Source organism: Schistocerca nitens, chromosome 12, assembly GCF_023898315.1.
Source record: "Schistocerca nitens isolate TAMUIC-IGC-003100 chromosome 12, iqSchNite1.1, whole genome shotgun sequence".
Lineage (NCBI taxonomy): Eukaryota > Metazoa > Arthropoda > Insecta > Orthoptera > Acrididae > Schistocerca > Schistocerca nitens.
The window spans coordinates 190,321,880-190,466,058 of NC_064625.1; positions in this window are offsets into that span (position 1 = coordinate 190,321,880).

Consider the following 144,179-nt stretch of genomic DNA (forward strand, 5'->3'; position numbering starts at 1 on the left):
GTTGGTAGGACATGTCCTGAGGCATCAAGGGATCACCAATTTAGTATTGGAGGGCAGCGTGGAGGGTAAAAATCGTAGAGGGAGACCAAGAGATGAATACACTAAGCAGATTCAGAAGGATGTAGGCTGCAGTAGGTACTGGGAGATGAAGAAGCTTGCACAGGATAGAGTAGCATGGAGAGCTGCATCAAACCAGTGTCTGGACTGAAGACCACAACAACAAAAAGAAAGTATCTTGTCTTGTATAGGTCCAGATATTGAGACAAGTATGACTTTTTACATAAATCATATACTTTTTTAACGGCATCCGAAAGCGCTTGAAAACAGGAGTACAATGATAGAATATTTGCTAAGGTTGAAAATATTCGCACAAGAGTCTAAAGACGTGACTGGGCTTTGCCCTGGAGTCTGTAACCAGACGGCATACTTGGCTCTGAGCACTATGGGACTTAACTTCAGAGGTCATCAATCAGTCCCCTAGAACTTAGAACTATTTAAACCTAACTAACCTAAGGACATCACACACATCCATGACCGAGGCAGGATTCGAACCTGCGACCGTAGCGGTCACGCGGTTCCAGACTGAAGCGCCTATAACCGCACGGGCACACTGGCCGGCGACGGCATACTGTAGACATTTAAAGTCAGAATGACCTTAACGAAACGTGGTTTTACACTTAAGTACGTGCTCTAATTTTTTACCATCGAGTGTTACGCACAATTGCAATCGCAGTTCCGGAGAGAAAAGAACAGATGAGAGTCGCTGTTGTATGCTGTGGCGATTCGACGGCGCATACCGTCTGGCGCAGCTGAGCCTTCGTGACAGACAGCACGGCATATTCCAGTGCAACGCCGTAGAAAGAAATCAAGGGAAGTCAAATCGGGAGACAGGGCCAATCCGTAGACAGAAATCAAGGGAAGTCAAATCGGGAGACAGGGCCAATCGTCGCACTGTAAGAAGACTGCAGTGCCTCCCGTCCACCTGCCACGAAACGTACCTCGCAGCCTTCGCGTCGGAACACGGGAAATGTGTATTCGGCAGCCGTCGTGTTCGAACCACATACGAGGTCTATTCAAAAAACTCCGTAACTTGAGCCACAAAATTTTTCTACCCTTGCCATTTACTTATTGCACGTGGTCTCCTTCGAAGTACCCTCCTCCACAACTGACACTCCGATCTCATCGCCGTTTCCACTTCCTGAAGCAGTCTGGGCACGCCTCTTCTACATCTACACGACTACTCTGCAATTCACATCTAAGTGCTAGGCAGAGGGTTCATCGAACCACAATCATACTATCTCTCTACCATTCCACTCCCGAACAGCGCGCGGGAAAAACGAACACCTAAACCTTTCTGTTCGAGCTCTGATTTCTCTTATTTTATTTTGATGATCATTCCTGCCTATGTAGATTGGGCTCAGCAAAATATTTTCGCATTCGGAAGAGAAAGTTGGTGACTGAAATTTCGTAAATAGATCTCGCCGCGACGAGAAACGTCTTGGCTTTAATCGCTGGATCGCGCGAAGCGCCGTCTGCGGATTTTCTGTTATCTATCGCTGCAAATCCTCTTCCTGTCAGCGGGGTTTTCAACTTTGGAAATAAAAAAAAGTCCGCAGGATCCAGGTCTGGAGAGTACGTAGGATGAGGCAGCGGAGTGATTTCGTTTCTCGTGCAACAGTCACGCACCAAGAGGGATGGCCGTGACTCAATAGCCGCCAATATTGATTGTCTCACATTATCTGGCAGGCGTCGCAACACGTCCCGGTCCTACCATCGATTAACAGTTTGTCCCTGCCGCACAAATTCCTCACGAACTAATGCTCCGAGTTCAAAGGAAACTATCAGCACGGCTTGACATTTGACACGAGCTCACCTGACGGGCTTTCTTTGGCCTCGGAGAACCTTTCCCTGCCCATTGTGGAGACCGAACCTCGGTCAAAACGTCACCCTAACCTTGCTGCATCATCTGGTGTGTGTCTGTAAAAACTTTTCTCGAGTTTCACATAAAACTTAATGCAGGCGCCTCGCTCCTCTGACTCTGTCACCTCGAAATTCGCGAGTTTTGCGACACAACGTTCTACTCAACAGAGCACCGAATAACAGCTAGCAGACCTCAGACCTGCAACAGTGAAACTTGCGGCAGTTACACGTAAAACACGGGCGTGTGCGGGCATGCCAACCGAGATTCGCTTAGAGATGGGCAAACTCGTTCATCCTTGGGAACTAGTTCACTGCTGATCGTTCTTTTTTGGGAACCGTTCATTTTTACTCGTTCACCGTTCACTTGTGAACGGTATATGGTTCTTATGAAACACTGAAAACTAGTAGTGTAGGTGACTGAAGGATGGAGGGCACCAAGAGGGGGCACTTGCCTCCCCCCTGGAGTACAGAGTTTTTATTCATTCGGAATTCTTACACACTTTTAAAAGTAATTTCTGTAATTCTGCAGAACCTCTCGTTTAGCCAACCGTAGCCTTGTATGGCTGATCGCAGGGAAATAATATAGGGTGGCACACGGAAAACAGGCCCCGAGTACAGACTGCTCGCCAATTACGGACGACGTGTTGCCCGTTACGAGCAGATACAACAAACAGACAAACATGTAATAATTAGGCAGTGAAGAAATACCTAGCTAATGCAAGCAGCAATGGCGAAACAATCCATGACGATGTGTAGAGAGCTGGAGAAGGCAACACGAAAATCTCACGCGACGCGCATCGGCTATAGCTCATGAAGTCTTGTAAACCTGTTGGTGGCTGTTTCCCAACTTAATAGACCACAAGTGTCTTGTGTAAAATTCTTCGTTTCGACTTGCATTACATAGCAATGCTACGTTGTAAACAATAATCGTTTTCGCCCTATATATACTTCACGTTGTCTCTTGAGTTCGTAGGCGAAGTAGAGACTTTATGGAAGCATAAAATAAAATGTGGTTTTCTCATCATACTTGCGTCACACGCTTAGTAAAAATTAGGTTTTTATGTTGCATTATTAAAGTTAATGCAGCAATAATAATAATAATTAAATTCGCAGTAATAAAGTTTTTGGTTTGAAAGCCCCTTCTGAACAAATGTTTTTGAGATAACAAGTAAGTACGATTTTATGGCAATCTATGTCTTTTCAAATCGAGAGGCACCGCTTTTCCTACTGAGCCAAAATGACCCACAACCCACTTTTTTTCTTTCAAAGAAACCAAACTAGGAGGTAATGCAAATTGGAAACAACAAAAATTAAAAATAATTAGAGCCTTCCTAAATGTAATGTTTTGTATATGAAAGATACACGAAAATCGTTTTATATGAATTTTCTTACACTAGAAATTAAGCAAATTATTGAAAGTTAGCTGCTAAATCAAGTCGATGAAACCAAAAAATGTATGAATAACAAAAAAAACTTGCCTTGTTGTAAGTATGTCTTCTGCTGTTCATTGCTATAATGAAGTGAGCTGATATGCCCTTTTGTTACCTGAAAAGACGTGCTTATTACATACAACGCGATTTTTATGTGATTTACGTAACTATAAAATACTTTTTGATGACCGGTCGTGGACGCTGAATGGCCAGACCCAAGTGCAAGAACAGTTTAGAACACGTGTAAAATAGGCGAGCGCAGTGAACGAAACGAACAACTGGATACTGAACTAGACTTGGCCACTGTTTCTATGTTTCGATACAATGTATCGATACGTGGAACTGTTTCAGTGTTTCGGAACGGCTGTGGTTCACTGTTTCGAAACAGTGGTGTTTCATTCCGCCCCTGTCTCGGATAACCGGACCAGATTCGATCTCGAGCCAGACACTGAAACTGTATCGTTGTTTCAAAATAAGGCTGTTTCAGTCCACCTGTGCTTGGAACGGACTAAGATGTTTCATTCCGCTCTGTGTCGTACGAGGTTCGGGCTCGGCACAGGTACTGAAACACAACATACCACTTCGTGAAACACTTTCGAGAGTGTCGAAATCTTTTTGACAAGCAATAGCATGAAGCTGAAGATATCCGAAAATGAAGCTTCGTTTCTAGCTGACTGTCCTATTCCGAAATGGCGGAACATCTGCTTTATAAACACTAACCAAACAATAAAACAACGCATACTATTCACATTCAAAATAATAAATATGTGAAAATCATTCAGTTAAATTATACTTTTTTTTATAACATACGCTTCTCTGTTCATGTACACTAATAATATTAAGAAAAGCAAGTAAGCCTACAACATTTCGAATAAAAAAAAGCGTAGAGTGACATTTGATGTAGCTATAATTGCAAGCAATCTGTTTGACATTTCAGTGATAGTGTAATGGTGAACGGGAAGGGCTGGCAAGCATGGTGAATTTATAGTAACGGTTCGAAACACCTTGAAAGACAAAATTGAAAAGTATGAAAGTCACACGACACGAAAGCAGCACATTTGCTGCAGGAAACACGAAACTGCCAAGACGCCTAAGTGATAGCCTCATGCTTTCTGCGATATGATTAGCGCTCTCGCACATCATTTGTGTTTATATGGCCATACTTATACAGTAGACATTGAAGATGATAAAACGTGTAGGTTTATTAGATTACAAAACACAAAATGTTTCACTGTTTCGAAACAGCGTATCGAAACATTACATTGTACTGTTTCATTTGTTTCGAAACAGTTACGTGTTTCAGTTTGCCCATCTCTATACTGAACTAACTAGGAGCAGTCGGCAGTGGAACTGAGACAGGTGGTCATGCGAAGATCGACGAGTGCGGCCGAGGGAGGCCGAGACTGAGACGAGCACGCGACCGAGGCTGGAACGAGAACTGCCGAAGTGACCGCCGCGACCGTAGTGAACTAGTGAACTACGAACCGATCGTTCCTCGTTCCCGGGAACTATAAGTAGACCGCCGCGACCGAAGTGAACTATGAACCGATCGTTCCTTGGAACCCGTTCCTCGGTCCTTTCGTTCATCTTGGTGAACCGTTCGTTTGCACCCGTTCGTTCGCGAACTATACATCTCTAGTTTCGCTCCCACACACTATTGGCGCGAAATTACGAACGTTTCGTAATTTTTTGAACAGACCTCGTAGACTGTCGTTTATCCAGTGGTACCTCGTCTAGAAGAACACATGGAATTTTCGTAATAAAATGTGCACATGTATTTCTATTTAACCCTCAACTCATGAGGTGTGATCTCTCAGACCACACCAGAAATTTCCAAGTCGCTCTCGTAGGTCAGTTATGGCGGATTAGTTTTGTACACCACCTACTCTTCTGTAATCACCAACCGTACAATTTATTATTGTGGGTTGCGTTATCGCCTTATTTCGTTGTTACTGACATGTGTTGTTGACATGTGACGGGGACTCCTAGACTGCGCCTCGTCAACTACGCACCTGTTTTTGGCAGTTTAGTACAAAACGTGTTCGCAAGAACGTGACAATTTTACGCAGGGGCGTGAAAGGAAAGCGTTTGGCACTGTGGAAGAGGTAAAAGAAAAATCGCTGGAAAGCATAAAGAACATCACAATAAGTGAATTTAAAAACTGTTTTGAACAATAGAAGGATTTATGTAAATAAGTTGTACAGAACTGCAACCAGTCACTTTTTTGAATAATAATGATTTATTCCATGAGCCGGTTTTCGAACCCTTTCAGGTTCATCTTCAGATGGTTTCGGGAGGATCCGGGAAGTTACATCATTACTGGTAGTAGCATAATGCCGGGTGCTGGTTCTATGGCAGAAAGATGGGTCACACCTTAATGTATCGCCATGACTATAGTTTATCTGTCGATATGGATGTAAATTTAGTTTTTACTTACTGCGACAGTATAGGCGGCTTTTTTCGGATCTGCCTCCATTTTAATGTCCAGAACACTTTCACACAAACTACATTAGTTTACACTTTGACAGTGACACTTTGCCAGCGTCCAGCATGCGCTTTACAACTGTTGCTTCTAACAAAGATTTCAGAAATATATGCCATAAGCCTACTTTGTACAGAGATGTAATTTGTTGTTCTTTACGTGTGTTAAAGTCGATATAATTTTAATCAGAATGGCGATAACGTGAGAGCACAAGATAAAATAAATAAATTACTAGAAGAACAAAAAAAAAAACTGCCTGTAATATACAAGTAGAAATAAGATATCAGATCACGTGAAATTTGTTCTTGTAGTAATTTATTTATTTATTTTATATTGTGCTCTCATGTTATCTCCATTCTGATTAAAATTATATCGGCTTTAACACACGTAAAGAACAACAAATTACATCTCTATACAAAGTAGGCTTATGCCATATCTTTCTGACAAGATCTTTGTTACAAGCAACAGTTGTAAAGCGCATGCTGGACGCTGCACTGACAAGATCTTTGTTAGAAGCAACAGTTGTAAAGCGCATGCTGGACGCTGGAAAAGTGTCACTGTCAAAGTGTAAACTAATATAGTTTGTGTGAAAGTGCTCTGGACATCAAAATGGGGGCAGACAGATACGAAATAAGCCGCCTATACAGTCGCAGTAAGTAAAAACTAAATTTACATCCATATCGACAGATAAGCTATAGTCATGGCGATACATTAAAGTGTGACCCATCTTTCTGCCATAGAACCAGCACCCAGCATTATGCTACTACTAGTAATGATGTAACTTCCCGGATCCTCCCGAAACCATCTGAAGATGAACCTGAAAGGGTTCGAAAACCGGTTCATGGAATAAAGCGTTATTATTTAAAAAAGTGACTGGTTGCAGTTCTGTATAACTTATTTACATTCAATATACAGTCACGATTCTAAAATATCCGTAATGGATAAGCATAAATTGAAGGATTGTTTGAAGAAGTGCGTTGTGGTCAATGGAGACTACTGTGAAGGTGATCAAAATTTGGTGTACATAAAGACGAAGTTCGATGAAAGTTTTAGTTAGTGGATGGAGAATGATGTCAAGGACACAATACAAGAAGTAGACAAAGAAGACAAGGATGTGATCACAAGTCTGCTGGCGAACAAGAGGAAGAACTTCAGGACAATGGTTCTCCAACAAGAAAAAGTGTTAGTTAAAATTAAATGTGTTCGAGTGGTGCTTAAGAAAAATGTAGATCTCAGTACTGAATGTTAATTTTGCAACCTTTCTTTCGAGTTCCGTTTTTACATGCGAGTTTAAGCCCCTGAAATTAGTTTTATGTGAAAATTTGCTTTCTACAGAGATGATATAGTTTTTCAGAACGTAAAACTCAGTCACCTAACAGTTCGTTTACGTGTACTATTGAAAAAGCTTCACAAAAGTATGTGATTTTTGCGTGATACAAAATTAAAATACTGCTGGGTTTATTCAGTGCAATAGAATCGACAAGGAGTATTTAAACAACATTTATTTATAACCATAAATGTTATATAACAAATTAAATTTCCAAATGTTTGCAGCTTAAGCATTGGTTTAAAGATAGGGGTCCCAGACGGCACGCCTTGTTGTATACGTTAGAGAGAAGTCAGCTCGAGAGGTAAGGGTCAACACCACTGGGATGAAGAAACGTTGCACGATTTTCGGCTTCCCAGTAGTGCATGCGTGTTTCGTAAACGTTGCACAGCAAACATGACATTCGGAATCACGTTCTCCGACAGATGGTCTGCCGATGGACGCACTTCGCTGCTAGTTCTGCAGCGCAGACAAGTAAACACTCGACACGCACGTTATAACGACGTAGCCTGGCCACAGCGTGTTTACAATGGCATCATCGATTCCGGGCGACTTTGCTTTCTATTTTCGAATTTTAATGCATTCTTTTGTGAAGACTTTCAACCTCAACATTAGGAAGCAGTGTACTCGTCTTTTCAAGCGGTTTCGGATACGTTACAAAAAAAAATGTTATTTTATTTAAAAAGTCATACTTGCCTAAAAATCTCGATCGATACAACAGTTACTAGAGAACATACCAAAGTATATGCCCCTTTTTGCCGAAAACCTCGATTCGATACCTGGAATGTTCACGAAATAAAAGGGGTGGGGGTGGATGGGTAAGTCTTCCGTGACTCGCCCTGTATACCAAGGAGTTCGCAGATATGACGTCACATGCTTGGAGCTGCGACGCGGGCGGAAAAACTTACCCTAGTGATACAAAAAAAAATTAAGAACAACTTTGTGACGGTCTTGACACTATACAGACCAATAGGCGACAATACATGATTTTCAGGTACTTTGTTATGTTTGCAGCGGATAAAGAATGTGAAGATATTTTCTTTTTTTGTACGTGAAAGGTTACAGTCTGTACTCTGTTGATGTCGATTATTCGCACAAATTACACGATCGATTGTGGAGAGCACAGTGCGCCACGAGATGTATGCTGGCAGCTGTCGCACCAGTGAGGTGCGCCCGCGCCGCGCCGCGCCGTCCCGTGCCCTGCCCTGCCCTGCTGTGTCGCCGTACTACGTGGATAAAATTAAGGTACACCAAACATATTTTTAAAATTTAAAACACATACGAATTTAGCAATTTAAAGTGATTTTATGTAAGAGGTAAAGTGATATGGCAATATACTGTGTGGCCGTGATTCGTAGAATCAACACAGAAATAATTGGTTTCCCAGATGGGTCTGGCGAGGGAATGTGCGAAGGCCATGTTTAGGATCGAACCTGCCGAAATTTTGTGATACTCTTGTTTTTGGTCATCAGTCTACTGACTGGTTTGATGCGGCCCGCCACGAATTCCTTTCCTGTGCTAACCTCTTCATCTCAGAGTAGCACTTGCAACCTACGTCCTCAATTATTTGCTTGACGTATTCCAATCTCTGTCTTCCTCTACAGTTTTTGCCCTCTACAGCTCCCTCTAGTACCATGGACGACATTCCCTCATGTCTTAGCAGATGTCCTATCAACCTGTCCCTTCTCCTTATCAGTGTTTTCCACATATTCCTTTCCTCTCCGAAGCTGCGTAGAACCTCCTCATTCCTTAACTTATCAGTCCACCTAATTTTCAACATTCGTCTATAGCACCACATCTCAAATGCTTCGATTCTCTTCTGTTCCGGTTTTCCCACAGTCCATGTACTCCAGCCGTACATCCTCAGAAATTACTTCCTAAAAATTAAGGCCGGTATTTGATATTAGTAGACTTCTCTTGGCCAGAAATGCCTTTTTTGCCATAGCGAGTCTGCTTTTGATGTCTTCCTTGCTCCGTACGTCATTGGTTATTTTACTGCCTAGGCAGCAGAATTCCTTAACTTCATTGACTTCGTGACCATCAATTCTGATGTTAAGTTTCTCGCTGTTCTCATTTCTACTACTTCTCATTACCTTCGTCTTTCTCCGATTTACTCTCAAACCATAGTGTACTCATTAGACTGTTCATTCCGTTCAGCAGATCATTTAATTCTTCTTCACTTTCGCTCAGGATAGCAATATCATCAGCGAATCGTATCATTGATATCCTTTCACCTTGTATTTTAATTCCACTCCTGAACCTTTCTTTTATTTCCATCATTGCTTCCTCGATGTACAGATTGAAGAGTAGGGGCGAAAGGCTACAGCCTTGTCTTACACCCTTCTTAATACGAGCACATCGTTCCTGATCGTCCACTCTTATTATTCCCTCTTGGTTGTTGTACATATTGTATATGGCCCGTCTCTCCCTTTAGCTTACCCCTACTTTTTTCAGAATCTCCAACAGCTTGCACCGTTTATATTGTCGAACATTTTTATCAGGTCGACAAATCCTATGAAAGTGTCTTGATTTTTCTTTAGCCTTGCTTCCATTACTAGCCGTAACGTCAGAATTGCCTCTCTCGTCCCTTTACTTTTCCTAAAGCCAAACTGATCGTCACCTAGCGCATTCTCAATTTTCTTTTCTATTCTTCTGTATATTATTCTTGTAAGCAGCTTCGATGCATGAGCTGTTAAGCTGATTGTGCGATAATTCTCGCACTTGTCAGCTCTTGCCGTCTTCGGAATTGTGTGGATGATGCTTTTCCGAAAGTCAGATGGTACGTCGCCAGACTCATATATTCTACACACCAACGTGAATAGTCGTTTTGTTGCCGCTTCCCCCAATGATTTTAGAAATTCTGATGGAATGTTATCTATCCCTTCTGCCTTATTTGACCGTAAGTCCTCCAAATCCCTTTTAAATTCCGATTCTAATACTGGATCCCCTATCTCTTCTAAATCGACTCCTGTTTCTTCTTCTATCACATCAGACAAATCTTCACCCTCATAGAGGCTTTCAATGTATTCTTTCCACCTATCTGCTCTCTCCTCTGCATTTAACAGTGGAATTCCCGTTGCACTCTTAATGTTACCACCGTTGCTTTTAATGTCACCAAAGGTTGTTTTGACTTTCCTGTATGCTGAGTCTGTCCTTCCGACAATCATATCTTTTTCGATGTCTTCACATTTTTCCTGCAGCCATTTCGTCTTAGCTTCCCTGCACTTCCTATTTATTTCATTCCTCAGCGACTTGTATTTCTGTATTCCCGATTTTCCCGGAACATGTTTGTACTTCCTCCTTTCATCAATCAACTGAAGTATTTCTTCTGTTACCCATGGTTTCTTCGCAGCTACATTCTTTGTACCTATGTTTTCCTTCCCAACTTCTGTGATGGCCCTTTTTAGAGATGTCCATTTATCTTCAACTGAACTGCCTACTGCGCTATTCCTTATTGCTGTATCTATAGCGTTAGAGAACTTCAAACGTATCTCGTCATTCCTTAGTACTTCCGTATCCCACTTCTTTGCGTATTGATTCTTCCTGACTAAGGTCTTGAACTTCAGCCTACTCTTCATCACTACTATATTGTGATCTGAGTCTATATCTGCTCCTGGGTACGCCTTACAGTCCAGTATCTGATTTCGGAATCTCTGTCTGACCATGATGTAATCTAATTGAAATCTTCCCGTATCTCCCGGACTTTTCCAAGTATACCTCCTCCTCTTGTGATTCTTGAACAGGGTATTCGCTATTACTAGCTGAAACTTGTTACAGAACTCGATTAGTCTTTCTCCTCTTTCATTCCTTGTCCCAAGCCCATATACTCCTGTAATCTTTTCTTCTACTCCTTCCCCTACAACTGCATTCCAGTCGCCCATGACTCTTCGATTTTCGTCCCCCTTTACATACTGGATTACCCTTTCAATATCCTCATACGCTTTCTCTATCTGTTCATCTTCAGCTTGCGACGTCGGCATGTATACCTGAGCTATCGTTGTCGGTGTTGGTCTGCTGTCGATTCTGATTAGAACAACCCGGTCACTTACAGGCCACATGTCCTGTGGATACACGTTACGTGTCTTTAATGCAGTGGTTTCCATTGCCTTCTGCATTCTCATGTCGTTGATCATTGCTGATTCTTCCGCCTTTAGGGGCAATTTCCCACCCCTAGGACAAGAGAGTGCCCTGAACCTCTATCCGCTCCTCCGCCCTCTTTGACCAGGCCGTTGGCAGAATGAGGCTGATTTCTTATGCCGGAAGTCTTCGGTCGCCAATGCTGATTTTTTATCAAAATTTAGCCAGTGGTGGGGATCGATTCCGGGTCCGAAGACGTTTTGATTATGAATCGCTACCCCTAGACCACGGGTCAAACTCAGCCCGCAAAAATAGCAGTTGTCGAATTCAAGCTTTTAGAGTTTATTATTTAATTGCTTAATATAACACAGTTCACGGCGTAATGAATTAATGGGATTATAAAATACAAACTAAATTTCGTTTAGTATTTCCGCTTCTCAACTTCTTATGTTTATCGTGATTAGTTCCTGTTTCATGGCAGTCCATATTTATGGATTAGACAGAAAATTATTTAAAATACGTCCTATTATGGCAGCAGGTGTACTTTGCTAGCACACCGTCATTCGCCTGCAGTGAGAGCTAAATGGTGCCCCCTGGCAAGTGAACTTTGCCAAGTCGACTTGCACAAGTTTCACCAACTTCCAAAAGTAGCTTCCTCAAGCTAGTGGACACAGTTTCTTTGCATCTTGCCGGAATTACGTTCCCAACTCGCCAGTTTCCAATTTTTCTTTTTTTTGTCAAACTTGCAGAAGTTTTGGGTATTCAACACCCGTACAAGAATGTGACCGTCGGAAAGTGAGAAATACGCATGGAGCAGTGGAAGAAAGCAATTGACAGTTCAGAAAGTGAAGTGCTTTCCCTTATTGTGGGAGACGACACACGTGGCGTTTCAAAATACGGCTAAAATAAGCAGGACGAAGTACACAATACAGAAGCCGAGTCAGAAACAAGACATGCCGAAATACGAAAAAAAACCTCAGTTTGCGGACGCAGTATGGACTAGAACTCAATAAAGAGATTTCTTGAAAACTCCTCCTTTTCTTTCTTCCGTTTTTCATCCCGTTCTTCCTTTAGTAATAATAATAATAATAATAATAATAATATTGCAACAGTTGTGAGAGCTGCTCTGGTTTTTAAGCACGTCATACAGAGTCATCAAAGAAGTTGGTATATGTGCTAAATTAATAAGACTAATCAGCCAAGCTCAGTTGTGCGGCTGGATTCGTGATTTACTGTCAGGAAGGTCGCAGTTCGTAGTAATAGACGGCAAATCGTCGAGTAAAACTGAAGTGATATCAGGTGTTCCCCAGGGAAGCGTCCTGGGACCTCTGCTGTTCCTGATCTATATAAATGACCTGGGTGACAATCTGAGCAGTTCTCTTAGGTTGTTCGCAGATGATGCTGTAATTTACCGTCTAGTAAGGTCATCCGAAAACCAGTATCAGTTGCACAGCGATTTAGAAAAGATTGCTGTATGGTGTGGCAGGTGGCAGTTGACGCTAAATAACGAAAAGTGTGAGGTGATCCACACGAGTTCCAAAAGAAATCCGTTGGAATTCGATTACTCGATAAATAGTACAATTCTGAAGGCTGTCAATTCAACTAAGTACCTGGGTGTTGGAAAGACCACATAGATAATATTGTGGGGAAGGCGAGCCAAAGGTTGCGTTTCATTGGCAAGACACTTAGAAGATGCAACAACTCCACTAAAGAGACAACTTACAGTACACTCGTTCGTCCTCTGTTAGAATATTGCTGCGCGGTGTGGGATCCCTACCAAGTGGGATTGACGGAAGACATCGAAAGGGTGCAAAAAAGGGCAGCTCGTTTTGTATTATCACGTAATAGGGGAGAGAGTGTGGCAGATACGATACGCGAGTTGGGATGGAAGTGATTAAAGCAAAGACGTTTTTCGTCGCGGCGAGATCTATTTACGAAATTTCAGTCACCAACTTTCTCTTCCGAATGCGAAAATATTTTGTTGAGCCCAACCTACATAGGTAGGAGTGATCATCAAAATAAAATAAGAGAAATCAGAGCTCGAACAGAAAGGTTTAGGTGTTCGTTTTTCCCGCGCGCTGTTCGGGAGTGGAATGGTAGAGAGATAGTATGATTGTGGTTCGATGAACCCTCTGCCAAGCACTTAAATGTGAATTGCAGAGTAATCATGTAGATGTAGAATGACAATGACAGAGACAAGAGCAAAAGTAAAGGTCCTTAACAGAACAAGTGAAAGCTTTGACTTTAATAAAGGTGTGAGGCAAGGGGATAGTCTCTCTCTGCCCTATTCAATACAGTCCCCCATAGTGTAGTAAATGAAATCAACACAAGAGGCACCATATTTGTGAAAACTAGACAGATATGTGCATACGCTGATGACATTGCTATAGTAGGAAGAAATACCAATACACCCCTAGAAACATACCGGGCAATTGAAACAGAAGCCTTAAAAATTGGCCTCATTGTAAATGAAAACAAAACAAAATATATCATAATGTCACAATCTGAGGCCAGAAGAACCCCGAAAAACCCAAACATCAATGGGAAATGCTTCAGTGGAGTGTCCTCTTTTAACTACTTGGGAGCCCTAATAACAAATGATAACAGTATTGGAAAGGCTATAAGGGAATGAATACAAGTAGCAAACAGAGCTTACTTTGCAAATATGCAGCTTTTCAAAAATAGCCTTGTTACAAGAAAAACTAAACTGCTATTATGTAATTCCCAAGTCCGCCCAGTTATCACATACGGCTCAGAGGTATGGACGTTGACAGAAGACAATAAAAATGCACTAAGAAGCATTGAGCGGAAAATACTACGCAAAATCTATGGGCCAATAAGGGAGGAAGAAGGCTGGAGAATACGCTACAATGCCGAATTAGAAGAGTTAATACAAGGCAGGGACATAGTAAAATTTGTGAAATCACAGCGAATATGATGGCGAGGACACTTTGAGAGAATGGCAGAGGATAGAATTCCAAAGAAAATGATGAAAGGTATGATCCATTCAGTTAGGCGAAAAGGGTGACCTAGAAGAAGATGGATCAACGAGGTAATAATGGATATCACCAATACGGGAGTGGAAAAGAGCAGCAAATAACCGAGAAGTGTGGAGGAAGATGGTTGAAGAAGCCAAGGCTCACCAAGGACTGTAGCGCTACTGAGGAAGAAGAGGAAGAAGAAGAGGAAGAAGAAAAAGACTGTTTTAACTTCTCACTTGCCTGCCTCACAACGCGACTCTAGTGGAAACACTTGTGCAAGTACTTGCAGCAAGGTCTGAACGTAACTTGCCCCAGGGGCTTTCAGAATAAAACTTTTGGCAAGATTTCATTTAGTGCCAACAAGTCAATAAGTACTTGCAGAATTTACTTATGGAAGTTACTTGCTAGTTGACTTAATGTTGTAAAAGAGATGTTGACAGATTTATGCAGCTTTTTGTAGTTGATAGTATTATTATTATTATTACGACGAAAATAATCATTTTTTATGCGAAAGCTATCCGTATTCTTTTTCGAGTAGAGGTGTTTATCTATTTGGGTTTCGTGTATCCCGCTAAGACGTTCACAGCCCTCTGCGGCTCACGGGTCAGTCGGCTGGCTACCTTGTCGTATGGTGTGGGTGTCAACACACCGTCCGTTGTCTCGTTGAGGAGTGCAGTTGTCTGAAAAACGGACTTCCCGGCGACAGGAAGTAACAAATATTTATGAGTCTCGGTTTGAATGAAATGCGGATTTCTGGAAAACCTAACTCACTTGAAACGGCTTTTTCTTTTCATTTGAACTGCCAGGCCTTTGACCGGGCTCTGTCGAGAACTTGAAACGGGCTCAGAGAGGTCTACGCTGGTTTACTACACAGCAGCAGTACACTGAAACACCGAAAAAATCTATACAAGAAGTTACGTGCGCGCCTACTACTATAATAACACGGTACGCAGCTCAATCTTAAAACAAAGATATTTTCTTCTGTTTTAAATGTTGTAAATGACTACATGGTCGTTTATCACACAAAAAATTATTTTTTCGTACAATCCACTGCTGCAAATCCGGCCGTATACCCATTATGAAGACTTCAACACCCAGAACGTGAACTGAGCATCTCACATGTATACGTGCCGTCGACTTACCCGTGTCTTGGTTCTTTAATATTACCGTTATTAACATTTACATTTACCCCAGCTGTCAGAAACTAACCTAGCCTGCAGTGTAAATGCGATAATGGAATGTGTGTTACTGTCGACAGTGTGTGCTGTGTGCTCTATGGATTATGAAAATCTGTCAAGTGGAGCCTGAGGAAATCTGTAATCTTCCACAAAATAAAATGATTTGCGATTGTGTGGCTCTGTCATCGTCAACAACGACGATTTCAATTAGAACGTTCAAAACAAGGCGTGGCAGCAATTTGAGTGGCTGACTTACGGCATATCACGCACAACAAAGTTTGAAGTAAGTCAAAACGTTATAAACAGTCGCAACCGAGCTGCAGTAGCCGATTACAGACAGTACTGCGACGTGTTTAAATATGTTATTAGCGCGAGGTATGTAAACAGAACAGCTGATTTTCCTGATAAAATTAAAAAACCATAGGGTAAGTCATCTGTCAGCGCCTGCTTTCATTGGGAAGAAAGCAGGCGTTGACAGATGTGGAAATTACCGAACTATCAGTTTAATAAGTCACGGCTGCAAAATACTAAGGTGAATTCTTTACAGACGAATGGAAAAACTGGTAGAAGCCTACCTCGGCGAAGATCAGTTTGGATTCCGCAGAAAAATGGGAACACGTGAGGCAATACTGACCCTACGACTTATTTTAGAAGCTAGATTAAGAAAAGGGTAACCTACGTTTCTAGCATTTGTAGACTTAGAGAAAGCTTTTGACAATGTTGACTGGAATACTCTCTTTTAAATTCTGAAGGTGGCAGGGGTAAAATACAGGGAGCGAAGGGCTATTTACAATTTGTACAGAAAACAGATGGCAGTTATAAGAGTCGAGGGGTATGAAAGGGAAACAGTGGTTGGGAAGGGAGTGAGACAGCGTTGTAGTCTCTCCCCGATGTTAATCAATCTGTATATTGAGCAAGCAGTAAAGGAATCAAAAGAAAAATTCGGAGTAGGTATTAAAATCCATGGAGAAGAAATAAAAACTTTGAGGTTCGCCGATGACACTGTAATTCTGTCAGAGACAGCAAAGGACTTGGAAGAACAGTTGAACGGAAGGGACAATGTCTTGAAAGGAGGATATAAGATGAGCATCAACAAAAGCGAAACGAGGATAATGGAATGTAGTCGAATTAAGTCGGATGATGCTGAGGGAATTAGATTAGGAAAGGAGACACTTAAAGTAGTAAAGGAGTTTTGCTATTTGGGGAGCAAAATAACTGATGATGGTCGAAGTAGAGAGGATATCAAATGTAGACTGGCAATGGGAAGGAAAGTTTCTGAAGAAGAGAAATTTGTTAACATCGAGTATAGATTTAAGTGTCAGGAGGTCGTTTCTGAAAGTATTTGTATGGAGTGTAGCCATGTATGGAAGTGAACGATAAATAGTTTGGACAAGAAGAGAACAGAAGCTTTCGAAATGTGGTGCTACAGAAGAATGCTGAAGATAAGGTGGGTAGATCACGTAACTAATACCTCTACTGAATAGGATTGGGGAGAAGAGGAGTTTGTGGCACAACTTGACAAGAAGAAGGGATCGGTTGGTAGGACATGTTCTGAGGCATCAAGGGATCACCAATTTAGTATTGGAGGGCAGCGTGGAGGGTAAAAATCGTAGAGGGAGACCAAGAGATGAATACACTAATCTGATTCAGAAAGATGTAGGCTGCAGTACGTACTGGGAGATGAAGAACCTTGCACAGGATAGAGTAGCGTGGAGAGCTGCATCAAACCAGTCTCAGGACTGAGGACCACAACAACAACAACAACAACAACAACTACAACAGGGTAAGTCGTGAAGCAAATGTCCGACCACCAGCACAAGGTCGAAGATATAAACTTAACACGTAGTAAAAATGTTGTTGTTACTGATAATTCAGATACAAGAACAGTACTTGACAATCGCTTTCTGAATACAGCAAGTGAATTAAACAGCAACTATCTTAGGAAACGGCTTTGTAAGACTGCTATCTGAAATACACTTCCGCGATACTGCCAATGGGGAGACGGTGCCAATAATGAAATCGCTAACGACCCTAATGGGTTTCTTGCAGAACACCAAATTACGGTGCTGCGCATGTTAGCCCAGCAATTAAGAACGTTTGTAATTTTTTCCTTTAAGAAATAGTCTATTTCGTGAAAGACTGAAGTGGTCCGCAGTGAAACTGCTTTATAACGACGAAGGAAGGGATAATGTAGACAATTTTAGACCTATTTGTAAGCTGCCAGTGTTTGCAAAACATAGCGAAAAGGCTGTATATGAAAGGACAGTTCATTATTTCCTTTCAGATTAGACCATTTCAGACCTATTTCTATGCAAAACACATTTAAAGGGCTGTACATGAAAGGAGTGTTGATTATTACAGTTCAGATAATTTGCTGTCAAACTTACAGCTAGATTTTAGGAGAGGTTTAACAACTGGAAATACTATATCCTCTTATACCTGTGAGAAACTGGACAGATTCAACAAAAAGTCGCAACACTAAGGCGTCTTCTTTAACTAAGTGCGTTCGATTGTGTTTATCAGAAAATATTTCTACAGGAATTGCAGCATTATGGAATAAGAGGAATGGCTCACAATTGTTCCACCCCATACTTTAACAACAGGCTGCAAAGGCCCATTCTCCACAGTAATAGGAACAGCTATGAGGTGAAATCCGATCTGCATTTGGGTGACACCTCCCTGACTCTCGTACAGCTGCACCAGCTTTCAGACTACCTCCTTTCAACATAACCTAGGCGTCGGGCTCCGCTACTAATTAGTGTCTGATCGCGCCCAGTAGTTCCGTCGGATGACTTCACCGCCTCACAGCCTGATTATCACCTTTTGATCTAACCTAGACTCTGGGCTACGGTAAACATCAGACTGCCAAAACTACCAATATTTCAGCGGAATAGCATGGCCAACTCACAAGCAAATTGTAACCTATCAATCTAACCTAGCCCTTGAGCCACCCTACAGATTGTCATCACAACCGATATTTCAGGGAGGAGGCTTCTCTGACAACCATATTATCACCTCTCAACCTAACCTACACATCAGGCTACACTACATATCAGTCTGATAGTACAACCAAATTTTTATTGTAGTCGTTCCGCCAACTCACAACCAAATTATCACCTGTCGTGCCGACCTAGACCTCGGTCTGCGGTACAGATTAATCTGCCCCCACAACCAGCATTTGAGGGGAGCAGGTTCTTCAAAATTCACAACCGAATTATCCCCTGCCGACGTATATTAGGCCTCGGGTTACACTACGCACAAGTGTCACAACCCACTTTTCACGGGGTTGGCTTCGACAACTAACAATCTGATTATCGATTGGCGACTCCATTGAGTGATGTGCACCACGACCAAATAGTGGGTAGAATTGGAAGGAAAATCAGCTTTGGCCGTATTTTGTTGTTTTATTGTCAGCAAAATTTTTCAGTCACTTAGTGACCATCCTCAGTGCTGTAATATACAATTAAAATTGGTAGGCACTGGTGTCAACAAGCTTAGAGCGATCACATGTGATACTGTATATTACAGCACTGAGGATGGTCACTAAGTGGCTGAAAATCGATTTTGCTGACAATAAAACAACAAAATACGGCCAAAGCTGATTTTCCTTCCAATTCGAATCTGATTATCACTTTTCATGCTGACCGAGACCGCGGGCCAGGCTACAGGTCAAATTGTCACCGCCGATATTTCAGATCGGCAGCTTTGCCAAATCGTAACCGATTATCACCTTTTGACAACCCAACCTAGGCCTAGGGGCTACGCTAAAGATACGTCTGATATGACAGCCAGTGTTTCAGATGAGTGGCTTTGCAAACTCATAATCAACTTCTCAACCAAACCGAGCAAGACCTCGGCTACGCTACAGATCAGACTGTCACCACAAACAGTATTTCCGAGGGTTTGCAACCTAACCTAGGCCTTGAGCTACGGTACAGATCAGTATCTCACACGAACCAAAATTTTTGTGGGGTCCAATACCTCGCTCTGGCCAAGGAAATTATTGTAATATTCAAAATAAAGTATGGCGTTTCAGTCTTCGATCGCTATTCTTTATTTTCAATTACCAGTTTCGGGCTAGCTGCCAGACACTTATGACAGCGAACCGAGTGTTCTGTACGGACAAGTTACTCTGTAACTACAATACATAATCTGAAGATGGGCAGCTAGCCCGAAACTGGTAATTGAAAATAAAGAATAGCGATCGAAGACTGAAACGCCATATTTTATTTAATGAACGATCGCGGAATTCCCATTGAGACAATCATGTCTAGTTTTGATATTCAAAATATCCACGGGTGTACTGCCGGTCTACAGTGCCCGTTGGACACTGTAGACCGGCAGTACACCGGTGGATATTTTGATTATCAAATACGCCGGGAGAAACTCAAGAATCAAATAATGTTAATATTTTTTTTTTCCTTTTGCTCGCGGCCACTTACCCGTGGGGGTGGTGGAAGGCGACGGCGGCTGCGGCGGCGGCTGCGGCGGCGGCGCGGGCAGCGGCCACGCTCTCCCACACGTAGCGGCCCTCGTGCGTGCGCTGGTCCACCGGCAGCGGGGGCGGCGGCGGGGGCGGCGGCAGCGCGTGCCCCGCCGCCGAGGAGGCGGACGCGGAGGCGGCGAGGTGCGCGTGGTGGAAGGCGGCAAATGCCGACGCCGACGGCGACGCCACCCCCACCGGGAAGGGGTGGTGCAGCGCGCCCAGACCTGCGGCAACAGACAGCTGCTCCGGCATCCTGGCACGGTCACCACTCGCTGTGCGTCGCCATGGCGACCGCCGCTGACGTCCGGCCCGCACCCCTAGCGTCCATCGCAGTCTCCACAACTCCACAAACCTCCTAAAAAACGCTGGGGGGGCTGTCTCAGTCTCACCTTCCGACTCTCGACGAGTTCTTGTCGATGGTAAAAATCGCCAAAATGGTAAGTCCTCAATCGACACACTGTGCAAACACGGAGGGCGTAATTGCAATAGCACTTCTTGCTGATCACCTGCAGTGCATATAGGCCTACGAAGGTCAACTACAGTGGCAACCAGTCAGAAATCATCAATTCAAAACACACACCCCAGACTATCGGGTATTAATAAACAATCACCGTCCGCGTCACAATTACTATCTGGTATTGCCAGAACGTGACGGAGCAGTCTCAGTCTAAAGCGACAATGGGATTTGATTTAATTTATTCCGATAGTAAAAATACAAAAAATTTAAAATTCCCAGTGGACGCACCGTGGAATGGGCAACTTGGACGAAATTTACAAGTCTTTTTCCCGATCACCTCTAGTGCGTGCGAGTCTAAAATGACGGGCCGTGGTTAACTACAGTCACAGGCGAAAACGTCGAAAGTCAGCAAGTTAAAAACACAATTGTCATCTGGCAGGCAACAACCATCCCGCACAGCACGTAAAAGAATAAGAAAAAATTCCGTCTACAGTAAAAAATGGTAAAACAATAGCTGTCTTAATCTCAACTTCCAACTCCCGACGAGATGTGGTTTACTTCTTGTCGATGGTAAAAATCGCCAAAATGGTCACTAACACCCCAGGCAACTAATAATTCGGCTGCGACCACAGACTCGCTACTTCTCGAGCAGATTGGCGTTCTTCAAAACGAACATAACTCAAGGATTCCGTCGCAGTTTTGACGCGACTGATCACTGTGGCTGAGGAGAGAACGTTAGAAGCGGATCTCCTCGCGCAACGAAAGTAAGCACTGGTAGGTAATAGCGGTGGAAATCGGGATATAAAAAATGGTAACAGAGTGCCGGTACACAAACAATATCGGAAGCTGCTGAATAGATCTGCTACACTGAAGATACTGTCGCACTGTAGGGCTGTGCAATAAATTTTTAAGTAAGCCGTAGTTGAGGCATTTTTCTTTTTTTAATATAATAAACAGCTAAAATTTCCGGTATCTGAGCGAGAGGTGTGGACAGTCAACAGGTGGTGTCGATGCACTGGTACTTGACACACACGCGTCAGCTACACTGGTGTAACTCCGTCACACGCAAATGAGTCGTCGAGACGCGCGCGCGCGATGTCGGTATGCGCGCAGCTGATGACGTCACGCGCACTGTGCGTCGACAGCGAACGAGCCGGAGCGACTTCCGCACGAGCTGTCTGCGCTGCTTCTACCTGCTCGGTGCGCGGCCCACCGGACACTGGGGTCTGCCCCCGGCCCCCGGCCTGGACAATGCTGCACGCTAGCCCCCCTCTCTCCCCGCAGGGGGCAGTTCACTTCGATTCACACGCCGCTCCGCCACGCTCCGCTCCCCCGACGGATTTTCGCCGTAGCGCCTAATAGCCGCTGTCAACAGCTCCTCGCGACCGCAGCTGGGTCGGTCTCTATCCAATCAGAGGAGCCGACAGCCGACCCCACTACCTCCAGGATTACGTGTCTGCTCCAACCCTGAGGTCGCGCCTATTTTCCGCGCCTAAGCTGCTTTGGGCAGGTAGGCTTTCAGCTCGCCTCACACTCTTCTACGAGTTCATCTGCCGAAAATGATGCGATAGCTACCTAAATGTCCGTCCGGACGGCCCGCGTAGGGACTTTTAAACTTTTCGTAGCCGACGCAAAACTCACTGCTAGCACCTACACAATCTTTCCACTTCTCCACTGAGTACAATTTTGCTCCACCGTCGCTGCAAGTTAGTGTTGCCACATTCAGATCAGCAAATCATCAGTTAAATTAGCGAAACAGGATTCGTATTCAGTTACAACAAAACTGTTGTCAAGTACCGGACACTTCCCTCACAGTCCCTCTACCTCCAGATATCACGCTTTATTTGCCCTAAACTTTACGATACGTCCGATACCATTTTAGTTTTCATGCGCTTGAGCAACTCTCAATTCCGAATGCATTCAGCTTCCTTAACAAGCTCACAAGTTATTTTTTTGTCAAAACCGCAGAGGCGGTTGCCAAAAAACTTGAACGGTACGCATTTTTTTTTTTTTTTTTTTTTTGTAGATTCCCCTATACACGCCACATATAAAACTCTGCACAAGATTTCAACCTACTATATTTGCCTAAATATCTTACCTGACAATTTTTACGAACGTATTTTGCGCCAGTAAATACAAACTCATCTAGCATCGTCCCGTGTGCACTGTAGAAAACATCGTTTCACATATCATTATAACCTTTTTCGTCTATTGTACTTGCCGAAAATGGAGACTTTTCTTCGCATCGTGCTAATATCGTCTTTTATATTTTTCTCCAGTATATTCCAACAACTCCGTCACTGTGTAACGTTCATAACTGGAGCCACCGACGTATTGCGTCTCAACGTGAACACCACTTCTCCCTTATTGAACGCACATGTGACAGTAATTTCTGTCTTCCGTGAGCTAACTAAAAATACTTCGTCCTCTTCTCAACGGAAGTGTTGTCTGCCGAACCAGCTCCGCCTCTTGGGCAAAATATTCCTGCGCGACCAATTTCTTTTCTTTAAATTGTCCACTACTTTCTGCAGCCTGCAAAAGGAGGGCTGTGCGTGCTTTGGTAACGTTGGCCTCAAAAACGCACTTTCAGAAAAAAATCTTACTTTACGAATCTCGATGTTGCTCTTTCAGTGGTGTTTCGGAGCGGAAATTAGAGGTAATCTCACATATACCGCCACATTAAGCTGCAGGACTTGGCGCGTCTTTTCTTAAAAATCGTGCAGCAAATATTTCTCGCAACTCTAAAACGTACTACCAAAGACGACGTGTGTTGTCATATTTCATTCAGACAAAACGACACCGTCCCTTCATCGATCTCTCCTTCCTCGTGTATTATTTCTTAGAAACTTGCAGCAAGAAAGACTCCTAATTAGCCACACCAAGCAGTGGATGTTCTTCATTCCCATTGTAATTTTTCCTCTCGACATTTAGCTAGCAGTTAGATACTGTTACATAGGTATGTTCCTAGAAGTTGATCAGAGGATTCAAAGCAAAAAGGGCGAAAAGTTTGTGTGATTTGAACACACTGCACTGTCATTTACACTTTCCCTCTGAACTTTCAGACTGGCAAGAAGCACGTTTCCGAGCCGAAAGTGTCAATGTTTCAGTCTCTCACTGAACTTTTACGTTTGCACTACAGCGCAGCAACTGTTCAATTTGAAAATTATCATCACCTCAATCGCTCTTCAGACATGCTCGCATGTATTTAAAAAATGTCTTCTAGTCGTCGCTAATTATTTGTACTGAAATAATGCGAGAATTGTGGACAAGAAAAAAATTTTCCTCTTCGGAAATTCGTTCGTTCTTGTTATCCACTCTGTGAGGCAGGTTATTAAAGCGACACCAGTTACGTTGTTCACATAATCGTCCAGTTTAGCCAGAGACGGCGTTTATCTTCGCTCCGAAAACGTCCGTGCTTTTTCTTCCAGTCCGCTACAACAATAGACGCAAGAGACAAGAAATGCGTAGTCGCGGTGCTATAAGCACGAATAATGGCGCTAAATATTTACGCGCGACAAACACACATCTCAACTGCAAAAACAGAGTCCGTGATATTTTTAGTAGCGTGTCAGAAATGCAGACTCACGAAATGCCAACTGGAGCGAGGGCCGGGGGTAGGGGTAAAGGGAGAAAGAGTGTCAGAGGTCCGAGCCGGAATTCCAACGTTTGGAAAACGGCGTGACAGAGCAAAAAGGCGCTCCAGCAGCCTGGAGGATGCGGCCTGGAACGAAGACAGAGGAACGTCCAGAGAACGCCTGTGAAGTGTCAGCGGCTAATGAAGCGGGTAATTACGATAGATCACCCCGACTGAGGCGGTGAACAAAGACACGCAGCGTCCAGAGGGAGTGGCTGCCGCCGGCCTGTTACAGAGCGAGAAAGGCGAAACTGGGGGGCAGTGAAGGGGAACACCTAATCCTATACCCTACGTCTGCACGTTCGTGACATTCGGTAATATTTGATTTGGGGGATGGTATTTGATCTGTTTTCCGGAAAAAAGTGTGGCGATGTGGGTCAACTAGAGAGGGCCGGGTACGAAGAAAACGGAGAGAGAAACAATAGTGTGTACGTGAAAATAACGGGAATTTTTACCACTCTCCGGCGCGGATCGGAAATAAATCTGCGAAAAAGTGAGACGTCCCTAAAATATGATGGAATATCACAGCGGAAAATATTTTGTAATAGGCGATACTGATAATCACAACTGCGGCATTTAGGTTTTTGTGATGCACATGTGGGACGTATTCATTTTCTGAACTGCGACAACTGTCGAAGAATACTCCTGGTGAAAGTGCTTGTCGTAAGTGGCAAGTAAGCAGCAACAGTGTCGGTATGTTCCACTTGAAGACACGCCCTCAAATGCCGCGCCTAATACAGATCCTGAACACGACACACGATAATGTGGGTACCAAGCACACGAACACAGTTTTCTCCTGCAAGTGTCTAGCACCTCCACGGCATTGCGTTGCAGCAGAAGCGACGTCGATTCCGGTCGTCATATGTCGATTCGACAGCCACGCTGATTCGATGTCACACAACCGTGGAAATTTCACGCTGCACTTTCTGCTCGAAGGTCGCGATATACTCTTCTTCTGTCCGTCGCTCCCGCGTATTTTGCGCGCAGAGGGCGGATGCAAACACGGTAGGAAAGACGTAAAAAGAGGGAGAGAAGAAAAAGAAAAAAAAAGACCAGAAGACCAAAACTGGACATTCACACACTGAAACAAATGCCGCAGGTACGGACAAAAGCGGGTAGGTATAAAAAAAAAAAAAAAAGAAAAAAGTTTCTAGGCGGCAGTGAGCGCGCGCGCGGCCTTTTCTGAAAGTCTAATTCGACAGCGGCGGCCGGGGCGATAAAATAAAGCGTCTCGCTCGCTGCGCGCGCCAGACGGAGAGGAGAACAGTTCTATTTCGTCCGCGCGCGGCTTTTTGTTGTCGTTACGCGGCGTCACCTTGCCACGCTGTTTCCGCGACGCACGCACGCACCGCCACGGCAGAACCCGCCCCGTGTTCGCACCGGCACAATCCGCGGCGAGCGAGCGAGATATAATTTTTCGGTTCCCCGAGTCACGTCGCGATATCTTGTTGGAATCGGCTGTCCGGGCACAATGAAGCCATTACTCAAGCCAAACACGTGTTTCCCCCTCCCGCGCACCACGGCCGGGGACGGCTTCCCCCACCACAGCTGCCGCCGCAGCAGCTTCCCCCACCACAGGCGCACACCCCTCCCCACCCTTCAGCGACCGGTTCCCCCACCACCTCTACCGCGGCCGCCAGCTAGCACTTCATCTGTCGGCCGGGCCGTGTTCTCGCGGCGCCTCGACCACCACAGACTGCGACGCCGTGGCTTCGCGCCGATCACAGCGGCGCGTCGCGTATCACTGCCACGCACACACACGCACGCACTCTTCACTCACTCGCAACCGGCGCGGCGCGTACGTAATTCCGCGCCGCGGCACTGCTCCGTCTCCACAGACGCGGGGCGTGCGCGCTTCGCCGGCGTTCGCGACTTTCCGGCGGCGCTCGGGCGGAGTGAGCTGTCAAACTGCGGCCCGCTTACGGCTCAACTAAGCAGTCGGCCGGGCGTCCAGCGGGGCTTTGGAGGGGGAAGGGGCAGCCCCCACCCTCCGACCTCCCCCCCCCCCGGTCTACTTTCCAGTACCTGCTCTGCTCAGCTCGCCGGAGCCCGCATCCCGCCGGGTGTTTTTCAAAGAAGGCTCGGCTTGCACACCGGGTTTCGCGTTGCCGCCGCCCGTCCTCCGTGATAAAGCCACTCGCGCAGAAGTGACGTCCGGGCCGGACAATGGGCAGTAGCCGCCGCAACGGCGCACGCAAACATCCTGCCTGCCTGGTCCGCTCATTACTGTCCAATTAAGCTACGCACTATAACTATCGATACCACGTCAGAGCTCAGTCAGGACCAGCTGCTCTGACGTTATATTCCCTTCTGGTTACGTAATCTCATTTATTCATTTCCAGTGCCCCAGCAGCAAACTTTACAGAGGTTTATCCCATTTTCCAAATAATCTGGCATAAAATCTTGAATTATTTCCAATGTGTACAGACTCTGGCGATTGATCGAAGAGAAGATACGGTCTAATGAAGTTACGTCAGGAAATGCAAGACTAGAGACCATTTATTCAATCATACCTAAGTCGAAACAAGGCCCCGGGAGTAGACAACATTCCATTAGAACTACTGACAGGCCTGGGGGGAGCCAGTCCTGACAAAAGTCCACCAACTGGTGAGCAAGATGTATGAGACAGGCGAAATTCCCTCAGACTTCAAGAAGAATATAATAATTCCAATCCCAAAGAAAGCAGGTGTTGACAGATGTGAAAATTACCGAACTATCAGTTTAATAAGTCACAGCTGCAAAATACTAACGCGAATTCTTTACAGACGAATGGGAAAACTGGTAGAAGCCGATCTCGCGGAAGAGCAGCTTGGATTCCGTAGAAATTTTGGAACACGTGAGGCAATACTGTCTCTACGACTATCTTAGGAGAAAGATTAAGGAAAGGCAAACCTACGTTTCTAGCATTTGTTGATTTAGAGAAAGCTTTTGACAATGTTGACTGGAATACTCTCTTTCAAATTCTAAAGGTGGCAGGGGTAAAATACAGGGAGCGAAAGGCAATTTACAATTTGTACAGAAAGCAGATGGCAGTTACAAGAGTCGAGGGACATGAAACGGAAGCAGTGGTTGGGAAGGGAGTGAGACAGGGTTGTAGCCTATCCCCGATGTTATTGAATCTGTATATTGAGCAAGAAGTAAAGGAAACAAAAGAAAAATTAGGAGTAGGAATTAAAATCCATGGAGAAGAAATAAAAACTTTGAGGTTCGCCGATGACATTGTAATTCTGTCAGAGACAGCAAAGGACTTGGAAGAGCAGTTGAACGGAATGGACAGTGTCTTGAAAGGAGGATATAAGATGAACATAAACAAAAGCAAAACTAGGATAATGGAATGTAGTCGAATTAAGTCGGGTGACTCTGAGGGAATTAGATTAGGAAATGAGACACAGTAGTAAAGGAGTTTTGCTATTTGGGGAGCAAAATAACTGATGATGGTCGAAGTAGAGAGGATATAAAATGTAGACTGGCAATGGCAAGGAAAGCGCTTCCGAAGAAGAGAAATTTGTTAACATCAAGTATTGATTTAAGTGTCAGGAAGTCGTTTCTGAAAGTATTTGTATGGAGTGTAGCCATGTGTGGAAGTGAAACATGGACGATAAATAGTTTGGACAAGAAGAGAATAGAAGCTTTCGAAATGTGGTGCTACAGAAGAATGCTGAAGATTAGATGGGTAGATCATATAACTAATGAGGTATTGAATAGGATTGGGAAGAAGAGAAGTTTGTGGCACAACTTGACTAGAAGAAGAGATCGGTTGGTAGGACATGTTTTGAGGCATGAAGGGATCACCAATTTAGCATTGGAGGGCAGCGTGGAGGGTAAAAATCGTAGAGGGAGACCAAGAGATGAATACACTAAACAGATACAGAAGGATGTAGCCTGCAGTAGGTACTGGGAGATGAAGAAGCTTGCACAGGATAGAGTAGCATGGAGAGCTGCATCAAACCAGTCTCAGGACTGAAGACCACAACAACAACTATAACCGACAGGTTACTATCGAGAATGCGTCAGTGCTCAGTCAGGACCAGATGCTCTGACGTTATATTCCCTTCTGGTTACGTAATTTCATTTATTCATTTCGAGTGACCCAGCAGCTAAATTTACAGAGGTTTATTCCATTTTTCCAAATAATCTAGCATAAAATCTCGAATTATTTCCAATGTGTACAGACTCCAGGGATTGATCGAAGGGAAGATACGGTCTAATGAAGTTACGTCCGGAAATGCAACGTTTACACGCTAGAGACCATTTGTTCAATCATCCGTTGTTCCAGAGACTGGGCTCTAATACGCGCTGTACCATCCAGCCACAGCTACAATATGTGTTGAAAATGGTTTCCGTGTGGCTCAGCGCATGCGTGTACGCGCCGTAACGCGTTCTGCCACGTGCCCTCAGCGCTAGGATTTCACCTGGAGCACGTCCCGCCCATTCACCCCCCCCCCCCCCCCTCTCCACGCCCATCCATAGTGTTTGGCCCTCCCCTAAACAACCGCCAGTTCCACAAACTGGAAGCTACATCAAAGTTGTTATCGTCACAGTCCAACACATGTTACACTGTGATGAAATTCAGTAATGATAAGAGATTTATGTTTTTCTGGACAGTAATATAATATGAATGTGCATTATTGAAGAAGTAAAAGTATTTATAGAGAATTGAAAGCATCGCCAGCAATAGAAAACAAAAAATAACGTGATATCATCTACAGGCAGTAAGGAAAAATTTTCAGTAACTAATACACTTATTATAACTCGTTTGAGGGAAACAGCAGAGCAAACATACAGTGCGAAAACAATGGTCTTGAATGTGTCGTGTCGGTAGTAAAGCCACGGGTGCAGTCGGCTCAGTCTGTTGTCTAAAATCAACGTTATATAGAAGTAAGTGAAAGTCGTTTTGTTTATGTAGGCCCTCATAACAGCTCACGATTAAAGAATATAAGAATGCCATAAAGTACGAATGCGTTATGAAAGCAGTAAGATACTTGCTTATATGCCATATTTCGTTACTATTTGCATGGGCAGTGGGTGAAATTTAAGTTGTAAATTCTTCCAGTGCCGTACCTGCGCATTATAAACGAGGTTATGAAGAATTGTGGCTGTTTCTGTTTGACTAGTGTCCTATATGCTGTTGCAAACGTTTCAGGAAAATAATCTGTCGTTATTCTTTGTCCTGTCTTTCTTTTAACCAAATGATTTATTAATTTCGTAAATGTCTTTGAAACCATTTTTTAAAAATAATAATGATGATGTGCATGTATGTCACAGAGCAGTTATGGAGGAAATAATTGCTGCATTGTTTCACGGTTGTAAAACGTCCTTCATGCTGTGCTAGCTCTTCTTCCACCCCTAAAACTTTTCAGCAAAACTATTCAGTGAATAACACGCAAAAACAACTTGGATCGATGTAGCAAGAACAAAGTAATTTTGATGCCCTCTGGAAGTATAGTGAACATTGGTGTTTGTTTCACATATACTGTCTGAGTTGTGAAACTTAAGTGTCAAGTATACTGTGGTTCCTCTTTCTCCAAGCAAATTATTCTTTGAAGGTAGGTTTTTCCTGTTGTAGCTTTGGGTGCTTTTTCTCACTTAGAAGTACCGGGTGATCAAAAAGTCAGTATAAATTTGAAAACTTAATAAACCACGGAATAATGTAGATAGAGAGGTAAAAATTGACACACATGCTTGGAATGACAAGGGGTAGAAGTCGTCTTCTTCCGTGCCCCCTGCTACAAAATGTGCGATCAACGGTGTGCTCCGAAGCTCTTGCGTGTGCACCGGACTGTTCTCTGCCGCGAGACCCCCCAGCCCGTGCGGGTCTCCCACCTCCACGTTTTGCGATGAGGCGTCGCAGGTCCCACACCTTCTTGACCGCCTGTGGTTTCCAGGTCCAAGCACGCTACGCTCACGACAGTAGTGCGCCAACAGCCGACCAGCTTCGTGGCTCCAGGCCAAAACAACCTCACCTTCCTCAAAGTCTGTCAAGTCAGCAGATTTATCCCATTTTCGGATCGTATTGTCCCTGTAACGATTCCCCATTCGTCTGTGCTCCGCTTATGTGGTTTCCATCCCAAGTCACGTGCCCGCCATCCAACACGTAAACAGAAGTCAGTAAACAGCGCAGAATCCCCCGAATGTTTGGGTGAAAACTTCAACTGGAATTACCACATTACTGAGCTTCTCGAAAATTAAAATTCAGCTAATTTTGCGAATCTCGGCAACAATCGAATCAACCTCTTGCGATATTTTGCACATTTACACTCATTAATATCTTAAGGAATACTTTTCTGGTTTAGCTCGACGCTCAGAAAAAACATTAATTCCACAAAAACGAGCAGTAAGACCGATATGTTTGATTTTATCCATACTGGATGAGAGGTCGTGGTTGTGAATGTCAATGTTAAAAAATATATCGGCTCAACCACTTGTTTATAGTGTAAAACACTAAGATTGACGCGTTTCGGAAGTCAAGCTTCCATCATCAGAAAAATAAAAAGTAAAAGAACCTGTTAAAAGTCGCTAAAATGGAACATGCACCAGGCACAATAAAACTGATAAAAGGGCCGTATTGGGTTTGATTACATCGGAACAGTTACGGACAGCGACTGTAGCATACTTCGGGAAAGGAAAACTAAGTCAGCAATCACTCGCACATCGAATCCATATTTTTACTGCAGAACTCGATTTGAGCCACTGAATACCTGTCTTCAGCGCTATTAAGAACGGTAAGGAACTGAAGACTGAACCCGGGACACCATTCCTGATACCTCCCCAGTTTGAGATCACTCATCAGTGGAGTGTGCGCTGAGATGGAACTTCCTGGCAGATTAAAACTGCGCGAGCCGAGACTCGAATTCCGGATCTTTTCCTTTCGCGGCCAAAGTAGGAGACGAAGTACTGGCGGAGTTGGGGCTGTGGGGACAGGTCGTGAGTCGTGCTCGGGTAACTCAGATGGTAGAGCACTTGTCTTCGAAAGGGCTAGGTCCAGAGTTGGAGTCTCGGTCGTGCACACAGTTTTAATCTGCCAGGAAGTTTCATATCAGCGCACACTCCGCTGCGGAGTTAAAATCTCGTTCTGGGAGCAGACGTGTAATTACAGCAACCAAATTCCAGTTTCATAAATCTACACCTGGTAGGTGTTGTGGCATGATTAGAGCTAATGTCAACATTGATCGTGTATCAGGTATATGGATAACCATGACTTCCTCGCGCCACCTAGCGGCCGGTCCTGGAAGCTGCGGCCAGTGGAGGCCCCCGCGCCTCTCGCCCGGAAAATGAGCCATTAGCAGCTCGGGCCGCCCATGGCAGGGCAGGGGAGGGTAGGGTTTCCCCCGCAGCACCCGACACCGCGGGGCCAGCCTGCGCCACCACACGACCTGTTGCTGCGGTCGCTCACAAAACGGCCGCTCCTAGCTGGCCGGACACAGGACACCGGACACCCTATCCCGCCTGCTGCCTGCTGGTCGCTGCCCGAGCAGCTGGTCTGCAGGAACTCGGCGCCCTGGGACACAACTGACCCAGAGGGCGCTGCAGTGCCCACGGCCTGGCCTGTGGTTCGCTGCAATGGCTTCCAAGGGCAGCAATCGTAACTAAACTGAATATGTTAAGTTATATATGCTCTTTAAATATATCTACACTTCGTAATTTATGGTACATTGGATCTGCAGCATAGAAGATATTATGTAATAAAATACACACCGGTGGTATAGTAGATCAATGATAGATTTACTGCGATTTATTTTATTCATTTTGTTTCATTCCTCCCATCATCATCATAATTTAATACTGATTATGCCTTTCAGCGTTCAGTCTGGAGCATAGCATAGTCCCCATTATAAAATTCCGCCATGATCCCCTATACTTTGCAAATAGGAGTGCCGGTAAGCTACTGCAAACAGCATAGTGGACGCATTAATGTGGCCAACATAGACACGAAGCCCACGCCTACTACAGTAGTACAAGTTTATATGCCAACTAGCTCTGCAGACGGCGAGGAAATTGAAGAAATGTATGATGAAATAAAAGAAATTATTCAGATAGTGAAGGGAGACGAAAATTTAATAGTCATGGTTGACTGGAATTCAAGAGTAGGAAAAGGGAGAGAAGGAAACATAGTGGGTGAATATGGATTGGGGGAGAGAAATGAAAGAGGAAGCCACCTGGTAGAATTTTGCACAGAGTACAACTTAATCATAGCTAACACTTGGTTCAATAATCATGAAAGAAGTTTTTATATATGGAAGAACCCTGGAGATACTAACAGGTTTCAGATAGATTATACAATGGTAAGACAGAGATTTAGGAACCAGGTTTTAAATTGTAAGACATTTCCAGGGGCAGATGTGGTCTCTGACCACAATCTATTGGTTATGAACTGTAGATTAAAACTAAAGAAACTGCAAAAAGGTGGGAATTTAAGGAGATGGGACCTGCATAAACTGACTAAACCAGAGATTGTACAGAGTTTCAGCGAGAGCATAAGGGAACAATTGACAGGAATGGGGGAAAGAAATACAGTAGAAGAAGAATGGGTGGCTTTGAGAGATAAGTAGTGAAGGCGGCAGAGGATCTAGTAGGTAAAAAGACGAGGGCTACTAGAAATCCTTGGGTAACAGAAGAAATATTGAATTTAATTGATGAAAGGAGAAAATATAAAAATGCAGAAAATGAAGCAGGCAAAAAGGAATACAAACGTCTCAAAACTGAGATCGACAGGAAGTGCAAAATGGCTAAGCAGGGATGGCTAGAGGACAAATGTAAGGATGTAGAGGCTTATCTCACTAGGGGTAAGATAGATACTGCCTACAGAAAAGAGAGCCACTTGTATGAATATCAAGAGTTCAGATGGAAACCCAGTTCTAACCAAAGAAGGGAAAGCAGAAAGGTGGAAGGAGTATATAGAGGGTCTATACAAGGGCGATGTACTTCAGGACAATATTATGGAAATGGAAGAGGATGTAGATGAAGATGAAATGGGAGATACGATACTGCGTGAAGAGTTTGACAGAGCACTGAAAGACCTGAGTCGAAACAAGGCCCCCGGAGTAGACAACATTCCATTAGAACTACTGACGGCCTTGGGAGAGCCAGTCCTGACAAAACTCTACCATCTGGTGAGCAAGATGTATGAAACAGGCGAAATACCCTCAGACTTCAAGAAGAATATAATAATTCCAATCCTTAAGAAAGCAGGTGTTGACAGATGCGAAATTTACCGAACTATCAGTTTCATAAGTCACTGCTGCAAAATACTAACGCGAATTCTTTACAGACGAATGGAAAAACTGGTAGAAGCCGAGCTCGGGGAAGCTCAGTTTGGATTCCGCAGAAATGCTGGAACACGTGAGGCAATACTGACCCTACGACTCATCTTACAAGCTAGATTAAGGAAGGGCAAACTTACGTTCCTAGCATTTGTAGCCTTAGAGAAAGCTTTCGTCAATGTTGACTGGAATACTCTCTTTCATATTCTGAAAGTGGCAGGGGTAAAATACAGGGAGCGAAAGGCTACTTACAGTTTGTACAGAAACCAGATGGCAGTTATAAGAGTCGAGGGGCATGAAAGGGAAGCAGTGGTTGGGAAAGGAGTGAGACAGGGTTGTAGCCTCTCCCCGATGTTACTCAATCTGTATATTGAGTAAGCAGTAAAGGAAACAAAAGAAAATTTGTATTTATTTATTTATTTATTTGTTGTTCCGTGGGACCAAATTAAGGAGATATCTTAATGGTCATGGAACGAGTCAATACATGAAATTATAACACGATATTAGAAACAGATAAAATGAAATATAAAAAAACATTTTCAGGTGACAAGTCGTAAATTTAAATGAAGAAAATCAACAATGTAACACTGGAATTTGCTTAACTTTTTAGCTCTTCCAGGAGCTCCTCGACAGAATAGAAGGAGTGAGCCGTGAGGAAACTCTTCAGTTTAGACTTAAAAGAGTTTGGGCTACTGCTAAGATTTTTGAGTTCTTGTGGTAGCTTATTGAAAATGGATGCAGCAGAATACTGCACTCCTTTCTGCACAAGAGTCAAGGAAGTGCATTCCACATGCAGATTGGATTTCTGCCTAGTATTAACTGAGTGAAAGCTGCTAACTCTTGGGAATAGGCTAATATTGCTAACAACAAACGACATTAAAGAAAATATATACTGTGAGGGCAATGTCAGAATTCCCGGATTTTTTAATAGGGGTCGACAAGAGGTTCTCGAACTTACACCACATATAGCTCGAACAGCCCGTTTTTGAGCCAAAAATACCCTTTTTGAATCAGAAGAATTACCCCAAAAAATAATACCACACGACATAAGCGTATGAAAATATGCGAAGTAGACTACTTTTCGTTTTGAAGTGTCACTTATTTCAGATACTGTTATAATGGTAAATAAAGCAGCGTTTAGCTTCTGAGCAAGATCCTGGACATGGGCTTTCCACAACAGCTTACTATCTATCCGAACGCCCAGGAACTTGAACTGTTCAGTCTCGCTTATAATATGCCCATTCTGTCTGATCAAAATATCGGTTCTTGTTGAATTGTGAGTTAGAAACTGTAAAAACTGAGTCTTACTGTGATTTAGCATCAAATTATTTTCCACAAGCCACAAACTTATTTCATGAACTACATTATTTGTTACTGTTTCAGTATTGCACACAAGATCCTTCACTATCAAGCTGGTGTCATCAGCAAACAGAAATATTTTTGAATCACCTGTAATACTAGAAGGCATATCATTTATATAAATAAGAAACAGCAGTGGCCCCAGCACCGACCCTTGGGGAACGCCCCACTTAAACAGTGCCCCATTCGGACTGAACATCACTACCACTCTCAATGTTGCGGAGAATTACCTTCTGCTTTCTGTTCTTAAAGTAAGAGGCGAACCAATTGTAAGCTACTCCCCTTACTCCATAATGGTCCAACTTCTGCAGTAATATTTTGTGGTCAACACAGTCAAAAGCCTTCGTTAAATCAAAGAAAACACCTAGCGTTCGCAACCTTTTATTTTATCCGTCCAAAACCTCACAGAGAAAAGAGAATATAGCATTTTCAGTTGTTAAACCTTTTCTAAAACCAAACTGAACATTTGACAGCAAATTATGTGAATTTAAGTGCTCCAGTAACCTTGTATATACAACCTTCTCGATAACTTTAGCAAACACCGATGGCATAGAAATAGGTCTAAAACTGTCAACATTATCAATGTCTCCCTTTTTATAAAGTGGCTTCACTACCGAGTACTTTAATCGGTCAGGAAACCGACCACTCCTAAAGGAAAAGTTACAGATATGGCTAAGTACTGAGCTAACATACGTGGAACAATACTTCAGTAATCTGCTAGATACCCCGTCATATCCATGAGAGTTCTTGGTCTTTAGTGATTTGATTATTAACGCAATCTCCCTCTTGTCAGTATCATGGAGGAGCATTTCAGGTAACAGTCTCGGAACACTTTTTTCTAAGAGCGCTATATGATTCCCTGTTGGGACTAGGTTTCTATTTAGTTCACCTGCTATATTCAGAAAGTGATTATTAAATACTGTACATATATGCGACTTATCAGTAACACGGACATTCCCACTATCCACTGATTCTATATCCTCTACCTGTCTCTGCAGACCAGCCACTTCCTTTACGACTGACCATATGGTTTTAATTTTATCCTGAGACTTAGCTATTCTATCTGCAAACCACATACTTTTTGCCTTCCTAATAACATTTTTAAGCACCTTACAATACTGTTTGTAATGGGCTGCTGCATTTAGATTTTGACTGTTTCTAACGTTTTGATATAATTGCTACTTTGTTCTACAAGATATTCTTATCCCTCTAGTCAGCCACCCAGGCTGCCTGTTTGACAGCAACTGGATCAGCTTTCCTGAACAGCTGATGACTATATTTAACACGTGTTGCAGCACAAAAATCTTTTAAAGTTAAAATTTGTGCATCATGATCTGAAAGGCCGTTCACTTTTTTGCTAACAGAATGCCCTTCTAGTAATGAGGAATGAACAAAAATGTGGTCTATGGTTGTTCTACTGTTCCCTTGCACTCTCGTTGGAAAGAATACGGTTTGCATAAGATTATATGAATTAAGGAGGTCTACCAGCATCCTCTTCCTTGCACAATCACTTATACAATTAATATTGAAGTCACCACATATAACTAACTTTTTGTATTTCCTATAAAGTGAACCAAGAACCTCCTCTAGCTTTAGCAAAAATGTTGTGAAATCGGAGTCTGGGGATCTATAAATAACAACAGTTACAAGTTTAGCTCCGTTAAATTTAACCACACCTGCACAACATTCAAACACATTTTCAGTGCAGTACTTTGAAACATCAATTGACTCAAATGGGATGCCGTTTTTCACATACATGGCTACTCCCCCACACCGCAAAGAGCTCCTCGAAAAGCTGCCAGCCAACCTGTATCCTGGTAAAGGAAGCCTCTGAATTATCTCCTTATTTAAGAAGTGTTCAGATATACCAATAATTTCAGAGTCAACATCTATAAGCAGTTCACTAACTTTATCTCTAATACCTTGTATTCCCTCATTACTCGGATACCTAAGCTTTGTCAAAAGTGATTCCCTTGTTAGAGACACTTCCCTTAAGCAGGAATGCCTATCAGCTGACTTCAACCTAAAAAAGGTGCAGCTCTAACACCCACTACTGCAGGAATTTTCCCACCACCCCCACCTATGCTGTCACCTATAAGCTTTGCCAACCTCCCCTTCCCATACCTGTTGAGGTGCAGGCCATGTCTAGTGAAACCCGTCCTGCTCATAGACTCCACCGACACCACTGAAATGTGACCCATGCTTTCTGTCATCAGCGCACCCTCAAGTCTCATGTTATTACGCCTGACGGCTGTATTAAGATGAGGCCGATCGTGACGCTGAAACAGTTCCACGAAATGCACATTCGTGTTGCCAGTCTGAGTGGCTATCTTTTGCAGGTCACCATCTATGTCATACTCCCCATCCCTGTCAATACTATTGCCAGCCCCACCCACAATCACTACCTGATCCTCTTTAGTAAAATCCCTACATAAGCCCCCTATGTTAACAGTCACCTGAGCCAACCCAGCATTAGGCTTCACAATGCTGGTGACCTGGTACTCACTCCCCAGCACTTCCTGCAACTGCTGGCCCACACCTCTGCCATGAGAACTACCTAACAGCAGAACCTTCTTCTTCCTCTTCGACTTTGCAACTGTTCTAGGCACAGTAACTACTGAGGTCTGCTGCATACTTCCTACATCTACAGCTACTAGAGATTCCTCTCCACTAGACTCTGACAGTTGGTCATATCTATTGTAAAAACCAATAGTAAAACTATCTGAAAATCTTCTTCTCCTAGCAGATCTCTTGCCAACAGCCAGCTCCCATTCCCCAACCCCCTTCTCCCTCCTCATCCTATCTAGCTCCTCCGGTGCGTTTTTCAACTGCACCTGAAGGACACAGATCTTACGCTCCTGCTCCTCTATCAACTTACTCTTGCTACATAACCTGCAGTTCCAGGAGAGGATCTCACCAGAATGCCCACTGGCTTCCCCACTGCATTCCTCCCAGTGAAAATACTTCGAACAAGTCTCTCACCGCAATCCACTACTCACGAACCTACGGCAAAGCCCACACTTCTCACACATGGTAAAATTTTACTTTTGCTACGTTCCGCTACTACAATAAGAAGATGTTAAAAACCTGACTACAATAATCACAAACTTACTCTACAAGGGAAGTAACTACTATTATTAACAGTATTAATAAACAACAAATGTGAATATAACAAAAGACTAATACAGAAAGAGAATCGAACGTCTAATGACACAGTAACGAAGCTGCAAACAGTTCCCAAAAGGTTCTTCTGAAATTATTTCACCAGAAAACACCAAGAACACCGGTTGAAGACTACCAAAGTTCCTAAATAAACCACTATACACAAACAATTAATTAGTACTTAGCTTTCGATGCGCCGCTACAGCTGCAACTGGTCAGCGCGGAATGTAACACCAGGATCAAGGAGCATAAGCGACATTGCAGGTTGGGGCAGGTGGAGAAATCGGCCGTGGCAGAACACGCACTGAATGAGACCGACCACGTAATAAAATTCGCCGACACGGAAGTTCTGGCTGTAGAGAACCACTATCACACGCGCTTGTTCAGAGAAGCTGTAGAAATACAAAAACACGCGAACAGTTTGAACAAGAAAGAGGAAAGCCTTAAGGTCAACGGATCCTGGCTTCCCGTACTGCAGCGAACGACCGTCGCAGGTAGCAAGAGGAGAACCGCACCGGAAATGACCGCGGAGAAGCCCTCGGACGTTGGCGCGCCAGGTACATATAGTCTGCGCCCGCGAGCTCGGGTTTTGCAGGTTTTCCTTAGGCTGTAAGGTGAATACCGGAGCTGTCCCCAAAAGTTCCTGCAAATAAATTCCCAACTGGGAGAAAAAAATCCCTCCACTTACCCCAGACCAAAAAATAAACAGAGCCCCAACAGAATTACATAAGCTAAGGCTAAATAGAGCTGGTAGCTCTGCAGTAGCCCGCCCACCACCTCTCAGGTGTGGGAATGAAACAGTAAAAAAAAAAAAAAAAAAAAAAAAAAAAAAAAAAAAAAAAAAAAAAAAAGCTCGGCTCCAGTTCACCACCGGCAATGGAGGGTGAAGCTTTGACAATGCCAGCCACTCGTGCTGGCGAAACGTCAGAAAAATCATTAGATGAACGTCGGCCGAAGAACCCGAGACAGAAGCCAATAGGCAGTTTGTCAACAAGTGGCCACGAAAGCCTCAACAATTTTGTGAAACATTACTGATCGTATTTTCACCTACATTGAGTAACTCTTCAAATTATTCCCTCCTTCTGCCCAAGGCATCAACAGGATTCACCAGTAGTTTTCCTGACCTGTCCAAAATACTTGTCATTTCCTTCTTACCTCCCTTTCTAAGACTGCTAATTACACTCCAGAATGGTTTTCCAGCAGCTTGACCCAAAGTCTCCAACCTGTTTCCAAAGTCTTCCCAAGATTTCTTCTTGGATGCTGCAATTATCTGTCTGGCTTTGTTTCTTTCTTCAACATAACTTTCGCTGTCTACCTGAGTTCTAGTATGTAGCTATTTTTGATACGCCTTCTTTTTCCTTTTACAGCCTGCCTTGACTGTGTCATACCACCAAGCTGTTTGCTTCACCCTACCTTTACACACTACTGATCCAAGACATTCTTTAGCCACTTCTAGTACTGTGTCCCTGTACCTTGTCCATTCCTTTTCCAATGACTGTAATCGACTACATTCAACTAACTGGTACCTTTTTGAGATCACTGTTATGTACTTGTGCCTGATTTCCTTATCCTGAAGTTTCTCCACTCTTATCCTCCTACATATGGACCTGACCTCCTGCACTTTCAGCCTCACAATACCAGTTTCACTGCAGATTAAAAAGTGATCAGTGTCATCAAATAATCCCCTGAATACACGAGAGTCCCTCACAGCCTTCCTGAATTCCTCATCTGTTATTATATAGTCAATGACAGATCTGGTTCCTCTGCCTTCCCAAGTATACCGGTGAATGTTATGTTTAAAAAAGGAGTTTGTGATTATTAAGCCCCAATGTCCAACTATTCACTACGACATTTATGTATTAGAGGCATTATAAAATAAAATCCAGCTAGCTGCTACGGTATTTAATCTAGTTATTGTGATGGATCATTTCGGCTAGACTGCAACCTTCCGATCATCTGTCAAACTTATATAACATTTCTTTTATTTCGTTGTAATGTTGGTGCTTACGTCCATTGACAAAGTGAGAATTATTGAGCTATATCAACAAAGGTCAATTAATTACAAACTACAACATGCACACTCTTTATTCAACATTTAAACGTCACTACAGATATTCGAATTTAGGTCAGTCAGTCAAATCTGACAACGACACATCAAATTATAAAAAATTACAAGAAAGGACCATTAATAACAGGAGCAAATTGCAAAACAAATTATAGCATTTTAGTCTTAAGCTTGTGCCATGTAGTAATACAATGTGACACGTCCGACGATGATATATGGACATAAGTATCAAATTTATACATCCAAAAATACACTACCGGACATTAAAATAGCTGCACCACGAACATAACGTGCTACAGACGCGACGTTTAACCGACAGGAAGAAGATGCTGTGATATGCAAATGATTAGCTTTTCAGAGCATTCACACAAGGTTGGCGCCGGTGACGACACCTACAACGTACTGACACGAGGAAAGTTTCCAACCGATTTCTCATACAGAAACAGCAGTTGACCGGCGTTGCCTGGTGAAACGTTGTTGTGATGCCTCGTGTAAGGAAGAGATATGCGTACCATCACGTTTCCGACTTTGATAAAGGTCGGATTGTAGCCTATCGCGATTGCGGTTTATCGTATCGTGACAATGCTGCTCGCGTTGGTCGAGATCCAATGACTGTTAGCAGAATATGGAATCTGTGGGTTCAGGAGGGTAATACGGATGGCTGTGCTGGATCCCAAAGGCCTCGTATCACTAGCAGTCGAGGTGACAGGGATCATATCCGCACGGCTGTAACGGATCGTGCAGCCACGTCTCGATCCCTGAGTCAACAGATGGGGACGTTTGCAAGACAACAACCATCTGCACGAACAGTTTCGACGACGTTTGCAGCAGCATGGACTGTCAGCTCGGAGATCGTGCCTGCGGTTACCGTTGACGCTGCATCACAGACAGGAGCACCTGCAATGGGGTACTCAACGACGAACCTGGGTGCACGAATGGCAAAACACCATTTTTTCGGATGAATCCAGGTTCTGTTTACAGCATCATGATGGTCGCATCCGTGTTTGGCGACATCGCGGTGAACTCACATTGGAAGCGTGTATTCGTCATCGCCATACTGGCGTATCACGCGACGTGATGGTATGGGATGCCATTGGTTACACGTCTCGGCCACCTCTTGTTCGCATTGACGGCAATTTGAACAGTGGACGTTACATTTCACTCTACCCTGTGAAGAGGCACGCCAGGATAATTACGTATTCAGACGCAATGTGCTTGAAAGACCGAGCTCATTGTAGTGTAAATTTCCACAAAATACTCATTGCTAGTCATCCAAGTGAGCAAAATAACAACTCTGATGAAAAAGAACCAAAAATACACAACTCCGTAAGTGAGAGGTAATAGCGCGCAGCGACTTTGAGCTCGCGAGTAACATCACATCTGCTCCCACCAAGGCTGCGCCAGAGTTGGAGGGGCATGTGAACGGCGCCTGAAGGAACGAACGGGAAGAGAGCAACAGACACGTGTCAGGCCGATTCCACCCGACGAGGGATAAACATTTCATCAAGTGTCTACCAGTCGTGTGAGGTACAACAGTTTTTGGGTCCTTCTTGACAAATTTAGTTCGTGGAACACAACACGCTTTCCAGACTCTCTAGAAAAGTTTGCGAGGTGGCGGGGCTAGCAGTGTATTTAACACTAAATTCTTCTAGAATCTTCAAATATAAATGATGCTCTAAGCCCCTCCTCCCCCCCCCCCTCCTATCCTAACTCCGACTTTTGCTGTTGCACGTGGATTAAAAAGAAATGCGAACTGACTGTAATCGACCCTGCAAGTGGAGTAGGAAAGCGTTTGGCGCCTGCAATAATTTTATTTGATAAATAAGTTAAATAAAGGAAAGTTTCATTAACGTAGTGAGAAATGAAAGGGTTGCTCTACCGATTAACAGAATGACAGTTCTGTCCAAAATAACAATATGATTTATTATGACTAAACTGAAAATAATAAACAAAACACATGAAACATTTACAATATATCAAATTGGCTCAAATTCGATACTCAAATAAATGCTGTGAAAGTCAAGTTGTCCCTAAACTAGATTGTGACATTTATGACGAAGTGGTATGTGGAGCCAATTCCTTGCAACTCAAATCTTAAGAGAAACACCCAGCCAACCCAACATTAATTGCTGCTACAGTAGTGAGAACTCAGACAATGAACACCCAAGACAGAACAAAGTTAGAAAAGATGAACAGGCGCGCTCTGCTGAGCTCTGACTATCACCTAGCAAAATTCCTTAATCTGTCAGTGCTGCGGACATACATTACCGAGCTGCCTTCTTAACTGGAAGGACACGATCTGGCGTACCGGAGGCGATGGCTGGTTGCTCCGACGTCCCGTCGTGGTGATGTTAATGTCGCGAAACAAATTATCCTGGTCTGGTTGTTCCAGACTAAAGACTTCCTAGCAATACAAATGCGCCTCTGAGGGAGACGAAGAAGGCTCGCCACGCAATCACTGACGGTACAGTGATTGATTTTAACAAGCCAAGTCACACAGTAACTCCGACACAGTCAACTTTAGCCAAAACTGCTCAAGACAGACAACATAGGCCGCTTGTACGCAGAACGCTCAATTGCCAACTGTACACGGAAAGTTACGTTGAAGTCGGAACTTCAGCAACTTCGTCAAACAGTTAGCATTAAATAAAAGTATATTAGACAGCCAACGGAAGGCAGGCTGTCCAGAGCAGCGAGAGCTCAGACTTGTAATCTACTCCGACCGAAAGGCGAGAGCCGACTCTCTCAAGAGCACCCGTACAAGCCGAACACTGAACATTCCCGCCCCCACGACAGTGGCCGTGGTTAAACGTTCCAATCAGCAACTCGAAAATTGGCGTAAAATTCCACTCTATTGCCGAAGCACTACCATTCCACCAATGGAGATTCTTGGCGCCAATTTCTGCGCCGATTTTGCTACGTCACGGAGCTATGCCTTGAGCAAGACAATCACAGTTACGATTTTGCAGAAAACGCGGGAATTTGCCCGCCAAGACTGCCTGGGAACACAAGTCTTTCCCACGCCTCGCTGGTAGCCCGCCAGAAACGGTTTTCACTAAGTTTCTGCGAAGTAACGGAATCTCTAGCACAGCCGCTCCTTCAGGTGCCTGTGGGCGTGTCGCCGCCGCTCTTATGACAATGTAGGCGTCTGGACAGCATCCACTCGACTCCCTCACACCCGTCGGCTTGACCCTTTCGAGATCAGCGGAGACCGCCTGTCATCGGACCACCCGGGTGACGACAGACTCTGCGTGGGAAGTCCGCGTGTGAAGGAATAGCGACTTTTCACCGCATGCAATTAGAGAGGAAGATCGAATTATAGTAGGAAGGCTTTCACGACCGGATGACATATCTTCTGGTAAACCTTCCGACCTTCATCCCGGAAGGTTTACCAGCGGAAGATCGAATTACTCAAATATGAGAGGGGGCTCCTGCCACCTCTCAAGTTGTACAAAAATGGCAGTTCAGAATCTTGCCCCCTCTCGGACAAATTTTTGCGGATGCCCACGGTCACGGGTGATCTAATTCCCCAAGTTTGCCCATCTTTCGACTGTAGAACGGAAGCAAGCTGCTGGTTGCAGATTCCCCTGGAGGAGATACAGCAGACAGCAAGTGGCGGCGAACCGGCTCCAGATTTGGGGAGGCCGGTGGCGGACCCAGGTGGGGCCCACGTGGGCGGGTTCCGCCACTTGTCGACGGCGGCGCTGGAGGCGAGATTTACGGCCGGGACCACGTGGGGCCCACGTGTGGGCGGCGGCGCGCGTGCCGGCCAGCCGGAGCGCTTCCGCCGCGCCGCGCAGCTCCGCCCGCCACAGGGCCCGCTTTGAGGGCCGAGGGCCGAGGGCAGGCCGCGCTCAATGGCCGCCTTCTCCGCGGCGGCGGGCCGTCAACAGCCGGCGAGCGCCAAACAAACCCGGCGCCTCACCCACCGCTGTCAGCATCGCTGGCCAACTGTCTGCCGATAGCTCGCTCAGGGATTCCGTCCTATCTGATGACCAACATCCGAGCCCCCCTGTCTAGTGTCTAATACGAAACTGACAACCGTACAGGGTGTTCCCGCAAGGGCGTGAAAAATTTGACAGGACGTAGAGGACGTTCCACTGAACAATTGGAGGTAGGGATCACGGGGTACGAGAAGCCAGCTTAAGGGGCTCCGGAAAGGCTCAAAATCATGAAAAGTTCAATTTTTAGTTTTTTGCGTTTTCTGAATTTGCAGACTATTACCTTTTAATATATAATTTATTCAATTCAGAAGACTACAACTATTTTTAAATTTTTTTGGAAATGTGTTCTACATGGGCGTGACCCACTGTGGCGCTGTTAAACTGCTGTCAAATGGTGTTATTATTAACGTCCGTGTTCATCAGGTACATTTTAGTGATGTGAGATAAAGTATGTGTTGTGGCTAACCTGTGATGGTTCAATATATATCGCAGGTGTGATTGTCGATTGTTTCATGTTTATTTACTCTGTCGTTATCTCGAAAATATTCGTAATTAATTCTGTTTCTTGAGTCTCTATTTTGTTGAAGTATAATAATGAGTAAAAGTAAAGTTATTAGAAATCCTCTGAAGGCTTTTAAGAAAAGGAGAAATGTTGGAAAGCCAAAGGTATGTGTTATTACTGTAAACAATAAAGACGATAACCAAGTGAGTGAACCTAACCTCTCAAGTACACCTGCCCATAGCAGTCAAAGTGGGAAAGAAAATACTTCACAGAAGAAGCTTGGTTCAATGAGTGAAAACTATGAATGTTTTATGGGCAAATCGGATGTGAATGAAATATTTGATATGTCGGTTCTCAAAAAGTGTATTCACGGAAAAACTCAAAACCCCAATGAAAGTGTAAATAGTGTTATATGGTCGAGAATCCCCAAGACTGTATTTGTTGGAATAGAAACACTTCACTTTGGTGTGTATGATGCTGTTGCGACTTTCAATGATGGCAACATTGTAAGGTGCAAGGTATTTAGAAATATGGGAATGAAGATAGGTTCTAACATGGTACGAGCGATGCTTGCTTTAGACAAGGAACGCCTTCGGGCTGCAGACAGGGCTGTAAAGAGTCTAGAAATACAAGCAAGAGTAAACAGGAGGAGGAACAAGAGGAAGCTGGAGGAGGAGTTTGCAGAGGACGAAGATAATCCATCCTATGGACCTGGAATGCACTAAAAAGTTAATCCAATCTTTGTCGCTCGATTCCCAAAACTTTTATTTTCTCATACTAATTACATGTTTTCTAAGGATCTTCCAAACATATTTGTTTCAAACTTTCAGTAAATGTTACACAGTACCTTCTGCATAATTTAACACAGCCTTTTTCCAAAAAACTGTATATTTTTGAATATATAAATAAAAAATTGCAAAAAAATGTTGTGAATTTTCATTACAATTGAAAAAAAATCATCTTTAATAACTGAACTAAAATTTTGTAAAATCCCTGTGTTAAGTTGTAGCCCATATTCCAATAAATAATCTGTAAAAAAGTTCAACCTCCTACCTCAAATACTTTGTGAGGAAAGATGTAATTTATAAGCGTTATTTTAACATTGCAAGTATAGGGCGTTCCGGAGCCCCTTAAGGGCTAATAGGAGTTAAATCACATTACTGTGAACTTCATTTATTTAGCTTATGGCTAATACAGACATATCATGAAATTAAATTCCATATAAATATGTACATATTAGTACACAAGAAACTTGTCTTTACAACTGAATACCCAATCCAGCGCACTGCATCTGGAGATGCTAGCAGGAAGTCCTCTTTGGTGCCGTGATAGGCTCGAATCCTGCGTTCAGTGATAATGTGGTGAACAGTCTGGTACGGAGCCCCGCAGTCACAGGCTGGATCAGGCAGCTTCTTCCACTTAAACAGAGCATCCCTGCGTCGGCCGTGTCCGGAAGGGATTCTGTTGAGAGTAGACCAGGTCTTGCGTGGTAGGTCGAATCCACTTGGAAGTTTAGCACCTGAGAAGATGTTATGCAGGTGCACATCTGTCACTGCTTCCCACCGACCTTTCCATTCTTCCAGAGGTTTGAAATCCATAGCAACCATGTCAGCAGCATCGCACAGAGTTGGATGACGTGATTTCAGTCTCTTACGATTTAAAAGCGGCAGGTCGCTATGCACGGGTAGGTTAGAATTCCTGGAGATCTTGTGGAATTCTCTCATAAGGGCAGTACATCTGCGTAGATCAGGAGGCATTATACCGGTTAACAGTGGAAGCCAATAAACTGGAGTAGGTCTGATTGCGCCAGATATTATGTGCGTTGTATTCAGCTGGGTATCAACAAGCCTCGTATGATGACTGTTCGTCCAAACAGGTGCACAATACTCAGCACTTGAGTACACCGAGCCCAGAGCTGAAGTTCGCAGGGTGGTTGCTGAAGATCCGCAGGTAGTTCCGCATAGCTTATGGAGGATGTTGTTTCGAGTCCTCAACCTTTGAGCTAAGTTAAGAAGGTGTTGTTTGAAGCATAGTGTACGATCCAGGATGACACCAAGATATTTTGGGTTCCAATTATGACGAAGAATTCTGCCTCTGAAACTTACTTCCAGTTTTACGTTCGCCAACCGGTTATTTAGATGGGAGCAACATCTAAATAACTGTGTACTTTTTCATTTGCATTAGTTACAGTTACCTGCAAACGCCATCACAGACACAATGAACTAAACATTTGTGGTGCGTCTCAGAAAATGTGCTGAAAGTGACGCCCATCAACCCCACTCCGAGCGTGACATCGGCGAACAAGACTCTGACGCAACCTGACGAACATCCCACGGTGTGTTTCGAATCGCATCACAGGCAGCTGCAATTCTGGCAACTAATTGCATCTCTGTCATGAGTGACAAGTGACTTGAGATCTCCCCAAAGGAAAAAATCAAGGGGATTCAGCTCAGGTGATCTGGCAGGCCATCGAATGGGACATCCCTTTCGAGTCCAGCGACCAGGAAAATGCAGCATTCAGATGGCAGATGGTTGCGACCATCCACGCTGAAGTGAGATGGTGCGCCGTCACGTTGTATCCACGTCCTCTCACGAACAGCCGAGGCTACGTACTCCAACAACTCACACGGAACTATTCGCACGAACCTCAAGTACAGGTGCCCATTCTGACGGCCAGGTGATCACTACGTGATCAAAAATATCCGGACACCTGGCTGAAAATGACTTAAACATTCGTGGTGCCCTTAATAGATATTGCTGGAATTCAGTATGGTGTTGGCCCACCCTCAGCCTTGATGACAGGTTCCACTCTCGCAGACACACGTTCAATCAGGTGCTGGACGGTTTCTTGGGGAATAGCAGCCCATTCTTCGCGGAGTGCTGCACTGAGGAGAGGTATCGATGTCGGGCGGTGATGCATGGCACGAAATCGGCATTCCAAAACATCTCAAAGTTGTTCTGTAGGATTCACGTCAGAACTCTGTGCAAGCCAGTCCATTACAGGGATGTTATTGTCGTGTAACCACTTCGCCACAGGCCGTGCATTATGAACAGGTGCTCTCGTGTTGAAAGACGCAATCGCCAGTCCCGAATTGCTCTTCAACAGTGCGAAGCAAGAAGCTGGTAAAAACATCAATGTAGGCCTGTGCTGCGATAGTGCCACGCAAAACAACGAGGGTTGCAAGCCCCCTCCACGAGAAACACGACCACACCATAACACCACCGCCTCCGAATTTAAATGTCGGCACTACACACGCTGGCAGATGACGTTCACCGGGCATTCGCTATACCCACATCCTGCCATCGAATCGCCACATTGTGTACCGCAGTTGGTCTCTGCACACAACGTTTTTCCACTGTTCAGTCGTCCAATTTATACGCTCCTTACACGAAGCGAGGCGTCGTTTTACATTTACCGGCGCTCGACCATGAAATCAAAGTTTACTCATCTCCCGCCTGTGTCATAGTACTTGCAGAGGATACTGATGTAGTTTGGAATTCCTGTGTGATGGTCTGGACAGATGCCTGCCTATTAAACATTACGACCCTCTTCAACTGTCGGCGGTCTCTGTCAGTCAACAGACGAGGGCGGCGTGTACGCTTTTGTGCTGTAGGTATCCCTTCTCGTTTCCACTTCACTATCACATCGGAAACAGTGGACCTAGGGACGTTTAGGAGTGTGGATATCTCGCGTACAGACGGATCACACAAGTGACACCCTATCACCTGACCACGTTCGAAGTCCGTGAGTTCCGCGGAGCGGCCCATTCTGATCTCTGACGCTGTCTAGTGACTACTGAGTTCGCTGATGTGGAGTACCTGGCAGTAGGTGGCAGCACAATGCACCTAATATGAAAAACGTATGTTTTTGGGGGTGTCCGGACACTTTTGAATGGTTGAAGTGGCTCTGAACACTATGGGAATTAACATCTGAGGTCACCCGTCCCATAGAACTTAGAACTACTTAAACCTAACTAACGTAAGGACATCACACACGTCCATTTCCGAGGCAGCATTCGAACCTGCGACCGTAGCGGTCGCACGGTCCCAAACTGAAGCGCCTAGAACCGCTCGGCCACGACGGCCGGCGATACTTTAGATCACATACTGTATGGCCCATTGTGATTGTGTCCTACGATGCCGGCCGAGGTATCTGTTTGTCTCCTTGAACAAAATAAAGAATGTACTGAAAGGGTACAGTACCGCCCGACATTGAAAATAGGTACAACATACTTCATTATTCTTGTCAGAAAAACATATTTTTTCTAATAATAACTCAATTTCAATTAATACAGCGAAGCCGGATACCAGTGTGGGAAAGAATGACAATTTGTTTATTTAATTGAGCACATGTGCACTCCAACAAAATAAATCCCTACATCCAGTTTGGTGAGATCTGTGAAATGAATGAATGTATGGTCGTCTACTAACCGCACATAGTGAATGTGAATATATGATCATCTTTGAGACGGTACTTGGGTCACCTTTGGTGGGACCAAAGAGATGAAATTTACCTGAGCCTTGAGCGCTTGAAACGTAGCTGACCAGTACGGTAGCAAGGTGCTCCCCCACTTCGGCAGAGGTGCGAGAGGACCTGAAGAACGGCCATGTTTCAGCACTCTTCCGCTGGATCTAGTGTTGGTAAGACCTGTCTTAGGTGTGCTCCGTAAAGACAAAAGAGTGGAGAAAATGGTATGCATGTGGAATATTTAAGAGTAGTTTAGAATAATAACTTCTCTATTTCAGGAACTTTTGTGGGGAGAATTAAATGTCAGGCAGGTAATATTAATGGGATCGTAGTAATCTTCGGAAGTGACCAACGGTCACAATGAAACCACGTGTAGCAATAAGTTGAAATACTTCCGAGTGCTAAAGTTAAGCTGAATTACTTGCGTGTGTACTATAAGTTGAAATAATTAAGAAATGGCGTGTGCAGGACTTGAAATTAGAGACGAGTACTTCCACGTGGTGAGTACTGTGTGTGTCTCAATCTGTGTATGACACAAAGGATAAAGAGAAGTATTCGTCAATGGTATCAGTTGAGGACTCACGTGTGTGATGAATATGTTCTTAATATTACTTTGCGTGTTATGTTTCCGTGTGACGCTTGATTCAAACTATAATACTCTGAGAGTGAACCAAGGTGAGTCAGCCGTCTATCCAGAAACGCCACTTGGCTTGCATTGCACAGGAAGACGTGCATATATCGTCCAGAGTTCGTAGTAGGAAAGAAAAGTTACGAAGTGGGGCAGTGTCGTGTGAAACTGGGATGAATGCTAATTGAAGTGAGAAAGCTGAAAGTGATGTGATTATAATGTTGTGACTATTCCTTATGTTGTATTCCATGTTGCAGTGTCGTGTATGTCATGTAATTTAAGTATGTGTGGGTTGCATGGGAGGGTAGCAAGGTAGTTTCAGAGGTAATGGGTTATGCATGTTCCTTCTGTACCGGTCGGTCTGGAGGAAAGTTTCGTGATGATGATTGTGACAGTCGAAGTGTGAGAAATAATAAAAGATCCACCATCCTATCCAGAAAGTGCACTGTAGCGTTAAATAATTACGAGACCATAATATAGAGATTCACCAATGTAAAGCCATGCCCACTGGGCGGAATTTCTCATGTGTTATTGTTGTAGGTTATAGAATTCGTGTTTTTAGGTTATAGAATTTATCGGAATAAATAAGATAGTGAAAAGAAAAAGATTGGTGGCTTTTTCCTTCGAATTGTACGTTGTCATGATATCCAGAATTTATAATGTGTGCGCCATTCGTATTCAGTGCGATGGCCACGTGTTGATAAATCCCGTTAAATAAAAAAAGAAAATGTGGTATTGCCAGTGCTTAGTGAAAAGTCAGAGTAGTATAAATTACTAATAGTCAGATGTGCGTTTCCGTTGCGTAATATTCATACAGGAGAACAATTTGTAACTTAATTGTGAGTACTAGAGTTCATGTTACTCGACAAATAAGAATGAATCCACTCGCTTGGCAGACCACTCATCTTGCAGGCCTGACTGCTTGATGCCACAGTATGAGCAAGGCATGTGGGTGCCTCTCATAATTTCGACCCTGCCACGATATTTTGCTGTTAGGGTCTGCTGTTAAGATTTTTTTAATGGAATATATTGTGATAGCGCTAAGAAGTAAAATTTTTTTGTTTGCAATTTCTTTCTGGATTGGTGAGGATCTTTTATTTTTTTATGTAATCGCTTGCTACGTCATCTAAGGTTGGAAGATCGTTGTATAATTTTTTTTGCGTAATGTCCGTAGTAACTAGGTCGCAGTCGAAAAGTGTAGTCACCATGGAGAATAGTGATTCTGGCGTGAACGTAGCAGTGCAGCAGGAAGTAGCTGTCGACCATGGGTTAATGAGCGAGAACAGCAAACACTCGGAAGGGGCTGAATTGTTCAGCGGACCGCGGCTACGTGATCCTATATGCGGCGGGCTTTGTCCACAAACGGGGGCTTTTCCCGACGACACGGGCGAGCCGGGACTAGGTCAGGTATGCAGTGAAAGTGCAGCTACCCTTAGGGAATCTACAGTTTCTCAGGCGAACGACGGGAGCGCACCGAAAGTAGCAAATGACAAAGTGCTACTGCAGTTTTTACAGAGTATGGATAGAGATAATAAGGAAAGATTGGAAGCGATGGATAGAGATAATAAGGAGAGAGATAGGGAGGCTAAGGAAAGATTGGAAGCAAATAAGGAAAGATTGGAGGCAAATAAGGAAAGATTGGAGGCAATGGATAAGGGAAATAAAGAGGCAATGAGGAAGCTACACACAGTTATCGATGAGCGTCTGTCCGCAGTTAATAATCGGTTAGATGAGGGGGAGAAGAATCTGGATGCGGTGAAGCAAGTATGTGACGCCGTGAAAGAAAAAGCCAATAATTTGGAGGTACGAATAAGTGCAATAGAGAGTGATATTATAGAACGTAGGGACGTGTTGCCGGATGAGCGAATCAAAGAGATAGTGGAGGACTTACTTGCAGATAAACAAGGGGCATTAGACAGCGTGGAAGCTAAAGTCACCCGGCAGGAAGTGGCGCTAAATAAACACAGGGATGAAGTTGTGGGCCCGCATCTTGTGGTCGTGCGGTAGCGTTCTTGCTTCCCACGCTCGGGTTCCCGGGTTCCATTCCCGGAGGGGTCAGGGATTTTCTCTGCCTCGTGATGGCTGGGTGTTGTGTGATGTCCTTAGGTTAGTTAGGTTTAAGTAGTTCTAAGTTCTAGGGGACTGATGACCATAGATGTTTAGTCCCATAGTGCTCAGAGCCATTTGAACCATTTGAAGTTGTGGAGTGAGTGGTCAGAATGAATACGATTGGCGCAGATGTAGAAAAAATCAGTATAAGAGGCGAGACAGGCTCTGACAGTACGCAGTGAGAGGTTTATGCCGACCAGGAGGAGATACAATCACTATTACAGTTTAAAGAGGCACAATTAGAAACAAATAGGAAACATAGGGAAGAACTAGCACAGTTGCAATTAGCGTGCAGAAGCAAAGGTGAAACACCACCAGGTAGACTGCAGAGGGAGAGTGAGATAAATTCGAAAAACGAAAATAGGCAGAAAGAGGAAGACGAACTCAGAGAGTTAGAAGAGCGGCTGTGTCGGATAAAACAGGTGGCAAACCCAACTGGGTATAGTCCAAGGTCGGAAAACATAAATGCGGAAGAAGAATGTAGGAGGCACTTCGTGTCGGTACAAACGTACACTTGCTTTCCGGATCCTGATAATTACCAACATCCATGCCTGTGGCTGTCTCAATTTCAAGATTCATTACCTTCATCGTGGGGACCGCTCCTCAAAATGAAGTTTGTGTATAACCATTTGAGGGACGAGGCTAGAGCGAAAATGCAGGAAGTTATTAAAGACTGTAGTAGCTACAAGATATTTTGTGACAAGTTTTTAAATGAATTCTGGTCGAAAAGTAAGCAGGACCAGGTTAAGCAAAGCATATTAATGATGCCAAATTGTAACGATGGTGGTATAAGAGATCCAGTGTCGTGCTATCAGGAAATGCTGAGACGAAATAGGTGTTTGGATGTGCCATACGAACCTGGGGAGCTCATTAGTATCTGTATAACGAAGTTGCCAGGGAGATTGCGCAGAGATATGGTGATAGCAGGCAGAGTCTTAGACGATTCTGCGTCATTTCAGCACATGTTGCAGGAACTGGGTAATGAGAGCAATATTGTGAACGGCGACACGACTCATAGGTCAGACAGAGTCGAGGATAGGAACGGCATAAACTATCAGAATGACAGGAGAGCATGGAATCAGAGGAATTACGGAAATGGAAGATGGCGAGGAAATAGGGGGCAGAATTCATGGGGATATCGACCGGCAAACCGGGAAAATAGAAGATGGGACAGAGATGGAAGAAGAAGGGAAAATGAAAATGATGGGCCGGCCGCGGTGGTCTCGCGGCTCTAGGCGCGCAGTCCGGAACCGTGCGACTGCTACGGTCGCAGGTTCGAATCCTGCCTCGGGCATGGATGTGTGTGATGTCCTTAGGTTAGTTAGGTTTAAGTAGTTCTAAGTTCTAGGGGACTGATAACCACAGTAGTTGAGTCCCATAGTGCTCAGAGCCATTTGAACCATTTTTTTGAAAATGATGGGCGAAGAGAGGATAGGCAGTCATTGGGTTCACGACAGGACAATCACTGTCACAATGACGGACAAGAAGGTGACTACATGACAGGCGGGTACAAACCAGGACTATTAATGATGTAAATATTAGGTATATCGATTACGGAAAACTAAGGGAGAATCTGTTAGAGGAGGTAAACGAGAACAGATATGACATATTGTACATGCAGGGCGTGCCGTTCGAGAAATACATAGGGGCGGTAGTCACAAATATCGCGAAAGAGCAGGATAAAGACGCGTCATGGAGAATGGTGAAGGACAGAGTTAGAGCGAACTTAGATGCCAATATAGCGCGCTTTTATACAATTCAGAACGGAGTCCTTTTCTACCGTAGAAATCCGAACACACAGGACTGGGTGTTGTGTATACGAAATGAAATAGTCAACAAGTTGATCTGGTACACGCACCTAAGTTACGGGCATTACGGGGCAAGGAAATGCTGTAAGAAGTTAAGGGAATCAGTTTATTTCATTAGTATGGAGAGGAGGATTAAGAACGTGCTTGGTAGTTGCAGATTGTGCCAGAAGGCAAAATCGTTAACTATCTCATGCAAAGCACCGCTTTTTCCGATAGTGCCAGGTAGATTGAGGGAATTCGGAGCAACAGATTTGTTTGGCCCGCTACTTAAGTCAGTGCAAGGATATAGACATGTTTTAGTAGCAGTGGAATTGGTCAAAGTATGTGACTTTTACCGCATTGAAACGTGCGACGGGAAGGACAATAGCAGCAGCGATCGTTAAAAACTTTTTGCGAGAAGTAGGAACTGTAGAAAAGTTCATAGCTGACAATGGACCACAATATAGATCCAGACAATGGCTAACCACAATGAAGAGAAGAAGGATAAAACCGGTGTTCATATCCCGATACCATGCTGCAAGTAACCCCAGTGAAAGAGTGGTGAAAGAACTGGGAAAGTTGTGTAAGATCTATTGCCATAGGCAACATAGAAGTTGGAGTATTTTTCTCAAAGATTTTCAGGACATCCTCAATGAGCTACCACATGGAGCAACTGGTTTATCACCAATTACGGTACTAAAGAATGAACCACCACTAGATCGAGTCAGGGAGCTGGTAGATTTTCCGCGATCAGGAAAGCAGAGGCACAAAGAAATTGTCAAGGTTGCGATAGAGCGTATTTAGAAAGCAGCTAAGGATAGGCGGGAGAAGCAGAAAGGAAAGATCCGTAAGATCGAATTGGCAGTAGGAGACAAGGTTCTAATTAAAACTCATCGATTATCAAAGAAGCACAGATTCTTAACCAGCAAATTCTTTTCGGTGTATAGTGGACCATTCAGAGTGAGGCGGATTGTCCATGAAAATGCTGTACTGATTGAGACGATCAAAGGAAAACAATCTCGTGGGCTTCGTCACATTTCTAACATCAAATTACGGAAAACTTAAGGATAGATCGAAAGTAGGCAATTTATGGTAGATACTCAGTGTATTTATGTTTGGTGTGCAGGGTCAAATCGAACATAAGAATTTTCAGGACGTATGACGGAACAGACTGGTCGAATGAGTCATGAACAGGAGTCGACGGAGTGGTGTATGTATGTATTTTTTGTCATATGAATAAGGATCAAGCAGAAACGACGTGATAAATAGTAGTGGATAAAGGTGACATTTAAGGAGAGAAGCGACGTGAAGCAGTGTGATTAATAAAGAGAGATTCGACGTGATGAAACAGTGGTAAATGAAGGTGAGTAGAATTAATAATGTGGAGATGTCTTAGATGTATGTTACAGAGAGGCCTGTGTATGCTGCAATAGAGACTGGTGCGAATGGCGAAGGAAGACCAGGAAATGATGGAGTAATGGAGGGACGGAGAGCCGAAATACGAATGAAGAGATGAGGACAACTGCACAACGTGAAGGGACATAAAGGGAGTATGAGATCCAGATGGTGAACTTTGTGGAATACTGACGTAAGATGTAATATAAGTGTAAATCTAATTCTTACCATAACATTTGCAACATGAAAAAAAGTAATTTTTGTTGTTGTTGTTGAAGCCTGGTACCAGTATAACTAATCAAAACGGTACCAAGAATGTGTACAGTTATTTTGCAGGATGAATAATTTATGTATTTTTTGTTCTTAGATGAAATGTCGCAATTCTAAGTTGATATTTAGCAGGATGAATAATAGGTAAGGTGAATGCAGAGGTAAGCCGATGGAGAGAGGTGCCAGAGTGAAAGGACGAATTCGGAGACTGGAAAGCTATCTCCGAAACAGCTTCATGTGTTATGTGGTTGAGTATAAGGGAGCAAAGGTATGGTATGTTGTCGTGAGTGTGGTGGTGTTAAGGTTAGCTGACTTCTAGACCTATTCTGTTAGTGTATTAATGGATTGAATGAGAAGGAAAATGTGATGTCTGGTGAGTGAGAGTCGTAGAGTAGTGTGATCAATGCGCACACTCCTGTAAAGGGGGTGCTACCGATCTGTAACTAAAACATTATTATGTATTGTTTGATTTGGATGAACCTCGATGGCAGGTCAGGATCCGACATCATGTCGATGGTACATACATGTCCCAGAAATGTTGTTATACATAATAAAAAGGTAAAATATATAAAGAGATACTAATTTCAGTCTGTCACAAGCACAAAGGTGCATTGCATGTTGTAGATTTAGAGTCATCAGTTTCTAAAATGTTTATTGTGTTAGGATGCTAAAGTAGTTTACTATTTAACAACATGTGGTACGTAATTGTGAGGTGTGTAGATTATTTATTTTTTTTGTTCGTAGACTCTCAAGGGGTATTAATTTCAGTCTGTCACAAGCACAAAGGTTCATTGTATATTGTGGTTTTAGAATCAACAGTTTCTAATATTTTCACTGTGATAGGATGTTAGTGTACTATTTGATATTGTAATTATGAACTGTATAGATTGTTTCTTATTTCTTTTTTTTTTTTGACACTTCCATGTTTTGTATGAGGGACGACAGGTACAATCAATAGCACAAGTGTGGCTGTATATAGAAAAGAGATAAATGTTGATGTTGTATGTGTAGAAAACTAGGGTGTATTATTTTATGTTTTTTTAGAACAAATATTCTTTTATTACCAATGTATCTAATAGATCATACATGTAATCAATGAGTACTTAAATACTGTAAGATAATCCTTTTCTCTGTAATGTTGCGAGATGCACGGAAGGCTCTGACTGACTGGGTGTCATAGCGCTGAGGTGCTACACAGAATGCGCCCGTACCACGTAAGCCAAGCAGACATCGGCATGGGAGAGGCGACAGAGCCGGTGCGCTCCCCACTCCACTGCCGGTCGGGGTACACTCCACGCGCCCGCTACAGCAGGTCAACGGACTGGGGCGACACGCACGTACCACTGGCAATTCATAAGTTCCGCCACCCTTATGACTGGGGAAAGTATCCCGCGGAGGCAACAGAAGGTGATTTCTTCTGCTCAACGGCTCGCGCGGTGGCGGTGTGACGGCAGAATGAACGACGCGCGTCCAGCGGGCATTTTTTGCCAGCAATTATTAACTAGTACTGGACTGTGGAGTCGTAAAACAAGATGACTGCTCGTGTCTCTCCATAAGGTGGAAAGTGAGGGACTGGTGTTCCCACGTTGTGAGTGGTGTAAAAGATTTTGTCTTTAGCAGACAGGACGATTGTTTTGTTTTGTCTTGACCACTGAACGGTGGGATCCACAAACTTTTGGCAGTGACTTGTTAAGGGTGCTTTGTGAATTGCATGTGGGACGCTTGGTATACTTAAAGAGGACAGTTGTCGTTTGGTGATTAATTATTGTATTAACGCAAGAAACTAAAGTGGGACATTGGCATTTGCATTTGTAGTAGGAGACATTTCTTTAATTGGTGCGGGAATAAGTGCTGTTTGTTGGAACTTACGACTTTTAATTACACCATGAACTGAAAGGACAGAACCGTGGGTAATAGTAGTTGTAGGGCCATTTCTGGACGACCAGATTCGTGTGGATGGTACTCTGAGAGTGACTATGACATTTGTGTTTAATGTGTTCAAAATGCCAATTTGAGTGACTTAAAGACTTTCGTCCGGGTAACCATGGGAGAGCTTTGACAGTGAGACAGTGTTTCTAGGAAAACTATCAGCAACTTTTTGACCCCAAGAAAATCACAGAATGAAATGATTCCGTGTGACTCGCAAGATAGGGAATAATGTATTTGTACTTGTAATTGTGTAAATTTTTTTATGTGTTTCATTCCTGAAGGGACAGCAAGGGTAATTGTATTTCATTAACATTTGTGTTTAGAATAGTTAGTGTTTTTTTTTTCTGGGTTATCAAGTTCACGTAGCATGTTTATTAGAATTTTTGATACAATGATGCTTTAATTATTAGCCAGTGGCGTAATACTAACGTAGCGGCTCTCGTTGCATTGGTCAGTAAGGTTGTCACAGGGAACAAGAGTTTGCATTGCACAATAAATACTGGAATTAACTGATGCATTTGATGTCATGGACAGTAATGATCTTGTTGGTGTGTTGACTGAAGCCACTTATTTGCATTATCACAGTGGTGATATTTCACATTAAAGTGTAATGAAGGGTAGTCGAAATACAACTTCTTGTCGTCTAAATGTGTAACAACACAGAAATGAGCAGTAGAGTAAGATACGAGAGCTACTGGTGGATTCAAGCACTTATTGCTAACTATTTACTGCGTGTATTGACCAAAGTTGGTGGACTGACTAGCTCAGCAGCAGGTATTGGTACTGGTGGACAAGGATAAGGTTAAACTCACAGTCGAGTAGTGGTGGCAATTGCTTAAGTGATGATAGTTAATGAGGTATGACACGATGTCTCAGACTGACTATATTACGTAACCAGTATGTAACTTGTGGTATAATTCATTGTTTTTTTTCTAAGTTTAATTTCTTTGTAGGTTTGATGTACATTTTAGCGTAATGGTATGGAGCCTGACATTCTACATGTAACTAGTGTATGCAACTTTTTTTCTTTCGTTGATTTTGTTTTGTATTTAGACATTGCCGTGTAAAGATCATTACAACACAATTTATGAATGTCAGATTACTTGTTCTGTGTTTGGATGGTGAGCTATTTAAAATTTTATGAGTACAATTAGTATTTTTTTATTTGTTTTAGAATTATTGAAGTTTGGATTACTCCTAAAAATAACGGAGATCCCGGTAACCAAGCAAATTTTTATCTCAGCATTATTTTTTGTTTGTATGATGTAATGTTTTATTTGTCATTTGGATTGATGTACATTTGTATGTGTACGTTACTCCGGACTGTGGAGAGTACAATAATGCAACAACTGTGTCAGTAATTTGGTAAAGTAACAGCATTTGGTCGTCTATTTGAGGTCACCAGGGGCTATGGTCTCCTCCTTGTTATTATGATGACTTGCTACGTTTGTTCTAATACAGCTTGCTTAAAAACATTTTCGGAACTACCCTCGCATTGCAAGGATAGTACCGTGCCATTTCTTTCTGCATGGGTAGCCGGTTGTGAAAGGGTACAGTACCGCCCGACATAGGTACAACATACTTCATTATTTTTGTCAGAAAAACATATTTTTTCTAATAATAACTCAATTTCAATTAATACAGCGAAGCCGGATGCCAGTGTGGGAAAGAACGACAATTTATTTAATTAATTGATCACATGTGCGCTCCCACAAACTAAATCCCTACACCCAATTTGGTGAGATATATGAAATGAATGAACGTATGGTCGTCTGCTAACCGCAGATAGTGAATGTGCAATATATGATCATCTTTGAGATGGTCCTTTGGTCACCTTTGGTGGAACCAAAGAGATGAAATTTAGCTGAGCTTTGAGCGCCTGAAATGTGGCTGACCAATACGGTAGCAAGGTGCTCCCCCACTTCGGCAGAGGTGTGAGAGCACCTGAAGAATGGCCATGTTTCAGCACTCTGCCGCTGGATCTTGTGCTGTTAAGACCTGTCTTAGGTGTGCTCCGTAAAGACAAAAGAGTGGAGACATGGTATGCATGTGGAATACTTAAGAGTAGTTTGAAATAATAATTTCTCTATTTCAGGAACTTTTGTGGGGAGAATTAAATGTCAGGCAGGTAATATTAAGGGGATTGTAGTAATCTTCGGAAGTGACCAACGGTCACAATGAAACCACGTGTAGCAATAAGTTGAAATACTTCGGTGTGCTTAAGTTAAGCTGAATTACTAGCGTGTGTACTGTAAGAATATTTAAGAAATGGCGTGTGCAGGACTTGAAATTAGAGACGAGTACTTCCACGTGGTGAGTACTGTGTGAGTCTCAATCTGTGTATGAGACAAAGGATAAAGAGAAGTACTCGTCCATGGTATCAGTTGAGGACTCACTTAATATTACTTTTCGTGTTATGTTTCCGTGTCACGCTTGATTCAAACTATAATACTCTGAGAGTGAAGCAAGGTGAGTCAGCTGTCTATCCAGCAACGCCACTTGGCTTGCCTTGCACAGGAAGACGTGCATATATCGTCCAGATTTCGTAGTAGGAAAGAAAAGTTACGAAGTGGGGCAGTGTCGTGTGAAACTGGGATGAATACTAATTGAAGTAGGAAAGCTGAAAGTGATGTGATTATAATGTTGTGACTATTCCTTATGTCGTATTCCATGTTGAAGTGTCGTGTATGTCATGTAATTTAAGTATGTGTGGGTTGCATGGGAGAGTAGCAAGGTAGTTTCAGAGGTAATGGGTTATGCATGTTCCTTTTGTACCGGTCTGTCTGGTGGAAAGTTTCGTGATGATGGTTGTGAGAGTCGAAGTGTGAGATATATAAAAAAAAAAGGTCCACCATCCTATCCAGAAAGTGCACTGTAGCGTTGAATAATTACGAGACCATAAGGTAGAGAATCACCAATGTAAAGCCATGCGCACTGGGCGGAATTTCTCATGTGTTATTGTTGTAGGTTATAGAATTTGTGTGTTTAGGTTATAGAATTTACCGGAATAAATAAGATAGTGAAAAGAAAAAGATTGGTGGCCTTTTCCTTCGAATTGTATGTTGTCATGATATCCAGAATTTATAATGTGTGCGCCATTCGCATTCAGTGCGATGGCCACGTCTTGATAAAAGCCGTTGGGTAAGAAAGAAATGTGGTATTGCCAGTGCGTAGTGAACAGTCAGAGTTGTGTAAATTACTAATAGTCAGATGTGCGTTTCCGTTGCGTAATATTCATACAGGAGAACAATTTGTATCTTAATTGTGAGTACTAGAGTTCATGTTACTCGACAAATAAGAATGAATCCACTGGCTTGGCAGACCACTCATCTTGCAGGCCTGACTGCTTGATGCCACAGTATGAGCAAGGCATGTGGGTGCCTCTCAGTACAGGTACATAAACAGCACAGCACGTGTAAACTTGTGCGCACGTTAGTTGTAAATGTGGTAGAAAACAGCAGTGCTAGGCAAAGCGGTAGACAAGTTTACTCCCATACCTCCTTAAGCTGGCTTCTCCTACGCCAGGTTCGTTACCTCAAATGGTTTGGCGGGGCATTCTTCGTGTCCTCCTGTGGAAACACCGTGCGTGTAAGAGAGACTGACCCTCCAGTGCGGGATTCGTTGTTGATTACAGTGTCTCTTGCTGTGCCTCTCTCTTCACATTACAGTGTCCTTGAGATGCGCATGCCACTCTGAAGCAACGGCCACTGTTCTCACGATTACAGCCGTCTTTCCTGCACACGAAAATTTTACCTGTGTCGCACCGGGACTAACCCGGATTTCACGCCTATCGCGAGCGGTCGCCTTAACAGCTTGGGCTATCTGAGCACGCCTCCAGGAGCGATCCAAACCCCGACTGGAATCGCCAGAACAGCGTCTGTTCCTTCAGACGCGCCTGCATATCTCGAGCACATTGTGATGTGATGATGATGATGATGATGATGATGATATTCTTTGGTTTGTCGGGCGCTCAACTGCGACCGTACAAAGACCCCATTGATCCACAGTTCAATCTAGCCACTGTCACGAATGATGATGATGAAATGATGAATGGGCGGAGAAAATCCCCAACCAGGCCGGACCCCGTGATCCACAGGCAGCAGCGACCCATGGCAGGGCGGTTCTGAGAAGATTACGTGGAGTGACAATACGGTATCACGCACGAGTTCCACACAGTGCTGTGTCTTTAGTCAGCAGTTTTTCAACAATAAAAATTTATGACGCACTGTCTCTGTACAATGGACACTTCATGCCAACACAGATAGGACCAAAGTAGTACTACAGCGTCACAATTGGGCTAAAAAGGGTCTTAACATTGTTAAGGCATTGCTAATTACGCGTTTTGCCGATTGATGAAGCTAAATGACCAACGGGTCGCTGTAGTACTCCAGATTCTTGTAATCAAATACACCAGCTCGCAGTTGGATGACCGGATGACGTTTGGTCTGTGGGTCGCTCAGCTGCGCGGTCACCGGCGCCCGCACAAAGTCACAATTTTTACACAGTACATTTTTTTTTAACAATCCAATTTATCACTGTCACAAATGATGAGGACACCACAAACACCCACTCCCCGGGCAGAGAAAATCCCCAACCCTGCCGGGAATCGAACCCGAGACCCAGTGATCCAGAGGCAATTAGACAACGAGCTGCGGACTGGATGGGCAGACGTTAAATGCTCTCAGACACAAGTTTCATTCGTATAATGGCGATCGTTTACTGGTTAGTGACCACAAGGCATTGGCCGTTCTCAACCCCCACAGTATCTTCAGAAGTGTTACGTTCTTTACCTGAGTAGCTGCAGAACACTGTAAAACTCACTCTGTAGCAGTTACTCCTAAACATTACGACCCCATCTCTGACTGTCTCCTGTTGTCCTACAACACTTTCCACACCAGTAATTAATTCTCGGGGGCCCTTATCGTACTTTCCGTGCATGCTCTCAGTGACCAGTCCAAGTCACATATTACTTCCCCTTTACTCCACGGTCCGTCAACTGCCTCCCTCTCTTTTTTTCCCATCTTTTACACTCATTTCAATTTCTCTGGCGCACTACTTATACAATGTGGACGAAAAGTTTTTCTCTCAAGATTTTTACAGAATTTTTACTGAACAGATTTTTTATTTTTTTTCTTCCAAAAACCCGAAGGCCTTGAATCTGGGAACGAACGTGTTCACGTTTTGTTCCCATTTCTTAATGACACACTTAAAATGACGAAAAACGCAAACAACTGCACAACAGCAAACAGACAAAGTCAAAAATTAATTTAAGTAAGGGATATGTAAATCCATTAAAGTGAAGAAGATTAAGCTTTAGCAGCACTCTCTTTATAATCTGACTAATTAAAATTTAGAGAGTGCATTAATATTTTTCTGGTCTTTCTTCAGAACACATAAAAAAATACTGAATGCCAAATTTTCATTATCTGGTCTAGTGCAGGTGTGTTATATTTACTAAAATGATCTGTTTGATAGAAACGCACCACCACAACAATATTTGCCAGCAGCAGACAAACAACTGTGGAAAAGTGTTCGCCGGGCGGGGTGGCCGAGCGGTTCTAGGCGCTACAGTCTGGAACCGAGCGACCGCTACGGTCGCAGGTTCGAATCCTGCCTCGGGCATGGATGTGTGTGATGTCCTTAGGTGAGTCAGGTTTACGTAGTTCTACGTTCTAGGGGACTGATGACCTCAGAAGTTAAATCCCATAGTGCTCAGAGCCATTTGAACCGTTTTGAAAGTGTTCGCTGTGATTCAACTAACATAGACTAGTACGAACTTCACACATCGAGCAGAATCTGCTTGTGTAAAGTGGTACTATCTCCACGTACCATCACACATCGGTGGAGAAACTAACCATCCGCGCTGTGTAGTTTACACATGTTATACAGCGTGTTACAAAAAGGTACGGCCAAACTTCCAGGAAACATTCCTCACACACAAATAAAGAAAAGTTGTTATGTGGACATGTGTCCGGAAAAGCTTAATTTCCATGTTAGAGCTCATTTTAGTTTCGTCAGTATGTACTGAACTTCCTCGATTCACCGCCAGTTGGCCCAATTGAAGGAAGGTGCTTGTGTTGACATGCGACTCATTGCTCTACAGTACTAGCATCAAGCACATCAGTACGTAGCATCAACAGGTTAGTGTTCATCACGAACGTGGTTTTGCAGTCAGTGCGATGTTTACAAATGCGGAGTTGGCAGATGCCAATCTGATGTACGGATTAGCACGGGGCAATAGCCGTGGGGCGGTACGTTTGTATCGAGACACATTTCCAGAACGAAGGTGTCCCGACAGGAAGACGTTCGAAGCAATTGATCGACGTCTTAGGGAGCACGGAACATTCCAGCCTATGACTCGCGACTGGGGAAGACCTAGAACGACTAGGACACCTGCAATGGACGAGGCAGTTCTTCGCGCAGTTGACGATAACCCTAATGTCAGCGTCAGAGAAGTTGCTGCTGTACAAGGTAACGTTGACCACGTCACTGTATGGAGAGTGCTACGGGAGAACCAGGTGTTTACGTACCGTGTACAGCGTGTGCAGGCACTATCAGCAGTTGATTGGCCTCCACGGGTACACTTCTGCGAATTGTTCATCCAACAATGTGTCAATCCTCATTTCAGTGCAAATGTTCTCTTTACGGATGAGGCTTCATTCCAACGTGATCATATTGTAAATTTTCACAATAAACATGTGTGGGCTGACGAGAATCCGCACGCATTCGTGCAATCACGTCATCAACACAGATTTTCTGTGAACGTTTGGGCAGGCATTGTTGGTGATGTCTCGATTGGGCCCCATGTTCTTCCATCTACGCTCAATGGAGCACGTTATCATGATTTCATACGGGATACTCTACCTGTCCTGCTAGTACATGTGCCTTTACAAGTACGACACAACATGTGGTTCGTGCACGATGGAGCTCCTGCACATTTCAGTCGAAGTGTTCGTACGCTTCTCAACAACAGATTCGGTGACCGATGGATTGGTAGAGGCGGACCAATTCCATGGCCTCTACGCTCTCCTAACATTAACCCTCTTGACTTTCATTTATGGGGGCATTTGAAAGCTCTTGTCTACGCAACCCCGGTACCAAATGTAGAGACTCTTCGTGCTCGTATTGTGGACGGCTGTGATACAATACGCCATTCTACAGGGCTGAATCAGCGCATCAGGGATTCCATGCGACGGAGGGTGGATGCATGTATCCTCGCTTACGGAGGACATTTTGAACACTTCCTGTAAGAAAGTGTTTGAAGTCACGCTGGTACGCTCTGTTGCTGTATGTTTCCATTCCATGATTAATGTGATTTGAAGAGAAGTAATAAAATGAGCTGTAACATGGAAAGTAAGCGTTTCCGGACACATGTCCACATAACATATTTTCTTTCTTTCTGTGTGAGGAATGTTTCCTCAAAGTTTGGCCGTACCTTTTTGTAACACCCTGTATATCACAAATGGCATAAATTTAAGAAAGAAAAAACAACGAATAATTAACCAATGAAAGAAGAAGCGATCGGAAAGAGTGTGCTTGGTGTCTCTCCGCACGCACAGGGAGTCGACTTGAGCAATAGCAAGACTTCTCTGAAGGATGTGCCTTTCTTTCTCTTTCATCCCATCCATTTTCTTTAGTCTGACAATTTAAAGCGTTGTATCAAAAAGAATCAGCAGACTTATAAAAGCATAGTGTTATTTGAGTTAAGTGCGTGAACAACGTACCGGTACTGTTGGAAAGAGCAACCTCTCGATTTTTACGTGGTTCACGCTAGGTAGCAACAGTGTGCGTGTCCGGACAACAGAAAGCGTTTTGTGTTCTACCTTTTGCCCGGTGGGGGTCTGTAATTACTGTTCAGCGTGGCTTTCGTACAAGGCATGGTGTGGATCCTCCTACGGCACAGGCGATGACGTGAACTAGTCCGAGAAACAGGTTGTTTGTGTAGACGCAAATCGCCGGGCCGTCACCGGGTGTCTGACTCAGACGTCGAACGCACCCGCCGCAGTTTCACGAGGAGTCCGCGGAAATCCGTTCGCCGTGCAGCTCGACAGCTCTGCATGTCCCCGATGTCCGTCTGGCGTGTTGTCGACGTTTTCACATGAAACCTTAAAAAATTCAGCCACTGCAAGCTCTTCGTGAAGGCGGCAAACGACAACATGTGGAGCTCTGTAATTTCATTCTTGGCGTGATGGTGGATGGCAGATTTCTTCCACGCTTAGCATTTAGTGACGAGGCAACATTCCATTTAAATGGAAAGGTGAACCGTCATAATGTGAGAATATAGGGTATGGAACAACTACATAAAGTTGTACTACATGAGAGGGACTCTCCAGAATTTAACGTATTTTCTGCACGGGAAAAGGTGTGCGGTCCGTTTTTCTTTGCCGAGAACGCTGTTACAGGAAGCATGTTGCGTGCATAGTTCCGCGTAGTCAGGCTGTACAAAACTTTCCCACTAGAGCGCGCCCCGCTAAGCACAACAGCGCAGGCGCAGCGCTCGTCCGTCTCTGCACTACGAGCTGGCGCTGCCTTAGAGACGGACCAAATTCTGCTTCCGCCGATCCGCGTATTAATATGTAACGCAGCCAATGAGATTGCTGCTAACGTAGAACCTTTTCTCCTCGCGGATCACACTCGTGCAGTGATACCTGAACGCTCGAGGTATTACAACGAGTGTACAGACCTTCGATTAGTCAGTCTGCATTTGTCTGCATTAGTCTGCATTAGTCTATAGTCAAGTTTCTGTCTGCGCCTAATAAGATTATCATATTCTTGTACATAGCCATAAAGAGAAATGTATAGACACTTTGTCAAGTGTCAGAGATATGTGAGAATAAGATTAACGTACCAAGACCAAAGGAACTCCAGATTGTCAATTGCAAATAGCATTCAGAATCAAGTTAAGTAATTCTATGCTAGTTATTATTTTAATAAATGTGTGTGAAAATTAATAAAGTTCTGTTTACAGTTGGTCGCCGTCAATCTGCTACTCTAAGTGTGCAAGTGGCATTTCTATCGTCTGACCTAACGACACAAGATAAACACACCACGATAAGACCACGAGACATATTGCTGACACTCGCCTACCTACAAGTCAAATAATCTGATGGTGTGTGTACCGAAGGTGTTACAGTACGCACACTACAAAGCATATGTATCGACATGCTTGAGAACTTTCTCTTCCCACAGCTGGAGATTGACTGGAACGACTTTATTAACCGACAGGATCTGGCACCGACATCCTGACATCTGCAAGTGCGGGAATTTTTAAATCAAAGGATTACTGAACGATGGATCGCTCACACTGGACCAAATGGTTCAGCCTTACATTACTGGCCTCCAAGGTCACCGGACCTGACTGTATGTGACTGTTTCTTGTAGGGATTTATGAAAGACTCTGTTTATGTGCCTCCGTTACCATCAACTGTGAATGTAGTGAGACGTCAGACAACAGCAGCTGTGGAAGGTGTAACTGAAAACTGAAGACGTGCTGGCTGCAGTGTGGTAACAATTTGAATACCGCACTGACACACGACGTGCACTCGGGTGGCGCATACTGAACACATATTGAGAAAGAGAACTTTTTGAGTTTCCCATTCATCAAACAACAAAATTCATTGAATCTGTTTATTAGTTTCAGAAATACAGACGTGCCAGAAGTGCTACAAAGTGGCCCCAGGAAAACTCTTCTGAGTTTAAACATTTCTGCTGGCCGTCAAACTCCTCAGACATGAACATTATCGAGCATATCCGGGATGCCTTGGAATGTGCTGTTCAGACGAGATCTCCACCTCCCTTGTACTCTTGCGGATTTATGGACAGCCCTGCAGGATTCATGGTATCAGTTCCCTCCAGCACTACTTCAGACATTGGTCGAGTATACCCGACGCCGTGTTGCGGCACTTCTGCGGGGAACGTCTACCAGTTTCTTTGCCTCTTCAGTGAATAATGAGATGACATGTTGCAAACTATAAGTAGGATAATTATGTTAGCTATACTGCTAAATTAGAGATAAATAACAATTTTGGTTGGCATTTACAGATAGGGATGAAAGACTGGAGGCAGAGGGAGAGGAAGAGAAAGAGAGAGAGAGAGAGAGAGTGAGTGACAGAGAGAGAGAGAGAGAGAGGAGTGTAAACGAACACTGAAGTTTTTGGTTCATTCGATGTCAACAACAGTCACAGTAAAGCCTAACCTACAACGTTCGCATTAAAAGTAACGTTGATCAATACTTATTTAATAAGCGATAAACATAACAGCATTTGTCTTTTTTCTTTTTTTTTGTCTGTAACACACATTTTCCAAGAAAATGTGATGTAGAAGTACAGATGAGATTTATTGCGAGTAAATCTTCCTTAAAATCATGATCGCATGTTGGTCATCTCCCTTAAGGGGGGTTAGAACGAAAGAAAAAACTTCAAGATCTAATAAAATCGGTAATTGTTTACATAGAAGGCTGTTGATTGCTGTTATAAAGGTCATGTCCAGAAGAGGATGGGTACCAGTTTGAACAGAGTAAATAAAAAGAATTTAAAAATCTTATTGGGAGATCTCAGTGCTCAGTTGGGAAAAGAAAGGAAATATAAAGGTATAATTTGAAAATGGAGTCCACATAAATTTACGAACAAAAACGGTCAAAGACTTGTAGAGCTCTGCAGAGAACACAATCTTATATCTAAATCAACATACTTTAAGAGGAAGCCAAGTAAACTCAAAACATGGAAACATCCAGACTGGAGGAAGGGGGAGTGGCAGCTAGACCATGTCTGTATGGAAAAAAATTTTCATAAGGAGATCCACAACGTTAAAGTACTGAGAGAAGTAGACACAGGCTCAGACCATTATACAGTTAAAGTTAAAATCAAATTCACTCCGTTAAAGAAGAGGACCGGAAAAACTATTAAAATAAAAAGGAGGTTTGACCCACATCAGCTAATTAAAAATAATAAATACTAACAAATAACACAAACCATCAAATTAACAGATGATCTAGAACAACTAGTGCCTAATCTTAAAAAAGAAGCAGAGAATCTAGCTCCCTTGAACCCACGAAGGAAACATGCATGGTGGACATCAGAATGTGACAAATTCCATGAAGAGAGACACCAAGCATGGTTAAAGTTTCAAACACATAAAACTGAAGAAAATGCCATCAACCTAAAAAATGAAAGAAAAAATTCACACAAAATATTCGAAGAATCAAGAGAGGATTCCATAAAGATATTATAAACTCTATAGAAGGTAATTATCATGAAACCAACTCCAGGAACTACTATAAAATCTTTGGGAAACAACTACAACAATATGATGCCCATACACTAATACTGAACGATGAAGATGGAAGAATGACACACAGTAACAATGAAAATGCAGAAATCATGGCAAAAGCATTTAACAAACTTCTGAATTGCGAGGAACCCAGAGAAACCTTACAAATACCCCAATAAAAACCTAACCTAACAAACTAGACCCTCCAACTTTCCAAGAAGAAGAAAAAATTCTTAAAGAACAAAAAAATTATAAGGCATGTGGAGAAGATTAGGTTTTTGTTGAAATTTGGAAATATGCAAGTGACACAGTCAAGACTTCCTTACACATGGCTCTAACAAAAATTCCCAGAACATTGGACCACAGCTATCATCCACTCACTACACAAAAAGGGAGATAACAGCAACCCAGACAACTACAGAGGAATCTCTCTCCTAGATTGCACATACAAAATTCTATCCAAGATCCTATATGAAAGAATCAAGGAGCAATTAGAACAGGAGTTAGGGGAATATCAGGGAGGTTTCAGACCATGGAGAAGCTATGCAGAGCAGATAATTAGTTTAAAATTGATTATGGCATACTACAAGAAACGGAACAAACCTCTGGCAGTAACATTTGTAGATTTTAAGAAGGTATATGACTATCTCCACAGACATTCAGTATTAAAAATTTTAAGAAATCTAGGACTCCATCCAAAACTAATTAATATAACACAACTCATTCTAACCAACACCAAATGAAAAGTGAAGTTTAGAGGAGAAATTTCGGAACCATTCCTCATAAAAACAGGCTTAAGACAAGGTGACTGCCTATCACCATTACTGTACAACTGAGCACTAGAATACATAATGAGAGAATGGTACAAGGATAATCCAAAGATGATAAGAATTGGAAGTGCTAAAGATGATATTAGCTTAAACTGCTTGGGATTCGCTGATGATCTTGCTCTCCTAGCCAACACTGTTCAAGAAGCCAGGCAACAAGTGAAGTCACTACAAGAAATAGCAGAGAAAACAGGACTTAGAATATCATTTGACAATCGGAGATTATGCTAACTGATCCACCACTTGCAAACAAAATTACAACAGGAGAACAGGAAATCAAAACTGTTGATAAATTTAAATATTTAGGCGAAATAATAACACACAATCTAAATGAGAAGCCATCATGGCAGAATAGAAAAAAATACTGAACTACACAAATTACATTACCAAAACTACATCCAACAAAAAAAGCCTACCTATAGATGCAAAATTAAAACACTATAAAACAGTTACACAACCAGAAATAACGTATGCAGCTGAAACTCTCTTCAAAACAACTAATACAGCAGAAATTGACAGAATACTAAAAATAGAAAGAAGAATAATTAGGACATGTATAAATAAACTGTATAAAATAAATGGACATTGGAGAATAGCATCAAATGAAACAGTATATAAGAAAATAGAACCAGTCATGAGCACAATCAGGAAGAAACGCATCTCATTCTTTGGACATCTGATAAGAACTCCAGAAAACAGAATTAGTAAAAAAATAATACAAAAATTGTGTAACAGCAAGAGCGACATTAAATGGATCACAGAAATTAAGGAAGATATAAAAGAACTTCAAATTACAGTAGATGACCTAAAAAACAAGACAAAGAGAAACTGGAATACTGCAAGACCCACAAACTAGACTACAAATCAAAATCAGAAAAAGGAGTACAGGAAGAGTGATCTCATATGAAGAAAGAAAGAGAATATCTGAAAGAATGAAGAAATATTGGGCAGGCAGAAGAGCAAAACACCTTTCATATAAGAATAGACTTTAATAATTATATTACATAAATATCATATTAAGTTATTGTTGGGCCAAGTTGTATCCATGTGTAACAACTTGTTTACAACTTTGTATTTTTGACTGAGTGGTCCAACGAAGGCGATAAAATAAATAATAATAATAATAATAATAGAAGGCTGTGGATTGGTGTTATAAAGGTCATGTCCAGAAGAGGATGGGCACCAGGTTGAGAAATTTGCAACAAAATTTGAGATCAAGAAACTTTCTGATGGTAAAACCATAAGAGGCAGGCTGTCAGACAAAACGATTGATGAACTACAGCAGTATTATGGGATGGCCATTAGAAATAATACTGAGGATTTGTTGAAAATGAAGCAGGCAGTATCGGCTACCTCCTTTCACAGACCGTCAACTGATGAAAAACCAGTACACCACCTTTGCCCTCCTGGACCTATTTTATGGTGACCCTACCGCAATGCCCAGTACTCAAACAGTTCATACAGCCATAAACATTTCATCCCAGCAGCAGTCATGAATATCGTAAAACCTGTTTACAGAGACCTAGCAAATCCCGAATTACTGAAGAAGTGTCTGCATGGAGAGACTCAAAATCTCAATGAGTCGTTCAGTAATCGTATATGAACTCACTTACCAAAAAAAAATTTTTTTTGGAATGAAGACACTAATGTGGGGGGTCAGTGATGCTGTTATTGCCTTTAATGATGGCAACACTGGCAGACTGAAAGTGCTACAGCATATGGGAATTAATTCTGCAGCGAATTGCATCAGAGAACTTGAACGGATGGCCAAGGTTTGCGTTGATAAAGCAGAATATGCAGCACAGTTGGCCACTAAGGAGTCCACAAAGAAAAAAATCTCTCCGAGTAGAGTATTCAAATTTTCAGCGAGTAATAACATACACTACTGGCCATTAAAATTGCTACACCACGAAGATGACGAGCTACAGACGCGACGTTTAACCGACAGGAAGAAGATGCTGTGATATGCAAATGATTAGCTTTTCAGAGCATTCACACAAGGTTGGCGCCGGTGACGACACCTACAACGTGCTGACATGAGGAAAGTTTCCAGACGATTTCTCATACACAAACAGCAGTTGAGTGGTGAAACGTTGTTGTGATGCCTCGTGTAAGGAGGAGCAATGCGTACCATCACGTTTCCGACTTTGATAAAGGTCGGATTGTAGCCTATCGCGATTGTGGTTTCTCGTATCGCGACATTGCTGCTCGCATTGGTCGAGATCCAATGACTGTTAGCAGAATATGGAATCGGTGGGTTCAGGAGGGTAATATGGAACGCCGTGCTAGATCCTAACGGCCTCGTATCACTAGCAGTCGAGATAACAGGCATCTTATCCACATGGCTGTAACGGATCGTGCAGCCACGTCTCGATCCCTGAGTCGGCAGATGGGGACGTTTGCAAGACAACAACCATCTGCACGAACAGTTCGACAACGTTTGCAGCAGCGTAGACTATCAGCTCGGAGACCGTGGCTGCGGGTACCCTTGACGCTGCACCACAGACAGGAGCGCCTGCGATGGTGTACTCAACGACGAACCTGGGTGGACGAATGGCAAAACGTCATTTTTTTCGACGAATCCAGGTTCTGTTTACAGCATCATGATGGTCGCATCCGTCTTTGGCGACATCGCGGTGAACGGACACTGGAAGCGTGTACTCGTCATCGCCATACTGGCGTATCACCCGGCGTGATGATATGGGGTGCCATTGGTTACACGTCTCGGTCACCTCTTGTTCGCACTGACGGTACTTTGAACAGTGGACGTTACATTTCAGATGTGTTACGACCTGTGACTCTACCATTCATTCGATCCCCGCGAAACCCTACATTTCAGCAGGATAATGCACGACCGCATGTTGCACGCCCTGTACGGGCCTTTCTGGATGCAGAAAATGTTCGACTGCTCCCGTGGCCAGTACATTCTCCTGATCTCTCACCAACTGAAGACGTCTGGTCAATGATGGCCGAGCAACTGGCTCGTCACAATACGCCAGTGAACTTGATGAACTGTGGTATCGTGTTGAAGCTGCATGGGCAGCTATACCTGTACACGCCATCCAAGCTGTGTTTGACTCAATGCCCAGGCGTATCAAGGCCGTTATTACAGCCAGAGGTGGTTGTTCTGGGTACTGATTTCTCAGGATCTATGCGTGAAAATGTAATCACATGTCAGTTAGAGTATAATATATTTGTCCAATGAATACCCGTTTATCATCTACATTTCTTACTTCTGAATGCATTACGGGAACAGCAGTGATCAATGTCTTATAAATAATTACTATTAAAAACAGTCTTGATCACGATTTATTTAACAAGGTGACCGGTTTCGACCACTACTGTGGTCATCTTCAGACCTATAAGTTGTATACAAAGCTCTAATTAGAGGGCTACATACATTAAACAAAATACATAAAGTTATAAAGCTATAAAACGTTGAATTACCATTGAGTAGGAACCTCTTTCTGTTGGAGAAAATGGCTCTGAGCACTATGGGACTTAACATCTATGGTCATCAGTCCCCTAGAACTTAAAACTACTTAAACCTAACTAACCTAAGGACAGCACACAACACCCAGCCATCACGAGGAAGAGAAAATCCCTGACCCCGCCGGGAATCTGATGGAGAATCACTACTGGAGAAACCAGTGCACGTCTTACTATATATAATGGAGGCTCCACCCACTTCTGACTGCATGATGTCATTATTAACCAATGAGTTATAAGTTGAATTACAATTTAAAATTTCTTAGTTAAAAGAACATTGTCAAGAATTAGAAATAAATACACACTAAACTTAGCTTATTAAACAGCTATTGTCAATTAAGAAGCGTTAAAAATATTTAAATATGTAGGAAAATGAACTTCGGTTTGGCAGTACATGGGTTGCCCTCTCAAGACCTGTCAGTGAAACATTTGGAACCACTGGTTGCTATGGTGAAGTTAGACGCCGTTGCAAAGATGAAGCAGCAGGATTTTTTTCACTGAAGTTGTTGTAAAGTCGAACTAGTGGTTGCCATGGTGAGGACAAACGCCAGTGCAAAGATGTGGCAGCAGGCTTCTTTCCAACGAAGTTGTTGCGAAGTAGAATGGCAAAGACTGTGGCGTCAGACGATGTATTATTGAGCAGCAACTTGTCTTTATTGAAACGAAAAAAGTAAGCTACAATAATCTGTAGATGACATGTATACTACATGCTGCCCAAATACGATACGAAGTAGTTGTCTGTATATATGAAATATTATCTATGAAGTTGATATGTAGATTACATGTGCTTTTTTTTTAAGGCATTGCTATTCCTCAAGTTATATGCCAGTCATATAAGCAAATAAAAATGAAAGAATTTAAAATTATAAAATTATGAGCCAGTGTCAAAAATAAAAACGATGTGAATTAGCAATATGCAGTCTAAAAGCATAAAAGCAAAAATTCTAAAACAGATAGTCAATCATAAAATAATGTTTGGTAAAAGACAATTACAATGTAAAGATAAAATATTTGCTAAAAGTCTTTATAATTAAAAAAAATATATAATTTTTTTAACCTTTTAAAACAAAGGACAGAAGAGTAAACATTCTAAAGCAGATCATCGAAAAGCTCAAAGAAATGTTTGTCTTTGAACTGAAGTTGTTCGTTTAAAACAGATAATGGATTACTTTTGTGAAGTGAAAAAATTTCAATTTCTTCTAAGGTATTTAGCAGTGGTCCTTTTGGCACAGTATGTAATATTTTCATATTGCTAGAAATGCAACCCTCAGAATGATTGTATACATCAAGATGTTGACCAAATATTGATTTGATACGTGCAGTACCAGTAGTATGTTCTTTGAAACGTGTTAAAAAGTTACGACCAGTTTGGCCAATATACTGTTTCTCACAGTCATTACATATTATTTTATAAACGCCTGACTTTTGGTATCTATTTGAGTCTCCAATTGTGTGTTTCAGTTTCATCTGTCGGGGGTTATTAGTTTTAAATGCTATTGTCACGCTTGTGTTCTTAAATAATTTATTTATTTTATCTGAGATAGGTCCCATGTATGTCATTTGTGTAAATCTCTTCTTGGAATTTATAACAGCGTCATTTTTTTCTTGTAATGTTTGATATAACAGATCAACCTGAAGGGAGTTATAATTGTTAGCAACTGCATGATGCTATCCTTTTGGATTGCATCATGTTGGAGAGGTAATTTCAGTTTCCTATGTATCATAGTTTTAGAAAATGCAATTTTGTATCTTAATGGATGGCATGATGTAGCATTCATTATTACGTCGGTTGATGTGGGTTTTCTATAAATAGAAATATTATGTTTTCCATTCTGATTTGTAATTGTGAGGTCAAGGAAATTAATACTATTGTTACTTTCGTATTCTACTGTAAATACAAGTTTTGGATGTAAATTATTTAAGTTGTTAGCGAAAGCGTCAATTTCTTCCTTAGAGCCGTTATATAATAGCAGTGTGTCTTCAACATATACTGTGTGTCGTCAACATATACTGTGAGAAACAGTATATTGGCCAAACTGGCCGTAACGTTTTAACACGTTTCAAAGAACATACTACTGGTACTGCACGTGTCAAATCAATATTTGGTCAACATCTTGATGTATACAATCATTCTGAGGGTTGCATTTCTAGCAATATGAAAATATTACATACTGTGCCAAAAGGACCACTGCTAAATACCTTAGAAGAAATTGAAATTTTTTCACTTCACAAAAGTAATCCATTATCTGTTTTAAACGAACAACTTCAGTTCAAAGACAAACATTTCTTTGAGCTTTTCGATGATCTGCTTTAGAATGTTTACTCTTCTGTCCTTTGTTTTAAAAGGTTAAAAAAATTATATATTTTTTTTAATTATAAAGACTTTTAGCAAATATTTTATCTTTACATTGTAATTGTCTTTTACCAAACATTATTTTATGATTGACTATCTGTTTTAGAATTTTTGCTTTTATGCTTTTAGACTGCATATTGCTAATTCACATCGTTTTTATTTTTGACACTGGCTCATAATTTTATAATTTTAAATTCTTTCATTTTTATTTGCTTATATGACTGGCATATAACTTGAGGAATAGCAATGCCTTAAAAAAAAAGCACATGTAATCTACATATCAACTTCATAGATAATATTTCATATATACAGACAACTACTTCGTATCGTATTTGGGCAGCATGTAGTATACATGTCATCTACAGATTATTGTAGCTTACTTTTTTCGTTTCAATAAAGACAAGTTGCTGCTCAATAATACATCGTCTGACGCCACAGTCTTTGCCATTCTACTTCGCAACAACTTCGTTGGAAAGAAGCCTGCTGCCACATCTTTGCACTGGCGTTTGTCCTCACCATGGCAACCACTAGTTCGACTTTACAACAACTTCAGTGAAAAAAATCCTGCTGCTTCATCTTTGCAACGGCGTCTAACTTCACCATAGCAACCAATGGTTCCAAATGGTTCACTGACAGGTCTTGAGAGGGCAACCCATGTACTGCCAAACCGAAGTTCATTTTCCTACATATTTAAATATTTTTAACGCTTCTTAATTGACAATAGCTGTTTAATAAGCTAAGTTTAGTGTGTATTTATTTCTAATTCTTGACAATGTTCTTTTAACTTCTTAAATAAATCGTGATCAAGACTGTTTTTAATAGTAATTATCTACATTTCTTCTTGGTGTAGCAATTTTAATGGCCGGTAGTGTACATATCCTGAGTCTACTGACCTAAAAGAAGAACATCATGTTATGTATAATTAATATTATTTAGGATAACATACAAAAAAGTACACAAAATTATAACCGTGTCATTAAAAAATTATATTTCCGAAAGGAGTGGTTGGAATGCAATTATTGTAGTTCAGTAGACTCAGATCATACATTGTAATGACCTGTAAATTTTCATGTCAGTGGGTACAGTGGTTCCTGAAATACAGGCAAGTCACTAAATTTAACGTTGTCGGGATAGGGCGTTCGAACTCCCGTTAAAGCCATAATCAAAAGTTGGTCGTCGTAGACCACACGCTGCAGCAGTTGAGAGGGAACAGGTACGAGAAGCAGTTACGCTGACTTGTATGGAATACCACTGTGGAGCGACTTTATCTAGGAGGAAGGTTGCGTCCATCGCCCGCAAAGTTTTAGTGCCGTCTGTAGTATAGATGGGTAGTTCGCGAACGAACGGGTCCAAAGGAACGGTTCACCAAGATGAACGAAAGGACCGAGGAACGAATTCCAAGGAACGATCGGTTCATAGTTCACTTCGGTCGCGGCGGTCACTTGGGCAGTTCTCGTTCCAGCCTCGGTCTCGTGCTCGTCTCAGTCTCGGCCTCCCTCGGCCGCACTCGTCGTTCTTCGCATGACCACCCGTCTCAGTTCCACTGCCGACTGCTCCTAGTTAGTTCAGTATTCATGCAGTTGTTCGTTTCGTTCATTGCGCTCGCCAATTTTACATGTGTTCCAAACTGTTCTTGCACTTGGTTCTGGCTATTCGGCGTCCACGACCGGTAATCAAAAAGTATTTTATAGTTACGTAAATTACATAAAAATTACGTTGTGTCTAATAGGTACGTATTTTCAGGTAACAAAAGGGCACATCAGGTTAGTTCATTATATCGATGAACAGCAGAAGACATACTTATAACAACGCAAGTTTTTTTGTTATTCATATATTTTTTGGTTTCATGGACTTGATTTAGCAGGTAACTTTCAATAATGTGCTTAATTTTTAGTGTAAGGAAATTCATATAAAACGATTTACGTGTATCTTTCATATAGAATACTTTGCATTTAGGAAGGTTCTAATTATTTTTAAGTTGGTTGTTTCCAATGTGCATTACCTGCTAGTTTGGTTTCTGTGAAAAAAAAAAAGTGGGTTGTGGGTCATTTTGGCTCAGTAGGAAAAGCGGTGCCTCTCCATTTGAAAAGACATAGACTGCCATAAACTCGTATTTACTTATTATCTCAAAAACATTTATTCAGAAGGAGCTCTCAAACCAAAAACTTTATTACTGCGAACTTAATTATTATTATTATTATTATTGCTGCATTGACTTTAATAATGCAACATAAAAACCTAATTTTTAGTAAGCGTGAGACGCAAGTTGAGAAAGCTACATTTTATTTTTATGCTTCCATTATGTCTACTTCGCCTTCGAACTCAGCGACAACGTGAAGTACATATAGGGTGTAAACGATTATTGTTTACAATGTAGCATAGTTATGTAGTGGAAGTCGAAACGAAGAATTTTATACAAGACACTTGTGGTCAATTAACTTGGAAAACAGTCACGCCCAGGTTTACAAGACTACATGAGCTATAGCCCATGCGCGTCGCGTGAGATTTTCATGTTCTCTTGTCCAGCTCTCTACACATCGTCATCGATTGTTTCGCAATTGTTGCTTGCATTAGCTTGTTATTTCTTCACTGCCTTAAATTGTTACATGTTTGTCTGTTTGTTGTATCTACTCGTAACGGGCAACACATCGTCCGTAATTGGCGAGCATTCTGTACTGGGGGCCGGTTTTCCGTGCGCCGCCCCATATTATTTCCCTGCGATCAGGCACACAAGGCTAAGGTTGCCTAAACGAAAGGTTCTGCAGAATCACAGAAATTAGTTCTAAAAGTATGTAGAAATCTGTAATGAATAAAAACTCTATACTCCAGGGGGGAGGCAAGTGCCCCCTCTTGGTGCCCTCCATCCTTCAATCACCTACACCACTAGTTTTCAGCTTTTCATAAGAACCATATACCAACCACAAATGAACGGTGAACGAGTAAAAATGAACGGTTCCCCAAAAAAGAACGATCAGCAGTGAACTAGTTCCCAAGGATGAACGAGATTGCCCATCTCCAGTCTGTAGGGACGTGTGGGGGTGTGAACGACGTCGTGTGTCGCAGCCGCTGGGGCTGGGGGCTCCTGGAGCTGGAGCTGGAGACCCGCCACGCTACGCCCACACAAAGCCGTACAGCGCTGGAGAAGAGCGCGTGCAGCGGCCGCCTTGACCACGGCCACCTGCTGTTGCCGGTGAGGGCCGAGCCGTGGGCTGTACCGGCAGACCGGGGTCCGCCCACGCCGCTCCGGCGCGAAACCTGGCGCGCGGGTGCGGAGGCAACGCACACACGCACAGGCCACGCACACTGCTACAGCAAACAAGGCACAGCACTGTGTGTGTGTGTGTGTGTGTGTGCGCTCAGACTTCTCACAGATGCGCACTCTGCTATACACTGTTATGCAAAACTCAAGGACGAAAGCAACTTTCGCTTAACGTCACAGAATCAACTAACATAGCTCGATGAAACATGCGCCACACATACGCCCCTGGGCAGAACTATTTTATTTTTCCAGAATGAGATTTTCACTCTGCAGCGGAGTGTGCGCTGATAAGAAAGTTCCTGGCAGATTAAAACTGTGTGCCGGACCGAGACTCGAACTAGGGACGTTGCGTTTCGCGGGCAAGTGCAAGCTGTGAGGACGGGGCGTGAGTCGTGCTTGGGTAGCTCACTTGGTAGAGCACTTGCCTGCGAAGGGCAAAGATCCCGAGTTCGAGTATCGGTCCGGCACACAGTTTTAATCTATTTCATTTTTATTTATTGATTTCAAAAATGGCTCTGAGCACTATGGGACTCAACTGCTGAGGTCATTAGTCCCCTAGAACTTAGAACTACTTAAACCTAACTAACCTAAGGACATCACAAACATCCATGCCCGAGGCAGGATTCGAACCTGCGACCGTAGCGGTCTTGCGGTTCCAGACTGCAGCGCCTTTAACCGCACGGCCACTTCGGCCGGCTAATTTATTGATTTATTTAACCTGGCAAGATAAGGGTCATGCGGCCCTCTCTTACATCTAACGAGGCATTCTACTTATTTTACATTCATATTAACGAACTATCAGTTTAATAAGTGACGGCTGCAAAATACTAACGCGAATTCTGTACACACGAATGGAAAAATTGGTAGAAGCCGACCTCGGGGAAGATCAGTTTGGATTCCGTAGAAATGTTGGAACACGTGAGGCAATACTGACTCTACGACTGATCTTAGAAGCTACATTAACAAAAGGCAACCCTACGTTTCTAGCATTTGTTGATTTAGAGAAAGCTTTTGACAATGTTGACTGGAATACTCTCTTTCAAATTCTAGAGGTGGCAGGGGTAAAATACAGGGAGCGAAAGGCAATTTACAATTTGTACAGAAAGCAGATGGCAGTTACAAGAGTCGAGGGACATGAAACGGAAGCAGTGGTTGGGAAGGGAGTAAGACAGGGTTGTAGCCTCTCCCCGATGTTATTCAATCTGTATATTGAGCAAGCAGTAAAGGAAACAAAAGAAAAATTCGGAGTAGGTATTAAAATCCATGGAGAAGAAGTAAAACTTTGAGGTTCGCCGATGACATTGTAATTCTGTCAGATACAGTAAAGGACTTGGAAGAGCAGTTGAAGGGAATGGACAGTGTCTTGAAAGGAGGATATAAGATGAACATCAACAAAACCAAACGAGGATAATGCACTGTAGTCGAAATAAGTCGGGTGATGCTGAGGGAATTAGATTGGGAAATGAGACAAAGCAGTAAAGCAGTTTTGTTTGCTATTTGGGGAGCAAAATAACCGATGATGATCGAAGTAGATAAGATATAAAATGTAGAATGGCAATGGCAAGGAAAGCGTTTATGTAGGAGAAAAATTTATTAACATCGATTATAGATTTAAGTGTCAGGAAGTCGCTTCTGAAAGTATTTGTATAGAGTGTAGTCATGTATGGAAGTGAGACGTGGACGATAAACAGTTTAGACAAGAAGAGAATAGAAGCTTTCGAAATGTGGTGCTACAGAAGAATTCTGAAGATTAGATGGGTAGATCACATAACTAATGACGAGGTATTGAATAGAATTGGGGAGAAGAGGAGCTTGTGGCACAACTTGACCAGAAGAAGGGATCGGTTGGTAGGACATGTTTTGAGGCATCAAGGGATCACAAATTTAGCATTGGAGGGCAGCGTGGAGGGTAAAAATCGTAGAGGGAGACCAAGAGATGAATACACTAAGCAGATTCAGAAGGATGTAGGCTGCAGTAGGTACTGGGAGATGAAGAAGCTTGCACAGGATAGAGTAGCATGGAGAGCTGCATCAAACCAGTCCCAGGTCTGAAGACCACAACAACAACAACATGTTTTAGGAGGCATGTTAAACTACATCTAGTACAAAAAGTGAAATAAACAATTACAAAGGCAATACATACATATAGAGTTTATATTCGTAGATCCCAAGTTTATAATTACACATATTTTAGATAGGAGTGTTAGCAACAGGCAGTATGAGGGAGACTGATGGTGAAGGGAAGAGAAGAATAGAGACATGATGGAACATAATTAAGGAAATATAAAGGAAAAGAAGATTGCGTGGCTAATAGAGATAGATGAAGAGGGAGGCATCTCAGGAGCAAGGTAGGGGACGCTATCTTTGCTATTTGACAGAGGAGAGGATTGGCCTTGTACATTAATTTTGTGGAGAACGTTATGAGGATGATAGTAGGAAATGCAGCAAGTGGTTCTTCACATACTGGGACAGGCTCGATTTCCGAGATGGTCCCACATACGTCGTAGTGGGGACTGACTGGGGACGCTGATAACCCTGGAGTACCTCAGCATTGGCGGCCGAAGACTTCCGGCATGAGAAGTCAGCCTCATTCTGCCAACGGCCTTGTCAAAGAGGGCGGAGGAGCGGATAGAGGTTCAGGGCACTCTCTTGTCCTAGGGGTGGGAAATTACCCCTAAAGGCGGAAGAACCAGCAATGATCAACGACATGAGAATGCAGAAGGCAATGGAAACCACTGCATTACAGACACGTAACGTGTATCCACAGGACATGTGGCCTGTAAGTGAAGAAGTGTCATGATGATCTCTCCATTGACAAAAGATTCCGGAATAGTCCCCCATTCGGATCTCCGGGAGGGGACTGCCAAGGGGGAGGTTACCACGAGAAAAAGATTGAATAACCAACGAAAGGATAACGTTCTACGAGTCGGGGCGTGGAATGTCAGAAGCTTGAACGTGGTAGGGAAATTGGAAAATTTGAAAAGGGAAATGCAAAGGCTCAATATAGATATAGTAGGGGTCAGTGAAGTGAAATGGAAGGAAGACAAGGATTTCTGGTCAGATGTGTATCGGGTAATATCAACAGCAGCAGAAAATGGTATAACAGGTATAAGATTCGTTATGAATAGGAAGGTAGGGCAGAGGGTGTGTTGCTGTGAACAGTTCAGTGACCGGGTTGTTCTACTCAGAATCGACAGCAGACCAACACCGACAACGATAGTTCAGGTATACATGCCGACGTCGCAAGCTGAACAGATAGAGAATGTGTATGAGGATATTGAAAGGGTAATGCAGTATGTAAAGGGGGACGAAAATCTAATAGTCATGGGCGACTGGAATACAATTGTAGGGGAAGGAGGTAGAAGAAAAGGTTACAGGAGAATATGGGCTCGGGACAAGGAATGAAAGAGGAGAAAGACTAATTGAGTTCTGTAACAAGTTTCAGCTAGTAATAGCGAATACCCTGTTAAAGAATCACAAGAGGAGGAGGTATACTTGGAAAAGGCCGGGAGATACGGGAAGATTTCAATTAGATTACATCATGGTCAGACAGAGATTCCGAAATCAGATACTGGATTGTAAGGCGTACCCAGGAGCAGATATAGACTCAGATCACATTATAGTAGTGATGAAGAGTAGGCTGAAGTTCAAGACATTAGTCAGGAAGAATCAATACGCAAAGAAGTGGGACACGGAAGTACTAAGGAATGACGAGATACGTTTGAAGTTCTCTAACGCTATAGATACAGCAATAAGGAATAGCGCAGTAGGCAGTACAGTTGAAGAGAAATGGACATCTCTAAAAAGGGCCATCACAGAAGTTGGGAAGGAAAACATAGGTACAAAGAAGGTAGCTGTGAAGAAACCATGGGTAACAGAAGAAATACGTCAGTTGATTGATGAAAGCAGGAAGTACAAACATGTTCCGGGAAAATCAGGAATACAGAAATACAAGTCGCTGAGGAATGAAATAAATAGGAAGTGCAGGGAAGCTAAGACGAAATGGCTGCAGGAAAAATGTGAAGACATCGAAAAAGATATGATTGTCGGAAGGACAAACTCAGCAGACAGGAAAGTCAAAACAACCTTTGGTGACATTAAAAGTAACGGTGGTAACATTAAGAGTGCAACGGGAATTCCACTGTTAAATGCAGAGCAGAGAGCAGATAGGTGGAAAGAATATATTGAAAGCCTCTATGAGGGTGAAGATTTGTCTGATGTGATAGAAGAAGAAACAGGAGTCGATTTAGAAGAGATAGGGGATCCAGTATTAGAATCGGAATTTAAAAGAGCTTTGGAGGACTTACGGTCAAATAAGGCAGAAGGGATAGATAACATTCCATCAGAATTTCGAAAATCATTGGGGCAAGTGGCAACAAAACGACTATTCACGTTGGTGTGTAGAATATATGAGTCTGGCGACATACCATCTGACTTTCGGAAAAGCATCATCCACACAATTCCGAAGACGGCAAGAGCTGACAAGTGCGAGAATTATCGCACAATCAGCTTAACAGCTCATGCATCGAAGCTGCTTACAAGAATAATATACAGAAGAATGGAAAAGAAAATTGAGAATGCGCTAGGTGACGATCAGTTTGACTTTAGGAAAAGTAAAGGGACGAGAGAGGCAATTCTGACGTTACGGCTAATAATGGAAGCAAGGCTATAGAAAAATCAAGACACTTTCATAGGATTTGTCGACCTGGAAAAAGCGTTCGACAATATAAAATGGTGCATGCTGTTCGAGATTCTGAAAAAAGTAGGGGGTAAGCTATAGGGAGATACGGGTCATATACAATATATACAACAACCAAGAGGGAATAATAAGAGTGGACGATCATGAACGAAGTGCTCGTATTAAGAAGGGTGTAAGACAAGGCTGTAGCCTTTCGCCCCTACTCTTCAATTTGTACATCGAGGAAGCAATGATGGAAATAAAAGGAAGGTTCAGGAGTGGAAGTAAAATACAGGGTGAAAGGATATCAATGATACGATTCGCTGATGACATTGCTATCCTGAGTGGAAGTGAAGAAGAATTAAATGATCTGCTGAACGGAATGAACAGTCTAATGAGTATACAGTATGATTTGAGAGTAAATCGGAGCAAGACGAAGGTAATGAGAAGTAGTAGAAATGAGAAGAGCGAGAAACTTAACATCAGGATTGATGGTCACGAAGTCAATGAAGTTAAGGAATTCTGCTGCCTAGGCAGTAAAATAACCAATGACGGACGGAGCAAGGGAGACATCAAAAGCAGACTCGCTATGGCAAAAAAGGCATTTCTGGCCAAGAGAAGTCTACTAATATCAAATACCGGCCTTAATTTGAGGAAGTAATTTCTGAGGATGTACGTCTGGAGTACAGCATTGTATGGCAATGAAACATGGACTTTGGGAAAACCGGAACAGAAGAGAATCGAAGCATTTGAGATGTGGTGCTATAGACGAATGTTGAAAATTAGGTGGACTGATAAGGTAAGGAATGAGGAGGTTCTTACGCAGAATCGGAGAGGAAAGGAATATGTGGAAAACACTGATAAGGAGAAGGGACAGGATGATAGGACTTCTGCTAAGACATGAGGGAATGACTTCCGTGGTACTAGAGGGAGCTGTAGAGGGCAAAAACAGTAGAGGAAGACAGAGATTGGAATACGTCAAGCAAATAATTGAGGACGTAGGTTGCAAGTGCTACTCTGAGATGAAGAGGTAAGCACAGAAAGGAATTCGTGGCGGGCCGCATCAAACCAGTCAGTAGACTGATGACCAAAAAGAAAAAAACCTCAGCTCACGCACACAGTTCACAGGGGAACGCGCACAAGCCTTGTCCTGCTGAAAAACGACACCACCACACTGTCGCACGAGTGGTAACAGGTGAGGACACGGGATGTCCCTGACACGGCGTCAGAGACATATAATAGTTCCATTACAAACAGTGCGTTACAAATTTGCAATACTTTTCCGCATAAGATAAACATTATTGCATCATTCGCACATTTTAGTAAAACCCCAAGGTCAGTCTTACTCGATCACTGTTCCTACCCAGTAGCACAATCTTTTCAACGCGTGAATTACGAAGCGTAAAAGAAAAAGGAGCCACATAGCTTTACACAAGTAGCGCAAGGTGTCCAGTAGATCAAGCCAATCGAACAAAGTCACCCCTCAAAAAAAGGTGAACTTGTATTTACATAACATCAAATATTATAGTCTATACTTATATTTAACTGATAATAAAGTATCAGATCCTAATAAAAACGCGAATGTTATGAAAAAAAATTGGTTGTGTTGGGGACGCGAACCACCGCCCCAACAAATAAACTCTATACAGGACAGTGACGCTATTCATTACGATTTTTTTTTTCATTTTCTTCGTTGTCTTTGGTCGTCACATGACATCCGTTCAAGTTCGTTTATTGATCCTTCCACTCAGTTTTTTATTACAGAGGCCAACCAGCTCCCTCACCGAACACACTGAGCTACCGTGTCGGCAATAAAATGCTTGCAGCAGCATACTCAGGTTTAGTTTGTAGTGTGGAAGTGAGCTCCACGTGGGATGCGAAGCACGGACCCGACGGGCGTGCCTGGCATGCGCCACATGCCAGAGCAGAGGTGGAGGCTAGTGTTCGGAAGCCCGAAAATTCCAGAATAGCCCCAGCCGAGGCGCTGGAACGTTCGAGACCCCCTTACCAGTAGACCACCGGGGACCCCTGCTAAACCGACATCGCGCCTTTCGTTGCAAATCGTAGTATGTTACCACTTGCTAAAAACCTTAATCGTAGATATGTTACTAACTGACATTTACTTATAACAAATTGTACCAAGAAATATGCGTTTTACGTGGATCTTCAGTGTGTTGCTGCCTTCAAATAGCCTACTGTCATTATACCCAAGTTGCAGTAATTCTTTTGCCACGAATATGATATTTATCATTATTTTATTGGAACGAATCACACAGTTAACAACGGGTTTTGCAGGGATTCTCAATTTTCTGGTGCTCGGAACGGCATATGTACATATAGGCTTGAAATGAATGCCAATACGGCGCCTCACAACTCTGTACTGAAGGGAGACGGTGGCATTGCGTCATCTCATTGGTCTACGCTCAGACGCACGCTCAGAATATCTGACACGCCGGATATTGCTGTGCACGTCTGGAAAGACTCCCGAACGTGCTATTCCATGCCATGAGGTCATAAACTCGGCACGCTCAACGCTCGGATGCACGGTCCGTGTGCCGACGGCTTTACGACCTTCGGAATCGGAGCAACCGCGAGGCAATTGAGTCTGCAGTCCTCGCAGGACGCGGGGCGCTGCGTGTCGCATTCGGCGAGTGCTGTCGGCTGTGGGCTGTCGCACAGTGGCAGGGCAGCGGGCGGCTAATTAGCAGTCGCCAGAGGAGCGGCGGAGGGGCAGAGGGGCGCAGCGGCGGCAATTAGTCGCGGGCTCGTTAGCGGCGGCCGCTCCGCTTCTTGCGCGTCTGGCGCTGCCCGCGCCCTTTGTCCGCCAGGCTGCGCTCTGCGGCCCCAGCACGCCGCGCCACGCACGCCGGCGCCGCAGGCATTTCGCACCGAACGATACACCGAGCCGGCCAGTGTGCCGTCGAACGCAACAAGTAGTCGGCCTCGGCGGCCGAACTTCCCCGAATGTGGGACTCCCGGCCCACAATGCCGTACGCTCATTTCCATTTTAGCGGCAGCAGTTTGGGAACCGGGTCGCCTCAGGAGAGGATAGTACAAAGGCTCTGTCACACTCTTTCCGACCGAATCAGTGCATCTATCCACACCGCGGGGGTGCAACGTCGTGCTGATATGTGAGCTCATATTATTCAACCTCTTTCTTGTAATCAAAATATCCACGGGTGTGCTGTCGGTCTACAGTGTCCAACGGTCACAATATTTCGGCCATCATACGTGTCGCCATCATCAGGTGAACTGACGGACTGAGCTCCAATTTACTCGATATTTTAATCACCGATGTAACATGGCGTATCGTCTCAACTTCTGAAGTTTCGTGTCGTTTCTTTCTCACCTTCTGCGTGCTTTGCTGTTTTTGGTAGGGACTGTAAATAACAGAAGAATCAAGTTGCTATTCTAGTGAGACACGAGCCAACTACTTCACAGTTAGTCAGTTAGTAACTTCCATGTTCCATGTATCACGTTGATTAAACATTTGGGCGCAACATTGCACAGCGATATGAAGTGGGACAAGCATGTAATGGCAGTTGTGGGGAAGGCGGATAGTCGTCTTCGGTTCATTGGTAGAATTTTTGGAAGATGTGGTTCATCTGTAAAGGAGAGCGCTTATGAAACACTAATACGACCTATGCTTGAGTACTGCTCGAGCGTTTGGTATCCCTATGTGGTAGGATTGAGGGAGGACATAGAAGCGGGCTGCTACAGTTGTTACTGGTAGATTTGATCATCACGCGAGTGTTACGGAAATGGTTCAGGAACTCGGGTGGGAGTCTCTGGAGGAAAGGAGGCGTTGTTCTCGTGAATCGCTACGGAGGAATTTTAGAGAACCAGCATTTGAGGCTGACTGCAGTACAATTTTACTGTCGCCAACTTACATTTCGCCGAAAGACCACAAAGATGAAATAAGAGAGATTAGGGCTCGCACAGAGCCATATAGACACTCATTTTTCCCACGTTCTGTTTGGGAGTGGAACAGGGAGAGAAGATGCTAGATGTGGTACGAAGCACCCTCCGCCACGCACCGGAGTACGTATGTTCATGTATATGTAGACATGCGGAAGACAAATAACGCATAAACCATGCGGGTTTTTAGATCCCACAAAAATATTAGAAACTGACAAAATTTTTCAATTTATTTTCAAACTTTACGTTGCTGTCTGTTGGACATTTCATATCACTGGATAAGTGGTCAAAAATTTTTGTTTCAGCGTTCTGCAGCCCTTTCTGTGCTAAAGACAACCTTAACGTTGAGTAACGTATGTCATTAATTAATTGTGAACGTTATTGTTCCTTTTGAACTGTAGTCGACTGTGGGCCGTGCTCTCCTTCCTGCGACCCATCGCCAGAGGGGGCCGCGGCGCTTGCCGTGCGATCGCTGGCGGCTTTCGGAGAGGGAGCAGCTACTAGTGGACAGGCAGCTGGAGGCAGGCGGATTCGTGTCGTCGCATTGTTGTAGTCTTCCCCTAATTTTCCTGTCGTTGTTAACGTGCGCCTTTGAATGGCAATTTGTATAACGCCCAGCAACAAGAGGAGCCTTTCGACACAGCGACGTTGAGTGTTCAATCAATACTGTTATTACCAAATGTTCCACAGCCACTAGCAGTTGTACTCTGTCCTTATGACTTGGGTGGTTTAATAGTTTGTGTGTATGTCTTGCGATTTAAGCCTCTTTTATGTATGTATACGTTGAGTTGCAGCAGGTCTGGCGACTGTTTATTAGCGTTGTCAGCAAGATAACATAGATCCACTCATTGTTTAATCTCCCTGCTACAGACGCGAAATTTAACCGACAGGAAGATGCTGTGATATGCAAATGATTAGCTTTTCACAGAATTCACACAAGGTTAGCGCCGGTGGTGACACCTACAACGTCCTGACATGAGGAAAGTTTCCAACCGATTTCTCATACACAAACAGCAGCTGACCGGCGTTGCCTGCTGAAACGTTGATGCGATGCCTCGTGTAAGGAGGAGAAATGCGTACCATCACGTTTCCGACTTCGATAAAGGTCGGTTTATCGTATCGCGACATTGCTGCTCGCGTTGGTCGAGATCCAATGACTGTTAGCAGAATATGGAATCGGTGGTTTCAGGAGGGTACTACGGAACGCCGTGCTGGATCCCAACGGCCTCGTATCACTAGCAGTCGAGGTGACAGGCATCTTATCCGCATGGCTGTAACGGATCGTGCAGCCACGTCTCGATCCATGAGTCAACAGATGGGGACGTTTGCAAGAGAACTATCATCTGCACGAACAGTTCGACGACGTTTGCACCAGCATGGACTATCAGCTCGGAGACCGTGGCTGTGGTTACCCTTGACGCTGCATCACAGACAGGAGCGCCTGCGATGGTGTACTCGACGACGAACCTGGGTGCACGAATGGCAAAACGTCATTTTTTTCGGACGAATCCAGGTTCTGTTTATAGCACCATCATGGTCGCATCCGTGTTTGGCGACATCGCGGTGAACGCACATTGGAAGCGCGTATTCGTCACCGCCATACTGGCGTATCACCTGGCGTGATGGTATGGAGTGCCATTGGTTACACGTCTCGGTCACCTCTTTTTCGCATTGACGGCACTTTCATCAGTGGACTTTACATTTCAGATGTGTTACGACCCGTGGCTCTACCAGTCATTCGATCCCTGCGAAACCGTACATTTCAGCAGGATAAGGCACGACAGTATGTTGCAGGTCCTGTACGGGCCTTTCTGTATACAGAAAATGTTCGACTGCTGCCCTGGCCAGCACATTCTCCAGATCTCTCACCAATTTAAAACGTGTGGTCAATGGTGGCCGAGCAACTGGCTCGTCACAATACGCCAGTCACTACTCTTGATGAACTGTGGTATCGTGTTGAAACTGCATGGGCAGCTGTACCTGCTCACGCCATCCGAGCTCTGTTTGACTCAATGCCCAGGCGTATCAAGGCCGTTATTACGGCCAGAGGTGGTTGCGTGAAAATGTCATGACATGTCAGTTCTAGTGAAATATATTTGTCCAATGAATACCCGTTTATCATCTGCATTTCGTCTTGGTGTAGCAATTTTAATGGCCAGTAGTGTATTTAGGAAGTCTTCAATCCAATCACACACTTGGTTTGATAGTCCATATGCTCACGCCTGACTAAGTATTACTGTTGTCAGTAACACCTGCTACTTGTTGCTTCAACGATTACATTGTTGTAGTCCTTTATCTATGTCTGTTAATATTTAGAAGGTAGAATAATTCTGGGCATTTAAGAATCTTACTCGCAGCAGGTTTACCTGGTAGCTTACGGCCATCAGCTGTAGTATTCTGTATTCTGGGCTTGTTCCTTAGTTGATTACGTTTTTATAGTTTTATGTACATACGTACTAGGAACAGGTCTGAGAACTAACCTATAATTATTGAGAATTGCCGCCCGGTTGTTGGTTTGATCGCGTATTGACCATAATTTTGGTATATCCTTTTGTATACATTCTTCCGACTTGGAAGACAAGGTTTGGGAAGAAAAAAATGCCTCTGAGCACTGTGGGACTTAACATATGAGGTCATCAGTCTCCTAGAACTTAGAACTACTTAAACCTAACCAACCTAAGGACATCAAACACATCCATGCCCCAGGCAGGATTCGAACCTGCGACCGTAGCGGTCACGCGGTTCCAGACTGAAGCGCCTAGAACCGCACGGCCACAACGGCCGGCGTTTGGGAAGACAAGAAACGTCAGTATTTATGATCATTGCAGGGCCGACATTGGTTTCCGATGTTCCGCACCCAACCGTGATCCTGTACCCTGTACTTGGGGGCGTATTTGGGTTGAGAGAGTTGCGCGTCACTCGCTACCTCTCGTCGGAGCCAGTATTGCTCGTTCCCCCGGAACCTGGCCTAGCCCTCCGACTCGCATTCCTACTTAACGATAAATCCAGACTTGAGTAGGACTATATCAGACTATTTACAACAAACTTCACGAGGGTATAAATATACTGTGAAGCAGTAGTCAGAATGCCATACTATTCTTACAGCATTTTTCTGGGCAATGAAGACCTTCTTTCTTAAAGATGAGTTACCCCACAACATTATTCCATATGACATTACTGAATGAAAAGAAGCAAAATATGTGAACTTCCTGATTTCTCTCTCCCCAAAATTTGCTATGATTCAAAGTGCAAATGTGCCTTAACTAAGTTGTTTTAGGAGTTCCAAAATGTGTTTTTTTCCAATTTAGTTCTCATCAATATGGACACATAAGAATTTTGAAGTTCCCACCCAACATGTTATTTCCTCGCCATGCGTTACACTTATCACTGGTGCAGTACCCCTAGAGGTGCAGAACTGAATATGATGCGTGTTTGTGAAATTCAGGGTGAGACCATTCGCAGAAAACCAATCTATGATACTTTTGAGAAATTTGTTTACCATTTCTTCCATTTCTGTAAGTATACTGGGAGAGATCCCCCCCATGAACCATGGACCTTGCCGTTGGTGGGGAGGCTTGCGTGCCTCAGCGATACACATAGCCGTACCGTAGGAGGGGTATCTGTTGAGAGGCCAGACAAAAGTGTGGTTCCTGAAGAGGGGCAGCAGCCTTTTCAGTAGTTCCAGGGGCAACAGTCTGGATGATTGACTGATCTGGCCTTGTAACATTAACCAAAACAGCCTTGCTGTGCAGGTACAGCGAACAGCTGAAAGCAAGGGGAAACTACAGCCGTAATTTTTCCCGAGGACATGCAGCTTTACTGTATGATTAAATGATGATGGCGTCCTCTTGGGTAAAATATTCCGGAGGTAAAATAGTCCCCCATTCGGATCTCCGGGCGGGGACTAATCAAGAGGATGTCGTTATCAGGAGAAAGGAAACTGGCGTTCTACGGATCGGAGCGTGGAATGTCAGATCCCTTAATCGGGCAGGTAGGTTAGAAAATTTAAAAAGGGAAATGGATAGGTTAAAGTTAGATATAGTGGGAATTAGTGAAGTTCGGTGGCAGGAGGAACAAGACTTTTGGTCAGGTGACTACAGGGTTATCAACACAAAGTCAAATAGGGGTAATGCAGGAGTAGGTTTAATAACGAATAGGAAAATAGGAGTGCGGGTAAGCTACTGCAAACAGCATAGTGAACGCATTATTGTGGCCAAGATAGATACGAAGCCCACACCTACTACAGTAGTACAAGTTTATATGCCAACTAGCTCTGCAGATGACGAAGAAATTGAAGAAATGTATGATGAAATAAAAGAAATTATTCAGATAGTGAAGGGAGACGAAAATTTAATAGTCATGGGTGACTGGAATTCGAGTGTAGGAAAAGGGAGAGAAGGAAACGTAGTAGGTGAATATGGATTGGGGCTAAGAAATGAAAGAGGAAGCCGCCTGGTAGAATTTTGCACAGAGCACAACTTAATCATAGCTAACACTTGGTTTAAGAATCATGGTAGAAGGTTGTATACATGGAAGAACCCTGGAGATACTAAAAGGTATCAGATAGATTATATAATGGTAAGACAGAGATTTAGGAACCAGGTTTTAAATTGTAAGACATTTCCAGGGGCAGATGTGGACTCTGACCACAATCTGTTGGTTATGACCTGTAGATTAAAACTGAAGAAACTGCAAAAAGGTGGGAATTTAAGGAGATGGGACCTGGATAAATTGAAGGAACCAGAGGTTGTACAGAGTTTCAGGGAGAGCATAAGGGAACAATTGACAGGAATGGGGGAAAGAAATACAGTAGAAGAGGAATTGGTAGCTTTGAGGGATGAAGTAGTGAAGGCAGCAGAGGACCAATTAGGTAAAAAGACGAGGGCTAGTAGAAAACCTTGGGTAACAGAAGAAATATTGAATTTAATTGATGAAAGGAGAAAATATAAAAATGCAGTAAATGAAGCAGGCAAAAAGGAATACAAACGTCTCAAAAATGAGATCGACAGGAAGTGCAAAATGGCTAAGCAGGCATGGCTAGAGGACAAATGTAAGGATGTAGAGGCTTTTCTCACTAGGGGTAAGATAGATACTGCCTACAGGAAAATTAAAGAGACCTTTGGAGATAAGAGAACCACTTGTATGAACATCAAGAGCTCATATGGAAACCCAGTTCTAAGCAAAGAAGGGAAAGCAGAAAGGTGGAAGGAGTATATAGAGGGTCTATACAAGGGTGATGTACTTGAGGACAATATTATGGAAATGGAAGAGGATGTAGACGAAGATGAAATGGGAGATACGATACTGCGTGAAGAGTTTGACAGAGCACTGAAAGACCTTAGTCGAAACAAGGCCCCGGGAGTAGACAACATTCCATTAGAACTACTGACAGCTTTGGGAGAGCCAGTGCTGACAAAACTCAATCATCTGGCGTGCAAGATGTATGAGACAGGTGAAATACCCTCAGACTTCAAGAAGAATATAATAATTCCAATCCCAAAGAAAGCAGGTGTTGACAGATGTGAAAATTTCCGGGCAATCAGTTTAATAAGCCACAGCTGCAAAATACTAACACGAATACTTTACAGACGAATGGAAAAACTAGTAGAAGACGGCCTCGGGGAAGATCAGTTTGGATTCCGTAGAAATACTGGAACACGTGAGGCAATACTGACCTTACGACTTACCTTAGAAGAAAGATTAAGGAAAGGCAAACCTACGTTTCTAGCATTTTTAGACTTAGAGAAAGCTTTTGACAATGTTGACTGGAATACTCTCTTTCAAAATCTACAGGTGGCAGGGGTAAAATACAGGGAGCGAAAGGCTATTTACAATTTGTACAGAAAACAGATGGCAGTTACAAGAGTCGAGGGACATGAAAGCGAAGCAGCGGTTGGGAAGGGAGTAGCCTGTCCCCGATGTTATTCAATCTGTATATTGAGCAAGCAGTAAAGGAAACAAAAGAAAAATGCGGAGTAGGTATTAAAATCCATGGAGAAGAAATAAAAACTTTAAGGTTCGCCGATGACATTGTAATTCTGTCAGAGACAGTAAAGGACTTGGAAGAGCAGTTGAACGGAATGGATGGTGCCTTGAAGGGAGGATATAAGATGAACATCAACAAAAGCAAAACGAGGATAATAGAATGTAGTCGAATTAAGTCGGGTGATGTTGAGGGTATTAGATTAGGAAATGAGACACTTAAAGTAGTAAAGGAGTTTTGCTATTTTGGAAGCAAAATAACCGATGATGGTCGAAGAAGAGAGGATATAAAATGTAGACTGGCAATGGCAAGGAAAGCGTTTCTGAAGAAGAGAAATTTGTTAACATCGAGTATAGATTTAAGTGTCAGGAAGTCATTTCTGAAAGTATTTGTATGGAGTGTAGCCATGTATGGAAGTGAAACATGGACGGTAAATAGTTTGGACAAGAAGAGAATAGAAGCTTTCGAAATGTGGTGCTACAGAAGAATGCTGAAGATTAGATGGGTAGATCAGATAACTAATGAGGAGGTACTGAATAGGATTGGGGAGAAGAGGAGTTTGTGGCACAACTTGACCAAAAGAAAGGATCGGTTGGTAGGACATGTTCTGAGGCATCAAGGATCACCAATTTAGTATTTGAGGGCATCGTGGAGGGTAAAAATCGTAGGGGGAGACCAAGAGATGAATACACTAAGCAGATTCAGAAGGATGTAGGCTGCAGTAGGTACTGGGAGATGAAGAAGCTTGCACAGGATAGAGTAGCATGGAGAGCTGCATCAAACCAGTCTCAGGACTGAAGACCTCAACAACAGCACTGGGAGAGATTACGATACTGGTGTCATCTGCAAAAAGAAGTAATTCTTCCTCTTGTGCATTAGACAGTAGACCATTTACGTATCTGAGAAACAGTAGCCTTTGGGAGCCCCATACGTAATTTCTTCCCACTCAGAATTATGTCCCTGGATTCTGTTGGTTGAATTACTACTAACTACAACTTTCTGCAATTCTTTTAGTTAGATATGATACGATCAGTGGTTGTCTGTACCATCAATCCCATGAAACTTCCATTTATCTAGGGGTATACGAGTACTACGATTCACACAATCGAATACCTCAGATAGGTCACAGAAAATACCTACCTGTTGTGTTCATAGTTCTGCGTAGTCAGCGCGTACACAACTCTCCTACTAGAGCGCGCCCCACTAAGCACAACAGCGCAGGCGCAGCGCTCGTCCGTCTCCGCACTACGAGATGGCGCTGCCTTAGAGACGGACCAAATTCTGCTTCCGCCGATCCGCGTATTAATATGTAACGCAGCCAATGAGATTGCTGCTAACGTAGAACCTTTTGTCCTCGCAGATCACACTCACGCAGTGATACCTGAACACGTGAGGTATTATAACGAGTGTACAGACCTCTGATTAGTCAGTCTGCATTTGTCTGCACCAGTCTATAGTCAAGTTTCAGTCTGTGCCTAATAAGATTATCATATTCCTGTACATAGCCATGAAGATAAATCGATAGTCAATTTTTCAAGTATCAGATATTTGTGAGAATAAGATTAACATACCAAGACCAAAGGAACTTCAGATTGTCAATTGTAAATAGCATCCAGAATCAAGTTACGTAATGTTTATGATTGTTATTATGTTAATAAATGCGTGTGAAAATTAATCAAGTTCTGTTTAAAGTTGGTCACCGTCAATCTGCTACTCTAAGCGTGCAAGTGGCATTTCTATCGTCTGACCTAACGGCAGAAGATAAACACGCCACGATAAGACCACGAGACATATTGCTGACACTCGCCTAGTTCGTTAGAGCGACAAGTCAAATAATCTGATGGTGTGTGTACCGAAGGTCTTACAGTACGCACACCGCACTACCGGTGCTATTTTGTTATTTAATGTTTGTAATATCTGGAATGTGAACACAGAAATGGCATTGTGAGTAGAGTAACCCTTCTGAAACCGAAACTGTGATTTGCTGAGGATAATACTGTTGCCAAGGTGAAATACTATAAGACTCTTAGCTACCAGGACCTCGAATTATTTTTTTATATAACTCTTTCAGGCACAAGGATATGAGTCAAATTTCGACTTTTACTGGACAAGATTTTTATTTGGTGAACAATTTTTTAAATGGTTGGCGAAATGGCATACAGTTAGATTAGACTAAGAATATTTTAGACACTATGATTTTTTCAAAACAGTTATTCGAAAATAGTTTTGGTACATTATGTGCACCGCCGCGCATGGAGTATTGTGGAAGTAGTGGATGCAATACTTGTTCTTGCAAGAGTGAGGAATATGGCGTTTGTAACGCTTAAAGAAGTGTGCTAATCTTGGAGGCAAGACTTGCCTTTTGCTGAACGGAGCGGTACATGGCACACGCAACACGTCCACTCGGTTGTTAGCTTCTTGCCCTTGTTGCTGCAATTTGATTTGCTCATCCTCGCCGTGTAGTCCTTTGTGGCTTATGTGCTGGACTGGGATATCACGCTTGTAGGCACGCAAGGTTTCTGTTTGCTAATCCACAAAACGGTTGCTCAGGCGCCTGCCATCACTGCTCGAAGCAAACAGTGCCCTGCCCTCAGCAGTTCCGCACTGCTCCCTCCGACACTGCGCGAATAAAGTACGAGCAGGTACAAGGACACCAATTCGCACTCTTCCTATACTCATTGCCTTTCTTCACTGCATGAATGTATCACATAGGGGGTATCACCTTTCATTACTTCTCTAGAGCTATTCATTATAAACTGAACTGTGCCAAAGTACATATATGAAGAGCATTAACCGTTTCAAGCAACTTTTCTGCACAAAAAATACACGTAATATGTTAATACCAGCACTGTTCCTATTCTTTAAAATACTGGGAATCCGATAAATCGATGATTAAAAAATATGGGTATCTGGTATCGATAATTCGGGACATGCGTTATATATTGACGGAAAAAATATCGACGTACGTGCCTATAAAAATATCGGCTGCACGCTGTAAATATACTGTCGGTTTTAGAGCTATATATATATATATATATATATATATATATATATATATATATATATATATATATATATATATATGGTTTTAGAGCTATATATATATATATATATATATATATATATATATATATATGAGGGAATTAGATTAGGAAATGAGACACTTAAAGCAGTTTTGCTATTTAGGGAGCAAAATAACTGATGATGGTCGAAGTAGAGAGGGTACAAAATGTAGACTGGCAATGACAAGGAAGGCGTTTCTTAAGAAGAGAAATTTGTTAACATCGAGTATAGATTTAAGTGTCAGGAAGTCGTTTCTGAGAGTCTTTGTATGGAGTGTAGCCATGTATGGAAGTGAAACAAGGACGATAAATAGTTTGGACAAGAAGAGAGAATAGGAGCTTTCGAAATGTGCTGCTACAGAAGAATGCTGAAGATTAGATGGGTGGATCACATAACTGATGAGGAGGAAGGGGAGAAGGGGAGTTTGTGGCACAACTTCACTAGAAGAAGGGATCGGTTGGTAGGACATGTTCTGAGGCATCAAGCGATCACCAATTTAGTATTCGAGGGCAGCGTGGAGGGTAAAGTCGTAGAGGGAGAGATGAATACACCAAGCAGATTCAGAAGGATGTAGGTTGCAGTAAGTACTGGGAGATGAAGAAGCTTGCACAGGATAGAGTAGAATGGAGAGCTGCATCAAACCAGTCTCGGGACTGAAGACCACAACAACAAACAACATATGTATTCATTTATTATTATATATTCTGTATATCAACAAGTGAGCAGACTGCCTATCTCCCTTACAGTAGAAAATGAAAGGAAAACGATGCATGTTCGCGCTTGCGCATAATTACTTTTCTAATAAGTGCCACAATAAAAGGTATCCGATGGGTCCGTTGTTCGGTTACGTCACATATCGGATTTGTCCAGATTTCTGGAAACGCCAGCGAACTAGCAGTTGTAGTGTCAGAATAGCGTGCTGAAGCTAAACGTTGCACTTTGTGTTGGTAGCGCCGAGGGCCGATTACGTCAGCATTTCCCCCTCACACGTCTCCACCCGTCGCAGTCTTGTCATTTAGGTGCCGGACCGAGACTCGAACTCGGGACCTTCCCCTTTCGCGGTCGAGTGCAAGCTGTGAGGAGGGGGAGTGAGCCTCGCTTGGGGAGCTCAGTTGGCAGAGCACTGGGGCGCTCCAGAGAGGGCGCGCGGCTGCAGTCGCTCGTGCCGAGTCCTGACTCCGGAGCCGACCTCTGCTTGCCACTGGCTGCTGCAGCTGGACACGGGTCGAGGCTGCCGAGTGCAGGTCTTCGACGTCCACCACAACAGTTTGGAGACCGATCTTTCCGACTACAGCAGTTATAGTGAGAGTTTTCACCACTGTGTACAAGTGTTGTGTTCCTCGCTGTAACGGGAATTATCCAAATGGACCTAAGGTCCATGTGTTTTCGTTTCCTAACGACGAAGACCTTCGTCGCAAGTGGATTGCCGCCATGCACAGGGATGCATTTTCACCAACCAAATATTCAAAAGTAAGTAAAGCCGATAATGTTCCATGTTTTCAGTTTTTGTAGTTCTTTATTCTTTATTTATACCTTTTGAAGACCTGTACGATATTGTACCCAAGCACCACTACTGGTTTTCTGTCGTCATACGTAGTAAACGAATTTTGACCGGCCAAGTCAGCAACTAGTATTCACACTTAAATACACGAAATCGCGTTTTCTACATTATTTTTTATTTAATCGAAAGAACGACTTATTTGACCTGCATGTAGGCAAAGACTGCTTTTCAGAGTAAAGATCATACTGTTAGCTATGTTGCGACAAGTCAGGTTTTAGGAAAGATTTCCACTGAAAATAATAGTACGATGTGTAGACTGGAAGTTATGAGCTCTAATGCAATAGAGTTGGTGTTGAACTTCAGTCATTATTTTCGAAATTATTTTCAGGTACGTCAACTACATTTTCCAAAAGAGAATTCAGTCACACAGAACTATGATCTTGATTTGTAGCTTTACGATAGTAAGAAAATCTTTCGCCTAAATAAAACTGCAGAATCCAAAACAGTACCAAACATTTTGTCCAAAAATAAGAGATTTACAGTGATAAGCACGCCCAGGCGTCTCTGCCTGCAACAGACCTGGCGTTCGCCGTGCCTAGCTGACGTCACGTCACGAACAAACGCCGAGGCCTTCCTTTCAATCCGTGTTGGGTCGACAGCCGACGGTGACGTCACAGCCGCCACCCGACGCTTTACTGTGCCGGGTCGGCGGGGCGCAGCGCTTTGGAAGACGCTCCTTACAAATGTGTTACTCTCAATGACGGTTCCCTGGCGCCCTCGAGCGTAACTAGCACTTGGACACCCAGCTCTCTCCTGACGGCTGTATAAGTCTGGGACTTGGGTACCACCACCAATTTAAACTAGGAGGAATGGTGGTATGTCTCGTACCACCTATCGCGTAAGAGTTCCTCGTCCTCTACATCTACATCTACATGATTACTCTGCAATTCACATTTAAGCGCTTGGCAGAGGGTTCATCGAACCACAATCATATTATCTCTCAACCATTCCACTACCGAACAGCGCGCGGGAAAAACGAACACCTAAACCTTTCTGTTCGAGCTCTGATTTCTCGCATTTTATTTTGATGATCATTCCTACCTATGTAGGTTGGGCTCAGCAAAATATTTTCGCATTCGGAAAAGAAAGTTGGTGACCGAAATTTCCTAAATACATCTCGCCGCAACGAAAAACGTCTTTGCTTTAATGACTTCCATCTCAACTCGCCTATCATATCTGCCACACTCTCTCCCCTATTACGTGATAATACAAAACGAGCTGCCCTTTTTTGCACCCTCTCGATGTCCTCCGTCAATCCCACCTGGTAAGGATCCCACACCGCGCAGCAATATTCTAACAGTGGACGAACGAGTGTAGTGTAAGTTGTCTCTTTGGTGGACTGGTTGCATCTTCTAAGTCTCCTGCCAATGAAACGCAACCTTTGGCTCGCCTTCCCTTCAATATTATGTGGTCTTTCCAACTGAAGTTGTTCGTAATTTTAACACCCAGGTACTTAGTTGAATTGACAGCCTCGAGAATTGTACTATTTATCGAGTAATCGAATTCCAACAGATTTCTTTTGGAACTCGTGTGGATCACCTCACACTTTTCGTTATTTAGCGGCCACTGCCACCTGCCACACCGTACAGCAATCTTTTCTAAATCGCTGTGCAACTGATACTGGTTTTCGGATGACCTTACTAGACGGTAAATTACAGCATCATCTGCGAACAACCTAAGAGAACTGCTCAGATGGTCACCCAGGTCATTTATATAGATCAGGAACAGCAGAGGTCCCAGGACGCTTCCCTGGGGAACACCCGATATCACTTCAGTTTTACTCGACGATTTGCCATCTATTACTACGAACTGCGACCTTTCTGACAGGAAATCACGAATCCAGTCTCACAACTGAGACGATACCCCATAGGCCCGCAGCTCGATTAGAAGTCGCTTGTGAGGAACGGTGTCGAAAGCTTTCCGGAAATCTAGAAATACGGAATCAACTTGAGATCCCCTGTCGATAGCGGCCATTACTTCGTGCGAATAGAGAGCTAGCTGCGTTGCACAAGAACGATGTTTTCTGGAACCGTGCTGATTACGTATCAATAGATCGTTCCCTTCGAGGTGATCCATAATGTTTGAATACAGTATATGCTCCAAAACCGTACTGCAAACCGACGTCAATGATATAGGTCTGTAGTTCGATGGATTACTCCTACTACCCTTCTTAAACACTGGTGCGACCTGCGCAATTTTCCAATCTGCAGGTACAGATCTATCGATGAGCCAACGGTTGTATATGAGTGCTAAGTAGGGAGCTATTGTATCAGTATAATCTGAAAGGAACCTAATCGGTATGCCGGCCGGTGTGGCAGTGCGGTTCTAGGCGCTACAGTCTGGAGCCGAGCGACCGCTACGGTCGCAGGTTCGAATCCTGCCTCGGGCATGGATGTGTGTGATGTCCTTAGGTTAGTTAGGTTTTATTAGTTCTAAGTTCTAGGCGACTGATGACCTCAGACGTTAACTCGCATAGTGCTCAGAGCCATTTGAACCTAATCGGTATACAATCTGGACCTGAAGACTTGCAACCCCTAACGTATCTACTTCTAAGAAGCTCATGCTAGCAGCTGTTCGTGTTTCAAATTCTGGAATATTCCATTCGTCTTCCCTGGTGAAGGAATTTCGGAAAACTGCGTTCAATAACTCCGCTTTAGCGGCACAGTCGTCGGTAACAGTACCATCGGCACTGCGCAGCGAAGGTATTGACTGCGTCTTGCCGCTTGTGTACTTTACATACGACCAGAATTTCTTCGGATTTTCTACCAAATTTCGAGACAATGTTTCGCTGTGGAACCTATTAAAGGCATCTCGCATTGGAGTCCGTGCCAAATTTCTCGCGTCTGTTAATTTTAGCCAATCTTCGGGATTTCGTGTTCTTGTGAACTTCGCATGCTTTTTCCGTTGCCTCTGCAACAGCGTTCGGACCTCTTTTGTGTACCGTGGGGGATCAGTTCCATCTCTTACCGATTTGTGAGGTATGAATCTCTCAGTTGCTGTTGCTACTATATCTTTGAATTTGAGCCACGTCTCGTCTACATTTGCATAGTCAGTTCGGAAGGAATGGAGTCTGTCTCTTAGGAAGGCTTCTAGTGACACTTTATCCGCTTTTTTAAATAAAATTATTTGTTTCTGGTGGATTTGGAAGAAACGGTATTGAGCCTAGCTACAACAACCTTGTGATCACTAATCCCTGTATCAGTCATGATGCTCTCTATCAGCTCTGGATCGTTTGTGGCTAAGAGGTCAAGTGTGTTTTCGCAACCATTTACAATTCGCGTGGGTTCGTGGACTAACTGCTCGAAATAATTTTCGGAGAAAGCATTTAGGACAATCTCGGAAGATGTTTTGTGCCTACCACCGGTTTTGAACAAGTGTTTTTGCCAACATATCGAGGGAAGGTTGAAGTCCCCACCAACTATAACCGTATGAGTGGGGTATTTATTTGTTACGAGACACAAATTTTCTCTGAACTGTTCCGCAACTATATCATCGGAGTCTGGGGGTCGATAGAAGGAGCCAATTATTAACTTAGTTCGGCTGTTAAGTATAACCTCCAACCATACCAATTCGCACGGAGTATCTACTTCGACTTGACTACAAGATAAACCACTACGGACAGACACAAACACTCCACCACCAATTCTGCTTAATCTGTATTTCCTGAACGTCTGAGACTTCGTAAATATTTCTGCAGAACTTATTTCAGCTTTCTGTACCTGGTGGTATGTGTCGTATCGCCTATCGCGGAAGAGTTCCCCGTGCTCGGAAATCTCTTGATCTTCAAAGGGGATATGGCGACTTTTTTTTCCCGAATGGTTCCCGGACATTGACCTTAACATCCCGTAGGTGGAGACGTGCAGTGCAGTCGGTAAGGTCCCCGGGGATACACGACGGCGGCCGGGCTGGTACAGTGCTGTACACGGCGGGGACACCTCCGGCCGGCGGTGGTCTCGGAATGCGGGCCGGACGGCGCGGCCGCGTCCGCGGGGGATTCCGGCGCTGACACAATGAAGTCGTTACGGGCCGCAATCGGGCAAAAACGCCGCCTAAGCGCGCCCGCCGCCGACACAAAGTGGCCGCGGAATGCCGCCGCGACGGGATTAGGCGCGCCGCGCATTCGCGATGCCGCAGCCAGCGCCGGACACTTCTTGCCGCGGCGCTCCACTCTCCGACACACCCGGCCACTCGCGGAGAACACACGGACTGCGACCGCGGCGCGCCGACAGCGCTCCCCGCGGCGCCGCGCCGAACTACGCAGAGGTGGCAAAAGCCGAGGCGTGCCTCCTCATGTCGTGTCAGGAGTCTTTTGGACCGGGATTAGGACAGCCACGGTCTCCACGAGTCGCCGAAAGCACCCTGTAGAAATGCTGAGCGGCTCTGCGTCTATAGCCGGCCATAATTGGAGAAGTGTTGCCGGTCGCTGAGGCGCTCGAACTAACGGTCCTCTCAAGTCCCATAAAGATTCCATGGGATTCGTGGGGCGGCAGCACAGACCACCTCACTGCTCGCCTCGAGAGGCAGGTGGACACGACCGTAACCTGGTTTCTTTCCTACAACACTGCCCTCAATGCCGCCACAACTACGGCAGCCTACTTCACTTAACAGAACTACATCTACATCTACATCTACATCTACATACATACTCCGCAATCCACCATACGGTGCGTGGCCGACGGTACCTCGTACCACAACTAGCATCTTCTCTCCCTGTTCCACTCCCAAACAGGACGAGGGAAAAATGACTGTCTATATGCCTCTGTACGAACCCTAATCTCTCTTATCTTATCTTTGTGGTCTTTCCGCGAAATGTAAGTTGGCGGCAGTAAAATTGTACTGCAGTCAGCCTCAAATGCTGGTTCTCTAAATTTCCTCAGTAGCGATTCACGAAAAGAACGCCTCCTTTCCTCCCAGCCGAGTTCCTGAAGCATTTCCGTAACACTCGCGTGATAATCAAACCTATCAGTAACAAACCTAGCAGCCCGCCTCTGAATTGCTTCTAAGTCCTCCCTCAATCCGACCTGATAGGGATCCCAAACGCTCGAACAGTACTCAAGAATAGGTCGTATTAGTGTTTTATAAGCGGTCTCCTTTACAGATGAACCACATCTTCCCAAAATTCTACCAATGAACCGAAGACGACTATCCGCCTTCCCCACAACTGCCATTACATGCTTGTCCCACTTCATATCGCTCTCCAATGTTACGCACAAATATTTAATCGACGTGACTCTGTCAAGCGGTACACTACTAATGTATTGAAACATTACGAGATTCTTTTTCCTATTCATCTGCATTAATTTACATTTATTTATATTTAGAGTTAGCTGCCATCGTCAACACCAATCACAAATCCTGTCCAAATAATCTTGTATCCTCCTACAGTCACTCAACGACGACACCTTCCCGTACACCACAGCATCATCAGCAAACAGCCGCACAATGCTATCCACCCCAACCAAAAGATCATTTATGTAGATAGAAAACAACAGCGGACCTACCACACTTCCCTGGGGCACTCCAGATGATACGCTCACCTCCGATGAACACTCACTATCGAGGACAACGTACTGGGTTCTATTACTTAAGAAGTCTTCGAGCCACTCACATACGTGGGAACCAATCCCATATGCTCGTACCTGAGTTAGGAGTCTGCAGTGGGGCACCGAGTCAAACGCTCTCCGGAAGTCAAGGAATATGGCATCCGTATGATATGCTTCATCCATGGTTCGCAAGATATCGTGTGAATAAAGGGCGAGTTGCGTTTCGCAGGCGCGATGCTTTCTAAAGCCGTGCTGATGCATGGACAGCAACATCTCTGTCTCAAGGAAATTCATTATATTCGAACTGAGAATATGTTCGAGAATGCTGCAACAAACCGATGTTAACGATATTGGTCTGTAATTTTGAGGATCCGTCCTTCTACCCTTCTTATATACAGCCGTCACCTGCGCTTTTTTCCAGTCGCTCGGGACTTTACGTTGGGCAAGAGAGTCCCATCATCTGCCACAACACCACTACTGCAGGCGTCCAGGTCCCATGCTCCGTGGACCCCAAATATATACGTGTATGGATGGACAACAAACTGCTCTTCCATTGACATGCAGAGTACGTTACCCAAAACGGACACAGGCTAATAAAAGCTTCTTATCCAAGGTTCATCAGCAGGGAACCGAACCTCGACCCCAGATGGTTCTGCAGCCTTCCGTCACCTGTGGCCCCACTGCGTGAGCTACAATTATTTCTCCCGGATGCAGAACCTCCAGCGCCTGCAGAACAATGTGCATCGGTAGAGCCCGCGTGCCCCTCCCCTCCACAAGGAAACGGACGTGGCCACTCACGAGACGTCTGTGCGAGACGAGGCAAGGCGTCTCTATGCCAAAGTCGAAGCCCTACACGACCACACCTCCCCGGCACTGGCACCGACACCCTCGAGAACTCCGACTCTGAGCGTGGCAAACGGTACCACTGTTATGGCGGCTCAGAAAGCGTCGGTGTTGACCTGACAACTCGATGGGTATCGACCCTCGTAAACCACCAATGTTCGTACCAAATGTAGTTTGTAGTTAGTCAGTATTTGCCTGCAAACTGAACTTCCACTGTCAGAGGGTGGTGCAGGACGTCAAGCCCCACCACCACACCTTCAACGTGCACTCCAGTCATGTCTCTGGAATGACATCATTGTCGAATGGAACAGTTTTACCTTCCACCAAGACAGTAAGGCCGTGAGCTTTACAGGGTGATCAAATAGTCACTATAAATTTGAAAACTTAATAAACCACGGAATAATGTAGATTGTTGTTGTTGTGGTCTTCAGTCCTGAGACTGGTTTCATGTAGCTCTCCATGCTACTCTATCCTGTGCAAGCTTCTTCATCTCGCAGTACCTACTGCAGCCTACATATTTCTGAATCTGCTTAGTGTATTCAAAAAAATGGTTCAAATGGCTCTGAGCACTATGGGACTAAACTTCTGAAGACATCAGTCCCCTTGAACTTCGAACTACTTAAACCTAACTAACCTAAGGACGTCACACACATCCATGCCCGAGGCAGGATTCGAACCTGGGCCCGTAGCGGTCGTGCGGTTCCAGACTGTAGCGCCTAGAACCGCTCGGCCACCCCGGCCGGCTAGTGTATTCATCTCTGGGTCTCCCTCTACGATTTTTACCCTCCACGCTGCCCTCCAGTAATAAATTGGTGATCCCTTGATGCGTCAGAACATGTCCTACCACAGGTAAAAATTGACACACATGCTAGGAATGACACGGGGTTTTATTAGAAGGAAAAAAGAAACAAAGTTTACAAAATGTCCGACAGATGCCTCTGGACAGCAAAACTGCTACCGTGACGGGTGAGAGGTACGCCGATATGTTACAGAATCGCATCATGCCCAGCCTGGCTGATAAACACTTGCTGAAACGTACGGAGTTTATGCAGGATGGCGCTCCACCCCATATTAGTAGAGGCGTGAAAGATATCTTGCGCGCGTCGTTTGGTGATGATCGTGTGCTCAGCCGCCACTTTCCTCATGCTTGGCCTCCCAGGTCCCCAGACCTCAGTTCGTGCGATTACTGGCTTTCGGGTTACCTGAAGTCGGAAGTGTATCGTGATCGACCGATATCTCTGGGGATGCTGAAAGATGACATCCGACCCCATTGCCTCGCCATAACTCTGGACATGCTTTACAGTGCTGTTCACAACATTATTCCTCGACTGCAGCTATTGTTGAGGGATGATGGTGGACATATTGAGCATTTGCTGTAAAGAACATCATCTTTGCTTTGTCTTACTTTGTTATGCGAATTATTGCTATTCTGACCAGATGAAGCGCCATCCGTCGGATATTTTTTGAACGTTTGTATTTTTTTATTTGTTCTAATAAAACCCCATGTCATTCCAAGCATGTGTGTCAATTTGTACCTCTCTATCTACATTATTCCGTGATTTATTCAGTTTTCAAATTTATACTCACTTTTTGATCACCCGGTATTTCAACATCACAAAAGAAAACAAACAAATAAGAAAAGGGTAGGGCGATCTGTGTGGCCTGTCACTTGTTGAAACTGTCCAGAATCTTCTTAAAAGTAATTGCGCACAATTGTGGCCCGATGACGTGCCGCATTGTCATCCATAAAAATTCCATCGCTGTTTGGGAACGTCAGCTCTATGACGGAGCCGCTACCGGCTTCCACAGTACTCTGTTGAGAACTTGGGTCCATCGCTTCGTGGGGTGTGCACCGCACTACCCTACTACCATCAGCTCTTACCAACTGAAACTGGCAGTTGCCTGGCCAGCCCGTGGCTATCCCAGCCGTGTGAGGAGCCCAGGAGAGACACTGGAGGCGCTGTCGTGCTGTCGGCAACACTAGTGACGGCGGTCGCCTGCTGACGCAGCTCACAGCTCATTAACGTAAAATTTGGCTGCACTGTCCTAAAGAATGCGTTCCTCGCACGAGCCGCATCCATTTCTGCGGTTATTTCACGCAGTGTTGCCTGTCTGTTAGCACTGACAACTCTACAGATGTAGGTCGTCAAACGAAGGCCACCGGCCACTGCGGTGTCCGTGGTGACACGTAATGTCTGAAATTTGGTACTCTCGGACGCTTGTCACACTGTGGATCTCAGAATATTTCCGAAATGGGATATCCCATGCGTCTAGCTCCAACTACCATTCCGCGTTCAGGGTCTGTTTATTCCCACCGTGCGTCCATAATTACGTAGGAAACTTTTTCAAATTGCTGGTAAGTTCCCATTGGACCAAGCTACTGAGGTCATTCGTCCCCAGGCTCACACACTAGTTAGTCCAACTTAAACTAGCTTACGGTAAAGACAAGACACACAGCCACGCCCGAGGACGACTCGAACCTCCGACGGGGGGGCCGCGCGAACTGTGGCAAGCTGCTTCGGACTGCGCGGCTACATCGCGCGCGTCAAACTTTTTCGCACGAATCACCTGAGTACAGCTGCACGGATGAAATTCCCTTTTATACCTTGTGTACACGATACGGTCGTGCGGTTCCAGACGGTAGCACCTAGAACCGCTCGGTCACCCCGGCTGGTAGTCACACGATCCCATGACCTCGGTGTACAGCCACCTTGTTTCGCGTGGTCATTCAGCAGGTGCTGTGAAACTGAGGGAGTGCGTGTATGCTTATCTAAGGTACAAAGTTGCCGAATTTGGACCCGCATATACACTGTAACAGAACTGGTCAGTACACCTCGTTTCGTCGTAGAAAACGGTACACAGTTACTTTTACAAGACGACCCAACAGTACACAAATTGTAATTTAATTGTTAAGATTAGCTTTGGAAACATAAATAGCCATATACACTGTCCAGTTTCTCTTTCATAAAACTCGATTCATGATGCCCAAAAAATCCCAAGTTGCAAAAAAGAGTTTTCTGATATAAATTAAAAACTGTAGCTCGAGTTTTTCTGACATAAATTAAAAATTGTTGCTCCGTTGGAAAAATATTACAGGAGAAAGTTGTACGGCGTAAAAATATCTATCGATTGCTTATTTGTATCCATTCTTTATTAAGTTTCGAGATATATCGAAGAAAGTTACAACTTGGGTTCGTAGCATTCATGTTCTCGCACTTCCTACGTATTATAAGTATAGTCAGCGGGAAGTCAAAAAAGTGCTTGTTTGAAAAATTAAAAAAAAATTTTTTTAGATACATCTATTTTAGAAAAAAAAAGGGATCGCTTGATAACTGGTGAGCTCTTGTTAGTGAAATATAAGGTGACACCCTGTGATAAACCAATAGGTATCATGTAACTCCCCAATAAAAAAAAATGAAAATCATTAAATGAATGGGGTATATTGTGTAATGAAATAAGAAGAGCTGTAATTTATTACAAAACAATCGTGCGTGAAAGGTGGTGTTGTAAGTAAACAATACAGACATCAGATCTTAATAAACACGTGCGTATCACAGTTACCTCAATAGTGATGCCGGGTTGGCACAGTTTCACAAAGGAATGGGATTCTCTAAGCGACACTTCGCTCCTCGTATAGCAGTAGTCACTACCCGCCTCTGACGTACAGTGATTGTGAACTGCCAAATTGAAAAGCTAGAAGACACGGATTAATTGAATAAGAGCTGCCGGAAGTTGAAAGGACACAGCACTGAGGGTGTGAGGCGACGCACAAAATTCCCTGCGTGCCGCAGCTGCAGATGTGCGCACACCGCAGACGGCTGCCCGCCGCGGCTCGGCACTCAGGAGAGTACAGAGGTCGTCTGCACCCCGGACGCCCACGCCCGGACTCTGCACGGATCCGACTCTGCAGGGCGTATGCCACGTCGTCCCCAGACGAACATTTCACGTCTCAGTTCCTCGAACAAACTGTTCACTCTTCAGTGTTCCAAAAAGAAGTCCCTCGTGTCCTCCGAAAACCCCCACTTTCAACAAGTGCCACTCCACTCGGAGCGCGTCTGGAACTCGTGCTGGAGTCTGCGCGGGGACACGGTGGCCAGTTCCCGTCCAGAGCTCTGGGCGAGTTCATTCGTTTGCTCGGAAGGGGAGGCCGTCAGTGTGTACCACCTTTCGGCGTTGACACAGTCGAGGCGCACGGTCTGCAATCTTTCGCAAACGGTTTTACACATACTAGTCGGTGCAAAAATTTCATTTTTGCTGTGACCACAGCCCATCGCGAAAACTATACCTAACGGTGGGAGGAAAGCGCATGGCGGGGAACAGAAACGGGTAAGTAGTCCAAATATAATGGGGAAGTAATCGCAAAGATTATTATCTGGAAACAAAAAATTCGAGCATGAAGGAAATTAAAGATGAAAAAACAGTTTTTCTGAAGCAAGTGGAAAATTATTTGTCCGATCGAAAAATGTTAACTGAGAAATTTCTCGTATCTAAAGGCCTAGTAGTACAACTGTTTCCGAAGAGAAGAACCAAAAATCATTACTGTATGGCTATCCACTAAGAACAGCTCACTAGTTATCAAGCGATCCATTTTTTTTCTAAAAATCGATGTATCTAAAAAAAATTTTTTTTTAATTTTTCAAACAAGCACTTTTTTGACTTTCCGCTGACTATACTTATAATACGTAGGAAGTGCGGGAGCATGAATGCTACGAACCCAAGTTGTAACTTTCTTCGATATATCTCGAAACGTAGTAAAGAATCGATACAAATAAGCAATCGATAGATATTTTTACGCCGTACAACTTTCTCCTGTAATATTTTTCCAACGGAGCTACAATTTTTAATTTATATCAGAAAAACTCGAGTTACAATTTTTAATTTGTATCAAAAAACTCTTTTTTGCAACTTGGGATTTTTTGGGCATGTTCACCATCATGAATCGAGTTTTATGAAAGATAAACTGTTTTGTTTTTTTAATTTAATTTCTTAGTTGTTCATATTTTTTATTTTCGGCTAATAGTTTTTGCTTATTTAATATTATGCAGTCTCATAACGCTTGGACTAAAGCATTCTGGCGGTGATACGGGCCAGAAATGGACCGATCCCCTGACATAATTGTCTTTGACAAAAGATAGATTATTCTGCCGCAGCCCTGGGAACGAGTAGGCGATAAGGCGTTGGATGTTGTAAAGTAATAATACAACTCTATGCACCAATGCGCAAATATGGTAATCCATATGTCAGATGGCGAAATGGTAGCACATAGACGTAGATCTTTCTATTCTATTCATTTTCAAAATTATTATTCATTTTCAAAATTATTATTGTTATTTTCTGTGTAGATATATGTGGAGTTTCTTTTTCTCCCCTTAAACACTATTAACGCTTATTAATTACATTCACGCATTTGAAATTATATTAAAGTATTACGTGCTACATTCAGCCAATTGACGTGCAGTATTTGCCCTGCTCTTGTATACAGGTAATAGCTTAGACAAAATAGGAAATAAATAAATAAACAAATCTATATCTATATCACTATGTAAAGACAAGTTGCAAAAAAAATCTGGCATAGTTCTTGGTCAATTTTCTACAAAATTTTATACTGCTCCGAGAAACATTTGGACGAACATAAGCTACAAATTTCTTATGATTATGTGGCCTTAATTAGTTGAAAAGTTTGGGTCTTACAGTTCGTGAACAAGATAAAAATTCGATTAATTAAAAAAAAAAATCTGTAGGCCATAGAGTCTATTCGAGCGAAGGAGCCGGCGCCAGGCTAGTATTATACAGATATTTATGAAGTACTGTATAATACCAGTGTAGTATTAGTATTATACAGATATTTATGAAGCATATATTTATGAAGCATATATATATGTATAGTACTAATACTACGCTAGTATTATACAGTACTTCATAAATATCTGTATAATACTAATACTACGCTAGTATTATACAGTACTTCATAAATATCTGTATAGTACTAATACTACGCTAGTATTATACAGTACGTCATAAATATCTGTATAATACTAGCCTGGCGCCGGCTCCTTCGCTCGAATAGACTCTATGGCCTACAGATTTTTTTTTATTTAATCGAATTTTTATCTTGTTCACGAACTGTAAGACGTTCTAAGCTTTTCAGCTAACTAAGGCCACATAATCACAGTCTTCCGAACGCACTTCTGACCAAAAAGCGATTCTGGTGGCAGGAGTGAATAGTTTTCGGTAACCGCGCCGTTTGCGTTCTTGTGGAAATATTTCCACAGGAACTTTCATCCCCTAACAAATATTTGTTTGTATCTAACAGAGAAGTGGAATACCAATTTTCATAAATTTAACTTTACATTTTTTGTAATGTAACGAAGTAGTTTCGTAAAAGTTTTCATCTCATATTGCACTCCCTTAGGAGTTGAATTTGCAGAAAAACTGAAACACGTACTTTTTTTATTTCCTACCAGGAAGTCAAATACCAGTTGTAATATACGTAATCTTAAAAATCCTGTAGTAGTTCTTTAGTACTTAATTATTTTCAAAAAAACTTTCACCCACTATTTTATCCCCTTAGTGGTTGAATTTACAGAAATTCTGAAAGACGCATTTTTTGTTTTCTGACGAAATACCAGTTTTCGTAGTTCTAGTTTCAAAATTCCCTTAATAGCTACGTATTTTCAAAACTACTTTCATTGACTATCTCACCCATGAGGGATCGAATTTTCAAAAACGGTGACCTACCTATTTTTCATTTCTAAGAGAGAAGCCAAATACAGATTTTCATAGATTTAGCTTCAAAAATGCTGGCGCAATGAAATATTTCCATAAATGCTTTCATCCACTGTTTCACATCCGTAGGCGATGAACTTCCAAAAACGTTGAAACATATATTTTTTTATTTCAAATTTTAGCTTTAAAAATCCTTTCATAATACACTACTGCCAATTAAAATTGCTACACCAAGAAGAAATGCAGATGATAAACAGGTATTCATTGGACAAATATATTGTACTAGAACTGACATGTGATTACATTTTCACGCAATTTGGATGCATAGATCCTGAGACATCAGTACCTAGAATAACCACCTCTGACCGTAATAACGGCCTCGATACGACTGGGCATTGAGTCAAACAGAGCTTGGATGGCGTGTACAGGTACAGCTGCCCATGCAGCTTCAACACGATACCACAGTTCATCAAGAGTAGTGACTGGCGTATTGTGACGAGCCAGTTACTCGGCCACCATTGACCACCCGTTTTAAATTGGTGAGACATCTGGAGAATGTGCTGGCCAGGGCAGCAGTCGAACATTTTCTGTATACAGAAAGGCCCGTACAGGACCTGCAACATGCAGTCGTGCCTTATCCTGCTGAAATGTACGGTTTCGCAGGGATCGAATGACTGGTAGAGCCACGGGTCGTAACACATCTGAAATGTAAAGTCCACTGTTCAAAATGCCGTCAATGCGAACAAGAGGTGACCGACACGTGTAACCAATGGCACCCCACACCATAACGCCGGGTGATACGCCAGTATGGCGATGACGAATACAAGCTTCCAATGTGCGTTCACTGCGATGTAGCCAAACACAGACGCGACCATCATGATGCTGTAAACAGAACCTGGATTCATCCGAAAAAATGACGTTTTGCTATTCGTGCACCCAGGTTCGTCGTTGAGTACACAATCGCAGGCGCTCCTGTCTGTGATGCAGCGTCAAGGGTAACCGCAGCCATGGTCTCCGAGCTGATAGTCATTGCTGCTGCAAACGTCGTCGAAACTGTTCGTGCAGGTGGTTGTTGTGTTGCAAACGTCCCCATCTGTTGACTCAGGGATCGAGACGTGGCTGCACGATCCGTTACAGCCGTGCGGATAAGATGCCTGTCATCTCGACTGCTAGTGATACGAGGCCGTTGGGATCCAGCACGGCGTTCCGTAGTATCCTCCTGAAACCACCGATTCCATATTCTGCTAACAGTCATTGGATCTGGATCAACGCGAGCAGCAATGTCGCGATACGATAACCCGCAATCGCGATAGGCTACAATCCGACCTTTATCAAAGTCGGAAACGTGATGGTACGCATTTCTCCTCCTTACACGAGGCTTCACAACAACGTTCACCAGGCAACGGCGGTCAACTGGCTTGTGCATGAGAAATCGGTTGGAAACTTTCCTCACGACACCACGTTGTAGGTGTCGCCACCGGCGCCAACCTTGTGTGAATGCTCTGAAAAGCTAATCATTTGCATATCACAGCATCTTCTTCCTGTCGGTTAAATTTCGCGTCTGTAGCACGTCATCTTCCTGGTGTAGCAATTTTAATGGCCAATAGTGTAGAATATTTTCATAAAAAGTCTCATCTTCTATTTCGCTCCCTTAAGCGTTCAGAGCGCAAAAAGAGTGAAAGACGTGTTTTTTTTTATTTGTAATCGAAATGTCAAATACCAATTTTCATATATGTAGCTTTGAAAATGCTGTAGCATCACTTCAGTAAAACACGGATTTGAAAAAACTACAGTGAAGCACCCAAGGAAACTGGTGTAGGCATGCGTGTTCAAATACAGAGATATGTAAACGGGCAGAATACCGCGCTGCGGTCGGCAAACCTATACAGGGTGAGTCACCTAATATTACCTCTGGATATATTTCGTAAACCACATCAAATACTGACGAACCGATTCCACAGACCGAACGTGAGGAGAGGGCTAGTGTAATTAGTTAATACAAACCATAAAAAAAAATGCACGGAAGTATGTCTTTTAACACAAACCTATTTTTTTTTAATGGAACCACATCAATTTTGTTAGCACATCTGAACATATAAACAAATACGTAATCAGTGCCGTTTGTTGCATTGTAAAATGTGAATTACATCCGGAGATACTGTAACCTAAAGTTGACGCTTGAGTACCACTCCTCCGCTGTTCGATCGTGTGTATCGGAGAGCACCGAATTACGTAGGGATCCAAAGGGAACGGTGATGGACCTTAGGTACAGAAGAGACTAGAACAGCACATTACGTCCACATGCTAACACCTTTTTATTGGTCTTTTTCACTGACGCACATGTACATTACCATGACGTGGAGGACGCATAAATTGGCCAGCCCGTTCTCCTGATCTTACACCTCTGGACTTCTTTCTGTGGGGTACGTTAAAGTAGAATGTGTACCGTGATGTGCCTACAACCCCAGAGGATATGAAACAACGTATTGTGGCAGCCTGCGGCGACATTACACCAGATGTACTGCGGCGTGTACGACATTCATTACGCCAGAGATTGCAATTGTGTGCAGCAAATGATGGCCACCACATTGAACATCTATTGGCCTGACGTATCTGGACACACTCTATTCCACTCCGTAATTGAAAACGGAAACCAAGTGTGTACGTGTACCCCACCCCTCATGGTAATGTACATGAGCGTCAGTGAAAAAGACCAATAAAAAGGTGTTAGCATGTGGACGTAATGTGCTGTTCCAGTCTCTTCTGTACCTAAGGTCCATCACCGTTCCCTCTGGATCCCTACGTAATTCGGTGCTCTCCGATACACACGATCGAACAGCGGAGGAGTGGTACTCAAGCGTCAACTTTAGGTTACAATATCTCCGTATGTAATTAACATTTTACAATGCAACAAACGGCACTGATTACGTATTTGTTTATATGTTCAGATGTGCTAACAAAACTAACGGGGTTCCATTTAAAAAACTTAGGATTGTGTTAAAAAACATACTTCCGTGCATTTTTTTATGGTTTGCATTAACCAATTACACTAGCTCCTCTCCTCACGTTCTGTCTGTGGAATCGATTCGTCTGTGTTTGATGTGGTTTACGAAATATATCCAGCGGTAATGTTAGGTGACTCACGCTGTATAAGACAATAAGTATGTGATGCGGTTCTTAGGTCGGTTACTGCTGTAGAAAAATGGTTGAAATGGCTCTGGGAACTATGGAACTTAACTGCTATGGTCATCAGTCCCCTAGGACTTAGAACTACTTAAACCTAACTAACCTAAGGACAGCACACAACACCCAGTCATCACGAGGCAGAGAAAATCCCTGACACCGCCGGGAATCGAACCCGGGAACCCGGGCGCGGGAAGCGACAACGCTACCGCACGACCACGAGCTGCGGCAACTGCTGTTAAAATGGCAGGTTATCCAGATGTAAGTGAGTTTGAACGTGGTGTTATAGTCGGTCCACGAAGGATGGTACACAGCATCTCCGAGGTAGCGATGAAGTCGGGATTTTCCCGTGCGACCATTTCACGAATGTACCGTGAATGTGGGGCATGCGGTAAAACATCACACCTCCGAAATCTCTGCGGCCCGCAAAAAAGATCCTGCAAGAACGGTACCAACGACGACTCAAAAGACTCGTTCAACGTAACAGAAATGCAGTCCTTCCGAAAATTGCTGTAGACTTCTATGCTGGGTCATCAACAAGTGTCAGCGTGCGAACCATTGAAAGAAAGATTATCGATATGGGCTTTCGGAGCCGAAGACCCACTCGCGTAACCTTGATGACTGCACGACACAAAGCTTTACGCCTCGTCTTGGCCTGTCAATAGCGGCATTGGAGTGCCGATGACTGGAAACATGTTGCCTGGTTGAACGAGTCTCGTTTCAAATTGTATCGAGCGGATGGACGTGTACGGGTATGGAGAGAACGTCATGGATCCATGGACCTGCATGTCAGTAGGGGATTCTTCAAGCTGGTGGAGGCTCTGTAATGGTGTGGAGCGTGTGCAGTTGGAGTGATGTGGGACCAATGATACGTCTATACAGGGTGTTACAAAAAGGTACGGCCAAACTTTCAGGAAACATTCCTCACATACAAATAAAGAAAAGATGTTATCTGGACATGTGTCCGGAAACGCTTAATTTCCATGTTAGAGCTCATTTTAGTTTCGTCAGTATGTACTGAACTTCCTCGATTCACCGCCAGTTGGCCCAATTGAAGGAAGGTAATGTTGACTTCGGCGCTTGTGTTGACATGCGACTCATTGCTCTACAGTACTAGCATCAAGAACATCAGTACGTAGCATCAACAGGTTAGTGTTCATCACGAACGTGGTTTTGCAGTCAGTGCAATGTTTAGAAATGCGGAGTTGACAGATGCCCATTTGATGTACGGATTAGCACGGGGCAATAGCCGTGGGGCGGTACGTTTGTATCGAGACACATTTCCAGAACGAAGGTGTCCCGACACGAAGACGTTCGAAGCAATTGATCGGCGTCTTAGGGACCACAGAACATTCCAGCCTATGACTCGCGACTGCAGAAGACCTAGAACGAGGAGGACACCTGCAATGGACGAGGGAATTCTTCTTGCAGTTGACGATAACCCTAATGTCAGCGTCAGAGAAGTTGCTGCTGTACAAGGTAACGTTGACCACGTCACTGTATGGAGAGTGCTACGGGAGAACCAGTTGTTTCCGTACCGTGTACAGCGTGTGCAGGCACTATCAGCAGCTGATTGGCCTCCACGGGTACACTTCTGCGAATGGTCCATCCAACAATGTGGCAATCATCATTTCAGTGCAAATGTTCTCTTTACGGATGAGGCTTCATTCCTACGTGATCAAATTGTAAATTTTCACAATCGACATGTGTGCGCTGACGAGAATCCGCACGCAATCGTGCAATCACGTCATCGACACAGATTTTCTGTGAACGTTTGGACATGCATTGTTGGTGATGTCTCGGTTGGGCCCCAGGTTCTTCCACCTACGCTCAATGGAGCACGTTATCATGATTTCATACTTGTGCTGCTAGAACATGTGCCTTTATAAGTACGACACAACATGTGGTTCGTGGACGATGGAGCTCCTGCACATTTCAGTCGAAGTGTTCGTACGCTTCTCAACAACAGATTCGGTGACCGATGGATTGGTAGAAGCGGACCAATTCCGTGGCCTCCACGCTCTCCTGACGTCAACCCTCTTGACTTTCATTTATGGGGGCATTTGAAAGCTGTTGTCTACTCAACCCCGGTACCAAATGTAGAGACTCTTCGTGCTCGTATTGTGGGCGGCTGTGATACAATACGCCATTCTCAAGGGCTGCATCAACGCATCAGGGATTCCATGCGATGGAGAGTGGATGCATGTATCCTCGCTAACGCAGGACATTTTGAACATTTGCTGTAACAAAGTGTTTGAAGTCACGGTGGTACGTTCTGTTGCTGTGTTTCCATTCCATGATTAATGTGATTTGAAGAGAAGTAATAAAATGAGCTGTAACATGGAAAGTAAGCGTTTCCGGACACATGTGCACATAACATATGTTCTTTCTTTGTGTGTGAGGAATGTTTCCTGAAAGTTTGGCCGTACCTTTTTGTAACACCATGTATTCAACGACAGGTGAACCGTACATAAGACCGAGCGAGGTGGCGCAGTGGTTAGACACTGGACTCGCATTTGGGAGGACGACGGTTCAATCCCGCGTCCGGCCATCCTGACTTAGGTTTGCCTTGATTTCCCTAAATCACTCCAGGCAAATGCCAGGATGGTTCCTCTGAAAGGGCACGGCAGACGTCCTTCCCTATCCTTCCGCAATCCGATGAGACCGATGACCTCGCCGTCTGGTCTCCTTCCCCAAACAACCCAACCCCAAGCCCTACCCCAACGTACATAAGCTTTCTATCTGATCAAGTGCATCGTCTGCATTCTGCATTCCGACGGACTTGGGCAAATCCAGCAGGACAGTGCGACACCCAACACGTCCAGAATTGCTCCAGGAACACCCTTTTGAGTTTAAACACTTCCGTTGGCCAACAGTCTCCCCAAACATGAACATTACTGATCTGGGATGCCTTGCAACGTGCTGTTCAGACGAGATCTCCAGGCCTCGTACGCTTACGGATTTATAGGCAGCCCTGCAGGATGGATGGTGTCAGTTCCCTCCAGCGCTACTCCAGACATTAGTCGCCTCCGTGCCGCGTCGTGCTGCGGCGCTTCCCCAGGTGTACCAGCTTGTTTGGCTCCTCAGTGTACGTCACAGAGTAACGTGTGAGTTACTACGTACGGACCTGTCCCTCCAGCGGAGCGCTTTTCTGCCGAGTCGTGCTGCGGAGCGATCGATCATCACCTGCGCAGCCCGGCGAGAACCGTTTAATTAGCGGACCACGTCGACAACAGCGGAGTGTCTGTCACGGCGGCTGCACGCCGAATGGAAACAAAATCTGGCCAATTAATCGCATTTCTCGCGCTTTTGCGAGCACGAGGCAGCCCGGAGCGGCAAGCCAGCCACCGGCACATCCGTAATGTCTGTCGAGACAGCAGATAAGGCGACACGCGATGCGGGCAAGTGCATCCGTTCTTGGCCTTCTGGTCCGACTAAAGCACTGGGTATACGGAGCTGAACAATCCGCCACTTTGAATCCCACATCGAGGACAATGTTGTATGTTTCGCGTGACGTTGTTGTTGTTGTTGTTGTTGTTGTTGTCTTCAGACCTGAGACTGGTTTGATGCAGCTCTCCATGCTACTCTATCCTGTGCAAGCTTCTTCATCTCCCAGTACCTACTGCAACCTACATCCTTCTGAATCTGCTTAGTGTATTCATCTCTTGGTCTCCCCCTACGATTTTTACCCTCCACGCTGCCCTGCAATACTAAATTGGTGATCCCTTGATGCCTCAGAACATGTCCTACCAACTGATCCTTTCTTCTGGTCAAGTTGTGCCACAAACTCCTCTTCTCCCCAATCCTATTCAGTACCTCCTCATTAGTTATCTGATCTACCCATCCAATCTTCAGCATTCTTCTGTAGCACCACATTTCGAAAGCTTCTATTCTCTTCTTGTCCAAACTATTTACCGTCCATGTTTCACTTCCATACAGGGCTACACTCCATACAAATACTTTCAGAAATGACTTCCTGACACTTAAATCTATACTCGATGTTAACAAATTTCTCTTCTTCAGAAACGCTTTCCTTGCCATTGCCACTCTACATTTTATATCCTCTCTTCTTCGACCATCATCGGTTATTTTGCTCCCAAAATAGCAAAACTCCTTTACTACTTTAAGTGTCTCATTTCCTAATCTAATACCCTCAACATCACCCGACTTAATTCGACTACATTCTATTATCCTAGTTTTGCTTTTGTTTATGTCCATCTCATATCCTCCCTTCAAGACACTGTACATTCCGTTCAACTGCTCTTCCAAGTCCTTTGCTGTCTCTGACAGAATTACAATGTCATCGGCGAACCTCAAAGTTTTTATTTCTTCTCCATGGATTTTAATTCCTACTCCTAATTTTTCTTTTGTTTCCTTTACTTCTTGCTCAATATACAGATTCAATAACATCGGGGATAGGCTACAACTCTGTCTGACTCCCTTCCCAACCACTGCTTCCCTTTAATACCCCTCGACTTTTATAAACTGCCATCTGGTTTCTGTACAAATTGTAAATAGCGTTTCGCTCCCTGTGTTTTACCCCTGCCACCTTAAGAATTTAAAAGAGAGTATTCCAGTCAACATTGTCAAAAGCTTTCTCTAAGCCTACAAATGCTAGAAACGTAGGTTTGCCTTTCCTTAATCTTTCTTCTAAAATAGGAAAGTGAATCAGCGAATTTTGTTTAATTTTGTTGATACACAGCGTGAAATGATTCGATGTCCAGCACCAAAATGCTGAAATAAAAGTAGACATGGTCCCTATAGGTTGTATCGGTTTCCTTCACATATAGATCGGCATAAGAGGCGGCTTATAAACTCAAGAATCACTGATAGGACACCAAATGCGAGCAACTACACTGAAGAGCCAAACAAATTGGTACACTGCCTGATAACGTTTAGGGCGCGCGCGAGAACGCAGAAGCGCCGCGACAGGACGCGGCATGGACTCGACTAATGTCTGAAGCAGTGCTGGAATTCTTTACAGACGAATGGAAAAACTGGTAGAAGCCGACCTCGGGGAAGATCAGTTTGGATTCCGTAAAAATATTGGAACACGTGAGGCAATACTGACCCTACGACTTATCGTAGAAGAAAGATTAAGGAAAGGCAAACCTACGTTTTTAGCATTTGTAGACTTAGAGAAAGCTTTTGACAATGTTGACTGGAATACTCTGTTGTGGACTGGCCAGACAGCCAATCCATATGACCGGTAGCCGAAAGGCACGCGTTAAGCTCACGCAGGCTGGCGTGAGGTCTGGAACAGGACACGGAAATGAGACTAGTAAAAAAGGTACGTAGCTGTGGAATACTTAACTTTAATCCATAATTGGTGAACATCGCTCTTGACGGTACATGCATCACAAGATAAATAGCAAATGATAAAGGCGCCTTGCTAGGTCGTAGCAAATGACGTAGCTGAAGGCTATGCTAACTATCGTCTCGGCAAATGAGAGCGTAATTTGTCAGTGAACCATCGCTAGCAAAGTCGGCTGTACAACTGGGGCGAGTGCTAGGGAGTCTCTCTAGACTAGACCTGCCGTGTTGCGGCGCTCGGTCTGCAATCACTGATAGTGGCGACACGCGGGTCCGACGTGTACTAGCGGACCGCGGCCGATTTAAAGGGTACCACCTAGCAAGTGTGGTGTCTGGCGGTGACACCACATACTCTCTTTCAAATTTTGAAGGTGGCAGGGGTAAAATACAGGGAGCGTAAGGCTATCTACAATTTGTAACAGAAACCAGATGGCTGTTATAACTTATAAGAGTCGAGGGACATGAAACGGAAGCAGTGATTGGGAAGGGAGTGAGACAGGGTTGTAGCCTCTCCCCGATGTTATTGAATCTGTATATTGAGCAAGAAGTAAAGGAAACCAAAGAAAAATTAGGAGTAGGAATTAAAATCCATGGAGAAGAAATAAAAACTTTGAGGTTCGCCGATGACATTGTAATTCTGTCAGAGACAGCAAAGGACTTGGAAGAGCAGTTGAACGGAATGGACAGTGTCTTGAAGGGAGGATATAAGATGAACATAAACAAAAGCAAAACTAGGATAGTGGAATGTAGTCGAATTAAGTCATGTGATGCTGAGGGAATTAGATTAGGAAATGAGACACTTAAAGTAATAAAGGAGTTTTGCTATTTGGGGAGCAAAATAACTGACGATGGTCGAAGTAGTGAGGATATAAAATGTAGACTGGCAATGGCAAGGAAAGAAGAGAAATTTGTTAACATCGAGTATAGATTTAAGTGTCGGGAAGTCGTTTCTGAAAGTATTTGTATGGAGTGTAGCCATGTATGGAAGTGAAACGTGGACGATAAATAGTTTGGACAAGAAGAGAATAGAAGCTTTCGAAATGTGGTGCTACAGAAGACTGCTGAAGATTGGATGGGTAGATCACGTAACTAATGAAGAGGTATTGAATCGGATTGGGGAGAACAGAAGTTTGTGGCACAACTTGACTAGAAGAAGGGATCGGTTGGTAGGACATGTTTTGAGGCATCAAGGGATCACCAATTTAGTATTGGAGGGCAGAGTGGAGGGTAAAAATCGTAGAGGGAGACCAAGAGATGAATACACCAAGCAGATTCAGAAGGATGTAGGTTGCAGTAGGTACTGGGAGATGAAGAAGCTTGCACAGGATAGAGTAGCATGGAGAGCTGTATCAAACCAGTCTCAGGACTGAAGACCACAACAACAACATTACCAGTATCTTTGGAGGTTCAGTGTACTTGTGTGTTGTAAGTAATAAAAGCTTTTTTCGTCTTGTTGTAGAAATACACTCCTGGAAATTGAAATAAGAACACCGTGAATTCATTGTCCCAGGAAGGGGAAACTTTATTGACACATTCCTGGGGTCAGATACATCACATGATCACACTGACAGAACCACAGGCACATAGACACAGGCAACAGAGCATGCACAATGTCGGCACTAGTACAGTGTATATCCACCTTTCGCAGCAATGGAGGCTGCTATTCTCCCATGGAGACGATCGTAGAGATGCTGCATGTAGTCCTGTGGAACGGCTTGCCATGCCATTTCCACCTGGCGCCTCAGTTGGACCAGCGTTCGTGCTGGACGTGCAGACCGCGTGAGACGACGCTTCATCCAGTCCCAAACATGCTCAAGGGGGGACAGATCCGGAGATCTTGCTGGCCAGGGTAGTTGACTTACACCTTCTAGAGCACGTTGGGTGGCACGGGATACATGCGGACGTGCATTGTCCTGTTGGAACAGCAAGTTCCCTTGCCAGTCTAGGAATGGTAGAACGATGGGTTCGATGACGGTTTGGATGTACCGTGCACTATTCAGTGTCCCCTCGACGATCACCAGTGGTGTACGGCCAGTGTAGGAGATCGCTCCCCACACCATGATGCCGGGTGTTGGCCCTGTGTGCCTCGGTCGTATGCAGTCCTGATTGTGGCGCTCACCTGCACGGCGCCAAACACGCATACGACCATCATTGGCACCAAGGCAGAAGTGACTCTCATCGCTGAAGACGACACGTCTCCATTCGTCCCTCCATTCACGCCTGTCGCGACACCACTGGAGGCGGGCTGCACGATGTTGGGGCGTGAGCGGAAGACGGCCTAACGGTGTGCGGGACCGTAGCCCAGCTTCATGGAGACGGTTGCGAATGGTCCTCGCCGATACCCCAGGAGCAACAGTGTCCCTAATTTGCTGGGAAGTGGCGGTGCGGTCCCCTACGGCACTGCGTAGGATCCTACGGTCTTGGCGTGCATCCGTGCATCGCTGCGGTCCGGTCCCAGGTCGACGGGCACGTGCAACTTCCGCCGACCACTGGCGACAACATCGATGTACTGTGGAGACCTCACGCCCCACGTGTTGAGCAATTCGGCGGTACGTCCACCCGGCCTCCCACATGCCCACTATACGCCCTCGCTCAAAGTCCGTCAACTGCACATACGGTTCACGTCCACGCTGCCGCGGCATGCTGCCAGTGTTAAAGACTGCGATGGAGCTCCGTATGCCACGGCAAACTGGCTGACACTGACGGCGGCGGTGCACAAATGCTGCGCAGCTAGCGCCATTCGACGGCCAACACCGCGGTTCCTGGTGTGTCCGCTGTGCCGTGCGTGTGATCATTGCTTGTACAGCCCTCTCGCAGTGTCCGGAGCAAGTATGGTGGGTCTGACACACCGGTGTCAATGTGTTCTTTTTTCCATTTCCAGGAGTGTAGATAAGCTCACATAATGGTAGTAATGAAATTATATGTGTAAGTAGAGTGTTTATTTCAATCTTTCTGCAGATTATGTTTACTTTTTAAATAATTTCTGTTAGATTTCTTTTAAAGCTGTTGAAATAGTCATAAAAATTGGGGTGAATAATATACTTTGAATACTCATGCAATTCCCTCCTGCGCTGACATTAAATTTTTATGCCTGTTGTGTTCCACTTTAACACTATTCCGTAATTGTTTACAAATGCAACCCTGACTTACCGTAAACTTAAATGGATGTACCATATATAAAGCAGAAAATACGATACTGGCAACGCATTTCAACTGTATTTGGTAAATATTTAGAACAGCATCGTATGAAGTACATGGAACGTAAGTGAATGGAACAAAAGCCGAAATACTCGTCTAACCGCCTACTTCGATATGTGGTCTACACTTATATTATTGAATTGGAATCAGTGGAGATTTTTATCTGCCTTTTTCAATAGGTATATTTTTCGCTTATTTTTCGAGGTTTTGGGATTACAAAATTCCATCTCGCTATGACAACTCTGTGTTCACTAATCCCTGAATCGGTTTTGATGCTCGTTATTAACTCAGGATTATTTGTTGCTAAGAGGTCAAGTGTGTTTTCACAACCGTTTACTGTTCGCGTGGGCTCATGAACGAACTGCTCGAAATAATTTTCAGAGAATGAGTTTAGCACAATTTCGGATGATATTTTATGCGTACCTCCGGAATTAAACATGCATTTTCGCCAACATATCGAGGGTAAATTAAAGTCACCACCAACTATTATCGTATGAGTGGGGTACGTGTTTGAACCTTTCGGCAACTGTATCATCTGAATTGGGAGGTTGGTAAAAGGACCCAATTATTATTTTATTCCGCTTACCAACAATAATCTCTGCCCATACTATCTCACAGGAAGTATGTGCTTCAATTTCGCGAAAAGATAAAGTACTTCTGACAGCAACAAACACGCCACCGCCAACCGTGTTTAGGCTAGCCTTTCGGAACAGCGTAAGGTTCTTCGCAAAAATTTCGGCTGGTCTTATATCCGTCTTTAGCCAGCTTATAACGTTTTGAGCATCAGTGCTTTCTATTAGCGCTTGGAGCTCTGGTACTTTCCCAACACAGCTACGACAATTTACAACTGTTATACCGATGGTTCCTGTATCTACGTTCCTCCTGTGTTCAGCCTGCACCCTTTGTGACTGAAGCCCTTCTTGTGTTTTCCCGAGACCCTCTAACCTAATCCGGCCAGAGTGGCCGTGCGGTTCTAGGCGCTACAGTCTGGAGCCGAGCGACCGCTACGGTCGCAGGTTCGAATCCTGGCTCGGGCATGGATGTGTGTGATGTCCTTAGGTTAGTTAGGTTTAATTAGTTCTAAGTTCTAGGTGACTGATGACCTCAGAAGTTAAGTCGCATAGTGCTCAGAGCCATTTGAACCTCTAACCTAAAAAACCGCCCAGTCCACGCCACACAGCCCCTGCTATCCCTGTAGCCGCCTCCTGCGTATAGTGGACACCTGACCTATTCAGCGGCACCCGAAACCCAACCACCCTTTGGCGCAAGTCGAGGAATCTGCAGCCTCTAATTCAGACCCTCCACTCGGCTCTGTACCAGAGGTCCGCAATCGGTTCTGTCGACTACGCTGCAGGTGGTCAGCTCTGCAAGCAAGACTGCCAGCCTTTACCACTTCTGTTAGCCGCTCGAAACCAGAGAGAATGTCTTCCGATCCAAAGTGACACACATCGCAGGTACCGACGTGAGCAACCACCTGCAGCTGGCTGCACCCTGTGCTCTTCATGGCATCCGGGAGGACCGTTTCCACATCCGGAATGACTCGAACCGCTTTGCACACGGAGTGCACTTTGGTTTTCTTACCCTTCTTAAGCCCCTAAAGCGCCCCATAACGCGCCTAACGTTGGAGCTCACAACTCCCAATAACCCCACCCTCTGCGATTGGGCGTATCTCGCAGGCTGAGTGGTTTCCTCTGAAACAGGATAGCATCTGGCTCAGCAACTGACACAGACAGCGGCTGGAACCTGTTTGCCATACAAACCGGAGAGGTAATTTCCTATGGGACCAAACTGCTGAGGTCATGGTCCCTAGGCTTACACACCACTTAATCTAACATCAAGTAACTTAAGCTAAGGACAACACAACGCATGACCGAGGGAGGACTCGAACCTCCGACGGGAGGAGCCGCTCGAACCGTGGCAAGGCGCCTGAGACTGCGCGGCTACCCCGCGCGGCTCACAAATGTTGCTTCAGAAGATGTGCCACATGAAATATTAATTAAATCGTTAACGTAGGCGTTTAAACAATTTGCTTCAAACAGTTTAAAACTACCTGAAATAAAAAAAGATCGACACTGGACATTAGTTTGAGTGCACAACCAATAGTGTTATGTTTTTGACGAGAAATTTCATTAAATAATCCAAACCCAGTATTATTCGACGCCACGACTTATTACTGTAGTTAAATATTAGGATAAATCGGGAGACAATGGTACTCGACGTGTGGTGCCTACTTGCTGGTGACAGTCCACTATGTGTTGTCTTCTCAGTGCAGCGCCTGGAAGTCCACCGCCGCCTGGATTCGAGGTCTCGACGGTCAATCGGTAAGTGCGGACGTGACGGACATTTTTCGTCTTTGGGAGCCAAAAACCTGTGGTAAGTATTAAAATTCGCACTCGAAAACAGCCGCAGATGTATTTAAAAACCTCAATAGGGTTCTCTTGACAGAGAAACTACAGATAAAATAGTTTGACGTAAAGTCTAAACTGGCAGACCCGACCGTGAAACAGTGTGGCAAGTAAAAGCTATGGGAGATGATGATGCTTGGTTTTTTGGGGCGCTCAACTTCGCGGTCATCAGCGCCCGTCCAAAGTCCCAATTTTTTACACAGTCTAATTTTTTTCACAGTCACTGTCACGAATGATGATGAGGGTGATGAAATGATCAGAACATCACAAACACCCAGTCGCCGGGCAGAGAAAATCCCCAACCCGGGCAGAGATCGTACCCGGGATCCCGTGATCCAGTGGCAGCAACGCTAGCTACTGGACCACGAGCTGTGGACAATTATGGGAGAAATTTCACAGCCTTTCAAAACAAAAACAGGTGTGTGACAAGGTGACGGCCCATCTCCAATTCTTTTGAAAAGTATGTTAGAGAAAACAGGGAGAATTTGGAACGAAAAACTTACTGAACTCAGCATTCCGTCGATAAGGGTGGGAAGAGTAAGCAAAAATATTGAATTCAACTGTCTTGCAGTTGCAGATAATGTTGCTATACTTTCCGAATATGTGGCTTCTGCTGCAACACAAATAAATCTCCTGGAAGATATATCCAGGAGGACAGGCTTACGAATTTATGCAGACGTTAAGAATGCTCCAGAACTACTGAAAACAGATATTGGCTAAACAGAGAGGGAAAAAAATTCGAATATATAGTGGAGATAATCCAATTCTTCTTTGGAAAAATCTTTAATAGAGGAAAGGGTGCATAAAATGGGGAGAGCATATGGTATCACCAAAGACCTCTACAATAAAAAGTGCCTATTCAAAAATGCAATACAATGCGTTACAAAACAGTAGTTGTAAGGTGGCAGATTAAATGAATGTCAGTTTTGCACCTTAAATGAGAGATTCTATACAACGTAACAGGAAGGTGAATATTTACCTGACATACTTCGGCGAAAAGGACCAGATTTGCCTATTATAATGTACAGTATTCAATGCAAAGGGATGGCACTCAGTCAACGGTATTAACACACCGAACCTAAATCCCGCATGTCAATGAGCAAGAGAAGAAAAAACCTGCTGGAGGAAACATCTTAGTTTGGGAGCAGATGAGAGTTGCGACGTCACGGCCCGAATACAACGGAACGCTCTTAAAGCCACCCGTGGCGAGGGACAAGGAACGCACTGGGTGACTCATAGAAGAGGTGAGGTAGCGAGCCAGCGGCGCGGTACGGAGAGAATGTTTAGAAAACTGCGTTGGGGAATTTCCATATGGAAACAAATCGACCAGCACGCAGTCGATCGTGTGAACTGCGCGTGGTATGCTCACGATGCACGCGTGGAGTGGGCACAAAATGTCCGACAGGCTGACATGAACTAGGAAGGAGTAAAGAGCCGACATTTCGACGCGGTTTGATAGTAGGCCCTTTGCGATTGGCAGAGATAGTTTCCACAAGATGAAAGAAATGCTCCTATTGGTCGTAAAAAACAGCGTGACGTGAAGAACGAAAGGACCCAAGTTGGGGACAGTTTTGCTACGAGAGACAGAAGACCAAAAATTCCGTGGACTCTCCTGTGAACCAGCGTCAAGTGCAGAACGGGGCGCATCGCGCTCTGTACGACGCAGAGGAGGAATTTTGTGGGAACACTGCGTCCGCTTTGGCTGACATTCAGCTAGTTGCTAGCTGTAGCGTCGTTGAGCTCCAACTGCGAAGAAACCAAACAGCCACGTAGTTAATTGTTCTTGCGAGAACTGAGATGGCATTATAATATGCACACTTCTCCACCCATGCACGTGCGTACTGCCATATTTCAAGACTAGGGGTGAGTGCATGTTTTCTTGCCTAACGAGAAACATAGGACTGTTTCTGCTGATAAAACCAGCAAAGATTTTGATTAGGTTTTGTAGGACTTTCAGAGGACGATAGCAGCCATGCAGCTAGGGTAAATACTGCTTGCAGAGGTGTAAACTTGTTGGCTGGTTCAAACTGCTCTGAACACTATGCGACTTAATTTCTGAGGTCATCAGTCGCCTAGAACTTAGAACTAATTAAACCTAACTAACCTAAGGGCATCACACACATCCATGCCCGAGGCAGGATTCGAACCTGCGACCGTAGCGGTCGCTCGGTTCCAGACTGTAGCGCCTAGAACCGCACGGCCACTCCGATCGGCCGTAAACTTGTTGGTTCATCAGCTTGCATCCACTATGAACTCGACCAACCTCGAGTAATCTTTTGCTCAGCTTGTCACAAAAACTAACCATCTTCCATCGACTTGATTGTCATCCTAAATAGTATCAAACTTAGAACCGGAATCAGATGTTTTGTCGTAACATTGGCATTTGAAGCTGACTGCCGAACGATTCTAATGCCGGAAACATACGTCGCGCGTAAGGACCACGAAGACAAGACATGAGAAATTCGGGCTCATACGGAGGCGTACAGACAGTCGTTGTGCCTCGCTGTATTTGCGAGTGGAACAGGAGGGGAACTGACTAGTAGTGGTACAGGGTACCCTCCGCCACGCACCTTACCGTGGCTTGCGGAGTGTGTAGATGTAGATATAGACATTACGGCTCGGCAGCACAGGGAGCGCGGAATAACGTGCCACAGCATTTCCGTGTCTTCCCTACCTATGAGGAATCGTTAGCGCTTTCACCCGGAACACGTCCCACCCACTCACCCTCGGTTTTCCCGGTCTTTGTTCGGCGTCTGGGCATCGTTTCAGTTGACCTGCGTCGTTTACCGCGTTCGGCTGCACTTGGAGTGAATGTTAAATTAATATCTTGCTAGCTCTTAAATTTTGCCACATAGTTAAAAGTCGCGTTACAAAAAACGTGCACAATTCGTCTCAGCTGTGCCAGGTACTTCCACAGCAAACATAAGAGAAAACAATTTAGCACTGAATTCTTTAAATACGGGAACTCAGTATTCAGATGAATAGCCTATGAACAAAACATACTTCTGTGTGAGAAAATGCACGCAAAGCTAATACAGTAAAAACCTACCCTCAAAGAACCACGGTATACTTGACACTCGAGTTTCAGAACTCAAGACAGTATACGCGAGACAAGCACCAGTTTTCACTATACTTCCAGATGGCATCAAAATTACTTTGTTTTTGCTAGATCGATCCAGGCTGTTTTTGCGTGTTATTCACTGAATAGTTTTGCTGAAAAGTTTTAGGGGTGAAAGAAGAACTAGCACAGAATGAAGGACGTTTTACAGCCGTGAAACACCGCAGCATTTATTTCCTCCATAACTGCTCTGTGACAAACATACACATCATCATTGCCGGCCGCTGGTGGCCGAGCGGTTCTGGCGCTACAGTCTGGAACCGCGCGACCGCTACGGTCGCAGGTTCGAATCCTGCCTCGGGCATGGATGTGTGTATTGTCCTTAGGTTAGTTAGGTTTAAGTAGTTCTAAGTTCTAGGGGACTTATGACCTCAGCAGTTGAGTCCCATAGTGCTCAGAGCCATTTGAACCAGCCACATCATCATTATTATTTTCAAAAAATGGTTTGAATGACATTTATGAAATTAATAAATCTTTAGGTTAAAAATAGACAGGACAAAGAATAACGACAGATTATTTTCCTGAGACGTTTCCAACAGCATGTAGGACATTAATCACACAGAAACAGCCACATTTCTTTACAACCTCGTTTATAATGCACATGTATGGCATTGGAATAATTTACAAGTTACAATTCACCCATTACCCATGCAAATACTAACGAAATATCTCATATAAGGAAATATCTTACTGCTTTAATTAGGCATTTCTACTTTATGGCATTCTTATATTCTTTAATCGTGGGCTACTATGACGGTCTACATAAACAAAACAACTTTGACTTATTTCCATATAACGTTGATTTTAGACTGCAGAGTTAGTATGTGTAGATGTAGATGTAGACAGTACGGCTCCGCAGCGCAGGAAGCGCCGAACAGCGTGGCACAGCATTTCTGTGTCTTCCCTACCTGTGTGCCACCCCGCGCGACTAGGGTGGCTTTTCCCGCTGTTTGTGCGGCTCTCCCCCCTCCCCGGACGAGGCCCTAGTGACGCCGACGTGGACGCATCGGCGCCCCAAGGCCGCCGGCCCGCGTGTTTACAGAGCGGCCCGGCCAGCTGTCCACTAATGAGGACGGATGACGGGAGAGACAGCGGCCGTGCACGGGCTCCGGCTGTGTCCAGTGTCTGCGCGTCTCTTTAAGAGATCCCCGGAGGGATAGCGGAGCGGCCCGGAATTCTCTCCCGTGTCCCCCCTCCGTCTCCAGCTAGCTGCCGCGCCTTCCAGGAATTCGGCACCGCTGGCCATTGTGACTCAGTTCCAGCCGAGATGGGCGGCATCGTTAGGCTGCTAAAGCACGGCGACAGACCGGTCTCCTTCTGTCCCAACCACGATGGATTCGAGTGTCTCGCAGCAGGCATTTTCATCAACGGCTACAAGGGCTGGTCAAAAATATGTATGGGAAGGCGCTTCATAATAAATGGGGATGCTAGTGACGACCTAAACATTACGCTGTTGTAACTGACCACGGACCGCACATGTCTACATCTACATACTCCGCAATACACCATACGGTGCGTGGCGGAGAGTACCTCGTACCACAACTAACATCTCTCCCTGTTCCACTCCCAAACCGAACGAGGGAAAAATGCCTGCCTATATGCCTCTGTACGAGCCCTAATCTCTCTTATCTTTGTGGCCTTTCCGCGAAATATTACAGAGAGTACTCTACTGCATTGTCTCCTTACTTAGCTAGCATTTATCGCGCATCTCTTGTCCAAAGTAAAGTCTCGAGCGACTGGGAAAAAAGCGCTGGTGACGCCTGTGTATAAAAAGGGTAGAAGGACGGATCCTCAAAATTACAGACCAATATCCTTAACATCGGTTTGTTGCAGCATTCTCGAACATTTTCTGTTCGAATATATGAATTTCCTTGAGACAGAGAAATTGCTGTCCATGCATCAGTACGGCTTTAGAAAGCATCGCTCCTGCGAAACGCAAGTCGCCCTTTTTTCACACGATATCTTGCGAACCATGGATGAAGGGTACCAGACGGATCCCATATTCCTTGACTTACGGAAAGCGTTTGACTCGGTGCCCCACTGCAGACTCCTAACTAAGGCAAGAGCATATGCGATTGGTTCCGAAGTATGTGAGTGGCTCGAAGACTTCTTAAGTAATAGAACCCAGTACGTTGTCCTCGATGGTGAGTGTTCATCGGAGGTGAGGGTATCATCTGGAGTGCCCCAGGGAAGTGTGGTAGGTCCGCTGTTGTTTTCTATCTACATAAATGATCTTTTGGTTGGGGTGGATAGCAATGTGCGGCTGTTTGCTGATGATGCTGTGGTGTACGGAAAGGTGTCGTCGTTGAGTGACTGTAGGAGGATACAAGATGACTTGGACAGGATTTGTGCTTTGTGTTGAGGATGGCAGCTAACTCTAAGTATAAATAAATGTAAATTAATGCAGATGAATAGGAAAAAGAATCTCGTAATGTTTCAATACATTAGTAGTGTACCGCTTGACACAGTCACGTCGATTAAATATTTGGGCGTAACATTGCAGAGCGATATGAAATGGGACAAGCATGTAATGGCAGTTGTGGGGAATGCGGATAGTCGTCTTCGGTTCATTGGTAGAATTTTGGGTTCAAATGGATCAAATGGCTCTGAGCACTATGGGACTCAACTGCTGAGGTTATTAGTCCCCTAGAACTTAGAACTAGTTAAACCTAACTAACCTAAGGACATCACAAACATCCATGCCCGAGGCAGGATTCGAACCTGCGACCGTAGCGGTCTTGCGGTTCCAGACTGCAGCGCCTTTAACCGCACGGCCACTTCGGCCGGCAGAATTTTGGGAAGATGTGGTTCAGCTGTAAAGGAGACCGCTTATAAAACACTAATACGGTTTATTCTAGAGTACTGCTCGAGCGTTTGGGTCGGATTGAGGGAGGACATAGAAGCAATTCAGAGGCGGGCTGCTATATTTGTTACTGGTAGGTTCAAAATGGCTCTGAGCACTATGGGACTTAACTTCTGTGGTCATCAGTTTCGTAGAACTTAGAACTACTTAAACCTAACCAACCTAAGGACATCCATGCCCGAGGCAGGATTCGAACCTGCGACCGTAGTGGTCACGCGGTTCCAGACTGAAGCGCCTAGAACCGCACGGCCACACCGGTCGGCTGTTACTGGTAGGTTTGATCATCACGCGAGTGTTACGGAAATGCTTCAGGAACTCGGGTGGGAGTCTCTAGAGGAAAGTAGGTGTTCTTTTCGTGAATCGCTACTGAGGAAACTTAGAGAACCAGCGTTTGAGGCTCACTCCAGTACAATTTTACTGTCGCGAACTTACATTTCGCCGAAAAACCACAAAGATAAGACAAGAGAGATTAGGGCTCGTACAGAGGCATATAGGCAATCATTTTTCCCTCGATCTGTTTGGGATTGGGACAGGAAGAGAAGATGCTGGTTGTGCTACGAGGTACCCTCCGCCACGCACCGTATGGTGGATTGCAGAGTATGTATGTAGATGTAGAATTTAATCTCATCAGAGCCAGTTTCGCTACACATAACGGAACTCTAACTGCAGGTGACATCTCAGTCACTTAAACGAGACCAGCAATGCACCTCTCCATCCGCAGTGACGTGGCCGCCACGAATGTCTCTTTTCCGGGCTCTAAGAGTATCCAGATCCCATGGGGAGACTTCGTGACTGCACCGAGGACCTGTAATGGCTGCCCAGCGAAACGTATGCAGTGTACCGGAAACAACCTTGGCAACATGAGGGAGCGCCCCACATCCCCCATACAGTCCCGATCTCTCTCGTCAGATTTCCGTTTTTATGGAATCCTGAAGAAAGACATTCGTGCCATCGATTTGCTTCTGAAGAATAGGTGCGCGCACGCATGGGCTGAATACGGTTCATTTTTCCATGAAGGCACTGACCATATTGTAAGCTGCCAATCATTATACTGCTTCCATGGTTCACACAGTTCTAGAAAAAATGAAGAAAGATCCAAACCAGATCACAGAAAGAAATGCAAAAACAAATGTTGTGCTTAGGACAAACAGGCCGAGATTTCAACTTCAGGTATGCAGGGTACGTTAAACCCACCCACCCGCACACACACACACACACACACACACACACACACACACACACACACACACACACACACAAGAAAAAAAAGATAAAAGAAAGCAATAGCTACACACATACAGTACTGACCATTAAAATTGCTACACCAAGAAGAAATGCAGATGATAAACGGGTATTCATTGGACAAATATATTATACTAGAACTGACATGTGATTACATTTTCATTCAATTTGGGTGCGTAGATCCTGAGAAATCAGTACCCAGAACAACCACCTCTGGCCGTAATAACGGCCTTGATACGCTTGGGCATTGAGTCAAACAGATCTTGGATGGCGTGTACAGGTACAGCTGCCGATGCAGCTTCAACACGATATCACAGTTCATCAAGAGTAGTGACTGGCGTATTGTGACGAGCCAGTTGAGCGGCCAAAATTGACCAGTCGTTTTCAATTGGTGACAGATCTGGAGAATGTGCTGGCCAAGGCAGCAGTCGAACATTTTCTGTATCCAGAAAGGCTCGTACAGGACCTACAACATGCAGTCGTGCATTATCCTGCTGAAATGTAGGGTTTCGCAGGGATCAAATGAAGGGGAGAGCCACGGGTCGTAACACATCTGAAATGTAACGTCCACTGTTCAGAGTGAAGTCAGTGCGAACAAGAAGTGACGGAGACGTGTAACCAATGGTACCCCATACCATCACGCCGGGTGATACGCCAGTATGGCGATGACGAAGACACGCTTCCAATGTGCGTTCATCGCGATGTCGCCAAAGACGGATGCGACCATCACGATGCTGTAAACACAACGTTATGACATTCGTGCACCCAGGTTCGTCGTTCAGTACACCATCGCAGGCGCTCCTGTCTGTGATGCAGCGTCAAGGGTAACAGCAGCCATGGTCTCCGAGCTGATAGTCCATGCTGCAGCAAACGTTGCCGAACTGTTCTTGCAGATGGTTGTTGTCTTGCAAACGTCCCCATCTGTTGACTCAGGGATCGAGACGTGGCTGCAAGATCTGTTACAGACGTGTGGATAAGGTGCCTGTCATCTCGACTGTTAGAGAATCGAGGCCGTTGGGATCCAGCACGGCGTTCCATATTACCCTCCTGAACCCACCGATTCCATATTCTGCTAACAGTCATTGGATCTCGACCAACGCGAGCAGCAATGTCGCGACACGATAAACCGCAGTCGCGATAGGCTACAATCCGACCATTATCAAAGTCGGAAACGTGATGGTACGCATTTCTCCTCCTTACACGGAGCATCACAACAACGTTTCACCAGGCAACGCCGGTCAGCTGCTGTTTGTGTATGAGAAATCGGTTGGAAACTTTCCTCGTGTCAGCACATTGTAGGTGTCGCCACCGGCGCCAACTTGTGTGAATGCTCTGAAAAGCTAATCATTTGCATATCACAGCATCTTCTTCCTGTCGGTTAAATTTCGCGTCTGTAGCACGTCATCTTCGTGGTGTAACAATTTTATGGCCAGTAGTGTACATAATACAGGAAAACAATTTGGAGAAGTGCAAAATTTCAAAGTACTCCCACGACAGCATAAAGGGCGTAAAACGAATCTGTTAGAAGAACTGGAGTTATATTCACATTACACAACATAGGAGGAGAATTCCTTCAGATGCACTGAAAATATACTTAAAAAACAGTAACTGATAGAAATAAGCGTCATTCTAAACAGAAATGATAACATTGTGATCGAAATTATTAAATAGTCACTCACTGTACAACAGTATATCGTACTCTATGGAAGAGCTACAGGTTTATCTCTGGTGATAACGTATAAGAACATCTTTGTGACTTTGAGTACGTTTTTTATTCTCGATATGTATCCTGTTCCCAGAAATATGTGTGTGGCTTTTAGTATATATAAGACACTGCGGAAATTGAGCATGTGGAAACTGTAAGTACATCTTCTTTCAAAATTAACCCACTAACCATATTTAAGCATCGACAGGCAACTAAAAATTGTGCGGTTGAGACAGCAAATCAATACTCAACCTTACACATACAAAACGTTACGAAAAAAATGTCATACTACACAGAGAAATACGCATTTGAAAATGGGAATCATTTCCCCAAAATATGAATAGAATAAATAATTTTCGATAGTTGGAAAAGGAAGAGAAGGAAACGGAGTAGGTGGATATGGATTGGGGGGGAAGAAATGAAAGAGGAAGCCGCCTGGTAGAATTTGGCACAGAGCACAACTTAATCATACCTAACACTTGGTTCAAGAATCATAATAGCAGCCTGTATACATGGAAGAATCCTGGAGATACTGACAGGTTTCAGATAGATTATATAATGGTAAGACAGAGATTTAGGAATCAGGTTTCAAATTGTAAGACATTTCCAGGGGCAGATGTGGACTCTGACCACAATCTATTGGTTATGAACTGTAGATTAAAACTGAAGAAACTGCAAAAAGGTGGGAATTTAAGGAGATGGGACCTGGATAAACTGAAAGAACCAGAGGTTGTACAGAGTTTCAGGGAGAGCGTAAGGGAACAATTGACAGGAATGGGGGAAAGAAATACAGTAGAACAAGAATGGGTAGCTTTGTGGGATGAAGTAGTGAAGGCAGCAGAGGATCAAGTAGGTAAAAAGACGAGGGCTAGTAGAAATCCTTGGGTGACAGAAGAAATACTGAATTTAATTGATGAAAGGAGAACATATAAAAACGCAGTAAATGAAGCAGGCAAAAAGGAATACAAACGTCTCAAAAATGAGATCGACAGGAAGTGCAAAATGCCTTAGCAGGCATGGCTAGAGGACAAATGTAAGGATGTAGAGGCTTATCTCACTAGGGGTAAGATAGATACTGCCTACAGGAAAATTAAAGAGACCTTTGGAGAAAGGAGAACCACTTGTATGAATATCAAGAGCTCATATGGCAACCCAGTTCTAAGCAAAGAAGGGAAAGCAGAAAGGTGGAAGGATATAAGGGCGATGTACTTGAGGGCAATGTTATAGAAAGGGAAGAAGAAATAGATGAAGATGAAATGGGAGATATGATACTGCGTGAAGAGTTTGACAGAGCACTGAAAGACCTACGTCGAAACAAGGCCGCAGGAGTGGACAACATTCCCTTATAACTACTGATAGCCTTGGGAGAGCCAGTCCTGACAAAACTCTACCATATGGTGAGCGAAATGTATGACACAGGTGAAATACCCTCAGACTTCAAGAAGAATATAATTCCAATCCCAAAGAAAGCAGGCGTTGGCAGATGAGAAAATAACCGAACTATCAGTTTAATAAGCCACGGCTGCAAAATACTAATGCAAATTCTTTACAGACGAATGGAAAAACTGGTAGAAGCCGACCTCGGGGAGGATCAGTTTGGATTCCGTAGAAATATGGGAACACGTGAGGCAATACTGACCCTACGACGTATCTTAGAAGCTAGATTAAGAAAAGGCAAACCTACATTTCTAGCGTTTGTAGACTTGGAGAAAGCTTTTCACAATTTTGACTGGAATACTCTCTTTCAAATTCTGAAAGTGGCAGGGCTAAACTACAGGGAGCGAAAGGCTATTTACAATTTGTACAGAAACCAGATGGCAGTTATAAGGGTCGAGGGGCATGAAAGGGAAGCAGTGGTTGGGAAGGGAGTGAGACAGGGTTGTAGCCTCTCCCCGATGTTATTCAATCTGTATATTGAGCAAGCAGTGAAGGAAACATAAGAAAAATTCGAAGTAGGTATTAAAAACCATGGAGAAGAAATAAAAACTTTAAGGTTCGCCGATGACATTGTAATTCTGTCAGAGACAGTAAAGGACTTGGAAGAGCAGTTGAACGGAATGGACAGTGTCTTGAAAGGAGGATATAAGATGAACATCAACAAAAGCAAAACGAGGATAATGGAATGTAGTCAAATTAAATCGGGTGATGCTGAGGGAATTAGATTAGTAAATGAGACACTGAAAGTAGTAAAGGAGTTTTGCTATTTAGGGAGTAAAATAACTGATGACGGTCGAAGTAGAGAGGATATAAAATGTAGACTGGTAATAGCAAGGAAAAAGTTTCTGAAGAAGAGAAATTTGTTAACATCGAGTACAGATTTAGGTGTCAGAAAGTCGTTTCTGAAAGTATTTGTATGGAGTGTAGCCATGTATGGAAGTGAAACATGGACGATAAATAGTTTGGACAAGAAGAGAATAGAAGCTTTTGAGATGTGGTGCTACAGAAGAATCGTGAAGATTAAATGGGTAGATCACATAACTAATGAGGAGGTATTGAATAGGATTGGGGAGAAAAGGAGTTTGTGGCACTCAGCTAATCTTCAGCAATCTTCTGTTGCACCACATTTCAAAAGCTTCTACTCTCTTCCTGTCCAAACTATTTATCGTCCATATTTCACTTCCATACATGGCTACACTCCATACAAACACTCTCAGAAACGACTTCCTGACACTTAAATTTGTTAACATCCAGTATAGATTTCTCTTGTTCAGAAACGCTTTCCTTGCCATTGCCAGTCTACATTTTATATCCTTTCTACTTCGACCATCTTCAGTTACTTTGCTCCCCAAACAGCAAAACTCCTTTACTACTTTAAGTGTCTCATTTCCTAATCTAATTCCCTCAGCATCATCCGACTTAATTCGACTACGTTCCATTATCCTCGTTTTGCTTTTGTTGATGTTGATCTTATATCCTCCCTTCAAGACACTGTCCATTCCGTTCAACTGCTCTTCCAAGTCCTTTGCTGTCTCTGACAGAATTACAATGTCATCGGCGAACCTCAGAGTTTTTATTTCTTCTCCATGGATTTTAATACCTACTCCGAATTTTTCTTTTGTTTCCTTTACTGCTTGCTCAATATACAGATTGAATAACATCGGGGAGAGACTACAACTCTGTCTCACTCCCGTCCCAAGCACTGTTTCCCTTTCATGTCCCTCGACTCTTATAACTGCCATCTGGTTTCTGTACAAATTGTAAATAGCCTTTCGCTCCCTGTAGTTTAGCCCTGCCACTTTCAGAATTTGAAAGAGAGTATTCCAGTCAAAATTGTGAAAAGATTTCTCCAAGTCTACAAACGCTAGAAATGTAGGTTTGCCTTTTCTTAATCTAGCTTCTAAGATACGTCGTAGGGTCAGTATTGCCTCACGTGTTCCCATATTTCTACGGAATCCAAACTGATCCTCCCCGAGGTCGGCTTCTACCAGTTTTTCCATTCGTCTGTAAAGAATTTGCATTAGTATTTTGCAGCTGTGACTTACTAAACTGATAGTTCGGTAATTTTCACACGTGTCAACGCCTGCTTTCTTTGGGCTTGGAATTATTATATTCTTCTTGAAGTCTGAGGCTATTTCGCCTGTGTCATACATTTCGCTCATCAGATGGTAGAGTTTTGTCAGGACTGGCTCTCGCAAGGCTGTCAGTAGTTCTAATGGATTGTTGTCTACTCCTGGGGCCTTGTTTCGAATTAGGTTTTCGGTGCTGGCATAACCATTGGCGGGCTTGTTAGTGGAAATTATGGAAACCAGCTGATTTCGTGGATGCTGCACTCGATTTTTGTTGGTTACACATGTTGGCGTAACGTGCTTAATGAGTTGCACTGTTTGCATTTGAAAACCCCGTTGGTCTTTGTCCACTGTGGTTCGTACGTTGATGGCAGATCACGCTTGGGGCCTGAGGATGACGCTTTTTGGCGTCGAAACTGGTAGCATGTTTCGAATAAACGACGTTGGGTTACAATACAGCTGCTGGTTTCAATTATTATTATTCAAGTACTTCACTTTCGACTGTTGTTCCGCTGTTCTGGACGCATTACCAGGGACCTGAGTAATATTTCGTCCGGTGGGCTCGGTTTTGGCAGTTGACTGCCGCATGGAATGCGCCATTAGTCCTCCTCGGGAAGCGAGGCCCTAAGCGAAGGACCACCAATTAGCAGCGGTGCCATCGGGCCTCCGGGAAGCGCGGCGCAGCTTCTACCTGAAGATGCCTCCACCGCGGGCGACGAAACCGCTGCACGCCCATCCCAGCCGTTTATCGCGACACTTCGGGCGCTTGCCATTATTTCTCACCCAGCTCTCTGTGGGGATCTCCCGTCAGGGAGACAACTCCGACGAATAGGCACTAAATGGTGGGCGCCGGCGCAGTTCTTACCTGCTGACACGGAACGCATCCCACGTCAAATATTTATCGGGAACCGGTATCAAAAAAGTGGAGCACCTAGAGCGGCCGGAGAAAAGGAAATGAAGGGGTGGGGGGCGGGGGGGGGGGGGGGGGAACTACGCGATGTTATTTCACTGCTGAACATGTTAGCCCTTTATATTTGTAACTTTTCGTTTAAGAATGGTCAGTTTCCTGAACGGTTAAACTATTCAATAGTGAAGCCACTTAGAAAGAGGGACAAACGGAAAATGTAGACAATTTTAGACCCATCTTATGCCATCAGTGTTTGCTTAAATTATTGAAGAGGCTGTGTATGTAAGGGTAATTGATCATTCTACAGGGTGTTACAAAAAGGTACGGCGAAACTTTCAGGAAACATTCCTCACACACAAATAGAGAAAAGATGTTATGTGGACATGTGTCCGGAAACGCTTAATTTCCATGTTAGAGCTCATTTCAGTTTCGTCAGTATGTTCTGTACTTCCTCGATTCACCGCCAGTTGGCCCAATTGAAGGAAGGTAATGTTGACTTCGGTGCTGGTGTTGACATGCGACTCATTGCTCTACAGTACTAGCATCAAGCACATCAGTACGTAGCATCGACAGGTTAGTGTTCATCACGAACGTGGTTTTGCAGTCAGTGCAATGTTTACAAACGCGGAGTTGGCAGATGCCCATTTGATGTACGGATTAGCACGGGGCAATAGCCGTGGCGCGGTACGTTTGTATCGAGACAGATTTCCAGAACGAAGGTGTCCCGACAGGAAGACGTCCGAAGCAATTGATCGGCGTCTTAGGGAGCACGGAACATTCCAGCTTATGACTCGCGACTTGGGAAGACCTAGAACGACGAGGACACCTGCAATGGACGAGGCAATTCTACGTGCAGTTGACGATAACCCTAATGTCAGCGTCAGAGAAGTTGCTGCTGCACAAGGTAACGTTTACCACGTCACTGTATGGAGAGTGCTACGGGAGAACCAGTTGTTTCCGTACCATGTACAGCGTGTGCAGGCACTATCAGCAGCTGATTGGCCTCCACGGGTACACTTCTGCGAATGGTTCATCCAACAATGTGTCAATCCTCATTTTACTGCAAATGTTCTCTTTACGGATGAGGCTTCATTCCAACGAGATCAAATTGTAAATTTTCACAATCAACATGTGTGGGCTGACGAGAATCCGCACGCAATTGTGCAATCATGTAATCGACACAGATTTTCTGTGAACGTTTGGTCAGGCATTGTTGGAGATGTCTCGATTGGGCCCCATGTTCTTCCACCTACGCTCAATGGAGCACGTTATCATGATTTCATACTTGTGCTGCTAGAACATGTGCCTTTATACGTACGACACAACATGTGGTTCGTGCACGATGGAGCTCCTGCACATTTCAGTCGAAGTGTTCGTACGCTTCTCAACAACAGAATCGGTGACCGATGGATTGGTTAGAGGCGGACCAATTCCGTGGCCTCCACGCTCTCCTGATCTCAACCCTCTTGACTTTCATTTATGGGGGCATTTGAAAGCTCTTGTCTACGCAATCCCGGTACCAAATGTAGAGACTCTTCGTGCTCGTACTGTGGACGGCTGTGATACAATACGCCATTCTCCAGGGCTGCTTCAGCGCTTCAGGGATTCCATGTGACGGAGGGTGGATGCATGTATCCTCGCTAACGGAGGACATTTTGTACATTTCCTGTAACAAAGTGTTTGAAGTCACGCTGGTACGTTCTGTTGCTGTGTGTTTCCATTCCATGATTAATGTGATTTGAAGAGAAGTAATAAAATGAGCTCTAACATGGAAAGTAAGCGTTTCCGGACACATGTCCACATAACATATTTTCTTTCTTTGTGTGTGAGGAATGTTTCCTGAAAGTTTGACCGTACCTTTTTGTAACACCCTGTGTATCATGTAATCTGCAGTCAAATGCACAGTTCAGTTTTAGAAGTGATTTCTCTTTTCTCTGAGGTACTGAATGGATTATACAAAATGGTTCGAACGCTAGGCATCTTCTTTTTATTTAACTGAGGCGTCTGATTGTGTTGATCACAAAATATTGCTCCAGAAGTCCGCCTGTAGCGGGCCCGGGTTCGATTCCCGGCCGGGTTTGAGATTTTCTCCGCTCGTGGACTGGGCGTTGTGTTGTTCTCATCATTATTTCATCATCATCACTGGCTCGCCAGTCGCCCAGTGTGGTGTCGACTGAAGTAAAACTCGCACTTGGCGGCCGAACTTCCCCAATGGAGCCTCCCGGCCAGGAATGCCATACGATCGTTTCATGGACCATTACGGAATACGAGCTCACAATTGGGTCTCTTCTTACTTTAACAATAAACAGCAAAAGGTTATTGGACACAGTGTTGAGAGTGGCTGTGATGTGGGGTCTGAGTGTGGTATAGTTTCATAGGAGTTGCCCCAGGGATCAGAGCTGGGACCACTCCTGTTCCTTATATAAATGATATGCCTCCAAGTATTACAGGTGATCCTAAAATATTTCTGTTTACTGATCACACTTTGTGCAACGTTGGCGCTCAATTCAACGAAACCCAACGTTTAGTTTCACAGTATCCGCGTATGATTACTGAAACTGAACAAATTTCTAGGTGAAGCACACGTTCAGGATCTTGTTCGAAGACTTACTTTTTACTATTCGAACGGTGTCTGAAGTAAGTGATAATTCGACACGAAAAGTAGTCTACTTTACTTATTTTCATTCGTTTATGACATATGGTATCTCTTCCCATTCTAAAAGGATAACTTTGGCTCAGAAATGGGCGGTTCGGGCAATTAGTGGTGTAAGTTCGCGAATCTCTTGCCGACTCCTGTTCATTAGTCTGGCTATTCTGACACTGGCCTATCAATGTATACATTCTTTGCTGTGTTTTCTTGTTAACAATATCAGCTTATTCCCCAGAATCGGCACTTTCGCTCAGTTAATACCAAGCAGAAATTCAACCTGCATGTGGATCGCACATACTTGACTCGTGTGCAGCAACGTTTGCAGTACACTGCCGCAGTAAGCTACCGCAAGGATTCAGAAATCTTAGCAGTAGTCCAAGCGTTCTAAAATCGAAATTGAAGGGCCTCCTCATGGGTCACCGCTTCTGTCCTGTCCTCTGAAAAATTAAGCTGATTCCTACGTTATATTATTGACTGCGTTTATTTAAATTTATGACTTGTCTTTTTTTGTGTTCACAAACGATTTATTTGATCTGTTATTATTTTATGTTGTAATTTAATGTACGGACACATTCCACAACGTTGGTAATTTTCTCCTCAATTTGGTTGCACTTGTAAAATAAAAAAATAAAAATAAATGATCACAAAATCGACCTAAATTTGCAAAGAATTTGCCAGTATGAACCCATTTTGTAGCACCCCATTCGTCACTTACCTGGTTTTGGTGTGTGTTCACCCCAGGTAATTGACTAACAGATCAACAGAGAGTGCAATACTGCCGCAATGTCGAATAACGCTGAAAGCGTACAGTACCGCCCGACATTGAAAATAGGTACAACATACTTCATTACTTTTGTCAGAACAACACATATTTTTTTTGTAAAATAACTCAATTTCAATTAATACAGCGAAGCCGGCTACCAGTGTGGGAAAGAATGACAATTTATTTATTTAATTGATCACATGTGCACTCCCACAAAGTAAATCCCTACATCCAGTTTGGTGAGATCTGTGAAATCAATAAATGCATGGTCGTCTGCTAACCGCAGATAGTGAATGTGAATATATGATCATCTTTGAGACGATCCTTTGGCCACCTTTGCTGGGACCAAAGAGATGAAATTTACCTGAGCTTTGAGCGCCTGAAATGTGGCTGACCAATACGGTAGCAAGGTGCTCCCCCACTTCCGCAGAGGTGCGAGAGGACCTGGAGAACGGCCATGTTTCAGGGACTCTGCCACTGGATCTTGTGCTGTTAAGACCTGTCTTAGGTGTGCTCCGTAAAGACAAAAGAGTGGAGACATAGTATGCATGTGGAATATTTAAGAGTAGTTTGAAATAATAATTTCTCTATTTCAGGAACTTTTGTGGGGAGAATTAAATGTCAGGCAGGTAATATTAATGGGATTGTAGTAATCTTCGGAAGTGACCAACGGTCATAATGAAACCACGTGTAGCAATAAGTCGAAATACTTCCGTGTGCTTAAGTTAAGCTGAATTACTAGCGTGTGTACTATAAGTTGAAATATTTAAGAAGTAGCGTGTGCAGAATTTGAAATTAGAGGCGAGTACTTCCACGTGGTGAGTACTGTGTGAGTCTCAATCTGTGTATGAGACAAAGGATAAAGAGAAGTACTCGTCCATGGTATCAGTTGAGGACTCGCGTGTGTCATGATTATGTTCTTAATGTTAAACTGCGTGATATGATTCCGTGTGACGCTAGATTTAAACTCTGAGAGAGAATCAAGGTGAGTCGGCCGTCTATCCAGCAACGCCACTTGGCTTGCATTGCACAGGAAGACGTGCAAATATCTTCAGAGTTCATAGTAGGAAAGTAGAATTACGAAGTGGGGTAGTGTAGTGTGAAACTGGGATAAATATTAATTGAAGTGGGAAAGCTGAAAGTGATAGTGTTGTGACTATTTAGTGTTTTGTATTTCATATTGTAGTGTGATGTATGTCATGTAATTTGGGTATGTGAGGTTTGCATGGGAGAGTAGCAAGGTAGTTTCAAAGATTAGTGGGTTATGCGTGTTCCTTTTGTACTGCTCGGTCTGGAGGAAAGTTTCGTGATGATGATTGTGAGAGTCGAAGTGTGAGAAATAATAAAAGATCCACCATCCTATCCAGAAAGTGCACTGTAGCGTTAAATAATTACGAGACCATAAGGTAGAGAATCACCAATGTAAAGCCATGCCCACTGGGCGGAATTTCTCCTGTGTTATTGTTGTAGGTTATAGAATTTGTGTGTTTAGGTTATAGAATTTATCGGAATAAATAAGATAGTGAAAAGAAAAAGATTGGTGGACTTTTCCTTCGAATTGTATGTTGTCATAATGTCCCGAATTTATAATGTGTGCACCATTCATATTCAGTACGGTGGCCACGTGTTGACAAAAGCCGTTAAATAAAAGACAAAAAGAAAATGTGGTATTGCCAGTGCGTAGTGTACAGTCAGCGTTCTGTAAATTACTGATAGTCAGATGCGTGTTTCCGTTGCGTATTAATCATATAGGAGGATAACTTGTAACTTAAGTGTGAGTAATAGAGTTCATGTTACTCGATAAATAAGAATGAATCCACTCGCTTGGCAGACCACTCATCTTGCAGGCCTGACTGCTTGATGCCACAGTATGAGTAAGGCATGTGGGTGCCTCTCGTAATTTCGACCCTGCCAGGATATTTTGCCAGGATATTTTGCCAGGATATTTTGCTCTTAGGGTTTGCTGTTAAGATTTTTTTTATTTTTTTGATGGAATATATTGTGATAGCGCTAAGAAGTAAAATTTTTTCTGTTTGCAATTTCTTTCTGGATTGGTGAGGATCTTTTATTTTTTTATGTAATTAATTGCTATATCGCCCAAGGCTGGAAGATTGTTGTACAATTTTTTTGCGTAATGTCCGTAGTAACTAGGTCGCAGTCGAAAAGTGTTGTCACCATGGAGAATAGCGATTCTGGGGTGAATGTAGCAGTGCAGCAGGAAGTAGGTGTCGACCATGGGCTAATGAGTGGGAACGGCAAACACTCCGAAGGGGCTGAATTGTTCAGTGGACCGCGGCTAGGTGATCCTTTGAGCGGCGGGCTTTGTTCACAATCGGGGCTTTTCCTGACGACGCGGGCGAGCTGGGACTAGGTCAGGTATACAGTGAAAGTGCAGCTACCCTTAGCGAAACTACGGTTTCTCAGGCGAACGAGGTGAGCGCACCAAAAGTAGCAAATGACAGTGTTCTACTGCAGTTTTTACAGAAGATGGATAGAGATAATAAGGAGAGAGATAGGGAGAACAAGGAAAGATTTGAAGCAACTAAGGAAAGATTGGAAGCAAATAAGGAAAGACTGGAGGCAATGGATAAGGGAAATAAAGAGGCAATGAGGACGCTACACACAGTTATCGATGAGCGTCTGTCCACAGTTAATAATCGGTTAGATGAGGGGGAGAAGAATCTGGATGCGGTGAAGCAAGTATGTGACGCCGTGAAAGAAAAAGCCAATAATTTGGAGGTACGAATAATTGGTATAGAGAGTGATATTACAGAACTAGGGACGTGTTGCCAGATGAGCGAATCAAAGAGGTAGTGGAGGATTTACTTGCAGATAAACAAGGGGCATTAGACAGCGTGGAAGCTCAAATCACCTGGCAAGAAGTGGCGCTAAATAAACACAGGGAAGAAGTTGCGGAGGTAGTGGCCAGAATGAATACGATTAGCGCAGATGTAGAAAAGATCAG